Here is a 144,179-nt window from a genome sequence, read left to right on the forward strand (position 1 = left end):
TTTATATGCTGACGGAGAATCATTTGAGCATTTGAAAGGGGTTCAAATTACCTGATTTTTAACGTTCCAGTAACGTGATCGATACCTCCAGGGATGCAGCTCACCACGGGGAGAAATCGAATGCTTTTGTTTGCAGCCTCTAAAACGATAGGGATAGCGGACAGTGAGAAAGCTGGAACTGCTCAAATAAAGTTTATTGAAATACCGTCACAGGAATTGGTATAAGGGGTGCTGCAGTTTGGTGTTTAATTACGAGTTTACTCGCACCAAATGGATTAAAAGTGGCTGGGCATTATGGCAGGGCGCGTTTTCGAAAACGTTTGGAAAACGTATCATAATGATACGAGTGGGTCACACGGGCTAAGGACGGCTTTGTATGCGGGCGGCGGCGCGTTACGAGTAGCACACACAGCGCAGGTTAAATGTGGCTGTGCATTTAGGCAAGGCACGTTTAGAAAGCGTATCGTTATAAAACGAGCCGTACACATAGATTAAGTGCAACTAGACATCCGAGCGATGCGCGTTCCAGCGATGTCTCTTACCTTTTGTTTAGGGCGCTATTGCCACAACCGGGGGTTCTGGTCAGTTTTCCCTGCATGAGAGAATAGTGAGTGCCGGGAACGTTTTAAATACAAAGTGGCAATTAAGATCAGGGGGGAGGACGCTAACAGAGAAGTAGGGCTAATGCATTGTGTTTGAATCAAACATAGTAGACAGACTTATGAATTCCGCACAAGACTCTCGGAACACAAATCTGCAATTAGAACTCAAAAAATCAATGCCCCTATGGTTTCCCATTTCATCCAATATGGTCACAATGAAAAGGATATACGTTGGCAAATTCTGGAACATGTTCTTACACCTCAAGGCAAAGATCCATCAATCTTTCGCAAAAAACGCGAAACTTTCTGGATACACTATCTGGATACAGTGCGTTTCGGACACAATGAAGAAATCTCATGGATAGTAACAACTCAGTAAGTTGGCCACCTCTGAAACATTATACCTTGCCACTTACAAACATGTCTTACCTCAGCGCAAGACTTACTTGTCATCATATCTGATAGCATACTTCTACAAATAGGTCGAGTATAGCTCCATTGTAAATGAATTCTGTAATGTTTTGTCATTACCCGGCTCGATATGCCCCCTCTTCTGATTATTTTTCATCCACTCCAACATGGCCACCACATAGGTAACAGACCTTACATAAGTCCGTCTACTATGTTTGATTCAAACACAATGCATTAGCCCTACTTCTCTGTTAGCGTCCTCCCACCTGATCTTAATTGCCACTTTGTATTTAAAACGTTCCCGGCACTCACTATTCTCTCATGCAGGGAAAACTGACCAGAACCCCCGGTTGCGGCAATAGCGCCCTAAACAAAAGGTAAGAGACATCGCTGGAACGCGCATCGCTCGGATGTCTAGTTGCACTTAATCTATGTGTACGGCTCGTTTTATAACGATACGCTTTCTAAACGTGCCTTGCCTAAATGCACAGCCACATTTAACCTGCGCTGTGTGTGCTACTCGTAACGCGCCGCCGCCCGCATACAAAGCCGTCCTTAGCCCGTGTGACCCACTCGTATCATTATGATACGTTTTCGAAAACGCGCCCTGCCATAATGCCCAGCCACTTTTAATCCATTTGGTGCGAGTAAACTCGTAATTAAACACCAAACTGCAGCACCCCTTATACCAATTCCTGTGTCGGTATTTCAATAAACTTTATTTGAGCAGTTCCAGCTTTCTCACTGTCCGCTATCCCTATCGTTTTAGAGGCTGCAAACAAAAGCATTCGATTTCTCCCCGTGGTGAGCTGCATCCCTGGAGGTATCGATCACGTTACTGGAACGTTAAAAATCAGGTAATTTGAACCCCTTTCAAATGCTCAAATGATTCTCCGTCAACATATAAACATTGCTGCCGCTCTATTCCAACGCGCCACAACCATAGTACGCAACCATACAACCATCCTTCCTCCGTTAAATGTATTCTCTGTTTAGCTCCTGCCATCCACAATTAAAAATTTCTTCCTGGTACACTATCAAATTAGGCCAATTTGAGAGTAAGATCGGTCAACATTAGAACAGGTGAAGTCACCACTGTGTGTTGCGCAAATTGCGTCATTAAATGCCACACTCTCTTATAACTTTGGCTATTCTCCCATACAGATCTAGCTGGTGTTTGCACCACACGTCCAATGTACCCTTTATAAAGTCATCGCGCATTTCGCACGATCAGGTACTATTTATAACATCTTATTTAAACTCTCTCTTAGTCCTGCCTGTATAGTAGCTTGAATGTTGATTATCCATTATTATCTATATTTATGCAGCTATATCTGTTGCTACACAGAAGTCCCCCAGGTGGCTCAAAAACTAAGATACTTAACAGGAGCGCACTCTGGATGCTGAGGTAATTTAATATCCACCACTCAAGCATTACGCAATCCAGCCTTCAATATCCAATACAAACTATATAAATATTCCTTACATATTTTTTCAGCAAATGCCTTAAAGAAACCAGCCAGCTTGTCTTCTATGACACACCTAGATCCTCTACATCATAGGTAAAGCTCCCTTCAGCTAAGTAGCTCTCAGATACCGGCACACTATAACACTCTACAAGCACTGCATGGTTTTGGATACTGTAGGTGGAACCAGATCTAATGGGCACATTTTGTAACTTTACCCTTCACCTTTAACCTCTCACTTCTCACCATGTGGGTTCACCGTCTCTATGGTCTAACCTCTATTTAGTAAGATGTGTTAGCTAGCTATGAGCACTCATTAAAATTTAAAACTTAAAAAGACTGTATGTATATAAATGATGCCACTGATTAACACTATGATGTTAAATAAGAAATCTCTATATTTATAAAGTTTTTGTATTCTCTGTTTTTCAGACCTCCATACCAAGCCCTCATATTTTTAAATATAGTATATGAATTATTTGTATGTCCATTGTCTTTGGCCCTGAGGAAGGTGACTTTCACCGAAACGTACGTCGGCCTACCATCTACTGTCCGGGATACGAACTGGTTTTATTTCACCAATACCAGTAGAACCATTCCATCTAGGTTCCTATACGTACCATACTAAGTACACCTTAGAGCTACCATTTGTGTTAGTCCAATGTTCTGTACTATATTGTCCTTGTGTCTAGTTTGTTAGAATTGTATTTTTACCTCCTAGAAAATGTATGACTGATGTATGAGTCTGTGTTGCATGATCACTAGGATAAATCGCTATTAGAGGGCAATTCCTGAATCACTACTACTAAAATCTGTATGTAAGAATGTGCTCTTCACTACAATAATGAAATGTACTTTTGCACAAGTGTTTTTAAAAAAATGTTGAAAATGAAAAAATAGTTAAATAAATTCCTCATGTTTGAATAATACTTTAAAGTTTCCTTTGGCATCTTTCTCAAAAATGTTTAGATATATTGAATGGTAAAAGAAATATAGGTCCTTCAGAGGCTTTCTCTTTTCTACTTGGAAGGCACTGGAGTGGATCATCTCCTTCCTCGCCGGAAGGACACAGAGAGTCCGCCTCCCCCCGTTCAGATCTGAAGCCACCAAAGTCATCTGCGGCGTTCCTCAAGGCTCCTCGCTCAGTCCAACCCTCTTCAACGTCTACATGAGCCCCCTCACAGACATTGCACGCCAGCACAACCTCAACATCATCTCCTACTCCGACGACACCCAGCTGATCCTCTCCCTCACCAACGACCCCGCCACCGCCAGAGCCAACCTCCACGAAGGGATGAAAGAGGTAGCCGAATGGATGAAGAACAGCCGCCTGAAACTGAACTCGGACAAGATGGAAGTCCTCATCCTGGGATCCTCACCCTCCGCCTGGGACGACTCCTGGTGGCCCCCCGCCCTAGGCAGCGCACCCAAACCAACAGACCACACACGCAACCTGGGCTTCATCCTGGACTCCTCCCTCTCCATGACCAGACAAGTCAACGCGGTCTCCTAGTCGTGCTTCAACATCCAGCGCATGCTACGTAAGATCTTCCGGTGGATCCCCACCGAGACCAGGAAGACGGTCACCCAGGCCCTCGTCACCAGCCGTCTGGACTACGGCAACTCCCTCTACGCCGGAACCACCGCCAAACTCCAGAAGAGACTCCAGCGGATCCAGAACGCCTCAGCACGACTCATCCTGGACATCCCCCGTCGCAGCCACATCTTCGGACACCTGAGAGACCTGCACTGGCTCCCGGTCAACAAGAGAATCACCTTCCGACTCCTCACCCATGCACACACAGCCCTACACAACCAAGGCCCAGGTTACCTCAACAGCCACCTCAACTTCTACGCTCCCAAAAGCCAGCTTCGATCGACCGACCACGCCCTCGCCGCCGTCCCCCGCATCCGAAGAGCCACCACAGGGGGACGGTCCTTCTCCTACCTCGCCGCCAAGACATGGAACTCCCTCCCGACCCACCTCTGCCTGACCCAGGACCACCACGCCTTCAGGAAGCAACTCAAGACCTGGCTGTTCGAGCAGTAGCGGACCCCCCTCCCCTAGCGCCTTGAGACCCTCTGGGTGAGTAGTGCGCTATATAAATGCTTTGATTGATTGATTGACACTCTTAGTGTGGCTCATATATCTTGCAGGGGGTGTGCTGCTGACAGGGGTACTGGGTGTAAGTGAAGAAATGTTTGACGCTTCTTCCTCCTCGTCATCATCAGATGAAACATCAACGGATACAATTTGTTGACTTGCAATTCGGGCTGCCTTGATCTCCTTTAGGTGGGCATGCCATTTGACAGTGTGCTGTCTCTCAAGATGACCTCTCTGGCCTCTGGTACCATAGTTGGTACCAAGCTTAGCACGACTAACTCAAAGCTTACAAATGGTACAAATGGCTATGTTTTCCCTTGTTGGGCTAACACTAAAGAAGTCCCAAACTGCGGACTTCAAATGTCTGTGGGGGCGGAGAAGGCGATACTGGGAATGCTATTGCCAGATGAAGCGGAGGATGTGTGTTGCCGAAATTTACTACGTTGTGCACTTACAGCATCACTACTTGAGGAAATGGAGGTTGAGGTGGATGGAGGTCCCTTCTGGCGAGAAAATATGGACGTGGTAGGTGGTGGTGTACTAGTTAACTGCATTGGTGGTGGTCCCATTGCCATCTTGCCAACATCAAGGTCAGCAGCATTTCGGGATAGGTTTAAAATGTCTGTTTGCTGCATGCCCGCTGAGGCTGGGGTGACGTGTATGATGACTGCGTCGTCGTCGTGAGAGTCTTCATCAGCAGGAGTACACCCTACTTCTTGTTCAGCGTCATCATCACACTCCATAACTATGAGACTTTCGGGGACCTTCCTTTTACGCTTAGCTACCTTTGTCAGATCATGGTGTGCCTCACTCTCAGACGGCCGTGTTTGTTCCCAATTTTCATCCATATCATCAGAAGGAAGGGTGCTCGAAGAAGATGTAGACACCATCCTTGATCTTTTCCTTGCTAGGGATCTGGAAGACAATGAATGATCAGGAGGAGTGGCTTCCTCAAATGATACCTCGGCTTGAATGTCGATTTCCTGATGTGCCCCTACTTCGGGAGGAACAACTATTGTGGGCACTTGTGCCGCTCCTCCATGCACCTCTGCTTGCGCATCTCCTTGCGCCGCCTCTCCTTCCACATGTACTTGGGCTTGTACTTGCACATGTGGTTGTTCTTGTGGCTGTGGTTGTTGAACACTCGTTAGATGAGTTACAACAACCTGTGTTGATTGAGGGATGCTGCTACTATCTTGCGATGAGCCAACATCACTGGTCAATGGTGATTGAACAACTATACTGGCTGCCTCTGCAGCACTCAAGGGCTTGGACTTAAGTTGGCATGGTGGTGGTGGCACTGAGCCCAATGGAGCGGAGATGCTGCTCCCAGCTTGGTCTCCAGCAGACCCCGCTGCTGCAGGTGTACTTTTTTTTTCTCAAAAAAATGCGGCGGTCGGCACACCAGTCTCCTTGGTAAGTGGCGCCACTTGCTTCTTCTGCTCCTTACTGGCAACTTTCTTGCTAGAGGAGCTACGGGCAGCTTTTTTTGGGGCCATGTTCTTCAGATGTCAGAACAGCAGGCCACAGTTGCACAAGTTGCAGAGTTGTCTGTGGCCACACGTGACGTTGTGCTGCACACACCGCAGCAGGACTTGTTCCTGGCACTGATGAGGAACGATGAGGCTGATGATTCGTCTTTCTGCACCTAAAAGCAAATGAAGCCAGAGGAACATCAGTTAAATAAATGTTGCATATGTAGCGCTTCAATTAAGAGTTTGCAAGTATGCATTTTTATTACACCCACTCCCCAAAAGTACCCCTGGGCATAATGGATGAAAGCATGGCAGACTGGGTACAGGCTTCAAAATGGCCCCTACAACCCCACCACATGGCCAGGACCTGCCTGTACCAGTCCTCAAAATGGCCCCCACCCACATGGACAGGCCCCATCAACACCCCAAAAAATTGAAAAACACACAAAAATCACCACAATCCAAAGCCATCCATGCCCTCCATGATGTTTACATTAAAGAGACCCCACAGAAAGACTCAGTCCATGCACCACTGAGTACCCCTGGCAAAAGGCCCAACAACAGCCCAAAAATTGAAAAACACACAAAAATCACCACAATCCAATGCCATCCATGCCCTCCATGATGTTTACATTAAAGAGACCCCACAGAAAGACTCAGTCCATGCACCACTGAGTACCCCTGGGCAAAAGGCCTCAACAAGAGCCCAAAAATCGAAAAACACATAAAAATCACCACAATCCAATGCCATCCATGCCCTCAATCTGGTTCAAATTCAAGACACCCCACAGATAGACTAGGCCCATGCACCACTGAGTACCCCTGGGGATAATGGATGAAAGCATGGCAGACTGGGTGCAAACCTATGGCACAACAAAGCACACTGCCTGGCTTCATAATGGCCCCTAGACCCCCACCACATGGCCAGGCCCTGCCTGTACCAGTCCTCAAAATGGCCCACATGGCCATGCCCCATCAACACCCCAAAAAATCGAAAAACACACAAAAATCACCACAATCCTATGCCATCGATGCCCTCCATGATGTTTACATTAAAGAGACCCCACAGAAAGACTCAGTCCATGCACCACTGAGTACCCCTGGGCAAAAGGCCCCAACAACAGCCCAAAAATCGAAAAACACACACAAATCACCACAATTCAATGCCATCCATGCCCTCAATGATGTTTACATTCAAGATACCCCACAGAAAGACTAGGCCCATGCACCACTGAGTAACCCTGGGCATAATGGATGAAAGCAAGGCACATTGGATGCAGGCCTATGGCACAAAGCGCACTGCCTGGCTTCAAAATGGCCCCTTGACCCCCACCACATGACCAGGCCCTGCCTGTACCAGTCCTCAAAATGGCCCCCACCCACATGGCCATGCCCCATCAACACCCCAAAAAATCAAAAAACACACAAAAATCACCACAATCCAATGCCATCCATGCCCTCCATGATGTTTACATTAAAGAGACCCCACAGAAAGACTCAGCCCATGCACCACTGAGTACCCCTGGGCAAAAGGCCCCAACAACAGCCCAAAGATTGAAAAACACACAAAAATCACCACAATCCAATGCCATCCATGCCCTCAATGATGTTTACATTCAAGACACCCCACAGAAAGACTAGGCCCATGTACCATTGAGTAACCCTGGGTATAATGGATGAAAGCAAGGCACATTGGATGCAGGCCTATGGCACAAATCACACTGCCTGGCTTCAAAATGGCCCCTTGACCCCACCACATGGCCAGGCCCTGCCTGTACTAGTCCTCAAAAGGGCCCCCACCCACATGGCCATGCCCCATCAACACCCCAAAAAATCGAAAAACACACAAAAATCACCACAATCCAAAGCCATCCATGCCCTCCATGATGTTTACATGAAAGAGACCCCACAGAAAGACTCAGTCCATGCACAACTGAGTACCCCTGGGCAAAAGGCCCAACAACAGCCCAAAAATTGAAAAACACACAAAAATCACCACAATCCAATGCCATCCATGCCCTCCATGATGTTTACATTAAAGAGACCCCACAGAAAGACTCAGTCCATGCATCACTGAGTACCCCTGGGCAAAAGGCCCCAACAACAGGCCAAAAATCGAAAAACACACAAAAATCCCCACAATCTAATGCCATCCATGCCCTCCATGATGTTTACATTCAAGAGACCCCACAGAAAGACTCAGTCCATGCACCACTGAGTACCCCTGGGCAAAAGGCCCCAACAACAGCCCAAAAATCGAAAAACACACAAACATCACCACAATCCAATGCCATCCATGCCCTCAATCATGTTGAAATTCAACAAAACAGTTGTATCATGCACCCATAACTAACCCTGGTCCTACTGGATACTGTGGCTACCCACAATATATTTTATTTAATGTTCTGAAAAAGTTCCAAAATTGTAGTTGCAGCAACTGTAATGCCCCAAACAAACTTACGTGTGAAATTTCTAATCCAAAAGTGATCCAAAGAAAGTCAAAAAGGCCTCAAATCCAAATATCCAGCAGCATCCACAAAAAGTAATCCTTCCAGGTCAAGATCCAAATCAAAGTGACCAGAACATGAACAAAGCACTGGGAGGAGTCTGCTGGACAGGAACAGGAAGTTGGAGCCTGTGGGCCACTTCCTTCCTCCCACCCCCCCAAAATGGACTCCTTGCAAAAAAAAAAGTGCAGGCAAATGTCAACCTGAGGAGTTGTTCTGATAAAAAATTAAAAATCATAATTTTCAGAAGGTTTATGCTGCTTCTTCTGCAGAATTGCAAATTTAGCAATTTCGCAAACGCGAGATTGTTCCTGCTGTGGTATTGAAAAATCTGGACCCGTGTTATCAGCAGACCGAGAATGATTAGAATACTATGCACAAGCATTTTCGTCATATCTGGGTGACGAAATTACCCTGAAATCAGAGTTTCCGTCCTGAACCCTCGGGTTCCATTTTGTGAACGTCAGCCATTTTGTGATTGCCCTCACATAGGCCAAATGACTAAGACCAAAGACGAGTCTGAAGGACACGTACACCTTTACAGACTCCTCTGTGAACTGGGCAAACTGACTCCACTGCCTGAAGCCAAACCTGTTCTTCCAGTTCCTTTCCCAGTGGCCGAATGAGATTAGTATCAAGGCACAACATATCATAAACCTTTCATCGCACACAAACCATGCCTAATCTTACACACACCTGTCCCTGTTTCTTTCTTTATGACTTGCTTTACGAGGAGGAGGTGCCCGTTTTTATTGGGGGTCCGTCGATATCTGATGAAAATACTGGGCCTTGCCGGGTAATTGATTGTGGGCTGGACAAACTAAAATATGGGCTTGTAATCATGACTCTGCTTTTTCTTTGTAGTGAAAATATGTGAATGGTCAACTGTAAAATAAGGAATGTTTGCCTAAAGCATAACATTTTGTATAATAAGAGAAGGCTGGCTTTGTGAGATTGAGCAGTCTCCTGAGAATATACACTGTGTTGTACTTCTAGGATACCTGTTACTGGTTGCAGCCAATAAATACGATCTTTGACTTCACCAAGAAGACTCTGTGTTTCTGTAGTCTGAAACAGGAAGGACTCGAAGTCTTAGGGTGTGTTCCCTGGCACCGCTGGGTTCTTAAAAACCCAGTACTTCAGTTGGCGCCCAACATGGGGCGATATCAGCGGTACCGGTCCAAGCCAGAGGTTCGTGAGGAGCTTCGTGTGAAAATTCTGGAGGAAAGCCACCACTTCATCGACCCATGTATGTCGACGTGGACCAAAAGTCTTTGCTGCGAGGTTCCCCGCTTCCCGACGGCTACGAAGGACTGCTGCCATGACTATCGCCCTGTTTTGGACCCTTGATGATTAGTAGAGCGAAACGTTAGACGAGTCTTCTGGTGACGTCACCGATACCTCAGTTAAGTATGAGTGGAGCGTCTCCCAGTCCTTAGTTTGGTTCTTAGTTTTTGGGTATCCCCTTGGGATCGCTTTAATTTGGAACTTGCAAGTACCAAAGCCGAGGGACTCGTGCATTCACGAGACTATCGTATTCGATAATCCTTTGAAGTTTGAAGCTAGACTAGAGAGCGAAGATGCCTGGTTTTAGCAGACTTGGAAATCTGTTTTGTCTTGGTTGTAATAGGGATTCCCGATTGGAGGACCCGTGTCCGGTTCCTCCGATTGGAACTCCAACCTATGAACTTTATGTAAAACATGGCGTAGGCCCCATCGCATATAATGAAGTATGGATTCGATACACCAGGAAAGATGGTGTTTTAAAATGGCCCCAATATGGTAGTTTTGACGCGGAGATTTTGGATAATCTGGAGGTTAAACTTTTTAAGAAGAAAGCCCGGCCGGCAATGTTTGACTCTTTTCGCATATGGCGCAAAGAAGCCAAACAGAGAGAAATGAAATTAGCGAAGAAAAATAAACGAGAACGAGGTATGTCAATGGTACAGGCTGCTGTTGCGTTTAGGGATAATGAGGAAGAGCAAGAAAGCGAACAGATGCTTAGGGTGAAGAAGTTAGTGGTAGATAGATGCTACCCAGTTTTGCCAAGTAAAGAACAGGAAGAAAAGAAAGATCTTGAGAAAGATCCTTTAATGTTACATCTCTTGAGTTCGCCACCCCCTTATGCACAAAATGCTACGGCACCACCGCCACCAGCTGTGGTTGCACAACACCCAGTTGTTGTGCCACCTGTGATTCCACCACAGCCAGCTCCCTTTCCGTTGGCTGCTATTTCTTTGGCGCAGCCTCCTCAGGGGCCGCCACCTTTGCCTCCTTCATCTGCTACTCCTACGCCTGTTCTTAATGCTCCCTCCATTCCGACTTCGATTTCTTCTGCTATTGTTCCGTCTTCTCTTATTCTTTCACCTTCTCCTTCTGCTAGACAACGAATGATTACTGCAGTTACTGGTTTCTTTTTTCCTTTGTTGGGACAATTGGGTATGTTCCCTGTTACTCAGCGTAGACAGTCACGTAGTCAGTTGCCGAATATGGATGAGCGCACAATTTTGGACCACATGGCGCGTAAATGGATTATGTACGATACACAGTATGATCTTGAGGGTGTTATGCATGTTTTCCTTCAATGGGAAGCACCGAAGCAACGGTACGTTTTCGATACGATGTGTGCTTTTCTTGTTGAAAAATGGGATGAGGAAGTGGGGCAAGCTCCTGACGAGTTGTACAGCATACGTTTCGAATTTGCGAAAGGAACTATTGTAAGTCCATCTGATGTTGGGAAAGCGGTTGCGATGTTGTTGTCATTTAGGAGTGAGTCTCCCTCTCGACAATTGTTTGGGCCTGATTCTTCAGTTGGGAGAAAGGCACAACAATATCCAATGAGAGAGGTTCCTCCGGTGTGGAAAGAAGCAGTGGTTGCTGATGCAGGTAATAATCCGCCAGCTGTACCGGCTCATTTACAGCGTGTCTGGGTGCATGTTCCATGGAAACGTGCTGAAGTTTTAGCTATTAAGCAGTCTTTGCCTGATCCACGCAAAAATCCAGCAGGGTACTATAAAGAGTTGACTCAGACTGTGGGTTCGTGTATTATGAATTTGGCGGACATCGACATGTTGTTTGGCAATGTTGTTCCACAACCTATTTGGAGTAAGATTCGTCATACGGATCATGCGGTTGAATTAGGAGATACATGGGTTAATCTTAGGGATGCCGACAATAGGCAAGTAGGCGGTGCTAAGCCTGAGGATTTGATTACTGAACTTCCTGATAAGATTATTACGTATAGGAAGACTTTAATGCCCGAATTGCGTGTCAATTGTCACAAGTTGTCTGCATGTAAGCAGAAGAAAGACGAAACAGTGTCTGACTTTTCACGAGGGTCGAAGAGACCTTCGTCGACCACAGTGGTCAGGATATGGCTACAGAGGGCGGTCAGAGATTGTTTGTTGACAAATTTGTACATAATTTGCTTCCTGAATTGTGCAATAAGTTGAAGGATTCTGAAAGTGCTTGGGCTGTTTCCACGTCAGCACAAATTTTGGCTACTGCCCAGTACTATGAAAATAGGCACAAAGATGAGTTAGAGAAAGCGGATAAGAAGACTAAGGAATTGAAAACTAAAGTTCTTCTACAGCAAGCTTATCCACCCCGTACTAATAATCAACGTGATTATCAGCAGAATCAGCAGTAGTCGAGAAATTCGCAAAGAAACAAGTCTTGTCAACAGCGTTTTCCGTATGGTCCTAATCAGTGTGCGTATTGCAAAGAGGAGGGTCATTACAAAAATAGTTGTCCGGTTTTGTTGCAGCGTACGAATGGTGTTTCTGGTGTAAGAGGTAGAGGTGCTCAACAAGGGCCTAGAGGTAGAGGTCGTGGACAGAATGTACTTTCTTTGCCTCCACAGAATTCGATGAATAGTTTTGATCAACAGCGAGGTTCATCTGGTAAGACCGCTCGGTACTATACGGACGATTACTATAATGAAGGTGAGGAAATGAATGGTAATGATTGTTAGGACAGCCATGGACAAAGAGAGGGAGTTGTTTCAGTTCCAGTATATCAGAGTGGACCTTATGTTGAGGTGATTACATCAGGTGTGTCAGAGCCTTTTCTGTTGGATACTGGCGCTACAAAGAGTTCTATTATGCACTCAAAACTCCCTGGCGCACCTTTGTCTGGCGAAATGAATGTTTCAGTAGGTTTTTCTGGCGCCCCGGTTAGGAACCCGATTTCTAGTCCAATGTCTCTTTCTGTTGGACCTTATGAATTTCAATCACCCCTTATTCTGACGACAGGTTGTGGGGAGAACCTTCTACGATTGGATCTGTTGAAAAGACTATATGCGACGTTGTATTGCTCTCCTTCGGGAGTACAACTTACACTGGGCAAGAGAGTGGTCTCCCCGATGTATTTGTCGAAGGATACACTTCCGATAGAATTGTCTTCTCTTCCGGATGCTCTTTGGGCTACTGGTCCTAACGACGTGGGTCTTTTGGAAATACCGCCATATATTGTAACATTGAAAGCCAATGTTAGAATGCCGCGCATTCCCCAATACAAGATCTCTAGCGAAGGTGAAAAGGCGTAGTTGTATTTTTGTTTTTTTTTGTCCTCATTTTCGCCCTTGGTGATCAACTAGTAGCATGTGGAAACGATCTTACTGTCTCAGATAAACTGGAAGGAGCTCCGGGGAGAGCAGGCTGATTGCCCCACAGTAAGTAGTATCGTAGTCCAACAAAGCCACCTCGAAGTAACCATATGGGACACAAGCTGCGTATATTGGGTATTGTCAAACGGAAAAAGAAGAGGATGCCAAGCAGCGTAATCATTGGACCTTGGGGAAAAAAGAAAAAAAAAATCCCCAAGATCAACTAAAGCTCTTTACCAGTTTAGCAAGCTCCAGAAGTTTCTCTTGCTTTGATTTCCTGATCTTAAGAGGTCCATCTTTGATGTTTGTAAAACTGACCTTTGCCAATCCAGCAAGATTGGAGGTGATGGATCTTTCCGTTTTTTACATATTTCCCTCCTTGCCAACAAAATACAGAAGAAAAGTAAATTTTTTGCTGGACCATGAAACTCTGGAGAAATACCAAAAATAACAAGAGCAGGAGATAGAGTTAGTGGATAGCCCAAAGAGGTGGATATTGAAATCGAGACACAGTTCCAGAATGGTGTTAGCAGTGGGCATTCCAAGAACATGTGTAAGTCCAAGGCCTCTGCCAAACCACATTTAGGGCATAGAACCTGCGTATTGTCTGTAAACTTCGACAGGCGTTGAGGCGAATAGTAGGCCCTATGTAGTGTGAACAAATGGTTTCGGCGTAGCCAAGTTGGTTTTACTATGTTCCACATGATTTTAAATGATTCATGCCACATATTCTCAACACTAATATCAGTCATATGTATAGACCATAGCTGATCTGGTAATAGGAACTCACCCTCTGCTTCATCTAATAACATATTATACCATAATGAGACTTCTTTCTGAAATGGGAGTCTATCCGTTAGTAGTGACACCAATGTGCTATCACCTCCTAACTGAAATCTACCTTTAACAAGGGACCTTGCATTTGCCCAACCTTGCATTTGAAGATATTTGAACCTAGAAAACCTAGGCCCCACTTTTGAACTTAAAACCTCCCATGGTAGTAAACTTCCTTCAACAAAGATGTCCCCCCAAATTACCATGCCTGCCTCACGTAATGGTGTTGCAAGACTATCCAGAAGCCAGCTCGGAGAGCCAGGAGAGTTCCATAGTGGGGCTTTAGCAGAATAGTAGTCAATTTTAAGGGTACACCTACGTTTAGTCCATGTTCTACATGCATCTCTAAGCACCTTTAGTTTTATTTTCTTAAAAAACTTGGGGTCCCCAAATTTAAACAAAAATTCATGATCTGCCACTTTTTCCCCTCTAAGTAATGCAGCAAACATGTGTCCACACGCCAAGTTTATAGGGGACAGCATCCTGACATGGGACATTTGAAAAGCCCACCCATAGAGTTGCAAATCAGGAGCAGCCAAACCTCCCTTCTCTCTACGACGCCTGATCTTCTTCCAGGAGATTCTTGGGTTATGGTTATTCCAAATAAAAGAACGTACATCACTTTGGAGCTTGGCTATCATTTTGGAATCAAAAAAAAGGGGAATGGTATTAAATAAAAATGTGATCTTAGGTAAGATCGTCATTTTCACTAGATTAGATCTACCCAATAGAGATAGAGGCAGTGTGGACCATGATTTCATTTGCCTACGACATTCTTTAGAGATAAGCGAAAAATTTGCTGGAGCAATCTCGTCTATGTTTTTATATATATTCAAACCCAAGTATCGAAGGACTGAACTTATATGGGCTCCCACTACGGGCTCAGGGTCATTCCAGACCATAATGTCTGTCTTGGCTGCATTAACCTCATAGCCTGATACTGCTCCAAACTCTTTAGCCAACGTAATTAGTGTTGGAAATGCTGATCTTAACTCGGATGTGAAAATAAGAGGGTCATCCGCATATAAAGCGACCTTCCTCTCCCAACCCTCAAACACAAAAGACTTGATATTACTATTGTCTCGAATATTTTGAGCAAAAGGCTCTATATAAAGATCAAATAGGAGGGGGGAGAGGGGGCATCCTTGTCGGGTTCCCCGAGTGATATTAAAAGGGTCCGATAGTTCACCATTAACAAGTAAAGATGCTGATGGATTCTTATACAAGAGTTTGATTGTGCGTCTAAATTTGTTACCTAAATTGAATTTTTCCAGTACCTCTGATAAGTAAACCCAATTAACTCTATCAAATGCCTTGGTGGCATCCAAGGTCATTACAGCTAGAGGAAGTGATGTCTGTGTGCAAGATGTTTGTTGCAACTGCACCCAACCTATTCGCAAGTACAGAAGTAAAGATTTAAAGTCTGTATTTAGAATGGAATTTGGTCTATAAGACCCACAGTTTAGCGCTGATTTACCTGATTTTAAGATCAATGTAATTGATGCGTTATCCCATGATTTAGGGGGGGGGGCATCCCTTCGAGGAGGATCTTATTGAAAAGCTCAGTCAAAAAAGGAATAATGATTGGAGATAAAGCTTTATAGATTTCAGATGGCAAACCATCAGGGCCTGATGCTCTACCCTTTTTACTACTGGCTACAACTCTCTTAACTTCCTCTTGTGAAATCGGATCATCTAGTTTATTGCTTTGTTCTGATGTCAAAGCAGGGAGAGAAACTTCCGCCAGCCAATCTTCAACCTGCTTTGGCTCTACCTGAATATCTTCACAATAGATGTTACTAAAAAAGTCACGGAGCATTCTCCTAATATCCACATCAGTAGAAACTGTAATGCCGTCAGTCATAATAGAGCTAATGTTATTACGGACTAACTCAGCCTTTGATTTCCATGCGAGCAATTTACTGGCACCTTCGCCATACTCAAAGTGTGCCAGTTTACTGGCTTCCCATCTCTCTTGGACCCTAGTATTTAATATCAAGCTTAATTCTCCTTTCAAGATGGTCATCTTATTCTGCTTTTCCTGAACCATAGGAGAGCTGGCATCCGAGTGTCTAGTTATGTCTGCTTGAAGATTAGCTAACGCTGATTCCAATGAGGTCACTGCTTCTCTATAGATTTTGTTCTTATAGGATACCTTGTTCTTTATCTGGCCCCTTAAGAACGCCTTAAGTGCATCCCATATGACTCCTGGAGAGGCTGATCCTATATTATCATCCAGAAAAAACTGGACCTCAATCTTAAGGGCGTCAATGATATTAGATGATGACAATAGTGAACGGTCAAACGACCAATTACTTGATCGCCTTTTTGGAAATCCTTCCAGGTCTAAGAGAATTGCCGCATGATCTGAAAGATCAAAGGGTAAATGGGATACTGATTTAACCTGGTGCACTAAAGACTGACTGATCAGGATAAATCAATACGAGATTGGTGATGAAACCTATAATTCCGAAAAGTGACTCCTCTTTGTAGACTATGCATTGTTCTCCAGATACCATTATATCCTAGCTGCTTCATATTGTCCTGCAAGTATGCCCTAGTTTTGGACAAAACTTTGGCTCTGTTGGATGGAGATTTATCCATTACAGGATCTAGAATTATATTAAAGTCACCTGCTAGGATAACTGGATCAGGGTACAAATATAGATGTGAAAAAAGAACTTTCAGTGCAGATGGGTCATCCTGATTAGGACCATAGTATCCTGCTATAGTTATTGGAGCGGCAGGTATTATGGCTGACACTATTGCCCATCGTCCTCCTGGGTCTACAAGGTTCGAGAGCAGTCTTGCTTTAATAGATTTTCTAAATAGGATTGCTTTACCTCTAGTGTGTGTTGTTTGTGTCGTCGTTATACAAGCATCAATCCATCTATTCCTCTTAACCAATATCTGTATTTCTGGATCGGTCAAATGTGTCTCCTGAAGTACCATGATCTGTGCGGTTGAATCTCGAAGATATTGCATGATGGTATTTTTCCTGGGGCATGTCCGTAAACCATTGGTATTCCAGGAGAGAATGGAAAGGGGCGACCAACTCGGTCCCCCCGAACGTATGGCAGAGTGCCTCGATCCCCCCGGGAAGCCATTTTTGGGCGGGAGGCGCGTCTCGGCTGGTATGCCCGAAGCGGCGTAGCTGGGGCGCGCCCGTTCCCGCCCTAGAGTGGGCTGGCCTAGACACTGACGCAGCCAGCCACGCCCTCGGGGCAGGCAGGGGCGGGTATACGCCCGCCCTGAAGACGGATAAAAAGGGACGCAAGACCAGAAGACATCCTCTTGTTCTTGTGCTCTGAAGCTGCACCTCCTCGCTACACGTGAGCTCGGGACAGAACGAAGAGCCAATTTTGAGCGTTTTGATCTTTCTTTTTGTCTTCCAGATACTTTGTCGGAGAGATGCCCAAGAAAGGCTCAAAGGGAATGACGACTGACCAGATGGTTCGGGTCCTCGTAAAAGAGATGTCCGAAATAAAGAAGCGGTTGGCGGAGCGAGACGGGGAGGAGGGATCGGGGCGTCCATCGGCTGGGGCAGTTCCTGGAGGGAAGCCCAAGAGGCCAAAAAGGGGACCAGCCGGGGGAGACGTCCCGGTTCCCAGTGCCCCGCTCGAGGCGCCAGCCCCGGTACCGAGGGAGGGGAATCCGATTCCGACATCCGCCGAGGAGATGCCTCCCGAGTTGGCGGCACAGCTAGCAGCGTGGTTGGGCGACAGTAGCGAGGGCGCCACGGCTGCCGAGGCACAAGCGCTGATGAAACAGTTACGTGAGAAACGAGATGCAGCCAAGGTGCCCGCGCCGGCTGGGGGGATAGACAAGCCACGAGTGGCGGAAGCAGCGTCCGGTGCAGGTAAGCGGCCATTGCCGATCGCGAGGGATGAGTCAGCACCCTCCCGTAGAGAAAAATTGGGGCAACATGTTCCTTTGACAATAAAAGAAAAGATTTGGTCGGGGAATATGTGAATATTTTCTCCCTGCTTGTCGATCATTATGAGGTGGAAACTGTTAAGGGTCAAAAGGATCTAATGCATCCGAGTGTTTGGCGCGCAAAAATGGCCGCCTTTAAAGTGAATGAGAATATTGGCAACTGGGGCAATGCATGGGGAATTTTTACGTCGATTTTGGGGGAACGTAGGCCTGAATTGCTTCCCGAGTTTCCTGTTTATCAGTCACGAATTATGGGGTACTCGACATCACACCAAGGTAACCAGTGGTTCTGTTATGATAACCTTTTCAGGAAAGCGATGGAGCATAACAAAAGTTTAACGTGGGACTGTTTTGATTCTTTAACATGGGATAAGATGAAAGAATCAGGAATGTTGAAAATACCGTTAGTGGGGGGTAATGTTGGCGAGTCCTCCCGCCATTATGCAGGGACGCCCTTTCGGTCAGGGGCGGGTACCGATGATTACTCGAGACCTGCCGGCAATACAGGGAAAAGGGGTTTCTGTTTCAATTTTAACAAAGGTAAATGTACTAGGCCTCAGGGATCGTGCAAGTTCAAGCATGAATGTAGTGGTTGCGGGTCGCCCCATCCTGAGTCCTCGTGCAGAGCCAGAACGGGTGAGAATGGGGGTAGAGGAGGCGCCAAACAGGTCTAATGTAGTCCGAGGGGCGCCTTTACCAACCCCGATTGATACCTTGGCGATGATTCCCTGGCTCAGTGAATACCCGGATCGTACTTCTGCTGGGGTGCTGCGGAACGGTTTTTCATATGGTTTCCGCATCCCGGTAGGGGACTTTCAGGGTGTCGGGACGTGCAAAAATCAACTTTCCGTCTTGCAACATACGACTGTAGTACAAGATAAGATCCAGAAAGAGGTGGCCCGAGGTCGGGTCGCTGGCCCGTTTAGTGTACCCCCGGTACAGAATTTTGTCTGTTCTCCTTTAGGGGTGGTCCCCAAGAAGGACCCAGGTGAGTTTCGATTGATTCATAATTTATCAGCTCCTCATGGTCTTTCTGTAAACGATGCAATTGATCCAGAGGTATGTTCGGTGCGGTACGCATCATTCGATGAGGCCGTAGCCATTTTGAATCGCCTGGGGCCCGGGACGCTGATGGCGAAATCAGATATCGAGTCAGCGTTCCGATTGCTCCCGGTACACCCAGACGACCAGTGTCTTCTGGGATTCATGTTTCAAGGTTCATATTACATGGATAAGTGTATGCCGATGGGGTGCTCTATATCGTGTGCATATTTCGAAACTTTCAGTAGTTTTCTGCAATGGGTCTTCACGAAGAAAACGGGTTTCAGGCATGTAATGCATTACCTTGATGACTTTTTGTTCCTTGGGGCCGCCGGGGATGACGAATGCGGCCAGGCCTTGGCTGACTTTTGTGTGTTAATGGGTCAATTTGGAGTGCCATTGGCACCAGGTAAAACTGTGGGTCCCACGACTTGCCTCGAGTTTCTGGGGATTGAGTTGGACTCTAGTGAAGGTTGTTTTCGTTTACCAGCTGCCAAAGTGTTGAAATTCAGGGCAGCCCTGCAAGTATGTATAAATGCATCTAAAGTTACGCTGCGTCAATTGCAGCAAGTGGTGGGGAAGTTGAATTTCGCCCTGAGGGTGATCCCAATGGCCCGCCCCTTTTCCCGCTCAATTGCTCAAGCGATGGTCGGCCTTAAGGAGGGTCATCATCGCACGAGACTATCGGCTGAGGTCCGCCAGGACATGCGTATTTGGTTAGCATTTCTGGCGGACTTCAATGGTCGAGTCGTCTGGAACAAACCAGCCGTGTCCTCTGATGAGCTTGGTCTATGGACAGATTCAGCAGGAAGCATGGGCTTCGGCGCCATTTTCGGCACAAAATGGTCGGCACAAAGATGGCCGACATGGTGGCATGAAGAGGGGCTGACGAGTAATATTGCTTTCCTTGAATTGTTTCCCATTTTGGTGGCCCTCAGAACCTGGCCCGAAGGGTTCAAAGATCATTCTGTCATATTTTGGTCAGACAATATGACCGTCGTAGAATGCATCAACAGTCAGGCAGCACGTTGTAAAATGATGTTAAGGCTGCTCAAAGAAATTGTCTTACTGTGTATGCAACTGAACGTGATATTCAGAGCAAAACATGTCCCAGGGGTGTTGAATCAGGCAGCTGATGCACTGTCTCGTTTTCAAATGCAGGCTTTCTCGGGTTTCCTTCCCTCAGCGGACCCAGAACCGGCACCTTTTCCCGAAGCTCTTTGGTCTCTCGGTGCCCCGAACTTCGTCACCTCGTGGGAGAAAGTCTAGCACCAAGGACGAGGAAGGCATATGAAGGGGCGTTTAGGGCTTATTTAGCCTTTTTAGGGACTGAGAGAGAGGGTCTTTGGGGCTATGAGGAATGGGTAGTACATTTTCTGATGTTCTTGCGTAGGGCTGGGAAGTCAGTGGCTACGGCCCAAAGGCATCGTGCTGCCATTTCCTTTGTTGCCAGGGCACACAATATCCAGGACCCGACAGCGTCTTTCGTGGTACAAAAAGCGCTGCGTGGGTGGCAACGCCTTGAGGGTCGCAGAGTAGATGAGAGGCGCCCGATAGGTCTGGATAGGTTGTCCCAGTTGCTGGACGCACTCCCTGCCACATGCTCGTCTCAGTTTGAGACGTTTTTGTTCCGAGCTGCTTTTACGCTTGCATTTCACGGGGCAATGAGGATAAGTGAATTAGTAGCGAGGAACAAACAGGATGTGGTGGGGGGGTTGTGTCAAGAATACGTTCAGATCAGGGGCGAGACAATGACTGTCTCCTTTGTCAGGTCCAAGACCGATCAAGATGGGACGGGTGACTGCATAATCATTCACAGGATTCCTGGGTCCTCCATGTGTCCGGTAAAGTGTTTAGAAGATTACCTAGCACGAAGGGTGGCATCATGGGCGGGGACTTTGTTGAGACACGCGGACGCCACCCCACTGACGAAGTTTCAGTTTCAGCGGGTGCTTGCGATGTCAATTACCGCAGCGGGCTTGGACCCGGGCGAGTTCGGGACCCATTCCTTTCGGATAGGGGCTGCCACTGAAGCTAGAGCCAGGGGTCTTAATGTTGAGCAAGTAAAACGAGTGGGGCGTTGGTCCTCCAATTGCTATAAGAGGTATGTACGGTTGCACATGTTGTAAAGCTGTAACGATGTACTCACGCCTCTTGTTTTTGTTTGGTTTTCAGTTGCGCAAGCCTACGAGGCAGGGCGGACTATGCAGTCGACCCAACACCGGGCCAGCGGTCAGACATCACCGGCTGTGAAAAAGGAGGTGTGGGTCGTGGGCCACTCATACGTGAGGCGTGCCGCAGACGTATTCGAAGCAGGTGACATGATTCACGTAGCCTGGGAATACGGGTACAGGGTGTCCTTCTACGGAAGGGGCGGTCTCTGTATTGACCAGTTTCAAGCATTCTTTGAGGGTTTGTTAGCGCGGACGAGGTCACCGCCGTCTATAGTCATAGTACATTTGGGGGGCAATGATTTGGTCACCACCGGTAGACGACTTCTCCTAGAGGCAATGCTTTCCACTGTAAGTTGGTTGGCGAGGAAAGTTCCGGGGTGCATAATCGCGTGGTCTCATATGATCCCACGAAAAGTGTGGCGGGGGGCTATCTCGATTCCTGCTTTGAACCATTCTGTTAGAAAACTTAATAACAAAGTGAGTAGGTTGTTCCGTTCCAAGACATTGCATTCTATCTCGCATGGTTGTATCAATGATGACAGTATGTATTTGGGGGACGGTGTGCATTTGTCTCGGGTGGGGAATGAGTTACTCATAGGAGACTTCTTAGCATGGTTAAAAAACGTTGAAGCATGACCTTTAGGTAGGACTTTTGTGGGGGGCCCGGATAGCCGGTCAACTATCCGGGCCTGTGGCGGTAAGGTCATGATCGGTGAGCACTAATTAGTAGATCCCTATGAGTGGGCGTCACCCAACACGGATGGGAGCGCTCGGGAGAGGTGGCCATTGGCCCCTCAATGGGGAGGCGGTCCCTTCTAAGGATGGGTCGCCGGAAGTAAAGGAAAGGCGGTCAAGGCCCCTTCCTTTGTAGGAGGGGTTACAGCCCCCTCCTGGGGAATTTCCCGGGGCCAGTGACATCTGCGACGGCAGATGCGGTAAGTTGTGTGGGGTTGGGATAAGGTCTACGATACCTTATAGATACCTCACACGAGTATTCGAACGACCTTTAACTGGCGTCGAGTCTTTAGGTGCCCCCGTCAAGTCAAGGGAAATTGGTAGTAGTTGCACTTGAGGTACGCCTCCGTGCTGTCGCCCATCCCAAGTGGGAGGGGTAAGTCTGGTTAGGGATCTTGACACCGGTTATGACCTTGCCGTTGGCCCTTAAACGTTAGGATGTACAATTTCAATATGTCAAGAAATGTTTTGTAGAATGCTAGTTCGGCTAGGAGAACCTCTGTATTAGAGAATCTGTTATGGTTAGCCAAACATCGCAATATGGTAATGAAATTGTACATAACATGAAACGTTTAATGTTTTAATTTTGTTTTAATAAATACGGCCGGGATGGTCACTCCATCCCACTTCCAAAAACTTCAAGAACTGTTTCCGGTTTCCCTCCTTTTGGGGATTGTGTTGAGAGGGGGTGGCGGGTATCTCGGCCATATGGAAAGGGGCGACCAACTCGGTCCCCCCGAACGTATGGCAGAGTGCCTCGATCCCCCCGGGAAGCCATTTTTGGGCGGGAGGCGCGTCTCGGCTGGTATGCCCGAAGCGGCGTAGCTGGGGCGCGCCCGTTCCCGCCCTAGAGTGGGCTGGCCTAGACACTGACGCAGCCAGCCACGCCCTCGGGGCAGGCAGGGGCGGGTATACGCCCGCCCTGAAGACGGATAAAAAGGGACGCAAGACCAGAAGACATCCTCTTGTTCTTGTGCTCTGAAGCTGCACCTCCTCGCTACACGTGAGCTCGGGACAGAACGAAGAGCCAATTTTGACCCACCCACCAGCCCCTGAAGACAGCCAGTTGTTTGTAATAAAGTTGATTAATTTTGCTTCGGTTTTCGTTTGCAGGTTGTAGTGTCATGTTGATGTTGAGTTTAATAAAGAATGATCGGTTTGAGTACGTTTTGCCATTAAAGAGATTCAGATTTAGTGTTGAATTTTATGCATGCTCTTTCGGTCATAGTGGCCAATGTATTCTCAGGTTTAGTTAGCACTGTCGTATTTATTTTGGTAGGCGGTAAGGTCATGATCGGTGAGCACTAATTAGTAGATCCCTATGAGTGGGCGTCACCCAACACGGATGGGAGCGCTCGGGAGAGGTGGCCATTGGCCCCTCAATGGGGAGGCGGTCCCTTCTAAGGATGGGTCGCCGGAAGTAAAGGAAAGGCGGTCAAGGCCCCTTCCTTTGTAGGAGGGGTTACAGCCCCCTCCTGGGGAATTTCCCGGGGCCAGTGACATCTGCGACGGCAGATGCGGTAAGTTGTGTGGGGTTGGGATAAGGTCTACGATACCTTATAGATACCTCACACGAGTATTCGAACGACCTTTAACTGGCGTCGAGTCTTTAGGTGCCCCCGTCAAGTCAAGGGAAATTGGTAGTAGTTGCACTTGAGGTACGCCTCCGTGCTGTCGCCCATCCCAAGTGGGAGGGGTAAGTCTGGTTAGGGATCTTGACACCGGTTATGACCTTGCCGTTGGCCCTTAAACGTTAGGATGTACAATTTCAATATGTCAAGAAATGTTTTGTAGAATGCTAGTTCGGCTAGGAGAACCTCTGTATTAGAGAATCTGTTATGGTTAGCCAAACATCGCAATATGGTAATGAAATTGTACATAACATGAAACGTTTAATGTTTTAATTTTGTTTTAATAAATACGGCCGGGATGGTCACTCCATCCCACTTCCAAAAACTTCAAGAACTGTTTCCGGTTTCCCTCCTTTTGGGGATTGTGTTGAGAGGGGGTGGCGGGTATCTCGGCCATATGGAAAGGGGCGACCAACTCGGTCCCCCCGAACGTATGGCAGAGTGCCTCGATCCCCCCGGGAAGCCATTTTTGGGCGGGAGGCGCGTCTCGGCTGGTATGCCCGAAGCGGCGTAGCTGGGGCGCGCCCGTTCCCGCCCTAGAGTGGGCTGGCCTAGACACTGACGCAGCCAGCCACGCCCTCGGGGCAGGCAGGGGCGGGTATACGCCCGCCCTGAAGACGGATAAAAAGGGACGCAAGACCAGAAGACATCCTCTTGTTCTTGTGCTCTGAAGCTGCACCTCCTCGCTACACGTGAGCTCGGGACAGAACGAAGAGCCAATTTTGACCCACCCACCAGCCCCTGAAGACAGCCAGTTGTTTGTAATAAAGTTGATTAATTTTGCTTCGGTTTTCGTTTGCAGGTTGTAGTGTCATGTTGATGTTGAGTTTAATAAAGAATGATCGGTTTGAGTACGTTTTGCCATTAAAGAGATTCAGATTTAGTGTTGAATTTTATGCATGCTCTTTCGGTCATAGTGGCCAATGTATTCTCAGGTTTAGTTAGCACTGTCGTATTTATTTTGGTAGGCGGTAAGGTCATGATCGGTGAGCACTAATTAGTAGATCCCTATGAGTGGGCGTCACCCAACACGGATGGGAGCGCTCGGGAGAGGTGGCCATTGGCCCCTCAATGGGGAGGCGGTCCCTTCTAAGGATGGGTCGCCGGAAGTAAAGGAAAGGCGGTCAAGGCCCCTTCCTTTGTAGGAGGGGTTACAGCCCCCTCCTGGGGAATTTCCCGGGGCCAGTGACATCTGCGACGGCAGATGCGGTAAGTTGTGTGGGGTTGGGATAAGGTCTACGATACCTTATAGATACCTCACACGAGTATTCGAACGACCTTTAACTGGCGTCGAGTCTTTAGGTGCCCCCGTCAAGTCAAGGGAAATTGGTAGTAGTTGCACTTGAGGTACGCCTCCGTGCTGTCGCCCATCCCAAGTGGGAGGGGTAAGTCTGGTTAGGGATCTTGACACCGGTTATGACCTTGCCGTTGGCCCTTAAACGTTAGGATGTACAATTTCAATATGTCAAGAAATGTTTTGTAGAATGCTAGTTCGGCTAGGAGAACCTCTGTATTAGAGAATCTGTTATGGTTAGCCAAACATCGCAATATGGTAATGAAATTGTACATAACATGAAACGTTTAATGTTTTAATTTTGTTTTAATAAATACGGCCGGGATGGTCACTCCATCCCACTTCCAAAAACTTCAAGAACTGTTTCCGGTTTCCCTCCTTTTGGGGATTGTGTTGAGAGGGGGTGGCGGGTATCTCGGCCATATAGATAGTTTACTCATAATTACTCATTAATATAATGATTCCAGTTCTTCATTCTTACCGCTCCCCCCAAAAAAGGCTCTGTAATCCATATGCCCATGCGAGAAAAAGTTATAACTGAGACAAATCTTAACAGTGACCATATTAAACAAAAAACAAAAGTACCGCAAAAAAATTGCCTCTTTTTTAATTTTACCTCCTGCAACCCCCCCCCCCCCCCCCCCCCCCCCCCAGTGCCCCTGTCTAACTCCCCTTAACCCCTGGGAAACCCTTGTTTTATCTATCTAGAAAAACCAGAAGATAGCACTCTGTTGTGGACTCCCTATCTAGTTATGGGCGGAAAAAAAAACAATAGAATGGATAGAATGGATAGAATAATCACCCCTAAGGAATATGTGCGGGAATAAGTTAAAACTAACATATGTGCTCTTTACCTAAGCCCATTCGTTATATTCATATGTGTAATACACTACTTTTGTTATGTATTTTGGTAACTGACCTCAACCATTTTCTTTTTTCACATTCTCCTTATATTAGCTTTATAATCACTTTTTAAGAGTTTTTTTATTTGAATTATTTATTTATTTATATGTGTATAAACATTTCTTTTTTTCCCCCTCTTTTTCTCTTTTTTTCCCTCTTTTCTCGTCTTTTTCATATCTAATTGAGATTTCTTTTTTCTATTATCTTACCTATAGTTCAAAGTACAAACCAAATCAATTTTAGTTATCCCCAAAAAAGCTACCTCTAATAACTTGTTCCCCTTTCTCCTTTTTCTCTACCTATAGTGAGCAGTAGCTCATCCGCTGCTTGCACTGATCTTGTATTGTGCATAGTATTATTATACTTTACTCTCAGTGCGGCAGGAAAAACCAATTGGGCAGTTGCACCATAGCGTCTAAAAGCCTCCAGCCTTTTTCCAAACTCCCATTGTTTGTCTAGTGTGGTTCTAGACAGGTCAGATCTTACTTGAAAATTGAACCCTTTTGCCGTGACAGTTTTCTGTTTTAAGGCCAGGTTAAGAATATTTTCTTTAAGGGAGTATGTAAGAAAATTGACCAGAATTTTTCTGGGCTTGGTTCTTTGAGGGTTTTTCTTAAAAGGCTCTCTATGTATGCGCTGGATATCTAACGCTAATTCTTCTTCAGATTGATCAAGTCTTAGCGCCTCCTTCAATAGCGAGATAACATACTGCTTGATGTCTGAGCCTTCTTTATCCTCTGGAATATTCATTAGACGAAGGTTATTCCTGCGAGCATTATTCTCAAGCGTCTCCTTTTGTTCTGAAAGAATTTGATCTTCTTTTCTAAGAGTGACAATATTGGACTTAGCTTCGTCTGGATGTAGGGACAGGCCTGTCACTCTGTCCTCCAATGTCTCTGTTCTCAATGATAGATCTCTTAATTTTTTGTCTAAACTTTCGCAAAAACACCTAATGTCTGCTTGGTTAGCTGCTGAGGTTTCAAATCCCTTTTTAATATCCACTGATAGAGAGGTAAACATCTCCTGAAAAGACGCCTGCAAAGTAGGGATCAATTCTGCATTAGTAGCTGTAACTCCTTGTGTGGAATCCTGTAGACTTAAGCCAGCTAAAGAAGCCAGCGCAAGAGGAGGAGCCAATGGGGGTGCGAAAACCAAAGCCAGAGGTGGCAATTGTCTTGATGAACCAATAGTTGTATCACCTATCCCTCCCTCTATATCACTGCCATCTTCCACCCCTGCTCCAGGGTTCGTGGACATATCAGAGCCCCCCGTCGCCATCTCTAATTGAGATTCGTTTTTATCAAGCAAATCCTCAGAACTTATCAGACCCTTAAATTCAATATTGCCTTCTGGTATCTTTTCTGACCTGTCCGACAGTAGTACTACTTGTGGTACTACTTTAAAGTAAGACCTCAATGATGGAGTTATTCTAGATACTGAGGTGGCGTTCTGACTCTTAGATGCTTTCAACCCTTTGGCAGATTTGCACGTGTACACACGTTTTGCTTTAACCTGCCCGGTTAGATATGAGGAGGGCTTTTTTTTGTCACTAGAAAAATGATCTACAGTAAAACTGTTGTTTCTCTCTGGTTCCACTATTTTTGTTACCGGTTCGCCATCACATCCTAAGCCAGCTACAAAATCCACTGTAGGTAAACTCGAGTCAACACTCAAGGGAGCAATGGCATCTCGCGGCCAAGTTATTTTATTTTTATTTTTGCATTTACATTTACTTAGTCCTCCCTTACTGACCTTGCTGACCTTGTTTTTGCTCTGGTCGCCTCTCGAGTCATCAGCTGTTTTCCTACCGGCATCACCGCTACTATCACTGCCTCCGCCTTCCCTCTGCTCCCTCTGCTCCTGGAGCAACAATGCCTCCCCTACCTTCGACGTCTTCTCATCAGGTAATACGGGCGTCTCCACCTCTGTGACTGCAACTATCCCCGGGGTCCGGGAAGCAAGCCACGAACTTGGCGCCCTCGTCTAAGCTCCAGGGTGGCCAAGCTCCACACCAGATCGCTTCTCGGTAGTAGGGTACGCCCACAGCATGCGGAGACTAGCTTCTTGCTGCAGGCCAGGTGAGCCGGATGAGCCTTCTCCACCGCCACGGCACTCGCACTTACAGAAGAACACGCCCTCTCAAATCCCATCGGGCAGGTAATGAAGATAACGCCGATTCCACTTGTGAATTTTTTCCGTTCAGCTACTTCTCCATTATGGTGCAGGGGTGTCGGGGGTCCGCAGTTTAGGTATTTTACCTAAAAACTGCATCAAAATCCAACCAGAATTAGCACAAACGCATTGAACCGGGAGAGCACAAACAGAGCGCTGCAGCGGCTCAAGCGGCCGCCGTCATGTTTCCCCCTGTGAAAAGGCGTTGTTAGCGATCATTTGTGATCTGATCGAAAAAGATGTACTTGAAGAGACAAGAGGCAACGTTTGTAATAGTCCTGTTCTGCCTGTTTTGAAGCGTACCGACCCTTCCCAGCCACCTGTTTACAGGTTTGTGATTGATCTTAGAGAGGTAAATAAAATAGTTGTGCCGCAGTTTCCCGTTGTCCCTGATATCACTGCCCTATTGACTATGATTGCAGCTTCAGCCACTTGGTTCTCGGTGATTGACTTGAAAAATGCTTTCTTCAGCATCCCGATTGCCGAGGAGAGCAGGGATATTTTTGGCTTCAGTTTAGGAAGCCGAAGCTTCCGCTTCAAACGCGCTCCTCAAGGCTACTGTGAAAGTCCATCAATATATAGTCAGGCTTTAAAAACACAGCTTGATACGATTGTTTTTCCTGATGGCGCTACCCTTGTTCAGTACGTCGACGATTTGCTAGTTGCTGCAGATACTGAGGAGATTTGTAAACAAGCCACCTTGTAGTTGTTACGTCATTTGTATGATTTGCATCACAAAGTGTCTCTTTCAAACTTGCAATATTGTCGACAAGAAGTGACCTACTTAGGTTATCTCTTATCGAAGGAGGGAAGGAAACTGACCCCAGAAAGAATTCAGGCAATTGCAAAATTGAGTGTGCCAAGGACACAGAGAGAAGTACGTGCTTTCTTGGGCATTACATCATATTGCAGACAATGGATACCGAATTTTTCTTTGTTGGCCAAACCTTTGGTGGCATTAACTTGTAAAGATACACGGAATCCCATTCCGTGGTCTGAAGATTGTCAGAAAAGTTTTTCCGAATTGCGTGATGCATTGTGTTCGGCTCCTGTGTTGGGTACCCCCGACTACAGTAAGCCCTTTACACTGTATGTCCATGAGAAAGAAGGTTGTGCATTGTCAGTGCTGACACAGTCTTTCGGAGACAAACAGCGTCCATGTGGGTATTTTTCGTCGACTTTGGATCCGGTATCTAAGGCGTTGCCAAGTTGCTTGAGGGCCACAGCGGCAGCAGCTGTTTCTATCCGACAGTCTGCTGGATTAGTGATGAATAATATGTTGATTGTGATGGTTCCACATGCGGTGGACACTTTGTTAAACAGGACCAAGACACAGCACTTAACTAGTGCTCGTTTGTCAGGTTACGAGTTGACACTGTTAGCGAGTCATGTGCACATAAAGAGGTGCAATACGTTGAATCCAGCCACGTTATTGCCGATTTCAGTAGAGACAGATGATGTCGAACAGCACAATTGTTTTCTCAGGACAGAAGAGGAAACGAAAGGGAGAGTAGATCTAAAAGATACTCCTCTTGTGAAGTGTGACGGAACCTTATGGGTGGATGGTTCATGCTTCAAGCTTCCGAATGGTGATACGACTGCGGCATATGCTGTCACGACTTTGCATACGATTGTTGAAACTGCACGTATCCCACATAATTCAGCTGAAGCAGCAGAATTGATTGCACTTACGAGAGCGTGTGTGTTGTCGAAAGGAATGAGAGTGACCATAGATACTGACAGCCAGTATGCCTTTGGTGTGGCTCATAGTTTTGGACGATTGTGGAAAGAACGTGGGTTTCTAACTTCGCATGGAGCTAAGATACAACATGGTCAGTTGGTGAATGAGCTTCTTGAGTCACTGACCTTGCCGTTACAAGTTGCGACTGTGAAATGCAGTGCACACAAAAAGGTTACTGATGATGTTGGTCGTGGAAATGCATTTGCTGACGAAATCGCAAAAGAAACAGCAAAAGAATTGAATGTATGTTGCTCGTTCCTTTCACACGTGTCCGGGCGGAGCAGCCTTCGGGAAGGAGGGAGCCGAGGGCACCGAGTTTCTTCTTTCTGTAACATGTGTAGAAATACGGAATACAGAGCGCTGAATTGCGAAGCAGAATTGAGACCCTTTAAGGTTGCCTGGGACTCCGATACCGTTCGGTAACAACTGAGAGTCCACAACGGACCGGAATCATACCTGGGTGGAGTGAAGTTCCGAAGCCGCTGCCCCGAGTTGGAAGCACCTGGGTGGATTGAGGCAGCGAAGCTCCGGGGCCTGTGGGAATGCAGCTTTCTTCCGCAGAGATACGTGCGGCTGGTTAAGGCTGTTTGGACCTTGGCACACGATTTGGAGGGTTGGAGCAAACTTTGAGGCAGGGTATTCATGCGCGATTGCTGAGCCTTGTTTGGAGAAGGGAGAGAGCCCACAACGGAGTAAAAGCACACCTGTAACTACGGAGCAAACTTCGAGGCACTTCGAGGTTGAGACTGTTTGTTCACAACGGACTCGGAGCACACTTGGCTCGAGGTGGAAACTGGGCTGTGGAGAGTCGGGAGAATAGCGGAGCAGTGTTTGAATATCGGAGAACCAATTACTGAACATTGATGTTGATGGACTAACACTGAGTTTGATTTGGTACGATATTGCACGATATTGCACGGAGCAAGAGAGGTTTTAATAACGCCTCTAACCTGTGGGGGCATTGGATATTTGCTGAACTTACCCGGGTGACGCTGGTCACTGCACCGGGTCGCAGACGCTGTTGCTGCCGGAGTTGCCGTGCGGCCACGGATTCCATTTCCCGGCGTCCCTAGCGGCGGAAGCCGCAGATTCTCAGATCCGCGCCCGGAGGCGCCATAAATCGGCCTGCAGCCCCAGCATCGCGGGTAGCGCGCGGGTCGCACCGGGAGAAGGGCGGGGCCATCTGCGGCCATCAAAGGCCAGAGGAGGCCGGGACGGGGCACCCCCCCTTGGCACTGATTTAAAAAAGGAAGAAAATAGACAAAAGGTACAGATACCCATTGACAATCCCCAGTTTTTTGTTACAGGTCCTTCCCAAGCGTCACCATAGTGGAACTGTTGAACTATTTTGTGGTAGTTGATACGGATTTAGTGTTAACCCATATAAGCTATACGCTATGACCTACAAGGGGGGTACCAGAAATATTTCCCCCCAGAGTGACTTACATAGGGGAACGATGGACTATTATATACAGAGGGCAACACTTCCCATTGCCAGTGAACTAGAGCGAATAGAACGATCCCTAGTCATGGATAGTTCTCCCCATATGTGTTCTCCTTCACAGACCCCCAATGCAGCTCCAGTTACATCATTACTGGAGGAATTAAATAAAATGTGTAAATCCACGTATGCTCCTGTGGCATCAGGAAATGTGCAAACTAGTGCTCCTATTTGTGCTACAGCAACGACTAGTCCTCAGTCCAGCAGTCAACTTCAACTAACTCAAAGTCTACAGGGTACTCCCCTTATAACACAACCAAAAGTCAACTCACAATCTGCTGTGTTCCCCCAGGTCTTTTCTGTTAAAAGGAAGAGAGATGGGGTCAAACAAATGGGGAGTCAGGTAAAGCAACAAAAACTAAACCAAAAAACCGCCACTGCCCAACCCTCCCAGCACTGCCACTTTGAAAGCACCTATTCAGGCTTCTCTATTGGCCTCGATCGAAAACATGATGAAGTCAATAATATCCCCGCTGATTGAAAAAATGACTAGCTTAGGGGATAGGCTCACGGTTGTCGAGGAAGGAATTAAGGCCAATTCGTTACTTATGAAAACTATGGCAGGACCCTCTCAACCACAGCGTCCAGCATCCACAGAAATGCCTAAAACAACCACACAAAGTAAGACCACCCGTAATCAATTAGTAACCCCACATATGAAAACCTTAAAGCCTTCAAAAGCTGCCACAACTTTAAGGAGTAGGGCCGAACAAAGAAACACCATTACATAATGGAACAGGGGTTAATCATGACAATATGTCATACAAAACCAACCATCTACATTTGCCACCAGAGGCCGCTCCTATTGTGTGCGTCCTCTCTGGAGTACCAGAACTTATAAAGGGGAAACATGAAAGACATCAGGATCTAAGAAACAAGGTTGTGTTCTGGCTAACCAAAAATAGACCTCTGCCACCCAACATCGATGGCACCATAATAAGTGTTAGAAGGGTGGGCTGGCTAGGATCTCTTCCAAAAGATATTGCGGGAGATTTGGTACTTGTAAAATTCAGGAATAAACACGTCGTCCCATACCTCCAATCTTGGCAGCCACAAATAGGAGATGGTCCTATATCTATCTGGAGCCTAAGTGAGTTCTACCGTAGATCATTATATGTCCCGTTGCAATGTCAATAAGTATAGAGCAACCAACTGATGTTCAGAAGTGGTCTTGTACCGAGTGGTCACATCAGCCCCATGTTTAATCAATTTGATCAATGTACTTGCTCTTCAATGATTAGTTGTTTTATTCTACTGATTTAATCCCTTTTTAACAGATGAGTGTGTGGAGAGAGAGTACGGGTAAATTGGATGCAAATGGTTGTTGGGTTGAATTGTCAGAACATCAGCGATGGTTGTTACCCGATGCGTATGTGCTTGCAGTGGTGACAATTGCCCATGGAATGGCTCATATCAGTGTGAAAGGGATTTGTAAGTTGTTAGCTCCAGTATGGCAAAATGCTGGAATTCCTAAGTGTGCAGAGAATGTGGTCAAGCATTGCATGGTGTGTCTGAAATACAATCCTGGTAGGGGAACCCCAACTCCAGCTGGTCATTTTGCGCCTCCATCGTATCCGTTCTAGGTTTTGCAGCTAGATTTCATCCACATGGAAAGGTGCAACAATTTGAAATACGTACTCATTGTTGTTTGTGCCTTTTCGAGATGGGTAGAAGCATATCCCTTAAAAGACAACACTGCCATATCCACAGCCAAAGCCCTTGTCAAAGAATTCTTCCCTAGGTTTGGAATGCCGAGAATGGTCTGGAGTGATAATGGGAGTGAATTTGTGGGTCGAGTGATAAAGAAAGTATGTGAAGGGCTAGGTATCCAACAAAAATTCCATGCTGCAAATCACCCCCAATCAGCTGGACTGGTAGAGTGCTATAATGGCACACGAAAACTGAAATTGGCCAAGATCCAAGCGAGTTCTGGTCTTAAATGGCCTGACGCTCTGCCTTTAGCACTCCTATCAACAAGAATGACTTTGCATTCGCGAGTGGGACTTAGTCCCTATGAAATTGTGTTTGGCCGCCCGGCCAACATATGGGGGAGTGCCAAGGCCGACAAAATTCAGTGAGATCGAACACCCTGTACTGCTTGATTATTTGTATGATTTGACGGCTAAATTGTGTGTTTTACACCAACAGGTCCACAATACTCTGCCTCAGGTCTCTGAAGCTCCAGGACATCCTATTGATCCTGGATCATGGGTGCTGGTTAAGAACTTCCAACGGACAAAGAATGACCAGCCCCGTTGGACCGGCCCTCACCTCGTCCTTCTCTCAACAAGATCAGCTGAAGGGAAAAATAACTGGATCCACGGCGTTCACTGCAAGAGGGTCCCTTTGCCTCTACCGTACGACCGGTGGGTCCAGGAGGGGATCGCTGACTCTGATACTGAGACTGTGCCTCGTTTTCTGCCTTTTAGCGATGCCTGTGTAAAAGGAACAATTTCTGAACGAGAAAGTGACAATCTTTTGCAAGAAGCTGTGCCACCGTCAATTCGATTGAACACTACAGAGCCTGAACTCTTGTTCCAGAACCAGACAGTACCTGGAAAAAGCTGTTATAATTTGAGGGCGAGAACTATGGACAAATAAAAAATTCTTTTTTTCTATTTTTGAAAGTGCAGCTCTCTCATCTGAGAAACTTTCTTATTTTTGTTTTTGGAACCGCCATCCGGGTTCAGCTGTTAGGGTTGTGGTTGCCCAAGTCTTTGGAGTGCAGCTGAAGACGTTAGGTCGACAGTTCTGGTCGGTCTAAGGGAGTTGCCCTGGACTGACAGAAGCATTCCTTAGCATAGAACACCCTACCGCCGCGAGCAGCAATTAGAGAGGATGGAGTTTTTCGAGATGGAGAGACCTGCCAAACAGATGGACTTTAAAGCCAGAATGTGTATATTGATGACAAGAAACGATTTTTGATATTATGTATTTTCATGTTGCTTAGTGTAATGACATTTTTAATAGGATATGTTTTATTCTCTTTTCAAGTGACCTTTGCACCCACACCTCCTTCTACTGTTTCCTCACATTCTTTTCACCCTCTGCCTGAGCATGAGTCCACTAGAAGATTAGAGTTTATCAATAACTCCTTCATTCAGCTCTTACACCAACACCAATTAGTAGTGAACACAACTAGTTGTTGGGTGTGTGGTCTTATGCCACATACAACAGATAAGGGTATCCCATACTTGGTCTTACCATTTAGTTACAATGGTTCTTTGTGGGCGTTTCAGACAATGTTCATATATGCCATCCAACCATATACCCCACGTTCCACGAGAAGTAACTCGAGCAACAAGGCATTGGTAGTGGGAATCACAAATATGAGCAGAAACATTGACTCGTATAGAACGATTCCCAGAGATGAGTTACAAGCTTACGCTAGATGGAATGTAACAGGATATGGAGTTACTCTGAGTCCGAACCAGCGAGCAAAGAGATCCTCCCCGATTGGATTGTACCCCATCAGGGTCACCTATGTCTGCAAGGTAATGGCGAGAATCCCAGAGCTCAGTTAGGGAAAAGTATCTGCACTGAAACATATGTCTTTGCGTCTCAGATTTCCCCTTCGTTTCTAGCAGCTAAGGGTACCTATTTCATCTGCCATGATAGAGCCTATACATGTGTAACAACCGGATTCTCGGACCAGATAGAATCAGCTCATCAGAGCACCACCAACCCAGCCGGAACGTAATCACCTCCCTCCTCAGGACCTATTTACAACAGGTATCTATGTCTCCTACCTAAGGATGGGGGAATTAGCAATGTACATGCATAAGTTTTCTACAGTATCACACTCACGCCAGTTAGTCTCGCGGCAGCCCGGACCCAGACTAGTCTACCCTAGGGCAGTTCTGATTAGCTACCATTACACACTGACCACAATTAGTGCCTACCCAAGCCACGATCCTGTGGGTATAGCAAGCCGCAATCTTGCGGGTATATACACCAGTATCCCCCCTGGTGTTCTCTTACTTACATCCCAAGCCGCAATCTTGCGGGTATATGCACCAGTGTCCCCCCTGGTGTTCTCTTACTTACATCCCAAGCCACAATCTTGCGGGTATATGCACCAGTGTCCCCCCTGGTGTTCTCATTAACACCGCTTACCAACGATGATCACTTTCCTATGAATACCATTAAAAGGAATCTTTCATTATCTACTAGGGATATGATACTACAATATTATAGATCACACAACGGTTTACCAAATTAGAAGATGTACAACCTATTCTTCACTTCAGGGGCCCCTCTCTCCCTCATTGCTCAGTCACTTCTCACCTGATCGGGAATCACGTCCGTTCACGAAAACAATGTCTGACTAGAAGAACAGGTTACCCTGATTGCACAAGAATAAAAGGCACATGCTGGTTCACTAAGAACTGGGGTACTATATATTTATAATAATCATGACAACATAATACTATACTATAACATATAGCCTGCAAAGGAAAATGAAAGGTTAGAATGTGCACACGAGGAGGAAAAAGGTCGACGTCACCTGATTAATGTGAAGTCTGGATACAGCAGTCATCTAGGTTCCCTTCTCGTCTGTGCCTTGGCTCGTCTTAAGGTCACACTTCGGCAGTCACGGATACACGTCCGCACCGCTATGCTCTGTCTTCTATGCTTCCCTCCAAGGCACTGAAACCTTCCTCTCATTAGCTGCTTTCTCTCTGGCTGTTCTGCACTACTCCTCTCTCCTCTCAATCACGGACCATCTTCACTTCTCGGCTTCGATCTTATAACTCAGTTTCGCCCACTCTGGTATTCGTTCTCTTGACTAACTGCTTCACTCGGAATGCTCTGATCCTAAAGGTCAAAGCTCACCAGCTGCTCCAGCTAAAATAACTTCAATATTTCTAAGAGAGTATCAGCATCTTGGTCTTTCTCGGACTTCAAAATGGCGACTGTCTGCCTGGAAATAATTAATGGCATTGATGCCAACGGCTAGCTGCCGCCTACGGACTGACTGACTAACTGCTTAATGCTTTCACTAATATGGAAGCTCGTTCCTTCATGGAAAGTTACGGCCAGTAACCTGCCGCCCACCAAATTCTTGTACCTCCCTGTACCAAGGACACGTTCCCAGCCGGCCGGCCTGATGTTGTGTCTTCGGAGTGGAGAAAAATACAGTCTTTCGATAAGGGCCAGCCTGAGCCGGTTCTCTCCAAGCAAACAACACCTCGTAACTAAAACATTACATTTGACCTAAAAGCATCTCAAGCTGCCGGGGCAGAAAGAAAGATGGAGTCTCTCCCGTTTGAGGCCAACAAGGCCCGAAATAAGCATAACTCCATAGAAGGTATACTAACACTCTTGCAAAAGGACGGATAATCACTAATACTAATGATTCTATCCCCTAACATAAGTTTATAAGCCCTGATCTAAGGAAAAGGGTACGGAACTGTATTACTACGCCTTGTGAATAGGCCCTGTCTATGGTTCTAATCCTTGCACTAGAATGATAGTAGACTGAAGTCACCTCCAATCATCTTCCCTCAAAGGAGGGCTGAAAAAGTTGGTCAGAACACTTCACTCCGTTAAATGGAACTCACTGGTTAGAGGCGGCAGACCCGAGAGCAGAGGACGGCCCGGGACCAGGGTTCGATTCCCGGCGCGGCAGGTTTCTGGACCAGGGTCAGCGGACTCGATAATTCTCTCGCCTCGGTGCCCACTCTGATCAGCGATCACACTCGGCAACTCTGGGCATTAGCTTGCCTCATCCTCACTAACGGCCCCACCAGACCGCCGGGGATGCCTGGTCTCACCCTGGAGATACCCATTAAGGGACCATCTCTCAGGGAAGCCAGGAAGTGTTTCGCAGCGGTCGAAGCGCCTTGGGACCCTCCGGGTAAGTAGTGCGCTATATAAATGCCTATACATACATACATACATACAAGAGTAATATGAAACAAAACTAACTGATCTATTTTTCGTGCCTTATCTACAGTATTGGAGTAGGGAAGGAATGCACTGAATAAAGCAGCAAATAGCTACTAAAATACTAATAGCAATCATAATACCCCCTAATATCTGTCGTAAAGAATGTAAGTCAGGTAACCAATTGAAGAGCCAGTCAAACCAGCCCTGGTCAATGTGTTTTCTAACCTCTTCAGTCAAGTCATGAAGTTTGTCAATATGAGCCTGAATGGATTTAGTTTGGTCTGATAGGTTGAAACAGCAAAGACCCTCAAAATCAGAACAGTCATGTCCATGTTTAAGCAAAAGATAATCGATAGCAGCACGATTTTGCAGGATAGCTCTGCGTTCTGTCCTCGTACAGTTAGCAACGTTGGGGCAGTGCCTTTCTGAATCTCACCACTGAAAACAGGCATAATTAGCAATTGAGCAATTCGGTCAGTCTTTTGAATCAATAAATCAACCTCACTGCTGTTGAGCAGGAGAACCTTAATCTCTCCCTGATAATCACTGTCAATGACTCCTCCGAGTACTTGAATGCCTTTTAAGGCCAGGCCCGATCTAGGGGCAATCAGTCCAAAATTTCCAGTTGGTATACAGACACCAACACCAGTTTCAATGATAGCTCGATCTCTGCTCTTAATCACAGTGTCATTCATGGCATGCAGGTCCAAGCCTGCGGAGTCAGGGGTTGCTCTGCATGGAGCCAGTGCTCCGGGGGAAATTTCCCAGTACATTACAGTATTGCCAATGGAATTGGGCTTTGCATCAACAGCAGGAGGAAACAAACGCATTTATGGAGATTCAGCATTCAAAAAGGGACGATTGTTTAATATTAACAGTGCTTGAAACAAATAATCTCTCCAAATCTTATATTTATTGTCAGTTAATTTTCGTAATTGTTCTTTTAACAAACCATTCATTCTCTCAATAAGGCCTGATGCCTGTGGATAATATGGTATATGAAACACCCATTCAATGTTATTTTCCACACAAAATTCCTGTACCAATCTTACCTTTCCACCAATTCTTGAGTTTTGGCTCCCTAGAAGCAGGAAAATGACTATAAAGATGCTCATTTTAGCTCCAAAAGTGATGATCCACATCTGAAAGTCAAAATTAGTTGAAAGAAGGAAATTTTTAAAACGGACCATTTTAGTCATCTCGGAGCAATTTCATCAGGTCGCGGGTCATCGATTGTTTAGCATGAAAAATCGAACGTTCTCGCATATTTATTAATTTACTCTAAATGTTGTTTATATCTCTTCCCGCAGTGAATAAACACGTTTTAGGCCCTCAAAGTGGGCATTTGGGTCCTTTTAAGTCACTTTTACCCTTCTGCTAATTCTTGAGTTTTGGATCCCTAGAAGCCTGAAAATGACTAAAAAGATGCTCATTTTAGCTCCAAAAGTAATGATCCACATCTGAAAGTCGAAATTAGTTGAAAGATGGAAATTTTTAAAACGGACCATTTTAGTCATCTCGGAGCAATTTCATCAGGTCGCGGGTCATCGATCGTTTAGCATGAAAAATCGAACGTTCTCACATATACATTAATTTACTCTAAATGTTGTTTATATCTCTTCCCGCAGTGAATAAACACGTTTTAGGCCCTCAAAGTGGGCATTTGGGTCCTTTTAAGTCACTTTTACCCTTCTGCTCATTCTTGAGTTTTGGATCCCTAGAAGCCTGAAAATGACTACAAAGATGCTTATTTAAGCTCCAAAAGTGATGATCCACACCTGAAAGTCAAAATTAGTTGAAAGATGGACATTTTTAAAAGGGACAATTTTGGTCATTTCGGGGCAATTTCATCAAGTCGCGGGTCATCGATCGTTTAGCATGAAAAATTGAACGTTCTCGCATGAACATTAATTTACTCTAACTGTTGTTTATATCTCTTCCTGCAGTGAATAAAACCGTTTTAAACCCTCGAAGTGGGCATTTGGGTCCTTTTAAGTCACTTTTACCCTTCCGCTAATTCCTGAGTTTTGGCTCCCTAGAAGCCTGAAAATGACTATAAAGATGCTCAATTTAGCTCCAAAAGTGATGATTCACATCTGAAAGTCAAAATTAGTTGAAAGATGGAAATTTTTAAAATGGACCATTTTGGTCATCTCGGAGCAATTTCATCAGGTCGCGGGTCATCGATCGTTTAGCATGAAAAATCGAACGTTCTCGCATATACATTAATTTACATTAAATGTTCTTTATATCTCTTCCCGCAGTGAATAAACACGTTTTAAGCCCTCGAAGTGGGCATTTGGGTCCTTTAAAGTCACTTTTACCCTTCCACCAGTCCTTGAGTTTTGGCTCCCTAGAAGCATGAAAATGACTATAAAGATGCTCATTTTAGCTCCAAATATGATGATCCACACCTGAAAGTCAAAATTAGTTGAAAGATGGAAATTTTTAAAAAGGACCATTTTGGTCATCTCGGAGCAATTTCATCAGGTCGCGGGTCATCGATCGTTTAGCATGAAAAATCGAACGTTCTCGCATGAACATTAATTTATTAGAAATGTTGTTTATATCTCGTCCCGCAGTGAATAAACCCGTTTTAAGCCCTCAAAGTGGGCATTTGGGTCCTTTTAAGTCACTTTAACCCTTCCGCCAATTCTTGAGTTTTGGCTCTCTGGATGCATGAAAATGACTATAAAGGTACTCATTTTAGCTCCGAAAGTGATGATCCACATCTGAAAGTCAAAATTAATTGAAAGGTGGAAATTTTTAAAACGGACCAATTTGGTCATCTCGGAGCAATTTCATCAGGTCGCGGGTCTTCGATCATTTAGCATGAAAAATCGAACATTCTCGCATGAACATTAGTTTACTCTAAATGTTGTTTATATCTCTTCCCGCAGTGAATAAACCCGTTTTAAACCCTCGAAGTCGGCATTTGGGTCCTTTTAAGTCACTTTTACCCTTCCGCTAATTCTTGAGTTTTGGCTCCCTAGAAGCCTGAAAATGACTATAAAGATGCTCATTTTAGCTCCAAAAGTGATGATTCACATCTGAAAGTCAAAATTAGTTGAAAGATGGAAATTTTTTAAACGGACCATTTTAGTCATCTTGGAGCACTTTCATCAGGTCACGGGTCATCGATCGTTTAGCATGAAAAATCGAACGTTCTCGCATGAACATTAATTTATTCTAAATAATGTTTATATCTCTTCCCGCAGTGAATAAACCCATTTTAAGCCCTCGAAGTGGGCATTTGGGTCCTTTTAAGTCACTTTTACCCTTCCACCAATTCTTGAGTTTTGGCTCCCTAGAAGCATGAAAATGACTATAAAGATGCTCATTTTTGCTCCAAAAGTGATGATCCACATCTGAAAGTCTAAATTAGTTGAAAGATGGAAATTTTTGAAATGGACCATTTTGGTCATCTCGGAGCAATTTCATCAGGTCGGAAATCTTCGAGCGTTTAGCATGAAAAATCGAACATTCTCGCATATACATTAATTTACACTAAATGTTGTTTATATCTCTTCCCGCAGTGAATAAACTCGTTTTAAGCCCTCGAAGTGGGCCTTTGGGTCCTTTTAATTCACTTTTACCCTTCCGCCAATTCTTGAGTTTTGGCTCCCTAGAAGCATAAAAATGACTATAAAGATGCTCATTTTAGCTCCAAAAGTGATGATCCACATCTGAAAGTCAAATTAGTTGAAAGATGGACATTTTTAAAACGGACCATTTTGGTAATTTCGGAGCAATTTCATCAGGTCGCGGGTCATGGATCGTTTAGCATGAAAAATCGAACGTTCTCACATGAACATTAATTTACTCTAAATGTTGTTTATATCTCTTCCCGCAGTGAATAAACACGTTTTAGGCCCTCGAAGTGGGCATTTGGATCCTTTTAAGTCACTTTTACCCTTCCGCTAATTCTTGAGTTTTGGCTCCCTAGAAGCCTGAAAATGACTATAAAGATGCTCATTTTAGCTCCAAAAGTGATGATTCACATCTGAAAGCCAAAATTAGTTGAAAGATGGAAATTTTTAAAACGGGCCATTTTGGTCATCTCGGAGCAATTTTATCAGGTCGCAGATCATCGATCGTTTAGCATGAAAAATCGAACGTTCTCGCATGAACATTAATTTATTAGAAATGTTGTTTATATCTCTTCCTGCAGTGGATAACCCCGTTTTAAGCCCTCAAAGTGGGCATATGGCCGGGATGCCTGTCACCCCCTCCCAACACGATCCCCAAGGATGGGAAGACGGACACAGTTCTGAACTTTTGGAAGGCGGGAGGGAGTCACCCTCCCGGCCGTATTTATTAAAATATGAAACAAAATTAAAACATTAAATAAAAGTTTCATATCATGTACAATTTTCATTTATTACATTTCGATGAAGACATGTTCATTGGCTAACCTTAACAAATCTCTAATACAAAGGTTTCCTAGCCGAGTCTAACATCCTGCAAATGCATACATTCTAAATTAAAATTGTACATCCTAGCATTAAGGGCTAACGGCAAGGTCTTAACCGGTGTCAGATCCCTACTACCAAAACTCTCGCCCTCACTGTGTGAGTGGCGGCCGCGCAGAGGACTGTACCCTCTGTGCCAACTCTAATTTCCCTTGTCTTGTTGGGGGCCCCCATTTCTGCTCGACGCCATCTTAAAGGTCGTCCGAGCACCCGTGTGAGGTATCTGTAGGAAGGACAGCGTGGACTCCCCCCCAACCCCACACTCTCTATCACATCCGCCGCCGCGGATATCCGGGCCCCGGGAAATTCTTAGGAGGGGCATATAGCCGCCTCCTCCCCTGGAAGGGGCCTATGGCCGTCTTCCCCTAGGCGACCCATCCTTAGTGGGTGCCGCCTCCCAGTGGGAGGGGCCAATTGCCGCCTCCCCCCGGGCGCTCCCATCCATAGTGGGTGGCGCCCCCCTCTAGGGACCTTGAAATTACTGCTCACCGATCATGACCTTACCGCCACAGGCCGGATAGTTGACCGGCTATCCGGCCCCCCCACAACTCCTCCTAAAGGTCATGCTTCCTCAAACCCCTTAGCCATGCTATGAAGTCTCCTATGAGTAAGACATTCCCCTCCCGGGACAGGTGAACCCCATCATTCAGATACATGTGGTCACCCCGAATACACCCATGCGGAATGCTATGCAACTGCGCGGAGCGAAACAATCTACCAATCTTGTTGTTAACCTTCTTGACCGAATGGTTCAATGCTGAAACTGAAATGCCCCCCCCGCCACACCTTTCTGGGAATCATGTGGGACCAGGCAATCGTGCACCCCGGGATTCTTTTTGCCAACCAGCTCACGGCAGACAAAACCTGCTCGAGTAATACTCGCCTACCCAGAGTCACTAAGTCATTGCCCCCAAGGTGTACTACGACTACAGATGGCGGTGACCTCTGCCGCCCTAAGAGACCCTCAACAAAAGATTCAAATTGGTCAATACAGAGCCCGCCCCTTCCATGGAAGGCCACTCTGTACCCGTATTTCCCAGCTGCGCGAGTCGTGTCACCTGCTTCGAATACGTCCCCGGCACGCTTCACGTATGAGTGGCCCACGACCCAAACCACTCTCTCCTCAGACGGTGATCCATGACCGCTGGTCCTTTGGTACTGGGTCGACTGCCAATTCCGCCCCGCATGACATGCTCGCGAAACTGTAAATCAAACAGAAGACAAGAAGCGTGAGTGCATGTAACTTGACTTCACAACATGTGCAATCGCACATACCTTTTAAAACAATTCGAGGACCATCGTCCTAACTGTTTCACCTCTTCCGCACTCTGACCCCTGGCTGTAGCCCCAGTAGCAGCCCCTATCCTGAAGGAGTGGGTCCCAAAATCGCACAGGTCCATGCCCGCCGCCGCGATTGTCAGTGCTAGCACCCTCTGGAACTGAAACCTCGTCAGCGGGGTGGCATCGATGTGCCTCAGCAAACTCCCCCCTTATGTATCCGCCCTCAGTGCCAAGTATTTTTCGATGCACCTTATCGGGCACGTAGGGGACCCTCGCATGCGCTGGACAACAACACTATTTCTCATCACTCCCTGGTCAGTTTTGGAACTAGCTATCGTGACTACCATCGAATCACCCCTAATCAGGATGTGATCCCTGCACAAGCCACCCTCCACATCTCTCTTATTCCTTGCGACCAGTTCGCTCACCCGCATAGCCCCATGGAACGCTAATGCGAAAGCTGCCTGGAACAGAACTGCTTCGAATTGGGAGGAGCATGTCGTGCTTAGTTTTGCCATGAGCAGGGACAACCTTTCTAAGCCAATCGGGCGCCTCTCGTCTTGCTTGCGACCCTCGAGGCGCTGCCATCCGCAAAGGGCTTTCTTCGCCAGAAAGGAACCCGTTGGGTCTTTGATGCCATGCACCTGCGCCATGAATGAGATGGCCGCCCTGTGTCTATTGGCCGTAGCCGCTGATCGGCCTTCTCTGTGCAGTGCTACCAGGAACCCTAGGAAGGAATCCTCCTGACCCCAGTTCTGACTCCCTGTCGGACCCAAAAATGCACAATAGGAATGAAACGCTCCTTCGTGTGCCTTCCTCGTCCTGGGGGCTAAGCTTGCTGCCACGAGGTCTTGTAATCCGGGGCATCGATTAGCCAGAGTGCTTCGGGGAATGGTGCCGCCACTAGGTCCGCTGTAGGTAGATAACCCCTGAATGCCTGCATATGTGAACGAGAGAGTGCATCAGCCGCATGATTCAGTACACCCGGCACATGTTTTGCCCTGAACTGTACATTCAGTCTCATGCAAAGCAGCACAATTTCCTTTAACAACCTCAAGATCCATCTGCAGCGTGCTGCCTGTTGGTTAATGCATTCAACAACAGTCATATTATCAGACCAGAATACAACCGAGCGGTCTCGGAACTTGTTAGGCCATGCCATGAGAGCAACAAAAATAGGGAATAGCTCAAGGAACCCTATGTTACTTGTGAGACCGCTGGTGTGCCACCACGTCAGCCATGTTTGAGCCAACCATCGATTACCAATGATGGCGCCAAATCCCACGCTCCCCGCCGAGTCAGTCCACAAACCCAACTGGTCCGAAGACGCTGGCGGCTTGTTCCTCACCACTCGACCGTTGAAGTCCGCAAGGAATGCCAACCAAATGCGCATGTCCTGGCGAACCTCTGCAGACAGTCTCGTGCGGTGGTGCCCTTCTTTGAGACCAACCATAGCTTGTGCAATAGAGCGTGAAAAGGGGCGGGCCATTGGTATCACTCTCAAGGCAAAGTTAAGCTGCCCCACAGCTTGCTGTAACTGGTGCAGGGTCACTTTCACCTTATCAAGGCAAAGCTCCAGGGAAGCCCTAAATTTAGATACCTTTCCCCTTGGCAAACGGAAACATCCCTCCTCAGAATCGAGCTCAATTCCCAGACACTCCAGTGAAGTAGATGGCCCAACCGTCTTACCTGGTGCCAATGGCACCCCAAACTCCTTCATGAGGATGCAAAAATCCTGTAGCGCCTGCGCACATTTCGTGTCGCCGGCTGCTCCCAAGAACAGAAAGTCATCTAGGTAATGCATGACATGCCTATGTCCCGTGGCCTCGGTGAATGCCCACTCTAAAAAACAGCTGAATTTTTCAAAATAAGCACAAGAGATGGAGCAACCCATCGGCATGCATTTATCCATGTAGTAACGTCCTTGGAACGCAAAACCTAGGAGGCGCTGATCCTGTGGGTGTACCGGGAGCAACCGGAACGCTGACTCGATATCTGATTTCGCCATCAGTGCCCCGGGGCCCAGGCGATTCAACATGGTGACGGCATCATCGAACGATGCGTACCGCACTGAACAGACTTCTGGGTCGATAGCATCGTTTACTGAAAACCCCCTTGGAGCAGAGAGATTATGGATCAGCCTAAACTCCCCCGGGTCCTTTTTGGCAACCACCCCTAACGGGGAACAGATGAAATGCGCCACTGGCGGGTGCTGAAAAGGCCCAGCCACTCGGCCTAGGCTCACCTCCTTAGCTATTTTCCTCTCCACCACACCTGGATTATGCTGTGCCGAAAGCTGGTTTTTACACAAAGGTTCCCCACGAAAATCCCCCGCCGGGATGTGGAAGCCATATAAGAATCCCTTCCTCAACACCCCAGCGGAGACATAATCAGGGTATTTGTTCAACCAGGGAGTCATAGCCATGATATCAACGGGAGTTGGTAATTGAACACAATGATCCGCCTTAGTCCTGTTTGGACCCTCCTTTACCTCCTGACCCGCTATTCCTTGACCTGCATGAAGTCTCCGGGTGAGAGGAATTCCCACAACCCGCACACGCATGTTTAAACTTACATGCCCCTTGTGGTCTGGTACAGTTGCCTCTGTTGAAGCCCCAACAGACCCCCCGCTTTCCACCATTCCCGCCGGTTCTCGGCTGGTGATCGCCACCGGCGCCTGCCCGAAAGGGCACTGCAGGGTTCTGGTGGGAAAACCCCGACCCATTCCCGCCTGGCGTGGACGTCCTCGCCGCGCCAGGCAGGAGCTGCTTCTGCCAAGAAATCGAGTCGAGGCAATCCCATGTCAGAGAGGAATAATACTCCTTTGCTTTACGGAATTTCATGTCGTAACCCATCCATTCATTCCCCTCATATTTACTCTAAATGTTGTTTATATCTCCTCTCGCAGTGAATAAACCCATTTTAAGCCCTCGAAGTGGGCATTTGGGTCCTTTTAAGTCACTTTTACCCTTCCGCCAATTCTTGAGTTTTGGCTCCCTAGAAGCATGAAAATGACTATAAAGATGCTCATTTTAGCTCCAAAAGTGATGATCCATATCTGGAAGTCTAAATTAGTTGAAAGATGGAAATTTTTAAAATGGACCATTTTGGTCATCTCGGAGCAATTTCATCAGGTCGCAAGTCTTCGATCGTTTAGCATGAAAAATCGAACATTCTCGCATATACATTAATTTACTCTAAATGTTGTTTATATCTCTTCCCGCAGTGAATAAACTCGTTTTAAGCCCTCGAAGTGGGCATTTGGGTCCTTTTAAGTCACTTTTACCCTTCCGCCAATTCTTGAGTTTTGGCTCCCTAGAAGCATAAAAATGACTATAAAGATGCTCATTTTAGCTCCAAAAGTGATGATCCACATCTGAAAGTCAAAATTAGTTGAAAGATGGAAATTTTTAAAATGGACCATTTTGGTAATTTCGGAGCAATTTCATCAGGTCGCGGGTCATGGATCGTTTAGCATGAAAAATCGAACGTTCTCACATGAACATTAATTTACTCTAAATGTTGTTTATATCTCTTCCCGCAAAACACGTTTTAGGCCCTCGAAGTGGGCATTTGGGTACTTTTAAGTCACTTTTACCCTTCCGCCAATTCTTGAGTTTTGGCTCCCTAGAAGCATGAAAATGACTATAAAGATGCTCATTTTAGCTCCAAAAGTGATGATCCACATCTGAAAGTCAAAATTAGTTGAAAGATGGAAAGTTTAAAAACGGGCCATTTTGGTCATCTCGGAGCAATTTTATCAGGTCGCGGGTCATCGATCGTTTAGCATGAAAAATCGAACGTTCTCGCATGAACATTAATTTATTAGAAATGTTGTTTATATCTCTTCCCGCTGGTAATAAACCCGTTTTAAGCCCTGGAAGTGGGCATTTGGGTCCTTTTAAGTCACTTTTACCCTTCCGCCAATTCTTGAGTTTTGGCTCCCTAGAAGCATAAAAATGACTATAAAGATGCTCATTTTAGCTCCAAAAGTGATGATCCACATCTGAAAGTCAAAATTAGTTGAAAGATGGAAATTTTTTAAACGGGCCATTTTGGCCATCTCGGAGCAATTTTATCAGGTCGCGGGTCATCGATCGTTTAGCATGAAAAATTGAACGTTCTCGCATGAACATTAATTTATTAGAAATGTTGTTTATATCTCTTCCCGCAGTGAATAAACACGTTTTAAGCCCTCGAAGTGGGCATTTGGGTCCTTTTAAGTCACTTTTACCCTTCCGCCAATTCTTGAGTTTTGGCTCCCTAGAAGCATGAAAATTACTATAAAGATGCTCATTTTAGCTCCAAAAGTGATGATCCACATCTGAAAGTCTAATTTAGTTGAAAGATGGAAATTTTTAAAACAGACCATTTTGGTCATCTCGGAGCAATTTCATCAGGTCGCGGGTCTTCGATCTAGCATGAAAAATCGAACATTCTCGCATATACATTAATTTACTCTAAATGTTGTTTATATCTCTTCCCGCTGTGAATCAACACATTTTAAGCCCTCAAAGTGGGCATTTGGGTCCTTTTAAGTCACTTTTACCCTTCCGCCAATTCTTGAGTTTTGGCTCCCTAGAAGCATGAAAATGACTATAAAGATGCTCATTTTAGCTCCAAAAGTGATGATCCACATCTGAAAGTCAAAATTAGTTGAAAGATGGAAAGTTTAAAAACGGGCCATTTTGGTCATCTCGGAGCAATTTTATCAGGTCGCGGGTCATCGATCGTTTAGCATGAAAAATCGAACGTTCTCGCATGAACATTCATTTATTAGAAATGTTGTTTATATCTCTTCCCGCTGGTAATAAACCCGTTTTAAGCCCTGGAAGTGGGCATTTGGGTCCTTTTAAGTCACTTTTACCCTTCCGCCAATTCTTGAGTTTTGGCTCCCTAGAAGCATAAAAATGACTATAAAGATGCTCATTTTAGCTCCAAAAGTGATGATCCACATCTGAAAGTCAAAATTAGTTGAAAGATGGAAATTTTTTAAACGGGCCATTTTGGCCATCTCGGAGCAATTTTATCAGGTCGCGGGTCATCGATCGTTTAGCATGAAAAATTGAACGTTCTCGCATGAACATTAATTTATTAGAAATGTTGTTTATATCTCTTCCCGCAGTGAATAAACACGTTTTAAGCCCTCGAAGTGGGCATTTGGGTCCTTTTAAGTCACTTTTACCCTTCCGCCAATTCTTGAGTTTTGGCTCCCTAGAAGCATGAAAATTACTATAAAGATGCTCATTTTAGCTCCAAAAGTGATGATCCACATCTGAAAGTCTAATTTAGTTGAAAGATGGAAATTTTTAAAACAGACCATTTTGGTCATCTCGGAGCAATTTCATCAGGTCGCGGGTCTTCGATCTAGCATGAAAAATCGAACATTCTCGCATATACATTAATTTACTCTAAATGTTGTTTATATCTCTTCCCGCTGTGAATCAACACATTTTAAGCCCTCAAAGTGGGCATTTGGGTCCTTTTAAGTCACTTTTACCCTTCCGCCAATTCTTGAGTTTTGGCTCCCTAGAAGCACAAAAATGACTATAAAGATGCTCATTTTAGCTCCAAATGTGATGATCCACATCTGAAAGTCAAAATTAGTTAAAAGATGGACATTTTTAAAACAGACCATTTTGGACATCTCGGAGCAATTTCATCAGGTCGCAGGTCATCGATCGTTTAGCATAAAAAATCGAACGTTCTCGCATGAACATTAATTTTCTCTAAATGTTTATATCTCTTTGTGCAGTGAATAAACCCGTTTTAAGCCCTCGAAGTGGGCATTTGGGTCCTTTTAAGTCACTTTTACCCTTCCGCCAATTCTTGAGTTTTGGCTCCCTAGAAGCATGAAAATGACTATAAAGATGCTCATTTTAGCTCCAAAAGTGATGATCCATATCTGGAAGTCTAAATTAGTTGAAAGATGGAAATTTTTAAAATGGACCATTTTGGTCATCTCAGAGCAATTTCATCAGGTCGCAAGTCTTCGATCGTTTAGCATGAAAAATCGAACATTCTCGCATATACATTAATTTACTTTAAATGTTGTTTATATCTCTTCCCGCAGTGAATAAACTCGTTTTAAGCCCTCGAAGTGGGCATTTGGGTCCTTTTAAGTCACTTTTACCCTTCCGCCAATTCTTGAGTTTTGGCTCCCTAGAAGCATAAAAATGACTATAAAGATGCTCATTTTAGCTCCAAAAGTGATGATCCACATCTGAAAGTCAAAATTAGTTGAAAGATGGAAATTTTTAAAATGGACCATTTTGGTAATTTCGGAGCAATTTCATCAGGTCGCGGGTCATGGATCGTTTAGCATGAAAAATCGAACGTTCTCACATGAACATTAATTTACTCTAAATGTTGTTTATATCTCTTCCCGCAAAACACGTTTTAGGCCCTCGAAGTGGGCATTTGGGTACTTTTAAGTCACTTTTACCCTTCCGCCAATTCTTGAGTTTTGGCTCCCTAGAAGCATGAAAATGAATATAAAGATGCTCATTTTAGCTCCAAAAGTGATGATCCACATCTGAAAGTCAAAATTAGTTGAAAGATGGAAAGTTTAAAAACGGGCCATTTTGGTCATCTCGGAGCAATTTTATCAGGTCGCGGGTCATCGATCGTTTAGCATGAAAAATCGAACGTTCTCGCATGAACATTAATTTATTAGAAATGTTGTTTATATCTCTTCCCGCTGGTAATAAACCCGTTTTAAGCCCTGGAAGTGGGCATTTGGGTCCTTTTAAGTCACTTTTACCCTTCCGCCAATTCTTGAGTTTTGGCTCCCTAGAAGCATAAAAATGACTATAAAGATGCTCATTTTAGCTCCAAAAGTGATGATCCACATCTGAAAGTCAAAATTAGTTGAAAGATGGAAATTTTTTAAACGGGCCATTTTGGCCATCTCGGAGCAATTTTATCAGGTCGCGGGTCATCGATCGTTTAGCATGAAAAATTGAACGTTCTCGCATGAACATTAATTTATTAGAAATGTTGTTTATATCTCTTCCCGCAGTGAATAAACACGTTTTAAGCCCTCGAAGTGGGCATTTGGGTCCTTTTAAGTCACTTTTACCCTTCCGCCAATTCTTGAGTTTTGGCTCCCTAGAAGCATGAAAATTACTATAAAGATGCTCATTTTAGCTCCAAAAGTGATGATCCACATCTGAAAGTCTAATTTAGTTGAAAGATGGAAATTTTTAAAACGGACCATTTTGGTCATCTCAGAGCAATTTCATCAGGTCGCGGGTCTTCGATCTAGCATGAAAAATCGAACATTCTCGCATATACATTAATTTACTCTAAATGTTGTTTATATCTCTTCCCGCTGTGAATCAACACATTTTAAGCCCTCAAAGTGGGCATTTGGGTCCTTTTAAGTCACTTTTACCCTTCAGCCAATTCTTGAGTTTTGGCTCCCTAGAAGCACAAAAATGACTATAAAGATGCTAATTTTAGCTCCAAATGTGATGATCCACATCTGAAAGTCAAAATTAGTTAAAAGATGGACATTTTTAAAACAGACCATTTTGGTCATCTCGGAGCAATTTCATCAGGTCGCGGGTCTTCGATCTAGCATGAAAAATCGAACATTCTCGCATATACATTAATTTACTCTAAATGTTTTTTATATCTCTTCCCGCTGTGAATCAACACATTTTAAGCCCTCAAAGTGGGCATTTGGGTCCTTTTAAGTCACTTTTACCCTTCCGCCAATTCTTGAGTTTTGGCTCCCTAGAAGCACAAAAATGACTATAAAGATGTTCATTTTAGCTCCAAATGTGATGATCCACATCTGAAAGTCAAAATTAGTTAAAAGATGGACATTTTTAAAACAGACCATTTTGGTCATCTCGGAGCAATTTCATCAGGTCGCAGGTCATCGATCGTTTAGCATAAAAAATCGAACGTTCTCGCATGAACATTAATTTTCTCTAAATGTTTATATCTCTTTGTGCAGTGAATAAACCCGTTTTAAGCCCTCGAAGTGGGCATTTGGGTCCTTTTAAGTCACTTTTACCCTTCCGCCAATTCTTGAGTTTTGGCTCCCTAGAAGCATGAAAATGACTATAAAGATGCTCATTTTAGCTCCAAAAGTGATGATCCACATCTGAAAGTCAAAATTAGTTGAAAGATGGACATTTTTAATACTGACCATTTTGGTAATCTCGGAGCAATTTCATCAGATCGCGGGTCATCGATCGTTTAGCATAAAAAATCGAACGTTCTCGCATGAACATTAATTTTCTCTAAATGTTTATATCTCTTTGTGCAGTGAATAAACCCGTTTTAAGCCCTCGAAGTGGGCATTTGGGTCCTTTTAAGTCACTTTTACCCTTCCGCCAATTCTTGAGTTTTGGCTCCCTAGAAGCATGAAAATGACTATAAAGATGCTCATTTTAGCTCCAAAAGTGATGATCCACATCTGAAAGTCAAAATTAGTTGAAAGATGGACATTTTTAATACTGACCATTTTGGTAATCTCGGAGCAATTTCATCAGATCGCGGGTCATCGATCATTTAGCATGAAAAATTCGAATGTTCTCGCATGAACATTAATTTACGCTAAATGTTGTTTATATCTCTTCCCGCAGTGAATAAACACATTTTAAGCCCTCAAAGTGGGCATTTGGGTCCTTTTAAGTCACTTTTACCCTTCTGCCAATTCTTGAGTTTTGGCTCCCTAGAAGCATGAAAATTACTATAAAGATGCTCATTTTAGCTCCAAAAGTGATGATCCACATCTGAAAGTCTAATTCAGTTGAAAGATGGAAATTTTTAAAACGGACCATTTTGGTCATCTCGGAGCAATTTCATCAGGTCGCGGGTCTTCGATCTAGCATGAAAAATCGAACATTCTCGCATATACATTAATTTACTCTAAATGTTGTTTATATCTCTTCCCGCTGTGAATCAACACATTTTAAGCCCTCAAAGTGGGCATTTGGGTCCTTTTAAGTCACTTTTACCCTTCCGCCAATTCTTGAGTTTTGGCTCCCTAGAAGCATGAAAATGACTATAAAGATGCTCATTTTAGCTCCAAAAGTGATGATCCACACCTGAAAGTCAAAATTAGTTGAAAGATGGACATTTTTAATACTGACCATTTTGGTAATCTCGGAGCAATTTCATCAGGTCGCGGGTCATCGATCATTTAGCATGAAAAATTCGAATGTTCTCGCATGAACATTAATTTACGCTAAATGTTGTTTATATCTCTTCCTGCAGTGAATAAACCCGTTTAAGCCCTCGAAATCGGCATTTGGGTCCTTTTAAGTCACTTTTACCCTTCCGCCAATTCTTGAGTTTTGGCTCCCTAGAAGCATGAAAGTGACTATAAAGATGCTCATTTTAGCTCCGAAAGTGATGATTCACATCTGAAAGTCAAAATGAGTTGAAAGATGGAAATTTTTAAAACGGACCATTTTGGTCATCTCAGAGCAATTTCATCAGGTCGCAGGTCATCAATCGTTTAGCATAAAAAATCGAACATTCTCGCATATACATTAATTTACTCCAAATGTTGTTTATATCTCTTCCCGCAGTGAATAAACACATTTTAAGCCCTCAAAGTGGGCATTTGGGTCCTTTTAAGTCACTTTTACCCTTCCGCCAATTCTTGAGTTTTGGCTCCCTAGAAGCATGAAAATTACTATAAAGATGCTCATTTTAGCTCCAAAAGTGATGATCCACATCTGAAAGTCTAATTTAGTTGAAAGATGGAAATTTTTAAAACAGACCATTTTGGTCATCTCGGAGCAATTTCATCAGGTCGCGGGTCTTCGATCTAGCATGAAAAATCGAACATTCTCGCATATACATTAATTTACTCTAAATGTTGTTTATATCTCTTCCCGCTGTGAAGCAACACATTTTAAGCCCTCAAAGTGGGCATTTGGGTCCTTTTAAGTCACTTTTACCCTTCCGCCAATTCTTGAGTTTTGGCTCCCTAGAAGCACAAAAATGACTATAAAGATGCTCATTTTAGCTCCAAATGTGATGATCCACATCTGAAAGTCAAAATTAGTTAAAAGATGGACATTTTTAAAACAGACCATTTTGGACATCTCGGAGCAATTTCATCAGGTCGCAGGTCATCGATCGTTTAGCATAAAAAATCGAACGTTCTCGCATGAACATTAATTTTCTCTAAATGTTTATATCTCTTTGTGCAGTGAATAAACCCGTTTTAAGCCCTCGAAGTGGGCATTTGGGTCCTTTTAAGTCACTTTTACCCTTCCGCCAATTCTTGAGTTTTGGCTCCCTAGAAGCATGAAAATGACTATAAAGATGCTCATTTTAGCTCCAAAAGTGATGATCCACATCTGAACGTCAAAATTAGTTAAAAGATGGACATTTTTAATACTGACCATTTTGGTAATCTCGGAGCAATTTCATCAGATCGCGGGTCATCGATCATTTAGCATGAAAAATTCGAATGTTCTCGCATGAACATTAATTTACGCTAAATGTTGTTTATATCTCTTCCCGCAGTGAATAAACACATTTTAAGCCCTCAAAGTGGGCATTTGGGTCCTTTTAAGTCACTTTTACCCTTCTGCCAATTCTTGAGTTTTGGCTCCCTAGAAGCATGAAAATTACTATAAAGATGCTCATTTTAGCTCCAAAAGTGATGATTCACATCTGAAAGTCTAATTCAGTTGAAAGATGGAAATTTTTAAAACGGACCATTTTGGTCATCTCGGAGCAATTTCATCAGGTCGCGGTTCTTCGATCTAGCATGAAAAATCGAACATTCTCGCATATACATTAATTTACTCTAAATGTTGTTTATATCTCTTCCCGCAGTGAATAAACACATTTTAAGCCCTCAAAGTGGGCATTTGGGTCCTTTTAAGTCACTTTTACCCTTCCGCCAATTCTTGAGTTTTGGCTCCCTAGAAGCATGAAAATGACTATAAAGATGCTCATTTTAGCTCCAAATGTGATGATCCACATCTGAAAGTCAAAATTAGTTGAAAGATGGACATTTTTAATACTGACCATTTTGGTAATCTCGGAGCAATTTCATCAGGTCGCGGGTCATCGATCATTTAGCATGAAAAATTCGAATGTTCTCGCATGAACATTAATTTACGCTAAGTGTTGTTTATATCTCTTCCTGCAGTGAATAAACCCGTTTAAGCCCTCGAAATCGGCATTTGGGTCCTTTTAAGTCAATCTTACCCTTCCGCCAATTCTTGAGTTTTGGCTCTTTAGAGCCTGAAAATGACTATAAAGATGCTCATTTTAGCTCCAAAAGTGATGATCCACATCTGAATGTCTAAATTAGTTGAAAGATGGAAATTTTTAAAACGGACCATTTTGGTCATCTCGGAGCAATTTCATCAGGTCCCAAGTCTTCGATCATTTAGCATGAAAAATCGAACATTCTCGCATATACATTAATTTACTCTAAATGTTGTTTATATCTCTTCCTGCAGTGAATAAACCCATTTTAAGCCCTCAAAGTGGGCATTTGGGTCCTTTTAAGTCACTTTTACCCTTCCGCCAATTCTTGAGTTTTGGCTCTCTAGAAGCATAAAAATTACTATAAAGATGCTCATTTTTGCTCCAAAAGTGATGATCCACATCTGAAAGTCAAAATTAGTTGAAAGATGGACATTTTTAATACTGACCATTTTGGTCATCTCGGAGCAATTTCATCAGGTCCCAAGTCTTCGATCATTTAGCATGAAAAATCGAATATTCTCGCATGAATATTAATTTAATCTAAATGTTGTTTATATCTCTTCCTGCAGTGAATAAACCCTTTTTAAACCCTTGAAGTGGGCATTTGGGTCCTTTTAAGTCACTTTTACCCTTCCGCCTATTCTTGAGTTTTGGCTCCCTAGAAGCATGAAAATGACTATAAAGATGCTCATTTTAGCTCCAAGAGTGATGATCCACATCTGAAAGTCAAAATTTGTTGAAAGATGGACATTTTTAAAACGGACAATTTTGGTCATTTCGGAGCAATTTCATCAATTCGCGGGTCATCAATCGTTTAGCATGAAAAATCGAACGTTCTCGCATGAACATTAATTTATTCTAACTGTTGTTTATATGTCTTCCTGCTGTGAATAAACACGTTTTAAGCCCTCGAAGTCGGCATTTGGGTCCTTTTAAGTCGCTTTACCCTTCTGCTAATTCTTGAGTTTTGGCTCCCTAGAAGCCTGAAAATTACTATAAAGATGCTCATTTTAGCTCCAAAAGTGATGATTCACATCTGAAAGTCAAAATTAGTTGAAAGATGGAAATTTTTAAAACGGACCATTTTAGTCATCTTGGAGCACTTTCATCTGGTCACGGGTCATCGATCGTTTAGCATGAAAAATCGAACGTTCTCGCATGAACATTAATTTATTCTAAATAATGTTTATATCTCTTCCTGCAGTGAATAAACCCATTTTAAGCCCTCGAAGTGGGCATTTGGGGCCTTTTAAGTCAATCTTACCCTTCCGCCAATTCTTGAGTTTTGGCTCCCTAGAAGCCTGAAAATGACTATAAAGATGCTCATTTTAGCTCCAAAAGTGATGATCCACATCTGAATGTCTAAATTAGTTGAAAGATGGAAATTTTTAAAACGGACCATTTTGGTCATCTCGGAGCAATTTCATCAGGTCCCAAGTCTTCGATCATTTAGCATGAAAAATTGAACATTCTCGCATATACATTAATTTACTCTAAATGTTGTTTATATCTCTCCCCGCAGTGAATAAACACGTTTTAAGCCCTCAAAGTGGGCATTTGTGTCCTTTTAAGTCACTTTTACCCTTCCGCCAATTCTTGAGTTTTGGCTCCCTAGAAGCATGAAAATTACTATAAAGATGCTCATTTTAGCTCCAAAAGTGATGATCCACATCTGAAAGTCTAATTTAGTTGAAAGATGGAAATTTTTAAAACGGACCATTTTGGTCATCTCGGAGCAATTTCATCAGGTCGCGGGTCTTCGATCGTTTAGCATAAAAAAAAATATACATTAATTTACTCTAAATGTTGTTTATATCTCTTCCCGCAGTGAATAAACACATTTTAAGCCCTCAAAGTGGGCATTTGGGTCCTTTTAAGTCACTTTTACCCTTCCGCCAATTCTTGAGTTTTGGCTCCCTAGAAGCACAAAAATGACTATAAAGATGCTCATTTTAGCTCCAAATGTGATGATCCACATCTGAAAGTCAAAATTAGTTGAAAGATGGAAATTTTTAAAACGCACAATTTTGGTCATTTCGGAGCAATTTCATGAGGTCGCGGGTCATCGATCGTTTAGCATGAAAAATTCGAACGTTCTCACATGAACATTAATTTACTCTAAATGTTGTTTATATCTGTTCCCGCAGTGAATAAACACGTTTTAGGCCCTCGAAGTGGGCATTTGGGTCCTTTCAATTCACTTTTACCCTTCCGCTAATTCTTGAGTTTTGGCTCCCTAGATGCCTGAAAATGTCTATAAAGATGCTCATTTTAGCTCCAAAAGTGATGATTCACATCTGAAAGTCAAAATTAGTTGAAAGATGGAAATTTTTAAAACGGACCATTTTGGTCATCTCGGAGCAATTTCATCAGGTCGCGGGTCTTTGATCGTTTAGCATGAAAAATCGAACATTCTCGCATATACAATAATTAACTCTAAATGTTGTTTATATCTCTTCCCGCAGTGAATAAACCCGTTTTAAGCCCTCGAAGTGGGCATTTGGGTCCTTTTAAGTCACTTTTACCCTTCCACCAATTCTTGATTTTTGGCTCCCTAGAAGCATGAAAATGACTATAAAGATGCTCATTTTAGCTCCAAAAGTGATGATCCACATCTGAATGTCTAAATTAGTTGAAAGATGGAAATTTTTAAAACGGACCATTTTGGTCATCTCGGAGCAATTTCATCAGGTCGCAAGTCTTCGACCGTTTAGCATGAAAAATCGAACATTCTCGCATATACATGAATTTACTCTAAATGTTGTTTATATCTCTTCCCGCAGTGAATAAACACGTTTTAAGCCCTCAAAGTGGGCATATGGCCGGGATGCCCGCCACCCCCTCCCAACACCAATTCCCCAAGGGGAGGAGACAGACACAAGTTTGAGCTTTTGGAAGGCGGGGGGAGTTACCCCCCCGGCCGTATTTATAAAAAATATGAAACAAAATTTAAAACATTAAATTAAAGCGTTTCATAAATTATGTACAATTTTACTTTCATTACATTTTGATGAAGACATGTTCTTTGGCTAACCTTAACAGATCTCTAATACAAAGGTTTCCTAGCCGAGTCTAGCTTCCAGAAAATGCATACATTCTAAAAAAAAATTGTACATCCTAGCATTAAGGGCCAACGGCAAGGTCTTAACCGGTGTCAGATCCCTACTACCAAACTCCCGCCCTCACGGTGTGAGTGGCGCATGCGCAGAGGACTTTACCCTCGTTGCCAACTGTAACTTCCCTTGTCGTGGGGGCCCCCTTTCACTCGACGCCATCTTAAAGGTCGTCCGAGTTCCCGTGTGAGGTATCTGTAAGAAGGACAGCTTGCCCTCCCCCCCTTCCCCACACTCTCTTCTGCCGGAGCGGATATCCGCCCCCCGGGAAATTCATAGGAAGGGCATCTAGTCGTCTCCCCCCTGGGAGGGGCCTATGGCCGTCTCCCCCTAGATGACCCATCTGTAGTGGGTGCCGCCTCTCCGTGGGAGGGGCCAATGGCCACCTCCCCCCAGGCGCTCCCATCCATTCTGGGTGGCGCCCCCCCTAGGGACCTTGAAATTACTGCTCACCGATCATGACCTTACCGCCACAGGCCGGATAGTTGACCGACTATCCGGCCCCCCCACACCTCCTAAAGGCCATGCCTCCTCAATCCCACTAGCCATGCTATGAAGTCTCCTATGAGTAAATCATTCCCCGCCCTGGACAGGTGAACCCCATCATTCAAATGAAAGTGATCACCCCGAATACACCCATGGAGAATGCTATGTAAATGCGCGGAGTGAAACAATTTCCCAATTTTATTGTTGACCCTCTTTACCGAGTGGTTCAACGCTGACACAGAGAAACCCCCCCGCCAAACTCTCCTGGGGATCATGTGGGACCAGGCGATTGTGCACCCCGGGAGCCTCTTAGCCAACCAGCTGACTGCCGACAAAATGTGTTCCACTAACACTCGTCTTCCCAGTCTTACCAAGTCATTGCCCCCCAAGTGTACTATGATTATAGATGGCGGTGACCTTTGCCGCCCTAAGAGACCCTCCACAAAAGATTGAAACTGGTCCAAACAGAGGCCTCCCTTCCCATGGAAGGTCACTCTGAACCCGTATTCCCCAGATGCGTGAGTCGCGTCACCTGCCATGAATACGTCCCCGGCGCACCTCACGTATAAGTGGCCCACGACCCATACCACTTGCTCTCCAGTCGGGGATCCTCGACCGCTGGTCCCCTGGTGATGGGTTGATCCCAAATTCCACCCCGCGTCACAGGCTTGCGAAACTGTAATTCAAACAAAAGACAACAAGCGTGAGTGCATTTCATCAGTCTTTTACAACATGTGCAATCGCACATACCTCTTGAAACAGTTCGAGGACCAACGGCCTAGCTGTTTCACTTCTTCCGCACCCAGACCCCGAGCCGTAGCCTCAGTAGCGGCCCCTATTCTGAATGAGTGGGTCCCAAAATCGCACGGGTCCATGCCCGCCGCAGCGATTGTAAGTGCTAGCACCCTCCGAAACTGAAATTTCGTCAGAGGGGTGCCATCCTTGTGCGTAAGCAGGCTCCCTCCCCATGTTGCCGGCCTCTGTGCCAAGTATTCCTCTAAACACTTTATCGGACAAGTGGGGCTCCCTCGAGCGCGCTGCACAACAACACTCTCCCCCATAGCTTCCTGGTCTGTCTTGGACCTGACTATCGAGATTAACATCGAATCACCTCGTATTTGTACGTGATCCCTGCATAAGCCTCCCTCCATATCTTTCTTGTTCCTCGCCACCAGTTCGCTTACCCGCATGGCCCCATGAAATGCCAAGGTGAAAGTTGCCCAGAACAGAACTGCTTCGGAAGGGGAGGAGCATGTCTCATCCAGCTTTGCTAACAGCCGAGACAATCTCTCTAAACCAATCGGGCGCCTCGTATCTTGTCTGAGACCCTCCAGGCGTTACCAGCCGCGGAGCACCTTCCTGACTAAAAAGGAACCCGTTGGGTCCCTTATGCTGTGGAGCTGTGCCATGAATGATATGGCTGCCCTATGTCTGTTGGCAGTTGCGGCTGATCGGCCTTCTCTATGCAGCGCTACTAAGAAACCCAGGATGGATTCCTCCTGCCCCCAGCTATGTCTCCCTGCCGGGCCTAAAAAGGCGCAGTAAGAACGAAACACTCCCTCATAAGCCTTCCTCGTCCTGGGCGCTAAGCTGGCTGCCACGAGGTCTTGTATTCCGTGGCACCGATCAGCCATAGTGCTTCAGGGAACGGTGCCGCCACTAGATCCGCTGTGGGTAGATAGCCCCTGAAAGCCTGCATGTGTGAACGAGAGAGTGCATCAGCTGCATTATTCAGTACACCCGGCACATGTTTTGCCCTGAACTGTACATTCAATCTCATGCAACGTAAAACAATTTCTTTCAACAGTCTCAAGATCCACTTGCAGCGTGCTGCCTGCTGATTAATGCACTCGACCACTGTCATATTGTCCGACCAAAACACTACTGAGCGGTCCCTAAAATCGTCTGGCCATGCCAACAGAGCCACCCAAATGGGAAACCGCTCCAAGAACCCAATGTTACCTGTTAGGCCACTGGAGTGCCACCATGTCGGCCATACTTGTGCCGATCATCGGTTACCAAAGATGGCGCCAAATCCCACGCTCCCCGCTGAGTCAGTCCACAAACCCAGTTCGTCAGACAATGCTGGGGGCTTGTTCCACGCCACTCGACCGTTGAAGTCCGCCAGGAATGCCAACCAGATGCGCAAATCCTGGCGAACCTCTGCCGACAGTCTCGTGCGGTGGTGTCCCTCCTTGAGGGGCGAGCCATCGGTATTACTCTCAAGGCAAAGTTAAGCTGCCCCACTGTTTGTTGTAACTGGTGCAGGGTCACTTTTTCTTTGCCTAGGCATTGTATCAAGGAAGCCCTGAACTTGGCCACTTTCTCCATTGGCAGACGGAAGCATCCCTCCACTGAATCGAGCTCAATCCCCAGAAACTCCAGTGAAATAGATGGCCCCACTGTCTTACCTGGTGCTAATGGGACTCCAAATTCCTGCATGAGAAAGCAGAAGTCCTGCAGAGCCTGTGCACATTCCGCAGTGCCGGCCGGTCCTAAGAACAGGAAGTCGTCTAAATAGTGCATCACTTGTCTATGCCCTGTGGCCTCGGTGAATGCCCATTCTAAAAAACAGCTGAACATCTCAAAATAAGCACAAGAAATTGAGCAGCCCATGGGCATGCATCTATCCATGTAATACTTCCCTTGGAACGTAAATCCTAGCAAGCGCTGGTCCCGCGGGTGTACCGGGAGCAACCTGAATGCTGATTCGATGTCTGATTTCGCTAACAGAGCACCGGGGCCCAGGTGATTCAGTAGGGCAACGGCATCGTCAAACAATGCGTACCGAACTGAACAGACATCCGGGTCAATGGCTTCATTCACCGAGGCGCCCCTCGGGGCTGACAGATTGTGAATGAGTCTATACTCCCCTGGGTCTTTCTTCGGAACCACACCTAGAGGTGAACACACGAAATCCGCCACTGGCGGGCATTGAAAAGGTCCTGCTACCCGGCCCAAGCTGACCTCCTTGGTAATTTTCTTGCCCGCCACTGCCGGGTTGTGTTGAACTGATTGCTGATTTTTACAAAAGGGGCTCCCCCGAAAATTCCCCGCCGGGATGTTGAAGCCATATAGGAAACCATTCCTCAAAATCCCGGCGGATACATGATCAGGGTATCTGTTCAGCCAGGGGGTCAAAGCCATGACATCAATGGGTGAAGACGATTGCCTCCCAAGCATCACTTCATTCCTGCTTGGATCCTCCCTTTCCTCCCGAACCACCGTTCTTGGACCTACAGCTGCTTTCTGGGAGTGAGGAGTTCCCACAGCCCGCACAAGCATGCCGGAACCTACATGTTCCCTGGGGCCTGTTACAGTTACCTCTGTTGAAGCCCCAACAAACCCCGCGCTTGCCCCCATTTCCGCCGGTCTTGGGCTGTGATTCCCCACCGGCGCTTGCTCGAAAGGGCTGTGCCGGCCTTTGTTGCACTGCCCCAGACCCGCTCCCACCCGGCGAGGACGTACCTGCCGATCCAGGCAAGAGCTGTTTGTGCCACGATACTGTGTCGAGGCAACCCCATGTTAAAGTTACATCAAACTCTTTTGACTTTCGAAAGTGCACATCATAACCTTTCCACTCATTCCCCCGTACATGTTATAAAAATCCATGATCCTGTTCTGGTAACATGATCGGGCAACACTTCAGGTTTTCGTTCTCCCATTACTGCCGTAAATATAGAGAAGGCCTTCACCCAGTTCGCTACGGTCTCGTCGACCCTAAATTCCGCCATCTTGGCCCGCCATACGCTGGGGTGCCATAAATCTTTCTGGGTCTTTGCGTACTCTATCTCACGATGGTCGGTTAATAATGAAAACATATTCACATATTTGTCCCCCCATATCATTTCCTTCGTGGCCGCTGGGATGTGCTGGGCCACCCTTTCGCGCCTCGAAGGCACTGAACTCTCCCCTACCATTGGCAATGGGTTCTTACCGGGTTCAACCGCCGTGTCTGCTGTCTTTTCTCGGCCAACTGTTGTCACTCCCGGTGCGACCTGTGGGGGAATAGAAGGAACATTTGCCGTCCCGGCTTCTCTTGACTGCCGTAACTGCTCGATTATTAATCTGGCTTCCTCGGCCGGATCCCCCACAGCCACAGACCCCCCTGATTTCTTCTTAAGGCAGGGCAATACTGCCCCTAACTGAAGGGCCAGTTCTGGGGGCATCTGATCATCATCAACCGGAGTTATTACAACAGGGATCGGCAAACCCACGTCTGGACTCGGTACCGGGGTGTCCACCGGTGCGACGGGGGCTGCTGGGGGTACCTCCGGGACCGGGCCCTCCCCGGAAATCGCCCTCTTATTAATACGCCTCCCCCTACCCTCAGGGACAACTCCCGGCAAGGCCGGACCTATCACCTTCTTAGGTCGGCCCGCGAGGTTGTTCTGGGCTGCTATCTGCTTTTTTACCTCTGCCAAGCCCCGACCGATCAAATCTACTTTACCCGGTTTTCTGTCCATGACCGCCATTCGGTTCGACAAAGTGCGCAGTATCTTCTCCAACTCGGAGCTCTTTCCCGCTTTTTTGCCGGCCATGGCTTCGTTCACTCCGTTCGAGTTGCTCGACAAGGTCCTAGATCCTTCACACTACTGAAGCTGAAAACGAAAGAACAAGATTACAAGTTCTCAAAATTGCCGCTTGTTCCGTCGAGGGCTCATGAGCAACGAGTGGTGCAGCCTTCAGAGCACTGGAACATGAGGACGCTTCATTGGATTCCCGCTCTAATTATCCATCTGCGGGAGGGTGGGGACCCTCCTCAGGTACGCCCACTGGGCGCGGTCTTCCGGGCGGGTGTCTAGGACAACCCCTTCTGGGCGGGAAGGGCGTGCTCCGGCTACGCCGCTTTGGGCATACCAGCCGAACCACGCCGCCCGCCCAAAATGGTTTCCCGGGGGGATCGGGGCACCCATCCATACGTTCGGGGGGACCGAGTGGTCTTCCCTTTCCATTATATCTCTTCCTGCAGTGAATAAACCCGTTTAAGCCCTCGAAATCGGCATTTGGGTCCTTTTAAGTCACTTTTACCCTTCCGCCAATTCTTGAGTTTTGGCTCCCTAGAAGCATGAAAATGACTATAAAGATGCTCATTTTAGCTCCGAAAGTGATGATTCACGTCTGAAAGTCAAAATTAGTTGAAAGATGGAAATTTTTAAAACGGACCATTTTGGTCATCTCGGAGCAATTTCATCAGGTCGCGGGTCATCGATCGTTTAGCATGAAAATCGAACATTCTCGCATGAACAATAATTTATTCGAAATGTTCTTTATATCTCTTCCCGCAGTGAATAAACATGTTTTAAGCCCTCGAAGTGGGCATTTGGGTCCTTTTAAGTCACTTTCACCCTTCCGCCAGTTCTTGAGTTTTGGCTCCCTAGAAGCATAAAAATGAATATAAAGATGCTCATTTTAGCTCCAAAATTGATGATCCACATCTGAAAGTCAAAATTAGTTGAAAGATGGAAATTTTTAAAACGGGCCATTTTGGTCATCTCAGAGCAATTTTATCAGGTTGCGGGTCATCGATCGTTTAGCATGAAAAATTGAACGTTCTCGCATGAACATTAATTTATTAGAAATGTTGTTTATATCTCTTCCCGCAGTGAATAAACACGTTTTAAGCCCTCGAAGTGGGCATTTGGGTCCTTTTAAGTCACTTTTACCCTTCCGCCAATTCTTGAGTTTTGGCTCCCTAGAAGCATGAAAATGACTATAAAAATGCTCATTTTAGCTCCGAAAGTGATGATTCACATCTGAAAGTCAAAATTAGTTGAAAGATGGACATTTTTAAAACGGACTATTTTGGTCATCTCGGAGCAATTTCATCAGGTCGCGGGTCATCGATCGTTTAGCATGAAAAATCGAACATTCTCGCATGAACAATAATTTATTTGAAATGTTCTTTATATCTCTTCCCGCAGTGAATAAACATGTTTTAAGCCCTCGAAGTGGGCATTTGGGTCCTTTTAAGTCACTTTTACCCTTCCGCCAGTTCTTGAGTTTTGGCTCCCTAGAAGCATAAAAATGACTATAAAGATGCTCATTTTAGCTCCAAAATTGATTATCCACATCTGAAAGTCAAAATTAGTTGAAAGATGGAAATTTTTTAAACGGGCCATTTTGGCCATCTCGGAGCAATTTTATCAGGTCGCGGGTCATCGATCGTTTAGCATGAAAAATTGAACGTTCTCGCATGAACATTAATTTATTAGAAATGTTGTTTATATCTCTTCCCGCAGTGAATAAACACGTTTTAAGCCCTCGAAGTGGGCATTTGGGTCCTTTTAAGTCACTTTTACCCTTCCGCCAATTCTTGAGTTTTGGCTCCCTAGAAGCATGAAAATTACTATAAAGATGCTCATTTTAGCTCCAAAAGTGATGATCCACATCTGAAAGTCTAATTTAGTTGAAAGATGGAAATTTTTAAAACGGACCATTTTGGTCATCTCGGAGCAATTTCATCAGGTCGCGGGTCTTCGATCTAGCATGAAAAATCGAACATTCTCGCATATACATTAATTTACTCTAAATGTTGTTTATATCTCTTCCCGCTGTGAATCAACACATTTTAAGCCCTCAAAGTGGGCATTTGGGTCCTTTTAAGTCACTTTTACCCTTCCGCCAATTCTTGAGTTTTGGCTCCCTAGAAGCACAAAAATGACTATAAAGATGCTCATTTTAGCTCCAAATGTGATGATCCACATCTGAAAGTCAAAATTAGTTAAAAGATGGACATTTTTAAAACAGACCATTTTGGTCATCTCGGAGCAATTTCATCAGGTCGCAGGTCATCGATCGTTTAGCATAAAAAATCGAACGTTCTCGCATGAACATTAATTTTCTGTAAATGTTTATATCTCTTTGTGCAGTGAATAAACCCGTTTTAAGCCCTCGAAGTGGGCTTTTGGGTCCTTTTAAGTCACTTTTACCCTTCAGCCAATTCTTGAGTTTTGGCTCCCTAGAAGCATGAAAATGACTATAAAGATGCTCATTTTAGCTCCAAAAGTGATGATCCACATCTGAAAGTCAAAATTAGTTGAAAGATGGACATTTTTAATACTGACCATTTTGGTGATCTCGGAACAATTTCATCAGGTCGCGGGTCATCGATCATTTAGCATGAAAAATTCGAATGTTCTCGCATGAACATTAATTTAAGCTAAATGTTGTTTATATCTCTTCCTGCAGTGAATAAACCCGTTTAAGCCCTCGAAATCGGCATTTGGGTCCTTTTAAGTCACTTTTACCCTTCCGCCAATTCTTGAGTTTTGGCTCCCTAGAAGCATGAAAGTGACTATAAAGATGCTCATTTTAGCTCCGAAAGTGATGATTCACATCTGAAAGTCAAAATTAGTTGAAAGATGGAAATTTTTAAAACGGACCATTTTGGTCATCTCAGAGCAATTTCATCAGGTCGCAGGTCATCGATCGTTTAGCATAAAAAATCGAACATTCTCGCATATACATTAATTTACTCCAAATGTTGTTTATATCTCTTCCCGCAGTGAATAAACACATTTTAAGCCTTCAAAGTGGGCATTTGGGTCCTTTTAAGTCACTTTTACCCTTCCGCCAATTCTTGAGTTTTGGCTCCCTAGAAGCATGAAAATTACTATAAAGATGCTCATTTTAGCTCCAAAAGTGATGATCCACATCTGAAAGTCTAATTTAGTTGAAAGATGGAAATTTTTAAAACAGACCATTTTGGTCATCTCGGAGAAATTTCATCAGGTCGCGGGTCTTCGATCTAGCATGAAAAATCGAACATTCTCGCATATACATTAATTTACTCTAAATGTTGTTTATATCTCTTCCCGCTGTGAATCAACACATTTTAAGCCCTCAAAGTGGGCATTTGGGTCCTTTTAAGTCACTTTTACCCTTCCGCCAATTCTTGAGTTTTGGCTCCCTAGAAGCACAAAAATGACTATAAAGATGCTCATTTTAGCTCCAAATGTGATGATCCACATCTGAAAGTCAAAATTAGTTAAAAGATGGACATTTTTAAAACAGACCATTTTGGTCATCTCGGAGCAATTTCATCAGGTCGCAGGTCATCGATCGTTTAGCATAAAAAATCGAACGTTCTCGCATGAACATTAATTTTCTCTAAATGTTTATATCTCTTTGTGCAGTGAATAAACCCGTTTTAAGCCCTCAAAGTGGGCATTTGGGTCCTTTTAAGTCACTTTTACCCTTCCGCCAATTCTTGAGTTTTGGCTCCCTAGAAGCATGAAAATGACTATAAAGATGCTCATTTTAGCTCCAAAAGTGATGATCCACATCTGAAAGTCAAAATTAGTTGAAAGATGGACATTTTTAATACTGACCATTTTGGTAATCTCAGAGCAATTTCATCAGATCGCGGGTCATCGATCATTTAGCATGAAAAATTCGAATGTTCTCGCATGAACATTAATTTACGCTAAATGTTGTTTATATCTCTTCCCGCAGTGAATAAACACATTTTAAGCCCTCAAAGTGGGCATTTGGGTCCTTTTAAGTCACTTTTACCCTTCTGCCAATTCTTGAGTTTTGGCTCCCTAGAAGCATGAAAATTACTATAAAGATGCTCATTTTAGCTCCAAAAGTGATGATCCACATCTGAAAGTCAAAATTATTTGAAAGATGGACATTTTTAATACTGACCATTTTGGTAATCTCGGAGCAATTTCATCAGGTCGCGGGTCTTCGATCTAGCATGAAAAATCGAACATTCTCGCATATACATTAATTTACTCTAAATGTTGTTTATATCTCTTCCCGCTGTGAATCAACACATTTTAAGCCCTCAAAGTGGGCATTTGGGTCCTTTTAGGTCACTTTTACCCTTCCGACAATTCTTGAGTTTTGGCTCCCTAGAAGCACAAAAATGACTATAAAGATGCTCATTTTAGCTCCAAATGTGATGATCCACATCTGAAAGTCAAAATTAGTTAAAAGATGGACATTTTTAAAACAGACCATTTTGGTCATCTCGGAGCAATTTCATCAGGTCGCAGGTCATCGATCGTTTAGCATAAAAAATCGAACATTCTCGCATATACATTAATTTACTCCAAATGTTGTTTATATCTCTTCCCGCAGTGAATAAACACATTTTAAGCCCTCAAAGTGGGCATTTGGGTCCTTTTAAGTCACTTTTACCCTTCCGCCAATTCTTGAGTTTTGGCTCCCTAGAAGCATGAAAATGACTATAAAGATGCTCATTTTAGCTCCAAAAGTGATGATCCACATCTGAAAGTCAAAATTAGTTGAAAGATGGACATTTTTAATACTGACCATTTTGGTAATCTCGGAGCAATTTCATCAGGTCGCGGGTCATCGATCATTTAGCATGAAAAATTCGAATGTTCTCGCATGAACATTAATTTACGCTAAATGTTGTTTATATCTCTTCCTGCAGTGAATAAACCCGTTTAAGCCCTCGAAATCGGCATTTGGGTCCTTTTAAGTCACTTTTACCCTTCCGCCAATTCTTGAGTTTTGGCTCCCTAGAAGCATGAAAGTGACTATAAAGATGCTCATTTTAGCTCCGAAAGTGATGATTCACATCTGAAAGTCAAAATTAGTTGAAAGATGGAAATTTTTAAAACGGACCATTTTGGTCATCTCAGAGCAATTTCATCAGGTCGCAGGTCATCGATCGTTTAGCATAAAAAATCGAACATTCTCGCATATACATTAATTTACTCCAAATGTTGTTTATATCTCTTCCCGCAGTGAATAAACACATTTTAAGCCCTCAAAGTGGGCATTTGGGTCCTTTTAAGTCACTTTTACCCTTCCGCCAATTCTTGAGTTTTGGCTCTCTAGAAGCATGAAAATTACTATAAAGATGCTCATTTTAGCTCCAAAAGTGATGATCCACATCTGAAAGTCTAATTTAGTTGAAAGATGGAAATTTTTAAAACAGACCATTTTGGTCATCTCGGAGCAATTTCATCAGGTCGCGGGTCTTCGATCTAGCATGAAAAATCGAACATTCTCGCATATACATTAATTTACTCTAAATGTTGTTTATATCTCTTCCCGCTGTGAATCAACACATTTTAAGCCCTCAAAGTGGGCATTTGGGTCCTTTTAAGTCACTTTTACCCTTCCGCCAATTCTTGAGTTTTGGCTCCCTAGAAGCACAAAAATGACTATAAAGATGCTCATTTTAGCTCCAAATGTGATGATCCACATCTGAAAGTCAAAATTAGTTAAAAGATGGACATTTTTAAAACAGACCATTTTGGTCATCTCGGAGCAATTTCATCAGGTCCCAGGTCATCGATCGTTTAGCATAAAAAATCGAACGTTCTCGCATGAACATTAATTTTCTCTAAATGTTTATATCTCTTTGTGCAGTGAATAAACCCGTTTTAAGCCCTCGAAGTGGGCATTTGGGTCCTTTTAAGTCACTTTTACCCTTCCGCCAATTCTTGAGTTTTGGCTCCCTAGAAGCATGAAAATGACTATAAAGAGGCTCATTTTAGCTCCAAAAGTGATGATCCACATCTGAAAGTCAAAATTAGTTGAAAGATGGACATTTTTAATACTGACCATTTTGGTAATCTCGGAGCAATTTCATCAGATCGCGGGTCATCGATCATTTAGCATGAAAAATTCGAATGTTCTCGCATGAACATTAATTTACGCTAAATGTTGTTTATATCTCTTCCCGCAGTGAATAAACACATTTTAAGCCTTCAAAGTGGGCATTTGGGTCCTTTTAAGTCACTTTTACCCTTCCGCCAATTCTTGAGTTTTGGCTCCCTAGAAGCATGAAAATTACTATAAAGATGCTCATTTTAGCTCCAAAAGTGATGATCTACATCTGAAAGTCTAATTTAGTTGAAAGATGGAAATTTTAAATACTGACCATTTTGGTAATCTCGGAGCAATTTCATCAGATCGCGGGTCATTGATCATTTAGCATGAAAAATTTGAATGTTCTCGCATGAACATTAATTTACGCTAAATGTTGTTTATATCTCTTCCCGCAGTGAATAGACACATTTTAAGCCCTCAAAGTGGGCATTTGGGTCCTTTTAAGTCACTTTTACCCTTCTGCCAATTCTTGAGTTTTGGCTCCCTAGAAGCATGAAAATTACTATAAAGATGCTCATTTTAGCTCCAAAAGTGATGATCCACATCTGAAAGTCTAATTTAGTTGAAAGATGGAAATTTTTAAAACGGACCATTTTGTTCATCTCGAAGCAATTTCATCAGGTCGCGGGTCTTCAATCTAGCATGAAAAATCGAACATTCTCGCATATACATTAATTTACTCTAAATGTTGTTTATATCTCTTCCCGCTGTGAATCAACACATTTTAAGCCCTCAAAGTGGGCATTTGGGTCCTTTTAAGTCACTTTTACCCTTCCGACAATTCTTGAGTTTTGGCTCCCTAGAAGCACAAAAATGACTATAAAGATGCTCATTTTAGCTCCAAATGTGATGATCCACATCTGAAAGTCAAAATTAGTTAAAAGATGGACATTTTTAAAACAGACCATTTTGGTCATCTCGGAGCAATTTCATCAGGTCGCAGGTCATCGATCGTTTAGCATAAAAAATCGAACGTTCTCGCATGAACATTAATTTTCTCTAAATGTTTATATCTCTTTGTGCAGTGAATAAACCCGTTTTAAGCCCTCGAAGTGGGCATTTGGGTCCTTTTAAGTCACTTTTACCCTTCCGCCAATTCTTGAGTTTTGGCTCCCTAGAAGCATGAAAATGACTATAAAGATGCTCATTTTAGCTCCAAAAGTGATGATCCACATCTGAAAGTCAAAATTAGTTGAAAGATGGACATTTTTAATACTGACCATTTTGGTAATCTCGGAGCAATTTCATCAGATCGCGGGTCATCGATCATTTAGCATGAAAAATTCGAATGTTCTCGCATGAACATTAATTTACGCTAAATGTTGTTTATATCTCTTCCCGCAGTGAATAAACACATTTTAAGCCCTCAAAGTGGGCATTTGGGTCCTTTTAAGTCACTTTTACCCTTCTGCCAATTCTTGAGTTTTGGCTCCCTAGAAGCATGAAAATTACTATAAAGATGCTCATTTTAGCTCCAAAAGTGATGATCCACATCTGAAAGTCTAATTCAGTTGAAAGATGGAAATTTTTAAAACGGACCATTTTGGTCATCTCGGAGCAATTTCATCAGGTCGCGGGTCTTCGATCTAGCATGAAAAATCGAACATTCTCGCATATACATTAATTTACTCTAAATGTTGTTTATATCTCTTCCCGCTGTGAATCAACACATTTTAAGCCCTTAAAGTGGGCATTTGGGTCCTTTTAAGTCACTTTTACCCTTCCGCCAATTCTTGAGTTTTGGCTCCCTAGAAGCACAAAAATGACTATAAAGATGCTCATTTTAGCTCCAAATGTGATGATCCACATCTGAAAGTCAAAATTAGTTAAAAGATGGACATTTTTAAAACAGACCATTTTGGTCATCTCGGAGCAATTTCATCAGGTCGCAGGTCATCGATCGTTTAGCATAAAAAATCGAACATTCTCGCATATACATTAATTTACTCCAAATGTTGTTTATATCTCTTCCCGCAGTGAATAAACACATTTTAAGCCCTCAAAGTGGGCATTTGGGTCCTTTTAAGTCACTTTTACCCTTCAGCCAATTCTTGAGTTTTGGCTCCCTAGAAGCATGAAAATGACTATAAAGATGCTCATTTTAGCTCCAAAAGTGATGATCCACATCTGAAAGTCAAAATTAGTTGAAAGATGGACATTTTTAATACTGACCATTTTGGTAATCTCGGAGCAATTTCATCAGGTCGCGGGTCATCGATCATTTAGCATGAAAAATTCGAATGTTCTCGCATGAACATTAATTTACGCTAAATGTTGTTTATATCTCTTCCTGCAGTGAATAAACCCGTTTAAGCCCTCGAAATCGGCATTTGGGTCCTTTTAAGTCACTTTTACCCTTCCGCCAATTCTTGAGTTTTGGCTCCCTAGAAGCATGAAAGTGACTATAAAGATGCTCATTTTAGCTCCGAAAGTGATGATTCACATCTGAAAGTCAAAATTAGTTGAAAGATGGAAATTTTTAAAACGGACCATTTTGGTCATCTCAGAGCAATTTGGAAAGGGGCGACCATTCGGTCCCCCCGAACGTATGGCGGAGTACCACGAGCCCCCCGGGAAGCCATTTTGGGGCGGGAGGCGAGCCTCGGCTGGTATGCCCGAAGCGGCGTAGCCGGGGCGCGCTTTTTCCCGCCCTAGAGTGGGCTGGCCTAGACACTGACGCGGCCGGCCACGCCCTAGGGGCAGGCAGGGGCGGGTTTACGCCCGCCCTGAAGACGGATAAAAGGAGCAACAAGCCAAGAACGCATCCTCTTGTTCCTGTGCTCTGAAGCTGCACCTCTCGCTGCACGTGAGCTCGAGACGGAACGAAGAGCCAATTTTGAGCGTGGTAATCTTTCTTGTTTGTCTTACAGATACTCTGTTGGAGAATGCCTAAGAAAGTTGGAAAGCGAATGACTACCGACCAGATGTTGCGTGTTCTTATGAAAGAGGTGACCGACCTAAAGAAGCGAATGGCGGATAAAGACGGGGAAGAGGGACCGAAACGTCCTTTGGCTGGAGCAGCTCCGGGAGGAAAAGGCAAGAGGCCCAGAAGGGGAGCAGCTGGGGGAGACATCCCGGTTCCCTGTTCCCCACTCGAAGAGCCAACTCCGGTGCCGGCAGAGGGGAATCCGATTCCCGTGGTGGTCACCCCCGTGTCCGGGGAGGATATGCCGCCCGAACTGGCAGCACAATTAGCAGCGTGGTTGGGTAAAGATAGCAAGGGTGCCACGGCTGACGACGCACGGGTGTTGATGAGGCAACTGCGTGAATCGAGGGAGGCGGCGAAGGCAGCATCGCCAGTTATCACGCCGGCTGCGGCAGTAGGAAAACCACCTGGGACAGGCTCAGCCGCAGATACAGCTTCCGGTTCAGGTAAGCGGCCATTGCCGATTGCGAGGGATGAGTCTGCACCTTCACGAAGGGAAAAGTTGGGTCAATATGTCCCTCTGGCTATTAAAGAGAAGATATGAGCAGATGAGTATGTAAACATCTTCTCGTTGCTTACCGATCATTATGAGATGGAGCATGTTAAGAGCCAAAAGGACCTCATGCATCCGAGTGTTTGGCGCGCAAAGATGGCCGCCTTTAAGGTAAATGAAAACATTGGCAATTGGGGCAAGGCGTGGGGGATTTTTACATCCATCCTGGGCGAACGTAGGCCCGATTTGCTGTCTGAATTGCCGATTTATCAGTCACGGATCATGGGGTATTCTGTGTCATATGGGGGCAATCAGTGGTTCTGTTACGATAATATTTTCAGAAAAGCGAAAGAACATGATAAAAACTTAACTTGGGATTGTTACGATTCTATGTCATGGTCAAAAATGGAGGATACTGGTATGTTGAATTTGCCATTGGTAGGGAGTAGTGTGGGGGAATCCTCCCGCCAATATGCTGGGACGCCCTTTCGATCAGGTACGAGTAACGACTACCACTCGAGGCCGAACGGCACCACAGGTAAAAGGGGGATTTGTTGGAACTTTAACAGGGGTAAATGTACGAGGCCCCAGGGGTCATGCAAATTTAGGCACGAATGTGGTGGGTGTGGGCAATCATCCCATCCTGAGTCCATGTGCAGAGCCAAAACGGGTGAAAACGGGGGTAGAGGAGGCGCCAAACAGGTCTGAAATAGTCCGAGGGGCGCCTTTACCTACTCCAATTGATACCATGGCAATGATTCCTTGGCTCAGCGAATTCCCGGATCACGCTTCTGCTGGGGTGTTGCGGAACGGGTTTTCGTATGGTTTCCGCATCCCAGTGGGGGAGTTTCAGGGTGTAGCGAAATGTAAAAACCAAATATCAGCCTTGCAACATACGACCGTGGTACAGGAGAAGATTGGGAAGGAGGTGGCTCGAGGTCGAGTCGCCGGTCCGTTTAATGTGCCACCGGTTGCTAACTTTGTTTGTTCCCCTTTAGGGGTGGTCCCCAAGAAGGACCCGGGTGAGTTTCGGCTGATACATAATTTGTCAGCCCCACGTGGTCTTTCCGTAAACGATGCGATAGACCCGGAAGTGTGTTCAGTGCGGTTCGCATCCTTCGATGAGGCCGTAGCCATATTGAATCGCCTAGGGCCCGGTGCGCTGATGGCGAAATCTGATATCGAGTCAGCGTTCCGGTTGCTCCCGGTACATCCAGACGATCAGCGTCTTCTTGGTTTCATGTTTCAGGGTCACTATTACATGGATAAATGTATGCCAATGGGGTGCTCTATATCTTGTGCCTATTTTGAGCAGTTCAGTTGTTTCCTGCAATGGGCCTTCACAAGGAAGACGGGGTTTCATCAGGTTATGCATTATCTCGATGACTTTTTGTTTCTGTGGGCAGCCGGGGATCCGGAATGTGGTCAGGCTTTGAACGAATTTTGTGTCTTGATGAATCATTTTGGTGTGCCATTGGCACCAGGTAAGACTGTGGGTCCTTCGACTTGCCTCGAGTTTCTGGGGATCGAGCTCGACTCGGAGGAAGGTTGTTTTCGTTTACCAGGAGACAAAGTCCTAAGGTTCAGGGCATCCCTGGAAACGTGTATTAGTCAGTCTAAGGTTAAGCTACATCAATTACAACAATTGGTGGGACAGTTGAATTTTGCCCTAAGAGTAATACCGATGGCCCGCCCCTTTTCCCGCTCGATCGCTCAGGCCATGGTCGGCCTGAAGGAGGGTCATCATCGCACGAGGCTTTCGGCAGAGGTTCGCCAGGACATGCGCATTTGGTTGGCATTTCTGGCGGATTTCAATGGTCGAATTGTCTGGAACAAACCGGCGGTGTCCTCCGAGGAGCTGGGGCTGTGGACAGATTCGGCAGGGAGCATTGGTTTTGGTGCCATATTCGGCACACAATGGTCGGCTCAAAAATGGCCGTCATGGTGGCATGAGGGCGGGCTGACAAGTAACATTGCTTGTCTTGAACTTTTTCCCATTCTGGTGGCCCTGAAAACTTGGCCCGAGGGGTTCAGAGATCACTCTGTGGTGTTCTGGTCTGATAACATGACCGTGGTTGAGTGTATCAATAGCCAGGCAGCACGATGCAAATGGATTCTGAGACTACTCAAAGAAATTGTGTTATTATGTATGCAATTGAATGTGCTATTTAAGGCAAGACATGTGCCGGGGGTGATGAACCAAGCGGCTGATGCCCTTTCTCGTTTTCGTATGCAGGCCTTCTGGGGTTTTCTGCCCACAGCGGACCCGGTGGCGGCACCCTTTCCCGAAGCTCTCTGGTCTCTCGGTGCCCCGAACTACGAAACCTCGTGGGAGAGAGTTTAGCACCCAGGACGAGGAAGGCACATGAAGGGGCGTTCCGTTCCTATTGGGCCTTTTTGGGGGCTGCTAGGGGGGAGCTTTGGGGCCAGGAGGAGTTGGTAGTAAAATTTCTGCTGTCTTTACATCAGGCAGGCAAATCAGTAGCTACGGCCCAGAGGCATCGGGCCGCCATTTCCTTCGTGGCAAGGGCTCATGGGATCCAGGACCCGACAGCGTCTTTCGTTGTGCAAAAAGCGCTACGTGGGTGGCAACGCCTTGAGGGTCGCAGAGTAGATGAAAGGCGCCCGATAGGTCTGGATAGGTTGGCCCTGTTATTATCTGTACTCCCTGCAACGTGTTCATCCCAGTATGAAACAGTGTTATTCCGAGCCGCTTTTGCGCTGGCATTCCATGGGGCTATGCGGGTAAGCGAATTAGTGGCGAGGAACAAGCAGGATGCGATGGGGGGACTGTGCCGAGAGCACGTTCAGGTCAGAGGGGAGACAATGACTGTCTCGTTTGTCAGGTCCAAGACCGATCAGGGTGCGATGGGGGACTGCATAATCATACAAAGGATTCCCGGGTCCTCCATGTGCCCAGTGAGTTGCGTAGAGGAATATTTAGCGCAAAGGGTGGCATCATGAGGGGGGACCTTGTTGAGACACGCTGACGCCACCCCACTGACGAGGTTTCAGTTTCAGCGGGTGCTTGCGATGTCGATTTCCGCCGCGGGCTTGAACCCCGGCGAGTTTGGGACCCATTCCTTTCGGATAGGGGCTGCTACAGAGGCTACAGCCAGGGGTCTGAATGTCGAACAAGTTAAACGTGTGGGGCGTTGGTCCTCGAACTGTTATAAAAGGTATGTGCGGTTGCACATGTTGTGAAGCTGTAATGATGCACTCACGCTTCTTGTTTTTGTTTGGTTTTCAGTTGCGCAAGCCTACGAGGCGGGGCGGACTGTGCAGTCGACCCAACACCGGGCCAGCGGTCAGACATCACCGGCTGTGGAAAAGGAGGTGTGGGTCGTGGGCCACTCATACGTGAGGCGTGCCGCGGACGTATTCAAAGCAGGTGACATGATTCACGTGGCTGGGGAATACGGGTACAGTGTGTCCTTCTACGGAAAGGGCGGGCTCTGTATTGACCAGTTCAATCATTTTTTGAGGGTTTGTTAGGGCGGACGAGGTCACCGCCGGCTATAGTCATAGTACATCTTGGGGGCAACGATTTGGTGGCCACTGGTAGACGACTTCTTCTTGAAGCGATGCTTTCCACTGTAAGTTGGTTAGCGAGAAGAGTTCCAGGGTGCACAATCGCATGGTCCCATATGATCCCACGAAAAGTGTGGCGGGGGGCTCTTTCAGTTTCTGCTCTGAATCATTCAGTAAGGAAGATTAATAATAAAGTGAGTAGATTGTTCCGTTCAAGTACACTGCATTCTATTTCGCATGGTTGTATTAAAGGGGACAGTATGTATTTGGGGGATGGTGTTCATTTGTCCCGGGTGGGGAACGAGTTGCTCATAGGAGACCTGATAGCTTGGCTGAGGACGTTATGACATGACCTTTAGGTAGGAGTGTGTGGGGGGTCCGGATAGCCGGTCAACTATCCGGCCTGTGGCGGTAAGGTCATGATCGGTGAGCACTAATTGATAGATCCCTATGAGTGGGCGTCACCCATTACGGATGGGAACGCTCGAGGGAGGTGGCCATTGGCCCCTCAACAGGTAGGCGGTCCCTTCTAAGGATGGGCCGCCGAAAGGAAAGGAAAGGCGGTCAAGGCCCCTTCCTGGGTAGGAGGGGCTACAGCCCCCTCCTGGGGAATTTCCCGGGGCCAGGATATCTGCGACGGCAGATGTGGTAAGTTGTGTGGGGTTTGGGAGGGGGTCTACGCTACCTTCTAGATACCTCACACGAGTCCTCGGACGACCTTTAAGTGGCGTCGAGTTTATTGGGGCCCCCGTCAAGTCAAGGGAAATTGGTAGTTGCACTTGAGGTACACCTCTGTGCGGTCGCCCCTCACAAGTGAGGGGGATATTTCTGGTTTAGGGATCTTGACACCGGTTACGACCTTGCCGTTGGCCCTTAAACGTTAGGATGTACAATTTCAAATTTTCAAGTTAATGTTTTGTAGGATGTTAGTTCGGCTAGGAGAACCTTTGTATTAGAGAATATGTTAAGGTTAGCCAAACATCGCAATGTGGTAATGAAATTGTACATAATATGAAACTGTTATTTTAATGTTTTAATTTTGTTTCATATTTTAATAAATACGGCCGGGAGGGTCACTCCCTCCCGTCTTCCAAAAGTTCAGAACTGTTTCCGGTTTCCCATCCTTGGGGAGTGTGTTGAGAGGGGGTGGCGGGTATCTCAGCCATATGGAAAGGGGCGACCATTCGGTCCCCCCGAACGTATGGCGGAGTACCACGAGCCCCCCGGGAAGCCATTTTGGGGCGGGAGGCGAGCCTCGGCTGGTATGCCCGAAGCGGCGTAGCCGGGGCGCGCTTTTTCCCGCCCTAGAGTGGGCTGGCCTAGACACTGACGCGGCCGGCCACGCCCTAGGGGCAGGCAGGGGCGGGTTTACGCCCGCCCTGAAGACGGATAAAAGGAGCAACAAGCCAAGAACGCATCCTCTTGTTCCTGTGCTCTGAAGCTGCACCTCTCACTGCACGTGAGCTCGAGACGGAACGAAGAGCCAATTTTGACCCGCCCACCAGCCCCTGAGGACAGCAAGTGGTTTTTTGAATAAAGTTGATATGCTAACGCGATTTCTTGCAGGTTGTGGTGATTATCGTGGTAATTCTGATTATGCAATAAAGAATGGTCATTTCGTAGTATGTTCTCAAATAAAGTAATCCTGCACTAGTGTTGATCCGTGATCTTACGTGTCGATAAGCTGTAATTGTGTACTGTTTTTTAGGAATTTAGTCATGTTAGTAATTTAGCATTTTAGTAATTTAGATAAAATTGTCGTATTTATTTTGGTCGGGCGGTAAGGTCATGATCGGTGAGCACTAATTGGTAGATCCCTATGAGTGGGCGTCACCCATTACGGATGGGAGCGCTCGAGGGAGGTGGCCATTGGCCCCTCAACGGGTAGGCGGTCCCTTCTAAGGATGGGCCGCCGAAAGGAAAGGAAAGGCGGTCAAGGCCCCTTCCTGGGTAGGAGGGGCTACAGCCCCCTCCTGGGGAATTTCCCGGGGCCAGGATATCTGCGACGGCAGATGTGGTAAGTTGTGTGGGGTTTGGGGGGGGGGTCTACGCTACCTTCTAGATACCTCACACGAGTCCTCGGACGACCTTTAAGTGGCGTCGAGTTTATTGGGGCCCCCGTCAAGTCAAGGGAAATTGGTAGTTGCACTTGAGGTACACCTCTGTGCGGTCGCCCCTCACAAGTGAGGGGGATATTTCTGGTTTAGGGATCTTGACACCGGTTACGACCTTGCCGTTGACCCTTAAACGTTAGGATGTACAATTTCAAATTTTCAAGTTAATGTTTTGTAGGATGTTAGTTCGGCTAGGAGAACCTTTGTATTAGAGAATATGTTAAGGTGAGCCAAACATCGCAATGTGGTAATGAAATTGTACATAATATGAAACTGTTATTTTAATGTTTTAATTTTGTTTCATATTTTAATAAATACGGCCGGGAGGGTCACTCCCTCCCGTCTTCCAAAAGTTCAGAACTGTTTCCGGTTTCCCATCCTTGGGGAGTGTGTTGAGAGTGGGTGGCGGGTATCTCAGCCATAATATCAGGTCGCAGGTCATCGATCGTTTAGCATAAACAATTGAACATTCTCGCATATACATTAATTTACTCCAAATGTTGTTTATATCTCTTCCCGCAGTGAATAAACACATTTTAAGCCCTCAAAGTGGGCATTTGGGTCCTTTTAAGTCACTTTTACCCTTCCGCCAATTCTTGAGTTTTGGCTCCCTAGAAGCATGAAAATTACTATAAAGATGCTCATTTTAGCTCCAAAAGTGATGATCCACATCTGAAAGTCAAAATTAGTTAAAAGATGGACATTTTTAAAACAGACCATTTTGGTCATCTCGGAGCAATTTCATCAGGTCGCAGGTCATCGATCGTTTAGCATAAAAAATCGAACATTCTCGCATATACATTAATTTACTCCAAATGTTGTTTATATCTCTTCCCGCAGTGAATAAACACATTTTAAGCCCTCAAAGTGGGCATTTGGGTCCTTTTAAGTCACTTTTACCCTTCCGCCAATTCTTGAGTTTTGGCTCCCTAGAAGCATGAAAATGACTATAAAGATGCTCATTTTAGCTCCAAAAGTGATGATCCACATCTGAAAGTCAAAATTAGTTGAAAGATGGACATTTTTAATACTGACCATTTTGGTAATCTCGGAGCAATTTCATCAGGTCGCGGGTCATCGATCATTTAGCATGAAAAATTCGAATGTTCTCGCATGAACATTAATTTACGTTAAATGTTGTTTATATCTCTTCCTGCAGTGAATAAACCCGTTTAAGCCCTCGAAATCGGCATTTGGGTCCTTTTAAGTCACTTTTACCCTTCCGCCAATTCTTGAGTTTTGGCTCCCTAGAAGCATGAAAGTGACTATAAAGATACTCATTTTAGCTCCGAAAGTGATGATTCACATCTGAAAGTCAAAATTAGTTGAAAGATGGAAATTTTTAAAATGGACCATTTTGGTCATCTCAGAGCGATTTCATCAGGTCGCAGGTCATCGATCGTTTAGCATAAAAAATCGAACATTCTCGCATATACATTAATTTACTCCAAATGTTGTTTATATCTCTTCCCGCAGTGAATAAACACATTTTAAGCCCTCAAAGTGGTCATTTGGGTCCTTTTAAGTCACTTTTACCCTTCCGCCAATTCTTGAGTTTTGGCTCCCTAGAAGCATGAAAATGACTATAAAGATGCTCATTTTAGCTCCAAAAGTGATGATCCACATCTGAAAGTCAAAATTAGTTGAAAGATGGACATTTTTAATACTGACCATTTTGGTAATCTCGGAGCAATTTCATCAGGTCGCGGGTCATCGATCATTTAGCATGAAAAATTCGAATGTTCTCGCATGAACATTAATTTTCTCTAAATGTTTATATCTCTTTGTGCAGTGAATAAACCCGTTTTAAGCCCTCGAAGTGGGCATTTGGGTCCTTTTAAGTCACTTTTACCCTTCCGCCAATTCTTGAGTTTTGGCTCCCTAGAAGCATGAAAATGACTATAAAGATGCTCATTTTAGCTCCAAAAGTGATGATCCACATCTGAAAGTCAAAATTAGTTGAAAGATGGACATTTTTAATACTGACCATTTTGGTAATCTCGGAGCAATTTCATCAGATCGCGGGTCATCGATCATTTAGCATGAAAAATTCGAATGTTCTCGCATGAACATTAATTTACGCTAAATGTTGTTTATATCTCTTCCCGCAGTGAATAAACACATTTTAAGCCCTCAAAGTGGGCATTTGGGTCCTTTTAAGTCACTTTTACCCTTCTGCCAATTCTTGAGTTTTGGCTCCCTAGAAGCATGAAAATTACTATAAAGATGCTCATTTTAGCTCCAAAAGTGATGATCCACATCTGAAAGTCTAATTCAGTTGAAAGATGGAAATTTTTAAAACAGACCATTTTGGTCATCTCGGAGCAATTTCATCAGGTCGCGGGTCTTCGATCTAGCATGAAAAATCAAACATTCTCGCATATACATTAATTTACTCTAAATGTTGTTTATATCTCTTCCCGCTGTGAATCAACACATTTTAAGCCGTCAAAGTGGGCATTTGGGTCCTTTTAAGTCACTTTTACCCTTTCGCCAATTCTTGAGTTTTGGCTCCCTAGAAGCACAAAAATGACTATAAAGATGCTCATTTTAGCTCCAAATGTGATGATCCACATCTGAAAGTCAAAATTAGTTAAAAGATGGACATTTTTAAAACAGACCATTTTGGTCATCTCGGAGCAATTTCATCAGGTCGCAGGTCATCGATCGTTTAGCATAAAAAATCGAACGTTCTCGCATGAACATTAATTTTCTCTAAATGTTTATATCTCTTTGTGCAGTGAATAAACCCGTTTTAAGCCCTCGAAGTGGGCATTTGGGTCCTTTTAAGTCACTTTTACCCTTCCGCCAATTCTTGAGTTTTGGCTCCCTAGAAGCATGAAAATGACTATAAAGATGCTCATTTTAGCTCCAAAAGTGATGATCCACATCTGAAAGTCAAAATTAGTTAAAAGATGGACATTTTTAAAACAGACCATTTTGGTCATCTCGGAGCAATTTCATCAGGTCATCGATCGTTTAGCATAAAAAATCGAACATTCTCGCATATACATTAATTTACTCCAAATGTTGTTTATATCTCTTCCCGCAGTGAATAAACACATTTTAAGCCCTCAAAGTGGTCATTTGGGTCCTTTTAAGTAACTTTTACCCTTCCGCCAATTCTTGAGTTTTGGCTCCCTAGAAGCATGAAAATGACTATAAAGATGCTCATTTTAGCTCCAAAAGTGATGATCCACATCTGAAAGTCAAAATTAGTTGAAAGATGGACATTTTTTATACTGACCATTTTGGTAATCTCGGAGCAATTTCATCAGGTCGCGGGTCATCGATCATTTAGCATGAAAAATTCGAATGTTCTCGCATGAACATTAATTTACGCTAAATGTTGTTTATATCTCTTCCTGCAGTGAATAAACCCGTTTAAGCCCTCGAAATCGGCATTTGGGTCCTTTTAAGTCACTTTTACCCTTCCGCCAATTCTTGAGTTTTGGCTCCCTAGAAGCATGAAAGTGACTATAAAGATGCTCATTTTAGCTCCGAAAGTGATGATTCACATCTGAAAGTCAAAATTAGTTGAAAGATGGAAATTTTTAAAACGGACCATTTTGGTCATCTCAGAGCAATTTCATCAGGTCGCAGGTCATCGATCGTTTAGCATAAAAAATCGAACATTCTCGCATATACATTAATTTACTCCAAATGTTGTTTATATCTCTTCCCGCAGTGAATAAACACATTTTAAGCCCTCAAAGTGGGCATTTGGGTCCTTTTAAGTCACTTTTACCCTTCCGCCAATTCTTGAGTTTTGGCTCCCTAGAAGCATGAAAATTACTATAAAGATGCTCATTTTAGCTCCAAAAGTGATGATTCACATCTGAAAGTCTAATTTAGTTGAAAGATGGAAATTTTTAAAACAGACCATTTTGGTCATCTCGGAGCAATTTCATCAGGTCGCGGGTCTTCGATCTAGCATGAAAAATCGAACATTCTCGCATATACATTAATTTACTCTAAATGTTGTTTATATCTCTTCCCGCTGTGAATCAACACATTTTAAGCCCTCAAAGTGGGCATTTGGGTCCTTTTAAGTCACTTTTACCCTTCCGCCAATTCTTGAGTTTTGGCTCCCTAGAAGCACAAAAATGACTATAAAGATGCTCATTTTAGCTCCAAATGTGATGATCCACATCTGAAAGTCAAAATTAGTTAAAAGATGGACATTTTTAAAACAGACCATTTTGGTCATCTCGGAGCAATTTCATCAGGTCGCAGGTCATCGATCGTTTAGCATAAAAAATCGAACGTTCTCGCATGAACATTAATTTTCTCTAAATGTTTATATCTCTTTGTGCAGTGAATAAACCCGTTTTAAGCCCTCGAAGTGGGCATTTGGGTCCTTTTAAGTCACTTTTACCCTTCCGCCAATTCTTGAGTTTTGGCTCCCTAGAAGCATGAAAATGACTATAAAGATGCTCATTTTAGCTCCAAAAGTGATGATCCACATCTGAAAGTCAAAATTAGTTGAAAGATGGACATTTTTAATACTGACCATTTTGGTAATCTCGGAGCAATTTCATCAGATCGCGGGTCATCGATCATTTAGCATGAAAAATTCGAATGTTCTCGCATGAACATTAATTTACGCTAATGGAAAGGGGCGACCATTCGGTCCCCCCGAACGTATGGTGGAGTACCTCGATCCCCCCGGGAGGCCATCTGGGGCGGGAGGCGAGTCTCGGCTGGTATGCCCGAAGCGGCGTAGCCGGGGCGCGCCTTTTTCCCGCCCTGGAGTGGGTTGTCCTAGACACTGACGCGGCCGGCCACGCCCAGGGAGGCAGGCGGAGGCGGGTTTACGCCCGCCCGAAGACGGATAAAAGGAGCAACAAGCCAAGAAAGCATCCTCTTGTTCCTGTGCTCTGAAGCTGCACCTCCCCGCTGCACGTGAGCTCGAGACGGAACGAAGAGCCAAGTTTGAGCGTTGTAATTGTTGTCTTTGTTTTACAGATATCTTCGTTCAAGAATGCCGGGCAAGAAGGTCGGAAAGCGGGTCGGGACCGATCAGATGCTCCGCATGCTCATAAAGGAAGTAGCCTATTTAAAGAAGCAGATGGCGGTAAAGAATGGGGAGGGAGGACCGAAGTGGATCGTCGGTCCAGCATTGCCGGGAGTAGTCCCTAGCGGGAGAGGCAAGAGGTCCAGGAGGGGGGCACCTGGGGGGGAGGCCCCGGTTCCCGATATACCGATAGAGGAGCCTACCCCGGTTCCGAAGGAGGGGCGTCCAATCCCCGTGGTAGTCACCCCCGTGAACGGAGAGGATATGCCTCCCGAGTTGGCGGCACAACTGGCAGCGTGGGTGGGAAAAGATAGTGAGGGCACCACGGCTGACGACGCCAGGGCAGTAATGAGACAGCTGCGGGAATCTAGAGAGGCTGCGAAGGCACCATCTTCTGTTCCCCCACAGGTTCCGGTGGCTGAGATTGCAGCGGGCGCGAGTTCGGCGGCAAGTACAGCACCTAGTGCAGGTAAGCGGCTACTGCCGATTGCGGGGGAGGGGTCCGTACCCTCACGAAGGGAGAAAGTGGCCCAGCATGTTCCACTTGAAATTAAGGAAAAGATTTGGGCCGATAAATATGTGAATATGTTTTCTTTGCTTACTGACCATTACGAAATGGAGCATGTGAAGGGCCAAAAAGAGCTTATGCATCCGAGTGTTTGGCGCGCAAAAATGGCGAATTATCAGACACACAGAGTCCTAGTTCCCACTGCAATACTTCCTAGTGATACATAGATATCAATGGTTGCTCATAAATCACACCAGGGGAGTTCCTTCCTCTAAGGATACTCGCGACATCTCAATCTATTGCTTATTTAAAAGGCAACCTTACTCTGATCTCGACAATACAAGACAACACAGGACTCACAAACACTTTGGACGGACAAAAAATGTGTGAAGAGCGAGATGGCACCTCACGGGCGCACCACCAATGGGACCCCTGGCTGGTACTCACCAGGATGGCCCTGTTATCATCATTGGTGCCATCAAGCTTTAACGGAAACGTGTCTCAAACCCAAAATGACAGTGCGTGATGCAGTGAACACAACTTATATGTAACAAAACTAACAAACATTTAAACAATTACACATATAAGATACTGAGCAACCAGGGCATTAAACTTTACTTATGCTCCCTTCTTAGTTGCAAACAGTAGAACAATTAAATATAAAACAGAAGAGTGTGAAGACTACCTATCGCTTCACACCCCACTTACAGCCGACATGTTTCATTGCCGTGGTATTGATCAGGCAATTTCCTCAGGGCCACTCAATTTGAATGCCACTGCTAGAGGCACTGTGCTGCCAGCGCCATTGCGTAATTCACCCTCTCATACCAGCCGAGAGGAAACAACTAGGAAGAATGCCCCCTTTGGTGAGCAAAATCCTATCTCCCTTCCATGTGGTTACCTTGGAGAATAGTCGTCCGGCTTCTTCTCATTACTCGAATAATGAGAAGAAGCCGGACGACTATTCTATTTGTGAGTCCTGTGTTGTCTTGTATTGTCGAGATCAGAGTAAGGTTGCCTTTTAAATAAGCAATAGATTGAGATGTCGCGAGTATCCTTAGAGGAAGGAACTCCCCTGGTGTGATTTATGAGCAACCATTGATATCTATGTATCACTAGGAAGTATTGCAGTGGGAACTAGGACTCTGTGTGTCTGATTACTCTTTGAGTGGAGGGCGTCCTAGTTCTGTCTTTCCCTCTAGACTCCTTTTTTGTATGCAGCGCAAAAATGGCGGCCTTTAAGGTCGACGAAAACATAGGTACTTGGGGCAGAGCGTTTGGCATTTTTACCTCCATTATGGGTGAGCGAAGGCCTGAATTGTTGACGGAGTTACCTATTTACCAGACACGTATCATGGAGTATTCTCTAGCATACGAGGGCAATCAGTGGTTTTGTTATGACAATCTTTTTAGGAAGGCTAAGGAGCACGACCCAGCTCTAACATGGGATTGTTATGACTCCATTTCTTGGCAAAAAATGGAGAATTCAGGCATGATAAAAGTACCATTGTCGGGGAGTAACGGGGGTGAGTCTTCCCGCCAATCCTCTGGGACACCCTTTCAGACGGGTGCAGGTAATGAGCACCACTCGAAGTCGAGTGGCAACGCAGGTAAAAGGGGGATTTGTTGGAATTTTAACAGGGGAAAATGTACAAGGCCCCAAGGGTCATGCAAGTTTAGACATGAATGTGGGGGGTGTGGACAATCCTCTCATCCTGAGACCATGTGCAGTGCCAAAACGGGTGATAACGGTGGTAGGGGAAGCGCCAAACAGGTCTGAAATAGTCCAAGGGGCGCCTTTACCTACCCCGATTGATACCATGGCAATGATTCCTTGGCTCAACGAATACCCGGACCATGTCTCCGCTGGGGTGCTGCGAGACGGTTTTTCATATGGTTTCCGCATTCCAGTGGGGGATTTTCGGGGTGAAGCAAGTTGTAAGAACCAACTGTCGGTCCTGCAGCATACGGCAGTGGTACGGGTAAAGATTGGGAAGGAGGTGACTCGAGGGCGGGTTGCCGGTCCATTCGATTTTCCACCAGTTCCTAACTTTGTTTGTTCCCCATTAGGGGTGGTCCCCAAGAAGGACCCGGGTGAGTTTAGGCTAATACATAACTTGTCAGCCCCACGAGGTCTTTCTGTGAATGATGCGATAGACCCGGAAGTGTGTTCGGTGCGGTACGCATCTTTCGATGAGGCCGTCGCCATGTTGAATCGCCTGGGGCCCGGGGCGCTGATGGCAAAATCAGACATCGAGTCAGCGTTCTGGTTGCTCCCGGTACACCCAGACGATCAGCGTCTTCTTGGTTTTATGTTTCAGGGCCGCTATTATATGGATACATGTATGCCAATGGGATGCTCTATATCTTGTGCTTACTTTGAAAAGTTCAGTTGTTTTCTACAATGGGTATTCACAAGAAGGACGGGTTTTCAGCATGTTATGCATTATCTCGATGACTTTCTGTTTCTGGGGGCAGCCGGGGACCCGGAATGTGGACAGGCTTTAAACGAATTTTGTGCCTTAATGAAGCAATTTGGTGTGCCATTGGCACCAGGTAAGACTGTTGGCCCCTCGACTTCACTCGAGTTTCTGGGGATCGAGCTCGACTCGGAGGAAGGTTGTTTTCGGTTACCCAAAGAAAAAGTGTTGAAATTCAGGGCATCCCTTGAAACATGTATTCGAGTGTCTAAGGTAAACCTGCATCAATTGCAACAAACAGTGGGCCAGTTGAATTTTGCCCTCAGAGTAATGCCAATGGCAAGCCCCTTTTCCCGCTCGATTGCACAAGCCATGGTCGGCCTGAAGGAGGGACACCACCGCACGAGGCTCTCGGCAGAGATTCGCCAGGACATGCGCATTTGGCTGGCATTCTTGGCGGATTTCAATGGTCGAATTGTCTGGAACAAACCGGCGGTGTCCTCCGAGGAGCTGGGGCTGTGGACAGACTCGGCGGGGAGTATAGGTTTTGGCGCCATATTCGGTACGCAATGGTCGGCTCAAAAATGGCCGTCATGGTGGCACGAGTGCGGGCTGACGAGTAACATTGCTTTTCTCGAACTCTTCCCCATTTTGGTGGCCCTGAAAACATGGCCTGAGGGGTTCCGGGATCACTCTGTGGTGTTTTGGTCTGATAACATGACCGTTGTTGAGTGTATCAATAGTCAGGCAGCACGTTGCAAATGGATTCTGAGACTGCTCAAGGAAATTGTGTTATTGTGTATGCAGTTGAATGTGATCTTTAGGGCGCGACATGTCCCGGGGGTGTTGAATCAAGCGGCTGATGCACTTTCTCGTTTCCGTATGCAGGCCTTCTGGGGTTTTCTGCCCACAGCGGACCGGGTGGCGGCACCCTTTCCCGAAGCTCTCTGGTCTCTCGGTGCCCCGAACTACAAAACCTCGTGGGAGAGAGTTTAGCACCCAGGACAAGGAAGGCATATGAAGGGGCGTTTCGTTCCTATTGGTCCTTTTTGGGTTCTGCTAGGGGGGAGCTTTGGGGCCAGGAAGAGCTTGTCGTAAAATTTTTGCTGTCTCTACATCAGGCAGGCAAATCCGTAGCTACGGCCCAGAGGCATCGGGCCGCCATTTCCTTTATGGCAAGGGCTCATGGGATCCGGGACCCGACAGCGTCTTTCGTGGTGCAGAAAGCGCTACGTGGGTGGCAACGTCTGGAGGGTCGCAGAGTAGATCGGAGACACCCGATAGGCCTGGATAGGTTGGCCCTGTTGTTTTCTGTACTCCCTGCGACATGTTCATCCCGGTATGAAACAGTGTTATTCCGAGCCGCTTTTGCGCTAGCATTCCATGGGGCTATGCGGGTAAGCGAACTGGTGGGGAGGAACAAGCGGGATACGGTGGGGGGACTGTGCCGAGAGCACATTCAGGTTAAAGGGGAGACGATGACTGTCTCGTTTGTCAGGTCCAAGACCGATCAGGGTGCGATTGGGGACTGCATAATCATACATAGGATTCCTGGGTCTCCCATGTGCCCTGTTGTTTGCGTAGAGGAATATTTGGCGCAGAGGGTGGCATCATGGGGGGGAACCTTGTTGAGACACGCTGACGCCACCCCACTGACGAGGTTTCAGTTCCAGCGGGTGCTTGCGATGTCAATTTCGGCCGCGGGCTTGAACCCCGGCGAGTTCGGGACCCATTCCTTTCGGATAGGGGCTGCTACTGAGGCTACAGCCAGGGGTCTGAGTGTGGAAAAAGTGAAACGTCTGGGGCGTTGGTCCTCGAATTGTTACAAAAAGTATGTGCGGTTGCACATGTTGTGAAGCTGTAATGATGTACTCACGCTTCTTGTTTTTGTTTGGTTTACAGTTTCGCAAGCTCACGAGGCGGGGCGGACTGTGCAGTCGACCCGACACCTGGGAACCAGCGGTCAGACATCACCGGCTGCGGGAAAAGTGGTGTGGGTCGTGGGCCACTCATACGTGAGGCGTGCCGCGGACGTATTCAAAGCAGGTGACATGATTCACATGGCTGGGGAATACGGGTACAGGGTGTCCTTCTACGGAAGGGGCGGGCTCTGTATTGACCAGTTTCAATCCTTTTTCGAGGGTTTGTTAGGGCGGACAAGGTCACCGCCGTCTATAATCATAGTCCATCTTGGGGGCAACGATTTGGTGGCCACTGGTAGACGACTTCTTCTCGAGGCAATGCTCTCCACTGTAAGTTGGTTGGCGAGAAGAGTTCCAGGGTGCACAATTGCATGGTCCCATATGATTCCACGGAAAGTGTGGCGGGGGGCGAATTCGGTTTCTGCTCTGAATCACTCAGTGAAGAAAGTAAATAATAAATTGGGTAGATTGTTTCGTTCAAGTACACTGCATTCTATTCCACATGGTTGTATTAAGGGGGACAGTATGTACCTGGGTGATGGGGTCCATTTGTCCCGGGTGGGGAATGAGTTACTCATAGGAGACCTCATAGCTTGGCTAAAGAGTTTAAAACATGACCTTTAGGCAGGAGTTGTTGTGGGGGGTCCGGATAGCCGGTCAACTATCCGGCCTGTGGCGGTAAGGTCATGATCGGTGAGCAGTAATTGGAAGATCCCTATGGGGGGGCGTCACCCATTACGGATGGGAGCGCTCGGGGGAGGTGGCCATTGGCCCCTCAACGGGGAGGCGGTCCCTTCTAAGGATGGGCCGCCGGAAGGAAAGGAAAGGCGGTCAAGGCCCCTTCCTGGATAGGAGGGGCTACGGGCCCCTCCTGGGGAATTTCCCGGGGCCAGGACACCTGCGACGGCAGATGTGGTAAGTTGTGTGGGGTGGGGAGGGGGTTTACGCTACCTTCTAGACACCTCACACGAGTCCTCGGACGACCTTTAAATGGCGTCGAGTTCATTGGGGCCCCCGTCAAGTCAAGGGAAATTGGTAGATGCACTTGAGGTACGCCTCTGTGCGGTCGCCCCTCACAAGTGGGGGAGGTATTTCTGGTTTAGGGATCTGACACCGGTTGCGACCTTGCCGTTGGCCCTTAAAAGTTAGGATGTACAATTTCAAGTTAAATTTTTTGTAGGATGTTAGTTCGGCTAGGAGAACCTCTGTATTAGTAATATGTTAAGGTTAGCCAAACATCATGATGTGAAATGAAATTGTACATAATATGAAACTGTTATTTTAATGTTTTGATTTTGTTTCATATTTTAATAAATACGGCCGGGAGGGTCACTCCCTCCCGTCTTCCAAAAGTTCAGAACCGTTTCCGGTTTCCCATCCTTGGGGATTTGTGTTGAGAGGGGGTGGCGGGTATCTCAGCCATATGGAAAGGGGCGACCATTCGGTCCCCCCGAACGTATGGTGGAGTACCTCGATCCCCCCGGGAGGCCATCTTGGGCGGGAGGCGTGTCTCGGCTGGTATGCCCGAAGCGGCGTAGCCGGGGCGCGCCTTTTTCCCGCCCTGGAGTGGGTTGTCCTAGACACTGACGCGGCCGGCCACGCCCAGGGAGGCAGGCGGAGGCGGGTTTACGCCCGCCCAAAGACGGATAAAAGGAGCAACAAGCCAAGAAAGCATCCTCTTGTTCCTGTGCTCTGAAGCTGCACCTCCCCGCTGCACGTGAGCTCGAGACGGAACGAAGAGCCAAGTTTGACCCACCCACCAGCCCCTAAGGACAGCCAGTTGTTTTAAATAAAGTTTTGATGTGGTAACTCTATTTCTTACAGGTTGTGATGATTGTCATGTATTTTGAGTACGCAATAAAGAATGGTCATTTACAGTATGTTTTTCCAATAAAGTGTTTTTGCACTAGTGTTGATCGGTAATCATACGAGAAATAGTTAGGGTTGTTTTGTAATTAGTAGTTTTAGTTAAATTGTCGTATTTATTTTGGTCGGGCGGTAAGGTCATGATCGGTGAGCAGTAATTGGAAGATCCCTATGGGGGGGCGTCACCCATTACGGATGGGAGCGCTCGGGGGAGGTGGCCATTGGCCCCTCAACGGGGAGGCGGTCCCTTCTAAGGATGGGCCGCCGGAAGGAAAGGAAAGGCGGTCAAGGCCCCTTCCTGGATAGGAGGGGCTACGGGCCCCTCCTGGGGAATTTCCCGGGGCCAGGACACCTGCGACGGCAGATGTGGTAAGTTGTGTGGGGTGGGGAGGGGGTTTACGCTACCTTCTAGACACCTCACACGAGTCCTCGGACGACCTTTAAATGGCGTCGAGTTCATTGGGGCCCCCGTCAAGTCAAGGGAAATTGGTAGATGCACTTGAGGTACGCCTCTGTGCGGTCGCCCCTCACAAGTGGGAGAGGTATTTCTGGTTTAGGGATCTGACACCGGTTGCGACCTTGCCGTTGGCCCTTAAAAGTTAGGATGTACAATTTCAAGTTAAATGTTTTGTAGGATGTTAGTTCGGCTAGGAGAACCTCTGTATTAGTAATATGTTAAGGTTAGCCAAACATCGTGATGTGAAATGAAATTGTACATAATATGAAACTGTTATTTTAATGTTTTGATTTTGTTTCATATTTTAATAAATACGGCCGGGGGGGTCACTCCCTCCCGTCTTCCAAAAGTTCAGAACCGTTTCCGGTTTCCCATCCTTGGGGATTTGTGTCGAGAGGGGGTGGCGGGTATCTCAGCCATAATGTTGTTTATATCTCTTCCCGCAGTGAATAAACACATTTTAAGCCCTCAAAGTGGGCATTTGGGTCCTTTTAAGTCACTTTTACCCTTCCGCCAATTCTTGAGTTTTGGCTCCCTAGAAGCATGAAAATTACTATAAAGATGCTCATTTTAGCTCCAAAAGTGATGATCTACATCTGAAAGTCTAATTTAGTTGAAAGATGGAAATTTTTAATACTGACCATTTTGGTAATCTCGGAGCAATTTCATCAGATCGCGGGTCATTGATCATTTAGCATGAAAAATTCGAATGTTCTCGCATGAACATTAATTTACGCTAAATGTTGTTTATATCTCTTCCCGCAGTGAATAAACACATTTTAAGCCCTCAAAGTGGGCATTTGGGTCCTTTTAAGTCACTTTTACCCTTCTGCCAATTCTTGAGTTTTGGCTCCCTAGAAGCATGAAAATTACTATAAAGATGCTCATTTTAGCTCCAAAAGTGGTGATCCACATCTGAAAGTCTAATTCAGTTGAAAGATGGAAATTTTTAAAACGGACCATTTTGGTCATCTCGGAGCAATTTCATCAGGTCGCGGGTCTTCGATCTAGCATGAAAAATCGAACATTCTCGCATATACATTAATTTACTCTAAATGTTGTTTCTATCTCTTCCCGCTGTGAATCAACACATTTTAAGCCCTCAAAGTGGGCATTTGGGTCCTTTTAAGTCACTTTTACCCTTCCGCCAATTCTTGAGTTTTGGCTCCCTAGAAGCATGAAAATTACTATAAAGATGCTGATTTTAGCTCCAAAAGTGATGATCCACATCTGAAAGTCTAATTTAGTTGAAAGATGGAAATTTTTAAAACAGACCATTTTGGTCATCTCGGAGCAATTTCATCAGGTCGCGGGTCTTCGATCTAGCATGAAAAATCGAACATTCTCGCATATACATTAATTTACTCTAAATGTTGTTTATATCTCTTCCCACTGTGAATCAACACATTTTAAGCCCTCAAAGTGGGCATTTGGGTCCTTTTAAGTCACTTTTACCCTTCCGCCAATTCTTGAGTTTTGGCTCCCTAGAAGCACAAAAATGACTATAAAGATGCTCATTTTAGCTCCAAATGTGATGATCCACATCTGAAAGTCAAAATTAGTTAAAAGATGGACATTTTTAAAACAGACCATTTTGGTCATCTCGGAGCAATTTCATCAGGTCGCAGGTCATCGATCGTTTAGCATAAAAAATCGAACGTTCTCGCATGAACATTAATTTTCTCTAAATGTTTATATCTCTTTGTGCAGTGAATAAACCTGTTTTAAGCCCTCGAAGTGGGCATTTGGGTCCTTTTAAGTCACTTTTACCCTTCCGCCAATTCTTGAGTTTTGGCTCCCTAGAAGCATGAAAATGACTATAAAGATGCTCATTTTAGCTCCAAAAGTGATGATCCACATCTGAAAGTCAAAATTAGTTGAAAGATGGACATTTTTAATACTGACCATTTTGGTAATCTCGGAGCAATTTCATCAGATCGCGGGTCATCGATCATTTAGCATGAAAAATTCGAATGTTCTCGCATGAACATTAATTTACGCTAAATGTTGTTTATATCTCTTCCCGCAGTGAATAAACACATTTTAAGCCCTCAAAGTGGGCATTTGGGTCCTTTTAAGTCACTTTTACCCTTCCGCCAATTCTTGAGTTTTGGCTCCCTAGAAGCATGAAAATTACTATAAAGATGCTCATTTTAGCTCCAAAAGTGATGATCCACATCTGAAAGTCTAATTTAGTTGAAAGATGGAAATTTTTAATACTGACCATTTTGGTAATCTCGGAGCAATTTCATCAGATCGCGGGTCATCGATCATTTAGCATGAAAAATTCGAATGTTCTCGCATGAACATTAATTTACGCTAAATGTTGTTTATATCTCTTCCCGCAGTGAATAAACACATTTTAAGCCCTCAAAGTGGGCATTTGGGTCCTTTTAAGTCACTTTTACCCTTCTGCCAATTCTTGAGTTTTGGCTCCCTAGAAGCATGAAAATTACTATAAAGATGCTCATTTTAGCTCCAAAAGTGATGATCCACATCTGAAAGTCTAATTTAGTTGAAAGATGGAAATTTTTAAAACGGACCATTTTGGTCATCTCGGAGCAATTTCATCAGGTCGCGGGTCTTCGATCTAGCATGAAAAATCGAACATTCTCGCATATACATTAATTTACTCTAAATGTTGTTTCTATCTCTTCCCGCTGTGAATCAACACATTTTAAGCCCTCAAAGTGGGCATTTGGGTCATTTTAAGTCACTTTTACCCTTCCGCCAATTCTTGAGTTTTGGCTCCCTAGAAGCACAAAAATGACTATAAAGATGCTAATTTTAGCTCCAAATGTGATGATCCACATCTGAAAGTCAAAATTAGTTAAAAGATGGACATTTTTAAAACAGACCATTTTGGTCATCTCGGAGCAATTTCATCAGGTCGCAGGTCATCAATCGTTTAGCATAAAAAATCGAACGTTCTCGCATGAACATTAATTTTCTCTAAATGTTTATATCTCTTTGTGCACTGAATAAACCCGTTTTAAGCCCTCGAAGTGGGCATTTGGGTCCTTTTAAGTCACTTTTACCCTTCAGCCAATTCTTGAGTTTTGGCTCCCTAGAAGCATGAAAATGACTATAAAGATGTTCATTTTAGCTCCAAAAGTGATGATCCACATCTGAAAGTCAAAATTAGTTGAAAGATGGAAATTTTTAAAACGGACCATTTTGGTCATCTCAGAGCAATTTCATCAGGTCGCAGGTCATCGATCGTTTAGCATAAAAAATCGAACATTCTCGCATATACATTAATTTACTCCAAATGTTGTTTATATCTCTTCCCGCAGTGAATAAACACATTTTAAGCCCTCAAAGTGGGCATTTGGGTCCTTTTAAGTCACTTTTACCCTTCCGCCAATTCTTGAGTTTTGGCTCCCTCGAAGCATGAAAATTACTATAAAGATGCTCATTTTAGCTCCAAAAGTGATGATCCACATCTGAAAGTCTAATTTAATTGAAAGATGGAAATTTTTAAAACGGACCATTTTGGTCATCTCGGAGCAATTTCATCAGGTCGCGGGTCTTCGATCTAGCATGAAAAATCGAACATTCTCGCATGTACATTAATTTACTCTAAATGTCTTTTATATCTCTTCGTGCAGTGAATAAACCCGTTTTGAGCCCTCAAAATGGGCATTTGGGTCCTTTTAAGTCACTTTTGCCCTTCCGCCAATTCTTGAGTTCTGGCTCCCTAGTAGCATGAAAATGACTATAAAGATGCTCATTTTAGCTCCAAAAGTGATGATCCACATCTGAAAGTCAAAATTAGTTGAAAGATGGACATTTTTAAAACTGACCATTTTGGTCATCTCGGAGCAATTTCATCAGGTCGCGGGTCATCGATCGTTTAGCATAAAAAATCGGACGTTCTTGCATGAACATTAATTTACTCTAAATGTTGTTTATATCTCTGTGATCGTGGGCGGTCGGCTGGCTGGAAAATCAGGCAAGGAGGCCGGATATAGCGTGCAATAGTGTTGTTTATTGCATACACAGATTGTCTTTGTAACGTAGTCCAAATAGTATGAGGGAGAGAAGAAGATACCAAATAAACCATAACTCAGCAGTAGGTGTTTGGTAAGGCAAGGAAGGACTCTGAGGGATCCGGGTCTTGGGGTGCTGGTCTGGGTCTTGGGTGAAGGTCCGGGTCTTGGGATGCAGGTCCGGGTCTGTTTGGTAGAGATGTCCGCTCCTTGCTGGGGAGTTCTCCGGAGGGCAGTAAGAGGAAACAGAAAAGGAGCCGTTAGTCCCACCGTACTGGGAACAGTAGAACCTTTACCAACACCGGTTTGTGAGGGGTCTGAAGAGTACCGTGAGGAGAGCAGGGAAGGGGGGTTAGGACGGCTGGGGTATGGATGAAGATGAAGGTGCTAGGGTAGCAGCGTGAGACGTGTTGGGGAGGGATAGTTAGTGCTTCAGGGCTATATACAATAAAGGTGCTTTACACGCATTTACAGTGAACTAGCAGGGTTATCGTGCCTAAAATATGCTCAGTAAGAAAGAAAAACGCTCTATACTATATACAGGCACTTAAGGTGCAACAAAGAGGCTAGGTGTTACTCACACGCTCCGCCGCAACTCTCCCGATGAGTTGCGGCAGCTCTTCAGCTTCCTCCTGGGGACTCCACCAGTCCTCGCACCATTCGTCTGCTTCTCCGTTTGCTTCGTTCTCTTCCTCCACTCCAGTCGCAATCTCCTGCCATGATCTTCCGACGACTTCTGGTCTCCCGCTTCCGTCTTTTCTGTCTGTTGCCGGCGGTAGGGAGGCGGGACTTCCGGGGTCAGGCGGTTGTGCTTCCGGTTCTCGGCTTCCCTGGGTTTGTTCCTGCAAAACAGAGAGGGGAGGGGTTTCCGTTGTCATGGACGCTGTTACTGAATGATCCGCCAGGAAAGATGAGTGTCTGAGGGGCGGTAGCCCTGGAGGTTTACGTGACGGTGTCCCCGGGGTCGCCTCCCGAGGGGCCATTTCACATTCATCTTCTACATTTTCTACACCAATTGTTTAAATATTTTTCTTTAAATCTAGAGGCAAATATACAACTCTTCCCTTTAATCCTCTCTGTAAATCTGAAGTAGGCAATTTCCCTGTCTAAGGCTCCATACGAACAATAGCCTGAAATGGATGCAAACATTGAATAAGAATAGACTAATAGGAATTTAAATCCATCAGTTCAGAAGGAATATTTACCAACTCAAGATTATTATGCACAGCTCTAGCAGGCATTTTGTTCTCGTCTAATTTATTATAACAATATTTACAAATATGTTGATCAGAACCCAAATCAAAACAATTCTTTACCAACAAATAAGTTGCAAATTTTTCCACTCATTATTATTTTCTTTTTCACTTTTTAAATACAGATCAACAGTCCTGGTCTGATTTGTATAATGAGTTCGTCGACAAAAAATACAAGAATAATTTGGCCTTTCATCTGAAATCACCTTAAACTTCGTAATTTCTTGCTCAAAATTTTCTGTACTAGAATGTTGTACATTCTCTTCCACATTTCCTTCTATTAATGTATCAGTTTCTACATTGTCTTCCTCAGGACCAAAGTAACTAACCTCAATTACTTCACATACGCTCATTACATCTGATACAGATCCACGCAAAAGAGCACTGTTCAACTTTTTTAACATTAGTACTGGACTTTTTGCATAATACAATGTTCTGGCTAATTTCCTCATTTGAGTATGATGTACTGCTAACATCCTGAAATGGTGGAAAACACTTCAACATACTTTTTCAGAAAGACAAGCCAGAGAATGACCTTGCAAACCAGTATTTTCTCTCACTCTGCAAGGGTCTAGTCCTTGCAACATCTTAATCTTTTTTTAACACTTTTATTAGTACACTCAGGTAAGAAATTGCATAAAAAATCAATAGATTCCTGCCGTACACTACAAATACTACTGCAATTCCAAGTGTACACTGGAGCCTTAGGACGTCTCCCTAAAACTTCATCAGCTAACACCTCTTCTGCATTTCTGGGAACAATTTTCTCTTTCTCAATAGGACAACCATTTCTAACCTCATAAGCTCGACCACTGGTGTCAACTGCATGCAACAAATCATTACTCTGAAAATAACTCTCTTCATTAAAAAAAGGCTCAGAACTTGAACTATGTTTCCATTAGCCAAAAAAACATCAGAAAAATTAGTTCTATTAATCAGTCTTCTCCACTTACTTGTGGCCTTCATTAAATTAGTTGGTTTATCTAGTGATCGAATTCTATTGATTATTAAAATAAACAATTTATTTTTTAATTCAAAAGCTTTCTCAACAATCGTTTCAATATGTTTCTTCTTATTATAAAATGCTGATTTTCTGTTACATTTCTTCATTTCTTTCATTAAATTTAAAACAATTCTATTGTAAAACATTCTTTTTCTAATTTCCAAAAACTGATTCTTCCTCCATTTACTATACAGTGCTTCTTCAGAACATTATTTCTTAACATATTTGTTTTTTGTCGTGTTTTTCTTTTTTGTTGCACATACAGTGTTTTCATTATTTACATTGTCCACACTATTCCTAGTGTTTGATAACTTCTTTAAAAATCCTTTCTTCTCTTACCAGGAGTTTTTTTCTTTTATACCAAAGACTGTTGTTCAGGTAAATCTTGTGGATGACTTCTCTTGAAATAATAAGCTTTTTTAGCTGTTTCCTCTTTTCACTTTTTCTAGGCATGATGAATTTATTTTAGTGTTGATAAATAGAATCTATTATAATAAATATATATAATGTTATAAACAGAAATCTATAAAATATACTATTTTATTACTAAATAAATACAATGTACAATGACTAAGTATAAAAAACAACTGTGTAACTGATAACAGAAGTGCATACATACTGCATAAAACTTTCAAGAACTACATCTGGAAGAAGAGTACCTTAATGAATTTATAAGTAGTTGGATTTTTGAGCACTGAATGTATTAGTACATGTTTTAAATGCATGACTAGAACAGTACAAGGGGAAACACATACTATAACAGCAGAACTGAAGGTATAAAAGACAAGTGTACATGTGGATAGAAGAGTGCATGCATACAGCACACGAGTTTGAAGCAGTCCTTGTCCTAACGCCTACTTTACTACATAAGTATGGATAGTGAATGGATTAGCAGAAACTGCTGAATGAGTCACTACAGTAGTGCAACAGCAATAACAGAGTGCTTGGTGGAAGTGTAAGGATACATACTACGGGATTGAAGGTATACAAGACAAGTTTGCAGGTGCATAGAATACTGCATGTATAGTCTATAGGGGTTTGAAGCAGTCCATGGCCTAAGGCCTACTTTGCTGCATGAGTACTTAGGTAGTGACTAGATGATTACAGTTCTGCAAGGAGAGTACCAGACTGAATTTATAACAGCTTCAGTTTTAGCACAGTACATAGATAAGGACATACTGCTCAATGGCTCAGCACAGTACTGAAATAGCAGTAACAGAGTGTTTGCTAGAAGTGTAAGGATACAGACTGGGGAATTGAAGGTATAAAAGACAGGTTTGCAGGTGCATAGAAGACTGCATGCATAATCTATAGGGGTTTGAAGCAGTTCATGCTCTAAGGCCTACTTTACTCAATCAATCAATCAATCAATCGAGGGAGGAGCTTAGCGAGCATCTAAGATGGTCGCGTGAGCACAGGGCTCCCCGGTCCCTCGCCACTCCTCGCAATTTATCCTGAGGATATCCTGATTTCTTGTATGGCTCTTCGAAGATGAACCTCAACCGAGTCCATAACTCTTCTCAGAATTGAAATCGTACTTGGTTAACCGAAATTACGGCACTTTGAACTTTCGTGGCCCACCTGGAGGCTGTGCCGGGGACTTGGCTACTTGCGGATCCAGGACGGAGTTGAACAACAACGGCAGTGGGGCCTCCCTGGTGGCCGCATCTCTACTTTCGGTTTCGTTTCCGGATCCCCGCATGGTCTGATTGAGAGACCGTTTCGCCCGGCTGGGGACCAACCCAGCCCCCACTTAGTGTCTGAACTGCCTCCTCATTTCATCTCTTTTGGATCACATTGTGACTTTTTCTTGGTCATACCAGCCAGCTCTTGTGGCTTTGGTGGCGCCCGGATTGCCGGCGGCCATTTTCACCAGGTCGCGTGGGCCCCTCCGGGGAGCAGTCTCCAGTATGGCAGGCAGGGGTGATGCCGAGAAGCGGAAGACTAAGACATCTCTTCGTGGTGGACCCGTCCAGACAAATGTTATGGATCGGTATACTCAAGCTAAAGGCTCCCCTGGGCTCTCCAGTCGTATCCTGGAGGACGTCCGAGACGACCCTTCTGTCCCAGTTGAGTTGTCCCTGCAGGACATTATGGGCGCCATCACCGGCATGAGGGAAACCATCGGCCAGCAATATGAGGCCCTGGCCAACAAAATCGGCACGGTTGCCATAGATGTCACTCTGATCAGGGCCGACCTGTCTAAAACAAACGAAAAAGTCAAATCATTGGATCTGAAGACCTCCAGCCTCACGGCCAATGTGGTGGAACTCCAAACCGAACTTAGAAATCTGAAATCGGTGACTGACTAAATGTCCCATCGGCTGGAGGATTATGAGAACAGGGCAAGACGCAATAACATCCGCGTCATAGGTGTCCCAGAAAACCCCGAGACTCACTCGGTGGACCTCCTGGTCGAAGATCTAATCCTCACCCATCTTGCCCCTTCTGGCCTGAGTAAATTCTTCGCTGTAGAGCGTGCACATCGTGTCCCGGGCGCTCAACCCAAGCCGGGCGCCCCTCCGAGGCCTATCATTGCGAGACTTTTCCATTTTAGAGACCGTGATGCGATTTTGCAGGCATCGAGAGTGCATGGCCTGGTGAAATTTGAAAACTCCTCAATTAACTTTTTCCCGGACTTCACTCAACTTGTGCAGAGACAAAGGATGGGTTTTCTTGGGGTTAAGCTACGTCTCCGGGACCTGGGCCTGAAGTACGCCATGCTTTTCCCTACCAGGCTTCGAGTGGAATATGAGGAGCGGACCTTCTTTTTCGATCGGCCGGAGAGTGTGAGTGACTGGTTGGATTCCCTGCTGGGCCGAGGCGATCGGACGGAACACCCTGGCGGTGCCGAGGGTGGTGAGTCTACGCATAAGTGACTTTTCGGTCCCTGATTTCTGAACATTGGACTTTGCTCAGCTGGGTGCTATCTCTCTTGTGTATGTTGCCCTGTAGTAGTCCACATTTGGGTGGCGGGTGGGGACGGGCCTCTTTCCTGCTCTGGGGTCTTTTTGTAGAATGGGATTGTTAGGGCGACAGGCACACTGCATTTTGGGGTGGCTCTTTAGTCTTCTGCAGGGGGGCAGGGAGGGGGGAGTTGTAACGGGTTTTAGTTGGGGGTGGGGGGGTGTTTGTCTTTGTGTTTTTCTTTCTCAAGGTGGCGTATTGGTTCTTTCTCTGCTTCTGATGTCCTACTCTTCGTGGGGAACCCCATGCAGCATGTTTGGGAATGGGGGGAAGTGGGCTGAAACTCATATCTTGGAACGTCAATGGTTTGGGTGATCGTATAAAACGGGGTGTTGTGCTGCAATATTTATGACGTTTGTCCCCTGATGTGGTACTTAAGCATGGGGGAATTTTGCGAATCTGGCGTTAGCGAATTTGCGGATTTGTGAACTCGCAATCTGCAAAATCCGCGAATTCTCGCGAATTTGCAGATTTTTTTTGTGTTCGCGAGGGTTTCTGCCAGTTGGCGAGGGTTTTGTACCAGTTCGCAATTGCGAACTTACTTGTCGGCTTGCAACGGTCGCGACTATGTTGTTTCTACATCTGGTTCATCATCACAGGTTCCCAGCACCCTCTGTTTTACCACTGACACCCTCTGTTTCACCCATGCCACCCTCTGGTACATCAATGCCACCCTCTGGTTCATCATCACTGTAGATTATGGGGGGGAAAGCAAGCACGCCTGCCCTGCTTCAACTGACATGAATTAATTTGGGGTTGATTTAATAATGTGTCACTGTTTTAAAATTCCAGTCTGGCGCCTGCTTCCTTATCTGTAATTTGCTTTCTGTTGCAGTGCAATTCTTTTTCTCCAGGACCTTTGTGGCCTACTTGTAGCTATTCTATGAGCCTGCTGTGAGGGTCAGAGCAGGGTCATACAATTGTTGCAACTAGCAACTGAACTCTGGAGGGGCCCCAGTCAGGAAGCACTACAGGGAATGGTTACTAATGATGAGTTTGAACTTTTGCACCTGCTGAGTGCTTTCAGTTTTGCAAAACTCGTTTTTCGGCAATTTTTCGGGATTCGCTGGGCGCGAACGTGCGCGAGATCGAATTCGGAAGCTGCGAATTCGTGCGAATATGTGATTTGTTTTTTTGCGGCATGTTAGTTCGCAAGGTTTTGTGTGTTTTAGCGAGCCGCTTGTAGCGCAACGGCACAAAGTTACCCTCACGGTCGTTCACGGGTGTGGCCATCTTGTTTGCATGACGTACTTCTGTTTCCGGGCGCGATGTGTAATCTCGTAAAGTGTGCGGCTCGCTAGTACAATTTTGCATGTGTTCGCGAGGAAAATCTTGTGCAAACTTACCCACGCGGTCGTGAACGGGCGCGGCCATCTTGTTCCTCATTCATTGCTATGGTTCTGGGCATGCTTTTTCTATCCTCTCTGAATCTCTGCCATCCTTTGCTTGTTTGAAGTTTTTTTTTATCTATTTTACTTATTATCTATCCCTCTATTTTTGTAGCTCTATATGTTTGTGTTGTCTGCTACTTTTGGTTAATTTTAAACTACTTTTTTAAACTCTTTTCTTTTCTTCTTCCCTATTCTATTTTCTTTATTATTTAGCTTCCTTTCTGCCCAGACCATGGTAAAGGGAGCCGGGAAGCATCCTGAGAAGGGGAAGGGTCCCGCACCCCGTGCCCGGCTCCCGTGCGGGCGTTTGAGGGGGGAGCAGGTCGCACCCCGGGAGATCTTCAGCCCGGAGGAGGTGGCCGCACTAATTTTTTATGTTAAGCGCCGCCTCCCCAGGACCATCATGGCAGGCGGCAAGATCGCTCGCGGGTGCGGATCCAGGAGTGCCGGAAGCGGTGGGAGAAGGTGTGCCGGGCCATGTACCAACACTCTCGGGTCCGGCGCACCTACAACCAGGCCACCCACCATTGGAAGGATCTCCTGGACCGGGAACGCGATCTGCTCGACCTGCTCGGCCTTGAGATCCCCGGGCTTGGCGAGTAGTAGTAGCTATTTCTTTACTACTCTGTTTTCTCCTGCTCTGTGTGTTATTATATTGCAAATGTTTGTTTTTTACCAAGAGCATTAATGCTGCTGATTACATTGTAGGTAAATTATATTTCAAAATGTTCTGTGCATTTCAGGTGCACTGCTCTCCTTCTCAGTAGCGTTGCTACTATGCTTATTTGTTTTGGATTTTGTGTTCATTTCATTGGCCTGTGAAATTATGTATGAGTGTAGTTTAAAGAACTGCGTAATGCTAGACACTAAGGGTCAGATTTTTAATTACCAGCGCATCCCTGCAAAGTAGCAGGGATGCGCCAGTAATTGTGTGCCACGCCACCACCACCCATGGTGCGCCGTATTTACAATGCGGCGCACCATGGGCCCAAAACGTCACCAAAGCGTTACGCATTTGTGCCGTAAAGGCGGCGCATTGCTGGAGTTGCGTCGCAACCATGGCGCAGCTTCAGCAATGCTCTGGGGTGCCCTATCTCCCCAATGCTGCGTCAAGCCATACGTCTGCTTCAAGCAGTCGCAGGGTTTGAGTCATGCATCATTGTCCTCAAAGTGACTGATTGAAATCTTGTAGATTTCCCTCAGCCACTTTTAGGATGCGTTCAGCGCAGGAACGCCCTCCCTTGCGCCGGAACGGATGGCGCAGGGCTTTACAACGTGATGCATCTCCCATATACGTCACGTTGTTAACATACGCCGCACCATGGCGCCTATTTTGTTCAGCCGCTGCGTCACAAAAGTCACGCAACAATGGAGCAAAAGAGCCGCAAGGGGCTTCTAAATCAGCCCCCACAGACTCAAGTCCAGTCCTTCCTTTGTACACATGACGATAAGAAGAAATAGTGGTGGTGGATTGATAGTTTGAGTATTTTAATGACTGGTTAATGTAGTAGGAAACTTTTTAGTGTTGTCGCTGATTTGCAATCACGATGGACTTTGTCTGTCACTTCGCGTGCAAATCAAGCAATACTAATAACGTAGATTTTTTCTAAATCGTCTTTGATCTTCTTGTAGACTATCTAAATTCTTATCCTGCCTCGACTATGACTCCCTGTGGTATTACTAGATTATTCTTATTAGTCTATCTGTGTAGCTAACTAAGATTGCACATTTGGCAATTCCATTGGACTCCCATTCTAGTCAGCAATAGTTCTATGCACTGAGTGCAGTCCTCTGGGATTGTCCATAATGTCTTTTCAAGTCTTCTAAATGTTTATGCTTTGACAATTGCCAACAATAAAAAGGTGAATGACCACCAAGAAAGAATAGGATACTACTTTACTTTTGGTTTGAAAAGGAGGACAATCCATTCTACTACTGTTGCAGGGACAAATCTGCGCAAACAGAACTATGGACACTAAATAATGCATTGCTTAGCTTATCAATTATAATAGGCGCTGTTAGACTTTCCACATACCTCAGTGATAACAGACTTTGTAGTTGAACCCCCAATCTCCTTACTGACTAGATAGTGTGGCAGAGTCATTTAGCTCCCAAAGTCACCGATGATTGATCCCCAATGATGATTATCCAACGCAGGACAAGAGTACGGAGTCAGAGTCAAGTAGTGTCAGAGGCACGGACTCATGCTTGCAAAAATTGCAAAACCTTTAGCTCAGCCACTCTAGTCGGGAGGACCAAAAACCACAGAGTCTATTTAAGTTTAAAAGGTTTATTAAAAGTAAACACATTTATTAAAATCAAGTTTGTCATAAAACTAAACGTTTAACTGAAAATGGAAAAGTACTTAGTGCTGACGATTAATTGAACACATTTCTTGTGGTCGAGCCGAGCTCTCACCTGGTTTGAACTTGATCTTGCTCGTGTTCGGAGAAAAAGTGGTACGTGTTAAAAATAAAAAGCAAGCATTCATCAGTTGTGCCAAAAAGTGCAGCAAGACAACAGCCTTCCCTGGAAAAAGGGACATTTTTACTTTAGAGTAGACAGTCACAAATTATTACATTGTTTTCAGTTTTTTTCACATTTCTTTATTCCTAGACCAAATAGTATATAGTAGTGAGTGAGTGGTGTATTCTAACATTCTTAAATGTACTTTGAAGGTGGAACATCTGGTGGCGGGGCCAGCGCGGAGGTGGTGGTGCTGGATGAGGAGAACACTTCTGGGGAGAAGGCGGTGCAAGTGCCGGACGACACCAATGTGCCTGTAAGGGTTCACACGGTGGTGGCGGGCAGAGGTAAGCTATGTATTCCTTACTTATTGAGATTGAAGACTGCAGAGTGTGCTTTCTACACGGGTGTATTATAAATCAACCAGGTAGTAGCCTCCTCTAAATGTACTTCGACTTAGCTGTGAAGTTTTTGGCGAGAATAATCCCAATCAGATCTGAGATAAACTTGATGGATGGGATGAACGAAAAGCGAAAGAAGGGTGTAGGTAAGTGTGGAAGGACGAGAAATTTATTGATGACTGGCAAAGAAGAATGATATGTGTTTGCTTTGCCCCCGATGTGGCTGGGAAGGAAAGAATATGGTATGGTGCATGGCTGGGTGAATGATGAAGCAAGGATGGGTGGAAGGAGAACAGCCTGGGTGGGTGAAACACAAACTGGATGTGTGCATATACTTTGAATGGATGGATGCCTGGATCATGGTACTATCTGACTCTTAGATAGCATATGTGTATCTAGAGAGAGTAGACGCTCACTGGATGAACTAAGTGTTACTTTGAAGAGCATGTAACACCGCACCCGCACGTCCGTTCCAGTGTAGGAAAGGCAAGGAAAAGAAGTTGTAATTTTGTCCAAATACTACCATGAATAGTAGCAGTAGTTTGTATTGCAACTGCAAGCACAGCATATATCCGGTTATTACGGTGGACACTCCCTACCTCTCTTAATAAGTTTAGTTTAGTAGTAGTACGTCATTCATGTGTGGGTGTATCACTGTTCACTCAATAAAAAGCAAAGCACCTAAAGTCATCCCAGATAATCAGATTATTTAGCTTCTTCATTTTCCTTTTCTAGTACTCATTTGCACTGTAGGGTGAAAGTTAAATTAATTAAGCAGTAGCCCTTTTAACAGAGTATTCTCAGTGACACCCGTAATAGAAAAGTAAGAGCTTCACCACCTGCATGTACTGGACCGGTACAGTAACGCAAGTCTGTCTCACTGATCATGGTGTGCGTCTGTTTTTCTCGTGTGCAAGTTCACTGCGCTGGCATTATGCCGGCTTGCATAAGATAACGTACCAATTTTCCTAAACAAGAGAGAAGAATAAGACTGGTGTACTGTCATAGTCGACTGTAATGGAAGTCCATAGTGCTCGTAGAATTTGTTCCTTAAACTCCCACTAATGTTAGAGCAAGGATGAAGAAGTGGGAGGTTAGATAGATACTGGCCTCAATAGTTATGTACTGTGCTTTCAAGTTACTAGTTACTAGTTACTAGTTGTACTGTGACACAACTTTCTGCTCAATCATTTTGTGTTAATCTTAAGGAGCATTGGTTACAGACTATGTCTTTCTTTCTTCATATAGTTGCTCCTTCCAAATCAACAAAACCAACAAGAAAGGAGCAGGCTCGAATGGCCCGGCAACAGAGGCTGGATGCCACTGTCGCAGAATATCGGCGGCTGGTGGCCCTGGATGAGGAGGACACGCAGTCTACTGGTACAACATCCACTGGGACAGCTGCATCCTCCTCCGTGCCCCCACGGGCTGCCAGCCAGCACAGTGCTCCAGCGGTACGGAGCCGGGGTACCAAAGCCAACCACCGAGCAGCAAAGACAGCAGCTGCCCCTGCAGTAGTTGCAAGGCACGCCAGCACCGCTTATGCCTCAGAGTGTCCTACCTGGAGCAGGAGGTCCTAACTTATAAGACCTTGGTGGAGGGCCTCCGCTCCGACCATGCCACCCTCCGCAAGGAGTATGATGCCCTGGGCGCTAAAGTGAACAGCATCCTGCCGTAATGTCCCTTGCCCCTTTTTTAGAGACTTTTGGGGGGTGGGAATTGGGAGTTGGGTTGTTTTTGGGACTTTTGAAGGACAATCGTTGGGGTTAGGGAGGGTCTTGTGGGAGATTATTTTGTTAGGGCTACACAAATATACTTTTTGAAACTTTATCTGAGCATACCTGTTTTTTACTGCTTTTGAGTCTGGTGGGTGGGGGTTTAACAGTAAGTTTGTTTTCCTGAAACTTAAGTCTGTGTCATTTTCTTCCTTTAAGTGTAAATGGCTAAATGTTTTCAACACTAAGTGCCTCTCACAGAGTAAGTGAATTCAAGAGTCCTAGGACTTTAGTAGTACTACCGTCAATCTCTCGTCTCTCCTAATACTCCATTATACTACCTCCCCCTAACGCTTATCTTACCTGTAATTTGTGTTTGAAAGTAGGGCTAGGCCCAGGGCTGGCTCCACGGGAAATGGCGATTAAGGTTGGCAATCCTGAGCGGATGAAATGTCCTCATTGCGGTGGTACAAGTGGTGTGACACAGTGGCAGTTGCATGCCTATGGAAAAAAGAAAATGAAACCTGGTTTGTCCTTACTGGAGCATTACACCAGTACGATAGAGAATATAGCAGATGACAGTACACTAGAACAGTGCCACAATGTAGCCTAACAAATGGTAAAGTATTGAAAGTATAACTAGTACTTGTGTTGAATTTCTTTGACATTGGCTACTACTACAAGAAATAGTACTGAAGCTGAGTAAGTATAGAATATATCCTCGGATTCCTTCACCAGCCTGTTGCTATGACCTTATCCTCCCCAGAAAGTGTGTGGAATTATTGATGTCATTTAGTCACACATCAATCAAAACCACACAGCCCGGGGGAAGAGGGTTAGGGTTTGGAAAATGGATGGGAATGGGGGTTTCTTTTTGGGTATCTTTTGTTGAGAGAAGAAAAAAAAAGCACAGCATGGACAAACAATAATTGAAGATAAAGAAATCTTTGGGTACAAAGCTAACCATAAATCTTTTAAGTGACATAAAGGAAGTGCATGCACTACTGCATGCATTGTTACTGAAAAGTAAGTAGTACGTTCGACAACCGTGAATGACAGAATGCGACAGTACAGGGCTGCAGCGTTTTCACTTGCCTATCTCTGCACTCAGAGAAACACTTCTTACATTAAATTAGGTTTAAAAAATAGCCGAAGTAAAACCTATAGAATGGCTGTAGGGATCAATTTAGAAGCAGAGAGAGATCCAAGAAATGCAGTCACACTCATAGAAGAAAACAATGGATACTGTATCTGTATGTTATTGTAGTTGTCCTGTTGAATTTGGTAAGTAAGTTGCACGCATCAAACCATTCCTCTTATAAGCGGCACTCCTCCATTCCAGCTGACGCTTCGTCCATCAATGTTGGTGACCAGAAGACACCCTGTACACTGCCTGCCTGGCGGATGCTGAATTGTGGCTCGCTAATGTGAAGCCTGACTTCATCCTTTTTTTCCCATTGCACAGACTGAAACCCGGCCTGTAATTATTGATGGAAAAACAGGAAGTGATATTAGAACACCACTGATAAATAAATATAAGGTATGTATGCTGTGTAGTGCAAAAAGACACACTTTGAGTTTCCTAATAGACAGTACAATATTTTTGAAAGTGCGTACTCTGTCTGAGTCTCCTTTTGAAGGATAAATAAGTATGGGCAAATTAATTTAGCGGATCTTTCCCCTCAAGCTAGGTGTACTGTAAACCGTGTTTTAGAACAAAATTAGACCTTCCCAGCAGTGCTCCCACCCAGACCCTTACTAAGGCCAATCTCAAAAATGTGGAAGACCCCCAATCAGATCTCAAAAAATGAGGCCTAGTAGAAAACTGGTGACAAAACACACTTTGAAAGTAAAAGTAGGCCCAAATACCCCCTTACCCACCGTGGATTGTATTCAAACCACTTGCAAGCAAGCAAAAGTATCCATACCCAGCATCGCTCCAAGACTCGCAAACCCCCCCCCACAAACAGCCCCCACCCAAACACATGCAATACAAATACTGCTAACCCTAACAAGCCCTAAGTTAAGAAGAGTGGCAAACGCTTTCTTTAACTATGCCAAATCCCCCCTTTCCCACCATGGATTTTCTTCAAATCACTTGCAACCAAAAGTACACATTCCCACGAATGCTCTAAGACCCCAGAACTCAGTTGCAAAAATCTAGAACACCCCGAAACACATGCAATCCTGCTGCTAGGGCTAACCCTAACGAACCCTAAGTTACAAAAAGAGCCAAAAGGCTTTTTCTTATGGATTTTGTCCAAACCACTTCTATCCGGTAGTAGACCTTCCCAGCAATGCCCCAAGACCCGCCAACCGACCCGCAAAAAAGCACAACACCCCCAAACAGCTAAAAAGGAAAATCTCATACTTACAATATTTATCGGCCTTCGGTCCAAACGCGCTGTGCAGCTAGGTCATAACTCCCATTTTCCACCACGGATTTCCTGAAAAGCAAATGCAACTCACCAACAAACACCCGGAACCCCCCCCAAAGAGTACCTCAAAGACAAGCAAGTCAGCAAAAGCGCGAAAAAAATTTGCCTCCGATTTGGTCCAAACCACTTTTATCCGGTATTAGAGCTTCCCAGCAATGGCCCCAGAGCCGTCAACCCAGGCGAAAACTAGTAGAAGACCCCCAAACAGCCAAAAAGCAAAAGTACAAAAATGGGGACAGTCATTTTCATGGCAATTTCCAAAATCACTCTGTGCGCGCTCTGCAGCTAGGCCCTAACTCCCCTCTGCCACCATAGATTTGCTTCAAACCTCTTGCAATCAAAAGTATCCATACCCAGCAGTGCCCCCAGAGCCCAAAACCCACCCACAAACACCAGGAAGGCCCCCAAACAGGCCCCCGAAAATGCTACATTGAGCAAAATGTCAGAAATAGCAAAAAAATACTTCAGCATGGATTTTGTCCAAACCACTTCTATCCGGTATTAGACCTTCCCAGCAATGCCCCAAGACCCGCCAACCCACCCGCAAAAAAGCACAACACCCCCAAACAGCCAAAAAGGAAAATCTCATACTTACAATATTTATCGGCCTTCGGTCCAAACGCGCTGTGCAGCTAGGTCATAACTCCCGTTTTCCACCACGGATTTCCTGAAAAGCAAATGCAATCAAAATTAGACTGCCCCAGCAGTGCTCCCAGACCCCAAAACTCACCCACAAACACCCAGAACCCCCCCAAAGAGCGCCTCAAAGGCAAGCAAGTCAGCAAAAACGCAAAAAATGTTTCGCCTCCGATTTGGTCCAAACCACTTTTATCCGGTATTAGAGCTTCCCAGCAATGGCCCCGAGACCCGCCAACTCACCCGCAAAGAAGTAGAACACCCCCACAAGTGCAGAGTCTTTCTTCATTGGGCGTATTCCAGCCCTCTGCTTTGAGGGAAATAGGAGTCTGGAGGAGGAGGATAGAGGAGCATGTTCTTGTGAACTTGTGAACCAGAGGAAGACTGCAGCACCTTCAAATCAATAAGTAAACAAGTGAAGACAGTTCTGCTGATGGGCTTGTTTTTGTGATTAGGTGATTAAAGTTTTAATGATATTAACTGTGCAAAACAAAGAAAGACAGACACACAGGAATAAAAGTGAAAAAGGACGAAAAAGAAAGTTATTGATTTATTGTCTCATTTTCAGGGCTCAGTGTCAGGGAATAAGAATAGGAGTTCGTCCTCATACTCTGTGAATTCAGGCAGGAGTAGGTCAGTGTTACCTAATAGAGAAGAAATTCCCTCATCTACGTTGCTGTCCTCCTCGTCTTCATCCAGCGTGGGTTCTCGTACTTTGTAATCTGGTGGTATGAGGTGCTGATTCATCTTGATCATTGTTAACCTCTCCACATTTTTGGGCAAGAGGCGACTCCGTTTGAAAGTTACAATGCCACCAGCAGCACTGAAAACACGTTCAGAAGACACGCTTGCGAGTGGGCAAGACAAGTAGTTTATAGCCAGGTTGCAGAGCTGTGCCCACAATTCTTTTTTCCCATGCCAATACGCCAATGGGTCAGCATTAACATAGACCTCTGTTGAGTCATTCAGATAGTCCTGCGCCATCGACTCAAGGTTCTCCAAGGTTCCTTCACTTTGCTTACTTTTTGCTGGGAACTTTTCAGAACCAAACCCAAGCCAAGTTAGCCAATCCTCTTCTTCACCCAATGGTACTGTTGTGTCTGGTGCAGATAATCCGGTTGCCGGTGTCTTTAACGGCTGAGAGGTCACTTGTGCCACAGCCACAGGTGCAGAAGTGGATTCTTTTGACTGGGGATGGCCTGCTGATGCTGATGTACTGCCTATTCCTTCAATTTGCTGCCGTTCTCTTTCAAACCTCATGGCTGACAAGGCTAGCCAACATTTGTACTTTGTAACATCTTCATCATCAAAAGGGAAAAATGCTCTGCCTGCCAGCGCCTTTTTGTAGCGTGGATCCAGAATAGTAGCACAAATGAAATGCTGTTCTGAGTGAATCATTTTAAGACGTTCATCGCCAAGTAGGCGCTCTAATAATTTCTCCGCCAAAACAAAAGCATCTTTCTTTTCTTCATCTTTTTGAAACATAGAAGACACCGCCTTCAGTTGGTGCTCCAGCATGCGCAACAATGGGATAGCTTTTCCCAAATTACAGTCCTCCCTGCTGACTGCACGCGTGAAGACCTCAAAAGGACGAAGCATGTCTGTCAGGCTTTTAACTAGCTTCCATTGCGCCGCATCTAGCCTCAGGTCCTTCTGAGCTGTACCCAGTGTTAAGAAATAGTGATCGAGTACCGTAAACTGCTCATACAGATGCTCAAGCATGTAGAAGGCTGAGTTCCAACGTGTTGGCACCTCCTGGATGAGTGCTTTCACTGGCATTCGAAGTTCATGTCGCAGGCTCGTCAGATGCTTCCGGGCCTTAAAAGAATGGCTGAAATGGTTGCACATTCTTCGGCAGGTGGCCTCTAACTCGCAAGCTGGACTGTCTTCACTCAAGAATTTATTAACAACCAGGTTTATACAGTGCGCCAAACACGGCACTCTAAAGTAGTGACCCATATCCATGGCCCTAACTACATTGGCGCCATTATCCGTGGAAACATAACCAATCTGGCGTTTTTGGGGGACAGCCAGTGAAAGACCTTTGTGTTAAACTCATTCAAAATGTTTTGTGCGGTATGACGTTTCTCAAAGCGAAACATGGCTAGTGTTGCATGTTTCCGAGCAGCTTTTTAAACTTGGTCCGGGTCAACACCTGCGTTTAGCTTTGCTTTAACCCCTGAAAAAGAGACCCAGTGTGAAGTGATGCACATGTAATCAGCGCCTGCGCCACTGGTCCACATGTCTGTTGTCAGATGTATAGTGTGAACAACACCCCCAAACAGCCAAAAAGGAAAATCTCATATTTACAATATTTATCGGCCTTCGGTCCAAACGCGCTGTGCGGCTAGGTCATAACTCCCGTTTTCCACCACGGATTTCCTGAAAAGCAAATGCAATCAAAATTATACTGTCCCAGCAGTGCTCCCAGACCCCAAAACTCACCCACAAACACCCGGAACCCCCCCAAAGAGCACCTCAAAGGCAAGCAAGTCAGCAAAAACGCGAAAAAAAATTGCCTCCGATTTGGTCCAAACCACTTTTATCCGGTATTAGAGCTGCCCAGCAATGGCCCCAGAGCCGTCAACCCAGGCGAAAACTAGTAGAAGACCCCCTAACAGCCAAAAAGCAAAAGTACAAAAATGGGGACTTAGTCATTTTCATGGCAATTTCCAAAATCACTCCGTGCGCACTCTGCAGCTAGCCCCTAACTCCCCCCTGCCACCATGGATTTGCTTCAAACCTCTTGCAATCAAATTTATCCATACCCAGCAGTGCCCCCAGACTCCGAATCCCACCCACAAACACCAGGAAGCCCCCCAAACAGGCCCCCGAAAATGCTACATTGAGCAAAGTGTCAGAAATAGCAAAAAAAAATCAGCATGGATTTTGTCCAAACCACTTCTATCCGGTATTAGACCTTCCCAGCAATTCCCCAAGACCCGCCAACCCACCCGCAAAAAAGCACAACTCCCCCAAACAGCCAAAAAGGAAAATCTCATACTTACAATATTTATCGGCCTTCGGTCCAAACGCGCTGTGCAGCTAGGTCATAACTCCCGTTTTACACCAGGGATTTCCTGAAAAGCAAATGCAATCAAAATTAGACTGTCCCAGCAGTGCTCCCAGACCCCAAACCTCACCCACAAACACCCGGAACCCCCCCAAAGAGCACCTCAAAGGCAAGCAAGTCAGCAAAAACGCAAAAAATGTTTCGCTTCCGATTTGGTCCAAACCACTTTTACTCGGTATTAGAGCTTCCCAGCAATGGCCCCAAGACCTGCAAACTCACCCGCAAAGAAGTAGAACACCCCCACAAGTGCAGAGTCTTTCTTCATTGGGCGTAATCCAGCCCTCTGCTTTGAGGGAAATAGGAGTCTGGAGGAGGAGGATAGAGGAGCATGTTCTTGTGAACTTGTGAACCTGAGGAATGCAGACTGCGGCACCCTCAAATCAATATGCAAACAAGTGAAGACAGTTCTGCTGATGGGCTTGTTTTTGTGATAAGGTGATTAAAGTTTTAATTATATTAACTGTACAAAACAAAGAAAGGCAGACACACAGGAATAAAAGTGAAAAAGGACGAAAAAGAAAGTTATTGATTTATTGTCTCATTTTCAGGGCTCAGTGTCAGGGAATAAGAATATGAGTTCGTCCTCATACTCTGATAAATTCAGGCAGGAGTAGGTCAGTGTCACCTAACAGAGAAGAAATTCCCTCATCTACGGTGCTGTCCTTCTCGTCTTCATCCGGCGTGGGTTCTCGTACTTTGTAATCTGGTGGTATGAGGTGCTGATTCATCTTGATCATTGGTAACCTCTCCACATTTTTGGGCGAGAGGCGGCTCCGTTTGGAAGTTACAATGCCACCAGCAGCACTGAAAACACGTTCAGAAGACACACTTGCGAGTGGCCAAGACAAGTAGTTTATAGCCAGGTTGCAGAGCTGTGCCCACAATTCTTTTTTCCCATGCCAATACGCCAATGGGTCAGCATTAACATAGACCTCTGTTGAGTCATTCAGATAGTCCTGCAACATCGACTCAAGGTTCTCCAAGGTTCCTTCACTTTGCTTACTTTTTGCTGGGAACTTTTTAGAACAAAACCCAAGCCAAGTTAGCCAATCCTCTTCTTCACCCAATGGTACTGTTGTGTCTGGTGCAGATGATCCGGTTGCCGGTGTCTTTAACGGCTGAGAGGTCACTTGTGCCACAGCCACAGGTGCAGAAGTGGATTCTTTTGACTGGGGATGGCCTGCTGATGCTGATGTACTGCCTTTTCCTTCAATTTATTGCTGTTCTGTTTCAAACCTCATGGCTGACAAGGCTAGCCAACGTTTGTACTTTGTAACATCTTTATCATCAAAAGGAAAAAAAGCTCAGCCTGCCAGCGCCTTTTTGTAGCGTGGATCCAAAATAGTAGCACAAATGTAATGCTTTTCTGAGTGAATCATTTTAAGACGTTCATCGCCAAGTAGGCGCTCTAATAATTTCTCTGCCAAAACAAAAGCGTCTTTCTTTTCTTCATCTTTTTGAAACATAGAAGACACCGCCTTCAGTTGGTGCTCCAGCATGCGCAACAATGGGATAGCTTTTCCCAAATTACAGTCCTGCTTGCTGACTGCACGCGTGAAGACCTCAAAAGGACGAAGCATGTCTGTCAGGCTTTTAACTAGCTTCCATTGCGCCGCATCTAGCCTCAGGTCCTTCTGAGCTGTACCCAGTGTTACGAAATAGTGATCGAGTACCGTATACTGCTCATACAGACGCTCAAGCATGTAGAAGGTTGAGTTCCAACGTGTTGGCACCTCCTGGATGAGTGCTTTCACTGGCATTCGACGTTCATGTAGCAGGCTCCTCAGATGCTTCTGGGCCTTAAAAGAATGGCTGAAATGGTTGCACATTCTTTGGCAGGTGGCCTCTAACTCACACGCTGGACTGTCTTCACTCAAGAATTTTTTAACAACCAGGTTTATACAGTGCGCCAAACACGGCACTCTGAAATAGTGACCCAGATCCATGGCCCTAACTACATTGGCGCCATTATCCGTGGAAACATAACCAATCTGGTGTTTTTTTGGGGACAGCCAGTGAAAGACCTTTGTGTTAAACTCATACAAAATGTTTTGTGCTGTATGACGTTTCTCCAAGCCAAACATGGCTAGTGTTGCATGTTTCCGAGCAGCTTTAAAAACTTGGTCCGGGTCAACACCTGCGTTTAGCTTTGCTTTAACCCCTGAAAAAGAGACCCAGTGTGCAGTGATGCACATGTAATCAGCTCCTGCGCCACTGGTCCACATGTCTGTTGTCAGATGTATAGTGTGAACAGAACTCTTCTGCAAAGCTGCCCCAATCACCTTCAGTACATATTCATGTAGTGCTTGAACCGCAACTCTGGCAAAATAGAACCGGCTAGGAACCTTCCATTTAGGGCTGAGCGCTGCCACTAATTATAGAAAACCAACCCCTTCTACAAAAGAAAAAGGGAGAAGGTCCAGAGCTAGCATTTTAGCCAGCTTAGTGTTATACAGATGCGTCAGTGGGTGGTTGCGATCATATGGCGCTTCTGAACACAACATGGTTATAATGTTGCCCTGGACCATGCTCTTACGGGATGATGATGATGATGACTTCTTTGACCCAGTTACGCTCGCTGATGAACTTTTTCGCATCGGTGTCTCACTCTCTCCCACACTCTTAGTGTGGCTCACAGGGTGTGTGCTGCTGACAGGGGTACTGGGTGTAAGTGAAGTGTTTGACACTTCTTCCTCCTCGTCATCATCAGATGAAACATCAACATTTTCTTGACTTGCAATTCGGGCTTCCTTGATCTCCTTTAGCTGCGCAAACCATTGGACAGCGTGCTGTCTGTTAAGATGACCTCTCTGGCCTCCGGTACCATAGTTGGTACCAAACTTACCACGACTAACTGCATGCTTACAAATGCTACAAATGGCGAAGTTTTCCTTTTTTTTGGGCAAACACTAAAGAAGTCCCAAACTGCGGACTTGAAATGTCTGTGGGGGCCGGAGGAGGCGGTGATACTGGTGGTGGTGGTCATGCTGCTAATGCCAGATGAAGTGGAGGATATGGATTGCCGAACTTTACTACGTTGTGCACTTTCACCACCACTAATTGAGGTCGAGGTGGATGGAGGTCCCTTCTGGTGAGGAAGAAATATGGAAGCGGTACGTGTTGGTGTACTAGTTAACTCCAATGATTGTGGTGTTTCCATTGCCTCCTCGTCGACAACATCATCACGCCAATGATTGTGGTGTTTCCATTGCCTCCTCGTCGACAACATCATCACGCTCAGCAGCTTCTCGGGCTAGGGTCAAAATGTCTGTTTGCTACATGCCCGCTGGGGCTGCAGTGACCTTTATGATGACTGGGTCGTCGTCGTGAGAGTCTTCATCAGCAGTAGTATCCGCCGCTTCTTGTTGAGCCTCATCACACTCCATAACTATGAGACTTTCGACGACCTTCCTTTTACGCTTAACTACCTTTGTCAGATCATGGTGTGCCTCACTCTCAGACCGCAGTGGTGGTTCCCAAGTTTGATCCATATCATCAGAAGGAGGTGGGCTTGAAGAAGATGTAGACACCACCCTTGATCTTTTCCTTGCTAGGGATGAGAAAGACAGTGAATGATCATCAGGAGGTGTGGCTTCCTCAAATGATACCTCAGCTTGATTGTCGATTTCCTGATGTGCCCCTACTTCGGGAGGAACAACAATTGTGGGCACTTGTGACCCTCCATGCACTTCTGCTTGCGCATCTCCTTGTGCTGCCTCTCCTTCCACAAGTACTTGGGCTTGTACTTGCACATGTGGTTGTTGTTGCGGCTGTAGCTGTTCAACACTCGTCTGATGAGTTACAACAACCTGTGTTGATTGAGGGACATTGCTGCTACTTTCTTGGCGAACATCACTGGTCGATGGTGATTGAACAACTAGACTAAGTGCCTCTGCAGCACTCAAGGGCTTGGACTTCAGTTGGCGTAGTCATGGTGGTGGTGGCACTGAGCCCAATGGTGCGGGGGTGCTGCTCCCAGCTTGGTCCCCAGCACATCCAGCTGCTGCTGCAGGCGTACTTTTTTTTTACTCCCAAAAAATGTGGCGGGCGGCACACCAGTCTCCTTGGTAACTTGCTTCTTCTGCTCCTTACTGGCAACTTTCTTGCTAGAGGAGCTACGGGGAACTTTTTTTGGGGCCATCTTCTTCAGAGGTCAGAACAGCAGGCCGCAGTTGCACGAGTTGCAGAGTTGTCTGTGGCCAGGTGTGACATCGCGTGACGTTATACTGCACACACACACACCGCTGCAGGACTTCTTCCTTGCACTGGTGGTTCTCTTGAGTCTTTTGCACCTAAAAGCAATGGAAGACAGAGGAACATCAGTTCAGTTATACACCCGAAAAACTCGAAAACCACATAAAAATCAGCACAATCCCATGCCATCCAAGCCCTCCATGATGTTTAAATTCAAGACACCCCACAAAAAGACTAGGCCCATGCACCACTCACTACCCCTGGTCAAAAGGCCCCAACAACAGCCCAAAAATCGAAAAACACAGAAAAATCAGCACAATCCCATGCCATCCAAGCCCTCCATGATGTTTAAATTCAAGACACCCCACAGAAAGACTAGGCCCATGCACCACTCACTTCCCCTGGTCAAAAGGCCCCAACAACAGCCCAAAAATCGAAAAACACAGAAAAATCAGCACAATCCCATGCCATCCATGCCCTCCATGATGTTTAAATTCAAGACACCCCACAGAAAGACTAGGCCCATGCACCACTCACTACCCCTGGTCAAAAGGCCACAACAAAAGCCCAAAAAAACCAAAAACACAGAAAAATCAGCACAATCCCATGCCATCCATGCCCTCCATGATGTTTAAATTCAAGACACCCCACAGAAAGACTAGGCCCATGCACCACTCACTACCCCTGGGCATAATGGTTGAAACCTAGGCAAAATGGTTGCAGACCTAAGAACACTGCCTGCATTCAAAATGGCCCCCTGCCTCCCAGCACATGGCCAGGGCACTCAAAATGGCCCCCACCCACATGGCCTGTCCCCATGAACACCCCAAAAAATCGAAAAACACAGAAAAATCAGCACAATCCCATGCCATCCATGCCCTCCATGATGTTTAAATTCAAGACACCCCACAGAAAGACTAGTCCCATGCACCACTCGCTACCCCTGGTCAAAAGGCCACAACAAAAGCCCAAAAAAACGAAAAACACAGAAAAATCAGCACAATCCCATGCCATCCATGCCCTCCATGATGTTTAAATTCAAGACACCCCACAGAAAGACTAGGCCCATGCACCACTCACTACCCCTGGGCATAATGGTTGAAACCTAGGCAAAATGGTTGCAGACCTAAGAACACTGCCTGCATTCAAAATGGCCCCCTGCCTCCCAGCACATGCCCAGGGCACTCAAAATGGCCCCAACCCACATGGCCTGTCCCCATGAACACCCCAAAAAATCGAAAACACAGAAAAATCAGCACAATCCCATGCCATCCATGCCCTCCATGATGTTTAAATTCAAGACACCCCACAGAAAGACTAGGCCCATGCACCACTCACTACCCCTGGTCAAAAGGCCACAACAACAGCCCAAAAAAACGAAAAACACAGAAAAATCAGCACAATCCCATGCCATCCATGCCCTCCATGATGTTTAAATTCAAGACACCCCACAGAAAGACTAGGCCCATGCACCACTCACTACCCCTGGGCATAATGGTTGAAACCTAGGCAAAATGGTTGCAGACCTAAGAACACTGCCTGCATTCAAAATGGCCCCCTGCCTCCCAGCACATGGCCTGGGCACTCAAAATGGCCCCCACTCACATGGCCTGTCCCCATGAACACCCCAAAAATTCAAAAAACACAGAAAAATCAGCACAATCCCATGCCATCCATGCCCTCCATGATGTTTAAATTCAAGACACCCCAGAGAAAGACTAGGCCCATGCACCACTCACTACCCCTGTATAAAAGGCCACAACAACAGCGCAAAAAAACGAAAAACACAGAAAAATCAGCACAATCTCATGCCATCCTAGCCCTCCATGATGTTTAAATTCAAGACACCCCACAGAAAGACTAGGCCCATGCACCACTCACTACCCCTGGTCAAAAGGCCACAACAACAGCCCAAAAAATCGAAAAACACAGAAAAATCAGCACAATGCCATGCCATCCATTCCCTCCATGATGTTTAAATTGAAGACACCCCACAGAAAGACTAGGCCCATGCACCACTCACTATCCCTGGTCAAACTGCCACAACAACAGCCCAAAAATCGAAAATTCCAAAATTGTAGTTGCAGCAACTGTAATGCCCCAAACAAACTTACTTGTGAAATTTCTAATCCAAAAGTGATCCAAAGAAAGTCAAAAAGGCCTCAAATCCAAATATCCAGCAGCATCCACAAAAAGTATCCTTCCAGGTCAAGAATCCGAATGAAAGTGGCCAGCACATGAAGAAAGCACTGGGAGGAGCCTGCTGGACAGGAACAGGAAGTTGGAGACTGTGGGGCACTTCCTTCCTCCCACCCCCCCCCCCCCAAAAAATGGACTCCTTGCAAAAAAAAGTGCAGGCAAATGTCAACCTGAGGAATTATTCTGATAAAAATCATCATTTTCAGAAGGTTTATGCTGCTTGCTGGTGGATTTCTTGTGCAGAATTTCAAATTTTGTAATTTCGCGCGTGCAAGATTGTTGCTGCTCGCCGCATCTACGTGTACGCAATTGCGAACTCTCGCGATGCGTGCTGTCAAGGAGGCAAGCCGCGTTTACGTAATCGCGGTCGCCAAACTCCTGCGGGATCCCGCAGCAAGATCCAAAATGGCGCAGCACTCGCAAAATATCGAGAAAAACAACTCGGCAAACGCTGAATGATGGTAAGTGAACGCCGCACACCGCAAAATTGTATCACCAAGAAAAAAAAATCTGCTTTGTGCGAATTCACGGATTTTCGGTAAATTCGCGAGCGTTCGCGGATTGCGAATTTACCGAAAATCCGCAAAATCCGCGAGCGGAACGGATTTTCCGCCCATGCTTTGTGGTACTCCTGCAGGAGATGCACCTAGTTGGCAATGTGTGTCACGCTATGAATAGATGGGGTTACCGATTGGTTGCACACTCCGGATTCACCACTGGTTCTAGAGGGGTTGGTATTCTGGTCCGGTCTTCCCTCCCTCTTGAGATTGACAATGTCACTCTTGATGACAGAGGGCGCTACGCCGCCCTCACCGGTAGGTGGGAGGGCAAGACTCTCTCCTTGGTCACTGTTTATGTACCCCCAGGCCTCCAGACCTCTACTTTCTCGGATGTTGGTCGGATGATGCTGGGGCTCCCTGATGGTCTTCTCCTTATGGGTGGGGACTTCAATTCGGTAGTTTCCGGCGATTTGGATCGCCACCCCCCCAGGGACCTTCCCGCGTCTCAATCATGGCTTGGTGGCTTCCTGGACACCTTTGGTCTGGTGGATTGCTGGAGGTTAAGGCACCCGACACTACGTCACTACACCTTTCACTCCGGTGCTCATGGGAGTCTCTCCAGGCTAGATTACTTCCTTATGCCCGCTGTCCAGTCGTCCTACATAGGGAATGTTAGCCACTTGGCCCGGGGTATTTCGGATCATTCTCCTGTGTTGCTTCTTTTTGATATGGGTCTGCACGCTGCGGGGCGGGTCGCCCCTATCAATCCCTGTAACCCCGAGACCCGCGCCAGCCTCATCAAGTCGCTTGACCACTACTTCCTGGAGAATGAGGGGTCTGTCTCGTCCTCGGTGTCCCTGTGGGAAGCCTTTAAGGCTGTTATTCGCGGACATGCCCTATCCTTAATAGCAGAGACTAAGAAAGCTAGGAATGGGGAGGTCGAGAGTTTGGAGGCTGAAATATTGGATTTAGAAGATGACTTGGACATGGGTGTCACCCGGGACAAACTCCACGCCCTTAGCTTGAAACAGTTTGATTATAAATCCCTTGTGACAGAGGCCGCCAAAACGATGTACAGAGAACATCAAGGTAGATTGTATGATGTTGGTGATAAGGCGGGTAAGCTGATTGCCTGGCTCGATAAGAAGGAGAGAGCGAGTCGTGTTGTCCCTGTGATTCAAAATCCTGATGGTGTGGAGGTGACTGACCCTGGTGAGATTGTGGAATGTTTTGCTGACTATTTTTGTGTGGTCTACTCCCTGGTGTCCGACAGAGACGAAGATGACTCTCGCTTTTTGTTGAGAGACATCGCGTTGCCCTGCCTGTCTGAAGAGGATCGGGAGAGTATGGAGGCATCGTTGTCGGTCGACGAGATTGCGACTGCCATCCGTTCCCTCCGTTCCGGCAAAGCCATGGGGCCGAATGGCCTGCCCATTGAATTATACAAACTACGCCCGGACAAGGTCGCACCATATCTTCGTGATATGTTTATGGAGTCGCGTGATCTTGGCTCCCTCCCTAGTGACCAGCGCCTGGCTACTATAGTGGTAATTCCTAAGGAGGGCAAACCTCGTGACCGCTGTGCCTCGTACATGCCTATCTCCTTACTGAATGCAGAGCCTAAGATTCTCGCTAAGGTTCTTGCTAACCGCCTCCTCACTGTTATTTGTGACCTGATCCATCTGGATCAATCTGGTTTCATTCCGCACCGGAACACTGCTTTAAATTTGCGTCGCCATCATGGCGTTCTCGCTAGGGCAGAGCTTCTGTCTGAACCGGCCATCTTGGCTTCATTGGACGCCACGATGGCCTTTGTCACAATAGAGTGGACGTACCTCTGGGCCACTCTTGAAAAGTTTGGCTTTGGTGCGGGATTCATCAGTTGGGTGAGGCTTTTATATGCGATCCGCTGGCTCAGGTGGTTGTCAATGGTAGGGTCTCCCAGTCCTTCGCTCTTGGGAGGGGTACTAGGCAGGGGTGTCCGCTGTCCCCCCTGCTCTTTGCTCTTGCCCTGGAGCCGCTCGCGGCCTGGCTCCGATGGGAACCCTTGATAAAGGGCATTCAGTGGACCCCTGACTTTGAAGACCGGGTTTCGTTGTATGCCGACGATATTCTTCTGTATCTCAGATCCCCTCGCAAGTCCCTCAACGTCCTCTTTGACGTCCTAACTTCTTTTGGCAAAAACTCTGGTTTGATTAATAATTGGTCTAAATCGTGTGTTTATGTCATCTCTGGTGGTCTTCCTCCCTTGCCGACTAGGTTCCCCATTCAAATTTCGCACTCTGGCTTCAAGTACTTGGGGGTTTACTTATCGTTGGACTCGGCTGCCCGCTACGAGCATAATCTCCTTCCTCCTCTCCGATGCTTGAAGCTTGACGTGGCCTGTTGGCGTAGACTGCCGTTGTCCCCACTTGGTCAAGCGGCGCTGTTTAAAATGATGTCCCTACCCCGATTTCTCTACGCACTTCAGAACTCCTTTGATATTATTCCGGTGAGCTACTTTTGGGAGGTGGAGGGTTTACAGAGGAGACTTGTTTGGGACGGTCGAGCACGCATCGCTCTCTCAAAACTAACCCTCCCCTGGTATGACGGGGGCATCGCACTCCCGGACATCAGGAGGTATTATTGGGCCTCCCAGTTGTCCGCCATTAACCATGCTACATATGCACCCGGTCCGAATCCAGCGTTTGCGATGGATAAATACCTGTTGCCTGGTGGCGACTTCAACAGAGCACTCTACTCTCGGACGGCGGGGAGGAACCTCACGGGACCCACTAAAACTGCAGTTTGTGTATGGAAGGATGCTAATGTGGCTATGCGGTGGAATGATCGACTGACGCAAGCGACCCCTTTGTTTGCTTCGGAACGATTGGGATGCCTCTGGACGACGAAAGGTTTTGAGAACTGGGACACGATTGGAATTAGTAGAGTGGGTGATCTTTGGGTGAAAGGTGCGGTCAAATCGTTCGCGGAGCTTCAGAGTGAGTATGAGTTGAGTGAGCGGGAGTTCTTCAGATATGCACAGGTGCGTCATGCTTTATTGTCGGTCTTTACGGCTGGTACCATGGTCCCTGAATCTTCCCCGCTTGAGGACCGTATACTCGATGGTCATCTGCCCGATAGTACTATTTCCTTGATCCATAAAAAGTTGATCAACAATCGGGAAGATCTCCTTGTGCGTCTCAGGGAGGCCTGGACTGGAGACAGATTGGAATTGGACGACGAGGACTGGCAGTCTGCACTATCCTCCCCGAAAGAGGTCGCCATTCCGGCCCGTCTCCGCCTCGTCCAGCTCAAAATTCTTCACCGCGTGTATGTGACGGGTCCTCGTTTGGTTGCTATGGGTTTTTCTTTGGATGGGTTGTGTAGGCGCGGTTGTGGAATGAGTGCCACTTTCCTTCACATCCTTTGGGAGTGCCGCGATGTCGCTGCGTATTGGCACCGCGTGCATGCTGTAATGGAGTGTGTCACTGGGGTCGCTCTGTTGCCTGAGGCTCGAAGATGTTTGTTGAATGTGTGGGAGCCGAATGACTACAACGTTGCCCAGACCCGGTGGGCGGCACTTGGGAACATGATTGCCAAAAGGGATAATGCACAGCTTTGGGGTTCCCAACGGCCTCCCACCGTGTTGGTATGGAAGGAGAACATGGATTGGTCCATGTTCAGGGAGAAGATGGTATATTTGGCTAGGGGCAAGCCTAGGGTGTGGAGTAAAATTTGGGGCCAGTGGAACGCATACCGAGGGAACATCTGTACACCCCCCTTCGAAGACATCCCAGACACTTCCCTGTCCCCCTAACCTCTGAGGTTCCTTGATTACTGTATTCCTTAGCCGATTGTCCTGACTTCCCCACTTCCTCCCCCCACTGGTCATCTCTATCGTCCTCCTGATTCCCTATCCGCTATGGTAGGTCTCCCCCGCCTGAGCTCGACATCTTCTACAATCTTTCTCGCCTTGAGTTTTTTGTTCTTTTGTTCTTTCTTTGTTCTAAAATATTTTGTATCCTGCATACCTCCTGTGTTGCCGAACGTGTATCCTGTACCTCTGCTGGACCTATTGGGGTCAGCCGCTGCCTTTTGCGCTACGTACTTAATCAACAAACACTAGCGGCAGGCCCCTGTGGTTGTAGGCCCATATCTGTAATGCTTTTGTTTTGCACAATAAAGTTTTTTTTTTAAATGAAGATAAAATTGAAAAAAATCAATCAGGGAATTTGTAAAGCGCACTGGTTACCCGCTAGGGTCTCAAGGCGCTGGATCAGTACTTTGGTACTGACTAAATGATTACAGTTCTGTAAAGAGAGTACCTGACTGAATTTATAAGTGCTTGAGTGGTAGTGCAGTAAAAAGATTATCACAGACTGCTAAAAGGGTCACTACAGTAGTGCAAGAACAGTCACAGAGTGTTTGATGGAAGTATAATGATACAGAATGGAGAATTAAAGATGTGAAAGAGAGGAGAGAGGGGGGAATATGAGGAGAGAGGGGGGAGTATCAGGAGAGAGAGTAGAGTATAAGGAGTGAGGGGTGTGCATGAGGAGAGAGGGGGGTACAAGGAGAGAGGGGTGTATATGAGGAAAGAGGGGGAAGTATAAGGAGAGAGGGGGAGAACATAGAGAGAGGGGATAGCATGAGTAGAGAGGGAAGAGTATGAGGAGATGAGGGGAGTATGAGGAGAGAGGGGGGATTAAGACGAGAGACAGTGGGAGTATGAGGAGAGAGGGGGTATGAGACAGGTGGTGTATGAGGAGAGAGTTTGGGAGTATGAGGAAAGAGAGGTGGAGAATGAGGAGAAAGGGGAAGTATGAGAAGAGAGGGGGAAGTATGAGGAGATGGGGTATGAGGATAGAGGGGGAGTATGAGGAGAGGGGGGAGTATAAACAAAAAAGGGAGGAGTAACAGGAGAGAGGGGGAGTATGAGGATAGGGGGAGTATGAGGAGAGAGGAGGGAGAAGGAGGAGAGAGGGGGAATATGAGTAGAGAGATGGGAGTATGAGGAGAGAGAGGGGGAGTGTGAGGAAAGAGGGGGGGAGTATGAGGAGAGAGGGTGAGTATGAAGAGAGAGGGGGGAGTATGTGTAAACAGGGGTGAGTGTGAGGACAGAGGGGGAGTATAAGAAGAGAGGGGTGTCTATGAGGAGAGAGGAGGGAGTATGAGAAGGGAGGGGGAAGATGTGAAAAAAGGGGCGAGTATAATTCCTAAATTCACACAGACGCACAGTGTGATTCTAAACAAAAAATATAAGACCTTGCATTTTACCAAAACACATTTACTAGTCTAGAAACGGTGACTGCACACATTCCATGTATATAACTACTACATTGGGGAGAATGTGGAGAAAAGATGAGTGTGAGGGGAGAAGGGGTGTATGAGGAGAGACATGGTAGAATGAGGAGACAGGAAGGAGTATGAGGAGAGGGGGGAATATGAGGGGAGAGTATGAGGAGGGGAGGGAATATGAGGAGAGGGGGGAGTATGAGGAGAGAGGGGGAGAATGAGGAGAGGGGGAATATGAGGAGAGAGGGGGGAGTATAATGAGAGAGAGGGATAGTATGAGGAGAGGGGGAATATGAGGAGAAAGGGGAGTATGAGGAGAGAGGAAGGAGTAAGAGGAGACGGGGGAGTATGAAGAGAGCGGGGAGTATGAGGAGAGAGAGGGGAGAATGAAGAGAGAGGGGGAATATCAGGAGAGAGAGGGAGTATAAGGAGAGAGAGGGGGAGTATGAGGAGAGAGGGGGGAGTTCTAGGAGAGAGAGGAGGAGTATGAGGAGAGAGGGGGGAGTATGTGGAAAAAGGGGCGAGTATGAGGAGAAAGGGAGAGTATAAGGAGAGAGGGGTGTGTATGAGGAGAGAGGAGAAAGTATGAGGAGAGCGGGACAGAGAATGTGGAGAAAAGAGAAGTATAAGGAGAGAGAGGGTGTATGAGTAGAGAGGGAACAGAATGAGGAGACAGGAAGGAGTATGAGGAGAGGGGGAATATGAGGAGAAGGAAGAGTATGAGGAAAGGCGGGAATATGAGGAGGGGGGAGTATGAGGGGAGAGGGGAAGTATGAGGAGAGAAGGAAGTATGAGGAGAGAGGGGGGAGTATGGGAAGAGAGATGAGGGTATGAGGAGAGAAGGGGGAGTATGTGGAGAGAGGGGCGAGTATGAGGAGAGAGAGGGAGTATAAGGAAAGAGGGGGAGTATGAGGTGAAAGGGGGGGAGAATGTGGAGAGAGGAGGGAGTATTAGGAGAGAGGGGTGTATGAGGAAAGAGGGGATAGTATGAGGAGAAAGGCAGGAGTATGAGGAAATGGAGAAAGTATGAGGAGAGATGGGGGTATGAGGAGAGAGGGGAGAGTATGAGGAGAGGAGGGAGTATGAGGAGAGGGGGAAGTATGAGGATAGAGGGAGGAGTAAGAAGAGAGAGGAGGGAGTATGAGCAGAGGGGGGTATGAGGAGAGAGGGGGGAGAATGAGGAGAGAGGGGGAATATGAGGAGAGAGGGGGGAGTATGAGGACAGAGAGGGGGAGTATGAGGAGAGGGGGGAATATGAGGAGAAGGGGGAGTATGAGCAGATAGGGAGGAGTAAGAGGAGAGAGGGAAAAGTATGATGAGAGGGGGGAGAATGAGGAGAGAGGGGGAGAATGAGGAGAGGGGGAATATGAGGAGAGAGGGGGGAGTATAATGAGAGAGAGGGATAGTATGAGGAGAGGGGGAATATGAGGAGAAAGGGGAGTATGAGGAGAGAGGAAGGAGTAAGAGGAGACGGGGGAGTATGAAGAGAGCGGGGAGTATGAGGAGAGAGAGGGGAGAATGAAGAGAGAGGGGGAATATCAGGAGAGAGAGGGAGTATAAGGAGAGAGAGGGGGAGTATGAGGAGAGAGGGGGGAGTTCTAGGAGAGAGAGGAGGAGTATGAGGAGAGAGGGGGGAGTGTGTGGAAAAAGGGGCGAGTATGAGGAGAAAGGGAGAGTATAAGGAGAGAGGGGTGTGTATGAGGAGAGAGGAGAAAGTATGAGGAGAGCGGGACAGAGAATGTGGAGAAAAGAGAAGTATAAGGAGAGAGAGGGTGTATGAGTAGAGAGGGAACAGAATGAGGAGACAGGAAGGAGTATGAGGAGAGGGGGAATATGAGGAGAAGGGAGAGTATGAGGAAAGGCGGGAATATGAGGAGGGGGGAGTATGAGGGGAGAGGGGAAGTATGAGGGGAGAAGGAAGTATGAGGAGAGAGGGGGGAGTATGGGAAGAGAGATGAGGGTATGAGGAGAGAAGGGGGAGTATGTGGAGAGAGGGGTGATTATAAGGAGAGAGAGGGAGTATAAGGAAATAGGGGGAGTATGAGGTGAAAGGGGGGAGAATGTGGAGAGAGGAGGGAGTATTAGGAGAGAGGGGTGTATGAGGAAAGAGGGGATAGTATGAGGAGAAAGGCAGGAGTATGAGGAAATGGAGAAAGTATGAGGAGAGATGGGGGTATGAGGAGAGAGGGGAGAGTATGAGGAGAGGAGGGAGTATGAGGAGAGGGGGAAGTATGAGGACAGAGGGAGGAGTAAGAAGAGAGAGGAGGGAGTATGAGCAGAGGGGGGTATGAGGAGAGAGGGGGGAGAATGAGGAGAGAGGGGGAATATGAGGAGAGAGGGGGGAGTATGAGGACAGAGAGGGGGAGTATGAGGAGAGGGGGGAATATGAGGAGAAGGGGGAGTATGAGCAGATAGGGAGGAGTAAGAGGAGAGAGGGAAAAGTATGATGAGAGGGGGGAGAATGAGGAGAGGGGGGAGTATGAGGAGAGGAGAGAGTATAAGGAGAGAGAGGGAGTATAAGGAGAGAGGGGGAGTATGAGGTGAAAGGGGAGAGAATGTGGAGAGAGGAGGGAGTATTAGGAGAGAGGGGAGTATGAGGAAAGAGGGGGTAGTATGAGGAGAAAGGCAGGAGTATGAGGAAATGGAGAAAGTATGAGGAGAGAATGGGGTATGAGGAGAGAGGGGAGAGTATGAGGAGAGGAGGGAGTATGAGGAGAGGGGGAAGTATGAATACAGAGGGAGGAGTAAGAGGAGAGAGTAGGGAGTATGAGGAGAGGGGGAGTATGAGGAGAGAGGGGGAGAATGAGGAGAGAGGGGAAATATGAGGAGAGAGGGGGGAGTATGAGGACAGAGAGGGGGATTATGAGGAGAGGGGGGAATATGAGGAGAAGGGGGAGTATGAGCAGAGAGGGAGGAGTAAGAGGAGAGAGGGAAAAGTATGATGAGAGGGGGAGTATGACGAGAGGGGAGAGTATGAGGAGAGGGGAGAGTATGAGGAGAGAGAGATGTATGAGGAGAGAGATGGGAGTATGAAGAGAGAACGGGGGAGTGTGTGGAGAGGGGGAATATGAAGAGAAGGGGGAGTATGAGGAGACAGGGGGAGTATGAAGAGAGGGGTGAGTATGAGGAGAGAGAGGGGAGAATGAAGAGAGAGTTGGATATCAGGAGAGAGGGGGGTATAAGGAGAGAGAGGGGGAGTATGAGGAGAGAGGGGGGAGTATGAGGAGAGAGAGGAGGAGTATGAGGAGAGAAGGGGGAGTATGTGGAAAAAGGGGCGAGTATGAGGAGAAAGGGAGAGTATAAGGAGAGAGGGGCGTGTATGAGAAGAGAAGAGACAGAATGAGGAGAGAGGGGCAGAGAATGTGGAGGAAAGAGAAGTATAAGGAGAGAGAGGGTGTATGAGTAGAGAGGGAATAGCATGAGGAGACAGGAAGGAGTATGAGGAGAGGGGGATTTGAGGAGAGGGGAGAGTATGAGGAAAGGTGGGAATATGAGGAGAGGGGGGAGTATGAGGAGAGAGGGGGGAGTATGGGAAGAGAGATGGGAGTATGAGGAGAGAAGGGGAGTATGTGGAGAGAGGGGTGAGTATGAGGAGAGAGAGGGAGTATAAGGAGAGAGGGGGGAGTATGAGGAGAAAGGGGGGAGTATGTGGAGAGAGGAGGGAGTATTAGGAGAGATGGGGTATATGAGGAGAGAGGGGTAGTATGAGGAGAAAAGCAGGAGTATGAGTAAATGGGGAGAATGTGAGGAGAGAGTATGAGGAGAGAGGGGAGAGTATGAGGAGAAGGGGGAGTATGAGGAGAGGGGGAAGTATTAGGACAGAGGGTGGAGGGGGAGTATAAGGAGAGAGGGGGAGAATGAGGAGAGAGGGGGAATATGAGGAGAGAGGGGGGAGTATGAGGACAGAGAGGGGGAGTATGAGGAGAGGGGGGAATATGAGGAGAAGGGGGAGTATGAGCAGAGACAGAGGAGTAAGAGGAGAGAGGGAAAAGTATGATGAGAGGGGGGAGTATGAGGAGAGGGAGATTATGAGGAGAGGGGGAGTATGATGAGAGGGGAGAGTATGAGGAGAGAGAGAGAGATGTATGAGGAGAGAGATGGGAGTATGAAGAGAGAATAGCGAGTATGAGGAGAGAGAGGGGGAGTGTGTGGAGAGAGGGGGAGTATAAGGAGAGACGAGTGTGTATGAGGAGAGAGGGGGAGTATGAGGAGAGAGGGGGAGAATGTGAAAAAAGGAGCAAGTATAATTCGTAAATTGACACAGACGCACAGAGTGATTCTAGAGAAAAAATATAAGACCTTTCATTTTACCAAAACACATTTACTAGTCTAGAAACGGTTAAGTGACTGCACACATTCCATGTATATAACTACTACCTTTCAGTGGACAACCCTGACTCATTTTGCAAATACATAAGCAATATGCTGCATTATTTTTGCCAACATAACATCAAAAAAGTGACACAATAGAACAACAAAAAGGCGCAAGGGGTTTGTAAATCTGCCCCAGAGTGTATGCAGCAGTGTATGTATACGGATTGTAGATTTAAAACAAAAGTCTGATTCTAGACAAGCAACACTATTAATTACTCTTGAAGGGCTAATATCATTGCACACATTACAGAAATATAATTACTGTATTTTACTGTACAAACATGAGTCATTTTGCAAATGCGAAAACTATAACTAGTTTCTATCTCTATCAAAACTTCAAAAAACGATAGATATTTAAGCACTTATGTCTCTGCAAACACAAAACATACAAAAATGCTTCACTCAGAATTAATTCCTAAATGCACACAGACGCACAGTGTCATTCTAGACAAAAAATATTACACCTTGCATTTTACAAAAAAAACACATTTACTAATCTAGAAACAATAAAGTGACTGCACACATTCCATGTATATAACTACTACATTTCAGTGCACAACCCTGACTCATTTTTTAAATACATAAACAATTTGCTGGATTATTTGTGTGAACATTGCATCAAAAAAGTGACGCAATGGCAGCACAAAGACGCACAAGAGGCTTGTAAATATGTCCCAGAGAGTTTACAGTAGTGTATGTATACTGACTAGAAAATTGTAGATTTAAAACACAAGCCTAATTTTAAACAAGCAACACTATTAACTACTCTACAACTGAAAAAGTGACTGCACACATTCTACATTTTTTTAGTACTGCACTTTATTGCACAAAGCTGACTCACTAAACACATTAACTTACCAAATGCTTTTATCACAATAGTTATCCAAATGCACACAAACTCAGAGTGTGATTCTAGACACTTTAGAAGGATAAACACATTACTCTTACTAAATACAAAATGCACCACATACATTCCCTTACAAATTCTCAACTCACCTTTCAAATTGATTTGTAGATTAAGAAAAATGCCAGTCACACAGCAGATATTCTTATACAGAATCTCTCTACTTCAGTGTTCTTAGCAAAACCAGAAAATGGCACACTTTCTCTCTCAATTTACACATATACACATGTTAATAACAAATCAAAAATTGCTTCACACATTAATTCAAAACCAAACAGATATTTCTATGGTTCAACATTTGAACCCTTTCCAAATGACATTACTTTTGACCCTACCCCCAACAAATCATGCAAAAGGCAACTGTCCACAGAGGTCAAAAGTTCAGCACACTGTAAAACACTCCTTCTCAACAAGTTTAGACTCTGCAAAAGATACTTACTCATAAGTGAAAAGCTCTTATTAGAACCAACCAACATCTAAACACATAAGCTTGATAGATATCTGTAAAACATATTTTTGTATTCTTTTTTTCTTGCTTAGGTAAGCGTACTGGACGACTTACGAACCTCGCACCACACGCCGTGCGGCCGCGCTTGGTACACATATTAAAATTTTACCGTAAAAAAAATAGTCCCTATCACTAATTTTCATTATCCCCGATAACCCCATCCCCCGGGGCACAAATAAACCGCGAGGCTCCTGTTCTACCATAGCAAACTACAGGGTCCCGGGGGTAGGCACCCCGGGACACTGCAGGAGCCAGCCCTGGGGGGTAGCGTTCCCCACAGCCACCACAAGGCTCTAGGAGGAGGGGCACATGGCCCCCTCCCAATATTTAAAAGCGCCAGGGGTGGTGATCCCCAGGGCTGGGGGGTCAATCACGGAACCCCCTATTTTGAATTATAAAACTCCGGGGAGGTGGTGGTCCCCAGAGCGAGTGGGGGACCATGAACCCCCCACACAGGTATTTTTCATTTTCTTAAAAAAACAAGCCTCGGGGGTGGTGGTCCCCAAGGCTGCGGGGGGCCGTGAGCCCCCCATATACATAACACTTAAGCCCTTGGGAATGGTGGTCCCCGGGGCTGGGGGGGCCCTCTGGGTCCCCCATTATAAATAAATAGATTGTCCCCGGGATTTTGCCCCCCAGGGGCTAATTAACAATAAAACAGGCTTTGTGTATTTTTTCTTTTTCAAAAAAATATATAGTTTTAGGCCTTGCGGGTCCTTGGAGGACCCCCAGAGCAGGCCTAGGGGGTCAGAAATTCCTATGGCAAATAGCAAACTTTTCCTGACAATCTACACACTCAATCTACACACATATACATATCATTAACAAATCACATTACTTTCCATATTAACTCAAAAGCAAACACACATTTCTATTGCTTGAACATTTGAACCCATTCCAACTGACAAAACTTTAAACCCTACACCCATTCTGCCTTCTGCCTGTTACCAAAGAAACACTTCATGAAACACCTAACTGAGCACACAAGTCAAAAGTTCATCATACATTGTTGCAAATGAAAACAGAAATTGTGCTTGACTTGTCAATATACCAGCTTATCCTATGAAATGTTCTTTTCTATAAGTTTTTGTGAACCAATAAAAATCAGGCTTCTAAAAAACAGTAACATGCACCCTAGTTTTCACTGTAGAATGTTCTCAAACAACCAATCATTTACTTTTTACTTTCAAAACTGCATGTTATCCACCATTTTACAAAAATCTTACTATTCAAACTGCTATTTCGTTTACAGAGACCATCTGAGTGCTTCCAGACCTCCTACAAGATGCTTAGAGTGTGGATTGTGGGACACAGCTATATTTTCTGGAGCCAGAAGTACGCAGAACAGAAAGGAATTCACAAAGACCTAGGTTTACCAAATGTAAACATTAAATGGATTGGACAGAGAGGGTTAAAAAGGCACCAATTGATGCCATTGGTGAAATTCTTTTTGCATCTCCGACACCCTGATCTCATAATTGTGCACTGTGGTGGCAATGACCTAGGCACTTTGACTGGGTAGGTCTGGAAATGCTTATGAAAGACACCTTTAGAGAATTGATGTCACTTTTCCCCCAAACTGCCTTTATCTATTCTAACATATGCCAAAGGCAGAAATGGAACTGGTCCAATCAATTTTGTCCACAGATTGAGAAAGCTAGGAAACATGTCAATAAATCGGTTTCTGCTTTTCTCCGAGACTATAGAATGGGTTCCATTTACAACAACAATTTGCCTTTCAATATGCATGGCATCTATAGGAGAGATTGTGTACATTTTACAGATGAAGTGAACAGAGTCTTCCTCATGAACTTTAGACTCTGCATCGGTACTTACTTGTAGGTATTAAAATCTCCCAATAAACACAAGGGCTCTTTTTAGAGCCACCCAACACCTAAACACATAAGTTTGATAAATATCTAAAAAATATTTTAATTTTTCTTGCTACGGTACGTGTACGGGATGACTAAGAAACCTCGTACCATAAGTCGTCTGGCCGTAATTACTCGCAAGCCACTCTGGGAACAGCGTATTTACGTCACACGCTCAGTCGACATTTTGAGTGAGTCGGGAAGTGGTCCGACTTTACTCCAGCATTTCGTCAGTGCGATCTTCTTAATAAACGGTGATTCGCACACCATTTACTCCAACAATTGAATGTTCTCCACATCCCACAGTGCGCATGTGTGTTTTTTAAGAAAAGGCCATCCATCAATCTGACATCCTCTTGACAAATCACCGCTCTGAAACCCTTGTACGTATTGCTTAACCAATGACTGTCATCCAAAGTTATATGTAACCTCCCAGCCTTTTACAAGTAAAGCTATAAGTAACCTCGCATCTTTCTAGAACTTCTTCTATTCAGTAGTGACAGTCCTGCGGATACTGCTGATATTAAATCGTCGTCTTTATCAAGCACATACCTCTTTCTTTGAGTTCATTGAGTGTATACTTAATTCGTCCTGTTCATCGTGTGCACACCTCAATCCTCCAGTTCATCTTTTTCCTGTCTTTGCAAGGTGAGAAATCTGCAAAGTTTTTCTTATTGACTATACTGCAAGTATATTTTTGTGCTGCGTCACGTGGCCCTCCCAGGCCTCTCTTCTAATAAATTGTGCATACATGAAGCTCTGTTTTGCTTTATTTTTGTGTGCCACGTGCTTTGTGCTTCATCATATGTACTCCCTCCTAATCCTCCCATGACTTTTAATATTTTTTTGCTGCCTCGCGTGGCCTTCCCAGGCCTCTATTCTTATAGATCGGGCGTGCATGATCATAATATTTCCTTCTGTGTCACGGTGTCCTGCTGGACCTCTTTTCTTACAAATTGTGCATGCATGAATTTTTGTGTCGCATTTTTGTGGTGTGCCACGTGCTTTGGCCTCTATTCTTATAAATTGTACGTGCATGATGGTAATATTTGTTTCTGCGTCACGTGGCCCTCCGAGCCCTCAATGGTTTTAAATTGTGCATGCATGATGGTAATAGTCCTTTCTGCGTCACAGGGCCTTCCCAGGCCTCTTTTCTTATAAATTGTGCGTGCATAAATTTGTGTGTGGTATTTTTGAGGTGTGCCATGGGCTTTGGCCTCTATTCTTATTAATTGTGCGTGTATGATTTTATTATTTTTTACTGCGTCACGTGGCCCTCCCAGCTCTGTTTTGCTTTGTTTTTGTGCGCCACATACTTTGTGCTTCCTCGCATGTGCTCCCTCCTAATCATCCTGTGACTTTTAATATTTATTGCTGCCTCACGTACCCTTCCCAGACCTCTATTCTTATTGATTGTGCGTGCATGATCGTAATATTTCCTTCTGCGTCACAAGACCTTCCCAGGCCTCTTTTCTTATAAAGTGTGCGTGCATGGATATCTGTGTTGCATTTTTGTGCTACACCACGTGCTTTGTGTTTCATCGTATGTACTCCCTCCTAATCATCGTAATTTCTCCCTTTTAATCCTCCAGTGACTTTTAATATTTCTTGCTGCTTCACGAGGCCTATATATATTTTGTTTATGTGGTCTAGTTGTCCGATAAAAGTTTTGCCTCCTGAGAGTAGCATAGTCTTAATTGATAATAATTAATAACTATTTATGCATTTGTGGGACCCCAGTCCTTTCCACAAAGTTGGTACGTCAATCTGGGAAAACTGTTTGTAGTGCCTCACCGTGACACCTTTATGGTTATGCTCTGTGGGTCTTCTTAATTTCCTTACTCTTTTCTGTTTGTCCCTCAGTGTGGCCTATTTAATGCCAGTGTTTTTTTATTCTGTCTGGTGCCTGTACAGTTGCTGGATTTGTAACCTTGGTACGATGGTGTTCTACTTGACCATTATCTGGCTTAGGTTCCCTAACCATTTTTCCTTTTGTCCTACATCTTTTTATGACATGCTTTTGCCAAAATAGATGTTTTGGACACTTCGCCACTTCATGATCAGTGTTTAAGTGCAATTGCTCCCTTTTGAAAGTGGAATGGTAATTGTTTGTCCATGATTGATATGTTAGTATTGATAATAAAGTGTACTATATATAGCAGGGCTGCTCATGTAAATGCTACTAGAGGGCCTGCAGTAGTAATTGTGCCACACACAAAAGTAACCCTAAATAGAGAACTCAGGCCTAGCACTCCAATGCCTGGGTGCCCTTTGTTAAACTGCCATGTTTTCAAACTGCATCCATTTGGCAGGGCTTACTCGTCCCTTTGTATGGACTGTACTCTCTGTCTCTCGCTTAAACTTCGTTGGCATATTGAGCTGTGAAGACGGGGTGACAGTTCTTTTACTAATTGTGTATTCACACACCTTTATAGATATTTATGTCTTCGTAATTGAATGTGAGCATGTAAAATATGTTCTTTACATCTATAATACTATTCCTTTAACTTGTTTTCCCGTTTATCTTCATTTTCAATAGAAATGGATGCCACTAAGTACCAAGAGCTTCTGGATTATGTAAGCCGTAATGTGTATCCTGATGGTTTCAGTAAAGTCCAAAAGCATGGTTTGCTTAGATTGTCTAAAAAATTCACCGTTGACTGTAGTATAATTTTCTGAGTGTTGATTTATCATTGCAATATGTTAATGTGTGATGTTTGTGAAAAGGAACAACCAGCCCTCCAGATTTGCCCAGAATTAAAACCAATCAAAGTATGTTTTGATCTGTAATGTCTAGCTTTATTTACTTGTAGCTCATTAGGTAATATTGTGATACAATAATTAAACATGCGTGAAATTTGTATAAAATGACCCATTTTTATTGCAACATTACTTTTTATTTTTTTATATAACATGATAGTTATGTATATTAGCAGGTGGATGAAGTTTGGAAACTTCCTTTTGTATTTTCTTTTTTACATCATTATTAACTACATTAACAGGTGTATGAAGTTTGGGAAGTTGTAGGAGTAGATTTGATGGGACATTTACCTACAACACCAACAGCATACAAATATATTCTGACTGCAACAGACTATTTTTCCAAATGGGTTGAGACATTTCCTCTAAAATCAAAGACTGCAGCCGAGGTTGCTTCAAGACTGTTGCAAATGTATCTACACCATGGAAGTCCAAAAAGGGTTCTATCAGATCAGGGTCGGGATTGTGAATGAAGTGAGTGACCAATCTTGTCCGAACATTCGTCTAATGCAATGATATTTCCTATTTTGCTTAGATACCTTTTTTTATAATTCAGAGTTATCTAAGCTTTTACAAATAGAACATTCTGTAAGTGCAGCCTATCACCCAAAGACAAATGATTTAGATGAGCGTACTAATGCTAAAATTAAAAGGTAATCCTACTCTTTCTCATTTATAAGTTTGTAAGTTCAATGAGGGGTTGCTTTCATGACGTTATTTCATATGACAGTTTCTTTGATGTGGTTTGACGCTCATGGGTTGCTGCTATCCAATTGTAATTGCAAAGAAACATGATTAATGTACTGCAAAGTTAGTCAATGGTAGCAACAAGCCTTTACATAGAACTTATAATGTCGACATGTTGAGGCCTTATGAATCGAGCGTCAAAGGTAATGTATTAAAGGTACTTTTTTATGTAATGCCACAAAATTTGGATGTCTAGAGTAATGGTGTTGTATTGGCTGGTGTAATTGTCTCCTTTATAGGTGAGAACTTAGTAGGTTGAGGAAGAGTACATGATTTTGTCCTTCTGCACATGAAATGTTTGGTGGCAAAGCACATTAATTTAAGAAAGGTATTTCTGATTACCTATTTTTGTTTCAGAAAGGTTTGTGGTAGGTTTTGTGAGTAATTTGTTGTTCTTTAAGAAATGTTACTTTTTCTAAACTATTCAAAATTAATTTGCAGGAAGCATGACGAGTGATAATTCTCCAGCACCTGTTGCATCTTCAGCATCTGTACCATCTTCAGCACCTATACCATCTACAGCACCTATTCCATATTCAGCACCTGTTCCATCTTCAGCACCTGTACCATCTTCAGCACCTCTATCATCTTCAGCACCTCTACCATCTAGAGCAGGTTCTCCATCTCCAGCATCTCGTCTATCTATATCCCTCAAACAAGTTTTGGATGTGTGGAAGAAACCAGTAAAAGATCATTTGGAAGCAATAGTGTTGAGCTTTAAATTATTTGATAGTTCTTTTTGGTCACTTAAAAAGGACCAATGGATAGTTGATGAGGGTAGTTTCTGCTACATGTAAATTGTGTATTGTATGGCTAATGGCATAGGATGTACATGTTGGTTCCTCTTTAGAAGCTCATGTGTTATCATATATTTTATCATATATTTTTACAGGTAATCAATGCCTACCTCTCAAAAATATGTTTGTCAAGACCAAATGTACGTATATTTTTATTCATAATACAGTTCCTTATCTTTAAAAATTAATTTTCCATCAATGTATGTACTGAAATCCTTTCATTTTAACCTTAGTATTTAACAATATCAGCAACAGTGTTGTCCTGTATCTTCCTCTGCAAATATCGCTCTTCTTCTTTTAGTTCATGATTCACTGAGTAGCAACATTAGGACCTATCTAGACTTTTTACTAAATTGGAGGTAACCTTTCTGTTAAAGATTGCCGGGATTTGGTAGCATGAGCTGAAAGCCATTTTGTATTTTGGCAGCCATTTGAGTTAGCCATGTGCTCGCCATGTGCTGTTTCCCTCTTAAGAGCCTTGCACATGCTCAGAAGGGTCTAGCTAGTAGAATGCACCTGCTCTTGTTGTAGAGCTGTCAGGCTATTTTTGTTGCTGTATGGAGAAGTAACTCTCCTCCCACTTTGTTGAGCAAGCAGATCTTGCAGGCTCCTATTAGGCCTTTTGCATGCTTACATGAGCCAGGACTGCCCCTTGGTCTTATGCTGACTATGTAACACTAAGCATATATAAGGCCCCAGGTTTCTGTACTCCTTAGACTGCCTCATACAGTTGCTAAGGGTTCTGTGTGACGTAGCCTCCTTCATATGAGGTGAATAAATGCATTATTTTTATATTTCAGCTTCTGTGCCAATTTCTTCTTTGTTGGTTTAAAAGGACCAGGCTCTCCTGCCGCCCCTAATGTTGTACCCTTGTAGGAAGAGGGCGGCGAAGAGGGTAGCAACTCCACTAAGATTATTATGAAGGAAATGTTCACAAAAGGCGTTGAGCCCCTCGAGACCCCTGCTCCCCCTGATGTTAATGTGGCAGATAACACCAGTGTCTCTGGGGATGTGGCTCAACCACCGGCCATTAATATTGAGAATGCCTATTTTTTTCAAACTCCAGATGGAGGCCGGTCGGATACGGAGCTTGGCACAGGCAGCATTCCAGACACGCATGATGGGGATAGTTCTTTCTCTCTGGCGGAGGAATCAGAAATTGAGGGCTCCACTGATTCTGAGAATTTGGAGGACATCTCAGGGGAAGATAGTGGGAGCGCACCTACTACAGCAGACACGCTAAGAAGGGCTATTCCTCACATCGCAAAGTTAAGAGAACCCCCTCAGACAGTCAAAGGTGACGTGGGAGTAACTACTCGGAAGCCAGTAACAATCTACATTGGGATTACTCTGTGGCCACAACAAGCTTAGCGGGCACTGGAGGACATCGTGACTCAGGGCAGCAATCTGCAGAACTGGGAAATGAGCCTATCCAATCTCCTTCAAATGCTTATATCTATGCAATGCTTAAATCAATACAATCTGAAGCACGCCAAAAGCATAAAAGAGCACAGTTGGCAACAATGAAAATCCAGGGGGCTATCCACAAAAACACAAAAGCCAATGCGGAGGTGATTGCCAGGACCACTGCTCTGGAAGAACAAATTGTTGGTTTGGAAGCAGGGCTAGAGACTGTAGAAGCCAAGACGTCCGCTAATGATGAAAGATATACAGACGTATTATGGAACCTGGAAGATTCCGAAAATCGGCTCAGGAGAAACAATTTGCGTCTTCTGGGGATCACAGAGAAAGCTGAAGGGGAAGATATAAGGGGGTTTGTCTTAAAACTGTTTAAAACCGCTTTCCCGGAGCTTGCCCGCTGGTCTTGGGAGACCGAGATACAAAGAGTCCACAGATTTCCATTTCTTTTAAAAAAAGAACGCTGGCAATCCTGGCAAAGGTATTGGCCAACAGGTTCAAGCCGACACTGGTCCACCCGGACCAGTCGGGCTTCATGCCACATCGCAATACGGCGCTCAACCTCCGCCGGCTTCATGGGGTGAGGGGGCGTAGTCACACCCTCGGGGAAGATGCAGTGGTAGTGTCGCTTGACGCCACTATGGCGTTCGACACGCTTGAGTGGCCGTACATGATAGCCATCCTCCACAAACTGGGCTTTGGTCCTGAATTCATCGGCTGGGTGCGGCTCCTCTACTCCGAGCCTCTGGAACAGTTAACGGTCAATAATAAGGTCTCCGAGGTCTTCACCCTAGATAGAGGGACAACACAGGGGTGCCTCCTCTCGCCCCTACTTTTTGCTCTGTCTCTAGAACCGCTAACGGCCTGGATCAGGCAGGACCACTCCTTGAAGGGGATCAGGTGGACCAACCGCTGGGAGGACAGGATATCGCTTTATGCAGATGACATCCTCCTCTATCTCACCAGACCTCGTAAGTCCCTAATAGTGGCCATGGATATCTTCAACAGCTACAGCAGGAATTCTGGCTATAGGATTAACTGGAGCAAGTCAGTGATCTATGTCCTACAGGGTGACCCTCCGGCGATTCCCCGGAACTGCCCACTTACGGTGGCCACCGACGGGTTTCGATACCTGGGTATCTTTGTCTCCAAGGACGGGGCTGCCAGGTTTGACAAGAATCTCCTACCCCCACTGCAGCGGTTGAAGATGGACTCTGTATCCTGGAGGAAGCTCCCACTGTCCCTGCTAGGACTGGCATCGCTCTTTAAAATGATGGCCTTGCTGAGATTTTTATACGCCCTGCAGAACCATCCGGATTTGGTCTCGCAGTCTTACTTCAAGGCTATTGAAACCACGCTGAGGGAACTCCTACGCCCGCATCTTTCTGCACAAACTCATGCTGGGCTCATCTTTCAACCATTAATCAGGCCACGTATTGCGATGGTAATGACCCAGGATATGGGATGGACAGGTGGCTCTTGCCGGGCAGGAACTTTGAATCAGCCTTGTATTCTAAACCTGGCAGGTACCAGTTAACTGGACCGACCAAAAACTCAGTCCAACTCTGGCACGCGGTGCAACGTAACCTGGGATGGGCTGACACCCTAACTTTGGCTACTCCGCTCTGGGTTTCACAACGGCTGGGCACCCTGAACCGAACGAAAGGATTCGTAACTGGGACTTGATCGGGATCTCCCATATCAGAGACCTCTGGGGACCTGAAGGAGTTGTGTCCTTTGCCTCGCTCCAACACACATACGAGCTTGCACAAACAGAATATTTTAGATATCTGCAGGTCAGGCATTCCCTATAATCCAACATTCCACCAGGAACTATGCCCCCTGACTCGTCCGCCATGGAGGACAGACTGCTTGACGGCCACCTACCAGAGCACGCCATCTCCCTTACATACAAAAAGATTATCAATAACTCCCCTGACATACTGCACCCCCTTAAAAGGAAGTGGGAGGCAGAAGGGTTGGAAATAGACGAGGAGGAGTGGAGGTGTGCTCTAGCATCCCCTAAAGAAGTGGCCATTTCGGCTAGACTTAGGCTCATTCAGCTTAAAATCCTCCACCGAGTCTACATCTCGGGGACTACACTGCAATTGATGGGCCACAGTGAGGATGGGCTTTGTAGGAGAAGATGTGGAGGGAGGGGGACATTCTTCCACATATTTGTGGGATTGCCCAGTGCTCCAGCAATATTGTCTCAGAATACATAGGTGCATGCAGGAAGTGTGGGAGGTGGGGCTATGAGTCGAGGCGAAGAGGTGTATCCTGAATATCTGGGAGCCCACAGATCTGTCACCCCGTGGGAGGCTTTGGGCCACACTGGGTTTCGCATTTGCAAAGAGAATTATAGCTAGGCTATGGGGGGCAGAGGAACCACCGAAACTGGGAGCGTGGAAGAAGGACATGGACTGGTGCATGCTCCAGGAGAAGACAGTCTACGTAGCTAGGGGATGTCCCCGGACATGGTCTGAAATTTGGTCTGCATGGAAAGAGTATAGGGGCCATATATGTGAACCCCCCCATGGTGCCCCAATTGTCGAACCGCTCGCACTGCAGAATGTATAAATACTGACCGGCAACTCAATTTTTAAAATGTATATTGCCAAAATGCCCTTATGTCTGAAGGTACAACTGTATATATTGTAATGATTAACTGTGACACTCACCACTGTTGTTTTTGCTTTCTAAAATAAAAATATTTTTAAAAAAAAATAAATAAAAAAAGAAGAACGCTGGCCCTGACACTAAACCTCGTGCAATATTAATTTGTTTTGGTACTTTTTTGTTGCGCCAAGCTATTTTCGAAAAGGCAAGACCAGATTCCAAAAAATTGGCGGAAGGACATACCTTTTTTGTACGCCCTGATTTCTACCACGCTACGGTTCAGAGGAGGTGGCGGCTGCGAATGCTGATTACCCCATTTAAAAAAAAAGGGTGTGAGGTTTACTTCATGAACCCTGCAAAACTGAAGGGGATTCATCAAGGGAAGACCTGGGTTTATGTTTCGGAAATTCAAGCAGAGAACTATTTAAAGGAACTTACTTATGGTTAATTGAAATAGTGGTTTATTCGCTTGTTTTGACATATAGTTTGCCTATATACTCACGACTTTTTCGCAAAAGTGTTGGCCCAGAATGCATTATGTATTTGCTGCTCCTTCCTCTTGCTGGGGTATAATGGGGTATTATGTATCAGATGTTTGGGCTTTTTTCTTTTTTTGGGATTTCAGAGTCTTTTTTGGGGCCGAATTTGCCTTTCTTTTTTTATTTCCTTCTTCTTTTTTGGTATAGAGAAATCCAGGGAGTGACCAGGTGGCGCTGGATACGCGGGAGGCATCACAAGGGTCTGAGGACCTTTCTTGCCTGTTTGTTGGGGGTGAGGGGTAAGGGGGGGTGGGTTTTAGGTGGGGGGTCTGGTGCGGGGGGGACAGGAGGTTATGAATGAAAGCTTTATTGGGGACAGGATTGAGTGGGCTTATTTTTTTTCTTGCTTATTTTCTAACATTAATTTAAATTGCTGGAAGACTTCTTTGGGGATGGTTAATATTAGGATAGCATCCATAAACATTTGTGGACTCAATGACCCAATTAAGCGACGTAGGTTTAGAGAGGATGTCCGCTTCTTGAAGGCAGATATAATCTGCCTACAGGAGACGCATATCGAGGCAAGTCGCTCTAAACTTCTTGAGTTTGAAGGATTCCAATTGGTTGATTGGACAAAACTGAACGCTAAGACTAAAGGGGTTGCTATCCTTGTTCGTAGGGGGGCTGTGAATATAACCCACTCTTTGGCGGATGAGTTCGGACAATGGGTCATTATACATGTGGAATTTAAAAGCAGAGCTTTTACACTCTGCTCTGTATATGGCCCGGTGCTTGATGACCCCGAGCTCTATAGCAGGCTCAATCTTGAATTGGTTGGTTGGCCTTCCCCGTGCATACTATGTGGAGATTTTAATATCAATATTGGGTGTGAGCTCGCCATCCGTCCAGATGTCGGGGCTGGTGGTCGCAAACCTAAAGTTTATAGATCTTTGAGGCAACTCCAGGAACTTCATGGTTTGGTTGATGCATGGGCTTTGTCTAAGAGGCAGGAACCTGAGTTTACGTATTTTTCAACCCCCCATAAAATCCATTCAAGACTAGATTACTTTTTTATCTCTTCAAGTTTGGTACAGGGGTCTCTAATTTTTAAATATCCGAGAGTAATGTCTGATCCCAATCCCTTAGTATTGGAGGTAAATATTCAGTCCAGGCCCAGGAAACCGGATGCTTGGACATTCAATCGAGGCTTGTTAAAAGACAGCCGTTATGTGGAAGCCATGGCATTATGGATTGTTAGATTTCTCAATGAAAATATAGGTAGCACTAATATTCAGAATGTGTGGGATGCACTTAAGGTGGGGATAAGGGGGGAGACCACCCAATATGGCTGGGAGAGCCAGAAAAGAGAGAAAATGCAGTTGGAACAGCTGTATTTGAGGCTAGAAGAGGCCGAGAAAATGCTTGCTAGGGATCTATCGAGCGGAGGGAATGAAGATTTGGCACAAATGCAGATCATAATTGTCAAATCGGCCATTATTGAAATCTCTCAGGCTAAAGCTGCAAGCAAATTTCTTTCTTGGCGCTCTAAAGTTTATGAGAGTAATGAAAGAGCTGGGCAAATACTAGCTGCCAGAACTAGAGAAAAGATAGCTGCTACACGCATAAAACGCATTATGGATCCAGATGCTGGGTTAGTTACGGACGAAGGGGCTATTGTTTTGGCTTTTCAAAAATGTTATCAGGCATTATATGATGGTACCGCCTTTATCAGAGGATGAGCTGAATATGTTAGATACTGAGATTAATGCTGAGGAACTTGGGATAGCTATAGATTCAACCCCAACTGGTAAGGCTGTTGGTCCAGATTTTTTACCTGGAGAGTTCTATAAGACTTTTCGTACCCCGCTAATTTCGGTAATGCTTAAGCTATATATTGACGTTCAAAATGGGAATGCTTCCCCGGTTTCTTGGCGGAATGCAAGGATAGTCACTTTTTTTTAAAAAGGGGAAGGTCCCTACCGATACTGGCTCCTATCGCCCTATCACCTTGATTAATAGTGACAATAAAATGTATTCCAAAGTGTTAGCTAATTGATTAGCTGGGGTAGTCAAAAAGTTAGTCTCCCCGCTACAGCATGGTTTTGTCCCTGGCCGTGAAACCATTGAACATATACGTCGCACTATCAAGTTGTTCGATTATACTAAGGTTACAGGAGACCCTATGGCTGTAATTCTGCTGGATGCGGAAAAAGCTTTTGATAGGGTCTCCTGCCTTTTTTAGGGGCTACACTACAGCATTACGGCATTGGAGACAAATATATTAGGGCTTTTAAAAGTATGTATGTTCAGCCTACTGCTCAGGTATCTGTGATGGGAAATTCATCAGCGACAATTAATATATGAAGAGGAACTAGACAGGGATGTCCTTGCTCCCCCTTATTGTTCGCGATTTATATAGACCCATTAATTCGGAAGATCTGCGACGATGTTTTAATCCATCCAGTGTTGACTAAAGGTGGAGCTACCAAAATTTTGGGATATGTTGATGATCTTGCTATTTTGACTGACTCTCCCCAGGTCGCTTTACAACAAATTGGCATCCTAACATCTCAGTTTGGTTCAATATTGGGTTATCTTCTTAATGAAACTAAAACTCAAATTATATGTAACGATAAGGTTAATTTGACAGACCCTCGAATTATCAATAGAGCTAAATACCTGGGGATAGAGAATAGTGTGGAAATTGAGCAGATTGTCGAGATTAATCTGAAACCGCTAGTTAAGCAATTAGATCTATATGCACGCCGGATTAATAAATTGCCTTTAACTTTGATGGGCAGATGTAATGTGGTGAAAATGACTTTCTTACCAAAGATTCTATACTGCCTTAGGGCTATTCCTATACTGATCGACCCCATTTGGTTTAAAAAGTTAGATCGGATTATTTCATGGTTTCTCTGGGCTCGTAAACGTCCCAGACGGGCTTTGAAATATATGACTTTGCCCAGAGAAAGGGGGGGCTGGTCAGTATCAAATTTTCAGATGTACTATTGGTCCATAACACTTAGACATATAGCATCAATGTTGGATATTGGCTCTGCTGACTGCTCAGATAGCTCGATTTATCATTTAATTCTGAGGGAGGAGGCACGGGGGCTTTTATTTAGACATATTGATTTTGCTTATTTTAAAAGGGTTATGTTTAAAACTTTCCTAGCTGCATTTAAAGTGTGGACGTCGGTTCGGAAAATATTTGATATTGGGAGATTTCATGTATATACACCTTTTTCTAAGAACCCTCTTCTTCCTGGAATCTTTAAGGATGCTTATTTTAATGAATGGCTAGTTCAGGGCGTTACCGTTGTTAGGGACATAATGACGGATGAGCGGCTTATGTCCTTCGAAGAGATAAAACATAAATATGGACTAGGGAACAGACAGTTCTTTAAATATCTACAGGTCAGAGATTTTTTGTCTAAAAGGACTGTCTCTTGGGAACGTATCCCATTAGTAGAAGCTATCAATGAGAATCAATCAACTATATCTTCCATCTACAAACTTTTGAATGCTAAGAGACCCGATGATTTGATTAAGCATTTTGCTTATTGGCAGACAGGGGTTCAAGCCAGCCAAGGGGCCTGCCAGGATTCACTTTTTTTAGTCAATCTGTATTTATTTCTGCCAATCTTCAGGTCCAATGTTATAAAACCTGGTTTAATTTGTATGTAACACCGTCTCAAATTTATAAATGGGAAGGGACTGCGGGGATTAATTGTTCTCGTGGTGAATTAGCTGTAGATAGTATACATTTGTTTGCCTCCTGTCCTTCTTTGAGTCAACTGCTGCATAAAATTGAACAGCGTTTAAGCCAAATTCTTTGTTTTACAGTTGAATATGTCATCTCAGTAATACTGTTAGGTATCTCTGAGCAAAATATGTTAGAACCGGAGCGCACATTTTTATTTGTTGCAATGACTGCTTGGAGATTGTGCTTAGCGACGGTGTGGTTAGATCCTGTACCACCAACGATTCATATATGGCTCAGTAAATTGTTAACTATTTATAAATGGGAAAAATCTGTATATAAGAGGAGAGGACTCAGGGCCAGGAGAGATGGTGAGCGGATGTGGAAACCTTCAATAAATTGGTTAAATTCTAAGCAATGAGAATCCTATTTTTTTTGTTCTCCCAGGCATATATTTTATGTATTTATTGGCATACATGTTTAATCCTGTTTTTCCTTTACTTTTGTAACTTCCCCGGTTTCCCTGTTCAGACCCACTGTGGGGGCGTGACGGGTAGGATTAATAATTTTCTAAAATGTGGTACATGACATGTACTGAATTTAAGGTTATTCTTAGTTTTGTATGACTGTTTTACATGCCATGTCTCCCAATAAAAAGATTTAAAATAAAAAAGGACCAGGTATCAGTGAGACCCCTGAGAAGGTTTCTATGTTCTTCAAATGGCGCTCCAATGTGGACCTCATCAGAGAAGTGGCTTTCTAAGGGAGTGATCTTGTCAGGAGACAGAAATCTACTGAGGAGGACAGGACAGGACTCTACTAAGGAGGTACTCTGTGCACGGAGATTCTGGGGATTCTGTGTCTCTGCAGCCCAGTATATTTCTGATCATCCTGATTTTGATTCTCCACATGATATTTACCACTCCTGACTGAGAACCTTTTTGGCGTGAGTATTCTAAAAACGACCGTTAGGTCATTCAGAACTTGGCAGTTAGAGTTTGGACACCAGTGATTGGTAAGGGTTGTTTTGATGCGACACCTGCTGTTGGTTTGATGCCTGG

This window comes from Lissotriton vulgaris, chromosome 12, assembly GCF_964263255.1.
Source record: "Lissotriton vulgaris chromosome 12, aLisVul1.2, whole genome shotgun sequence".
In the NCBI taxonomy this organism is placed as follows: Eukaryota; Metazoa; Chordata; class Amphibia; order Caudata; family Salamandridae; genus Lissotriton; species Lissotriton vulgaris.